Source organism: Schistocerca serialis, chromosome 9 (genome assembly GCF_023864345.2).
Source record: "Schistocerca serialis cubense isolate TAMUIC-IGC-003099 chromosome 9, iqSchSeri2.2, whole genome shotgun sequence".
In the NCBI taxonomy this organism is placed as follows: domain Eukaryota; kingdom Metazoa; phylum Arthropoda; class Insecta; order Orthoptera; family Acrididae; genus Schistocerca; species Schistocerca serialis.
This window is the reverse complement of record NC_064646.1, coordinates 388,783,493-388,927,671: the sequence shown is the minus strand read 5'-3', so window position 1 is coordinate 388,927,671 and position 144,179 is coordinate 388,783,493. Positions and strand designations below refer to the sequence as shown.

Below are 144,179 nucleotides of genomic sequence, written 5' to 3'. Positions count from 1 at the left end.
TTTCCCGTACGACCATTTCACGAGTGTACCGTGAATATCAGAAATCCGGTAAAACATCAAATCTCCAACATCGCTGCGAATGGAAAAAGATACTGCAAGAAAGGAAACAACGACGACTGAAGAGAATCGTTCAACGAGACAGAAGTGCAAACCTTTCTCAAATTGCTGCAGATTTCAGTGCTGGGCCATCAACCAGTGTCAGCGTGCGAACCATTCAGTGAAACATCATCGATATGGGCTTTCGGAGCCGAAGGTCCACTCGTGTACCCTTAAGATTGCACGACACAAAGCTTTACGCCTCGCCTGGGCCCGTCAATACCGACATAGGATGATGACTGGAAACATGTTGCCTTGTCGGACGAGTCTCGTTTCAAATTGCACCGAACGGATGGGCATGTACGGGTATGGAGACAACCTCATGAATCTATGGACATTACGTGTCAGCAGGAGAATGTTCAATCTGGGGGAGGCTCTGTAATGGAGTGGAGCGTGTGCAGTTGGAGTGATATGGGACTCCTGATACATATAGGTACGACTCTGACGGCTGACACATACGTAAGCATCCATTCATGTCCATCGTGCATTCAGACGGACTTTGGCAAATTCAGCAGGACAATGTGACACTCCACACGTCCAGAATTGCTACAGAGTGGCTACAGGAACACTCTTCTGAGTTTAAACACTTCCGATGGCCACCAGACTCCCCGGACATGAACATTATTGAACATATCTGGGATGCCTTGCAACGTGCCGTTCAGAAATGGTATTCACCCCTCTTATTCTTACGGATTTATGGACAGTCCTGCAGGATTGATGGTGCCAGTCCCCTCTGGCACTACTTCAGACATTAGTCGAGTCCATGCCACATCATGTTGCGTCACTTCTATGTCTCGCGGTGGCCCTACCCGATATCAGGCAAGTGTACCAGTTTCTGTGTAGTTTCAGGCAGATAACTTTTGGAGAAATTATTGCGGAATGAGTAAGGAGAAACGCTTGGTTTAAATAAAGATGTATGATGTTCAGCAAGGTCTCTAAATAGCCGAGGAACTCCTCTACGTCTGTATTTGTGCTTGCCTCTCATACTCTTGGAAATCCGTTGTTTGAGATCAGATGCTGTTGGACAGTACATAGTCGACATCGAGAGATTGCGAGAAAAGTCATGAATTCCTCTCTACAACAAGCTAACTCTGTTGTAGTAACATCATCAGTCACTCGGACCAAATAATAAAAAGAAATGTTGCGTCTAAAGGGGAATTAGGCAGCCTACCGGTGCCATAGTCATTACTTGCTCCCACTTGCGACTTTCTTTGTTTTACATCATCAACAGTGATAATACCGGCCAAAAAGGACTCTTGTGCGTTTTTGACTCCATTCTACAGAACTTTGTGGAAAGCTGTTGTCTTTGTTCAGCTGTTGTTTGGAAACATCGCAGTCTTTTGCATCTGCAACCAAACGGAGCGGAGGTTAGGTTACCTACATACCCGCTCATCAAGAAAGGCAGATGGAGAAATTTACTGGTGGAAATAAAGAATGTAAACAGTGATTTCCTGCAGTGCACTCAAATAAGTTTGGCGGGAACACTTTTGCCGGTGTTATTCATGTGCTGCTCCCCCATCAGCTTCTCCTTCTTTATTACATTTTCCTTTCTTTCTTCACATTTCTGTTTTTTAGGCCACTGAACACTTCCTTCGAAATTCATTAAAGAATCACAGATACTGAACCATTGCTGGACAGGGAGTAGACTGAAATAATCCAACAAGTACTACGAAGGCGGCAATAAATATTGATGTTACATTGTCGCCTGCTTTCACACAAAAATGGCCCTTGTCAAAACAAATGCTGTTTTTGTCGGAAATTATTTCGACAAACGCTGTTTTGTAGAACGACTACATTTTTGAGCTGCAATAACTTGGAACAAGGAACGTTTCTGCAGATCTGACTAGAACAAATGGTGAGTCTTGGGAATGGATTCAAGACTGCGATGAAATAGCGAAAACGAAAAAGTAGTGTGTGTGTGTGAGTTCCCAAAGGACAAAACTGCTAAGGTCATCGATCCCTAGACCTACACACTACTGAAACTAACTTATTCTAAGAACAACACACACACCCATGCCCGAGGGAGGACTCGAACCTCCGGCAGAAGGGGCCGCGCAATCCGTGACATGGCACCTCAAACCTCACGGCCACCCCGAGCGGCTGAAAAAAGTTGACAAGGGTTGTTTTTGTAATGAAGTTTTCCATGCATCTCCTGGCCTATATTAGGTAGGTTAAAGTCGCCTCCAACTAGTAGTGCATGCTCCGGGGGTTTGCGTGCTGCAGATCATAGACTTTCTTTGATTGACTGTAAAAGTTCCACAGCGCAATCGGGTGGCCGGTAAAAACATCCAACAGTTAACTTGGTTCCATCTACACCTGTTATACGCGACCAGATAACTTCATTGTCACGCTCAGTTTCAATGTAAATGGACACAATATTTTTGTCAGTTGCAATGAACCCTGCCACTCTTATGGTGTCTATAATCTGTTTTTCCGATATACGTTCCATAAATCGTTACCGTATTTCCGGACTATAAGACGCTATGGATTATAAGCCACACTTTCATTTTTAAGCAGTTTAAAAAAATAATGTTTTTATTATTATATTGCAAAGCCAGACTAAAAAAAAATTCTTTGTTTAACTGAGTTTTCCCTGAAAATCGTCGTCTGAACTTTCTTCTTCTTCTTCTCCTCGTCGTCATCGTTGTCCTCTTCATGTACAAGATGGTCTTCACTGCCATGGAGAACGTTACTTACGCCTCACTTCTTGAAAGATGTAACAATAACGTCTTATCTCACTCTAGACCTTGACTGCTTTATCCACTGACATGCTTGTTTGATTGTAGATCGCTTTCAAGCTCCCTTCAGCGTGAATTCACGTTGAGTTTCATCCATCATACATTCGTTCCATTGCTCCCTCATACATACATTAAATGGTTTATTTATCGAGACCTTTCCTTCTCTGTCACACTCTGTTAATCCTTAATTTCATACCAGCCTCATCCATACAACCCTTGACACGTACGTGAAAAACTACACCTGGCGGAATTTCAGAAGGTTCTGGCCTTGTTTAGCGCTTGAAAATGATCATTGGATTGAGTTTAGTACCGTCAGCACAACATGAATCGATAACAGTGCAGAGCATTTTGTCATGTTCACTTGTTTTTATAGTTCCAGTTTTAGCACCGTTCATGGCAACAGTTCTGTTAATCGGCACATCGTATGTCACAGGACCTTAGTCCATTTTCGCTTTTTGGCTTAATTCTACTCTGGTTTTGTTTTGATGTTGAATATTAGAGCGATGGAAAGACAATACTTTCTCTCCATACTGTTGCGGCTATTTCTGAGATATTTTGGTTTTCGTTCACATGCTAAGTCCATGACGCTTCGTAAACCTGTAGCACCAACCAAAACCACCCTTAAAGTCTGTAAAAGTTCCACTGTGACGATAGCTTATGAGCGTGTATTTGAATCATTTTTGTATTAACTCCAATGTCATTTTTAAGGTGTCCTTGAATCCATTTCAGTACGTCATCTTCTAGTTTTGACCATTTTGCATTCGGTCCTCTATTTGCACATTTAGTCTTCCTTATTGTTTTCAGTGCTTCTTTACTAGCTCGCCAACTGCAAATAGTTTTTTTCTGTTGGTGGAGGACCGAAATTCCGCTCAGCTGCTCCGTTTCCATGTTCCTCTGTATATGCTGCTACTTTAAATTTATAGCCTGCACCATACGAATACCTTTCATTTCTTTCCATTACGAATTGTGGAGGCAACTTCCGAAGAAACAAGTGCATCTTATAGTCCGTAAAATACGGTAAATATTTCAGAGCTTTCTAATTCTGGTTTCGGCCAGTTCTCGATCCCAAAAATAATATTATCACGAGAACTTACCTAGAGGGCAGTAAATTCGGGAAAAATGTTACGAACACTTCGACAATTTACTGATAAAATTTTGACAGTCTACTCTGAACGCAGTCTGATTTCGCTGTTTCCGTATCGACTTCACGGGTGTTCATCACAGTGCCTTAAACTATTGCCTAGCCTAAAAAAACACCCATGTGCACCTCACAAGTATTCTGCTACCCGAGTGGCTGCTTCCTTTATCTACAATCCTACAGTTCCCCAGCCGATAACACACCTCCAGAGACCTACAGCCAGAGTCGACGAAGCTTTCACTCCACTCGGCTTCAAAGCGAAGGACCCCTATCGGCTCCGGGAACAATGCTGAAAATGGCGAGCTCTGCTTGCTCCCTCCGCACGAGGCCACTAGCTTTCACCAGCTCCGCCTCGGAACCCATGCGAAAGGCGTCATTGATGTCGATGTGAGCCACAACTTGCAGACGACTGCAAGTCTACATGGCTACACTCCAGACAAATAACTTCAGAAAGGACTTTCTAACACTTAAATCTACCGGGTGGTCAAAAAGTCAGTATAAATTTGCAAACTTAATAAACCACGGAATAATGTAGATAGAGTGGTAAAAATTGACACACATGCTTGGAATGACATGGGGTTTTATTAGAACCAAAAGAAAAAACAAAGTTCACAAAATGTCCGACAGATGGCGCTGGACAGCAAAACGTCAGTGACTGCTACCGTGACGGGTGAGAGGTACGCCGATATGTTACAGAATCGCATCATCCCCAGTCTGGATGATAAACACCTGCTGGAACGTACGATGTTTACGCAGGATGGCGCTCCACCCCATACTGCTAGACGGGCGAAAGATCTCTTGCGCGCTTCGTTTGGTGATGATCGTGTGCTCAGCCGCCACTTTCGTCATGCTTGGCCTCCCAGGTCCCCAGACCCCAGTCCGTGCGATTATTGGCTTTGGGATTACCTGAAGTCACAAGTGTATCGTGATCGACCGACATGTCTAGGGATGCTGAAAGACAACATCCGACGCCAATGCCTCACCATAACTCCGGACATGCTTTACAGTGCTGTTCACAACATTATTCCTCAACTACAGCCATTGTTGAGGAATGATGGTGGACATATTCGACATTTCCTGTAATGAACATCATCTTTGCTTTGTATTACTTTGTTATGCTAATTATTGCTATTCTGATCAGATGAAGCGCCATCTTTCGAAAATTTTTTGAACTTTTGTATTTTTTTGGTTCTAATAAAATCCCATATCATTCCAAGCATGTATGTCAATTTGTATCTCTCTATCTACATTATTCCGAGATTTATTCAGTTTTCAAATTTATACTGACTTTTTGATCACCCAGTATATTCGATGTTAAGAACATTTTATTTTCTTCAGAAACGCTTTTATTGCCATCACCAGTTTACATTTTATATCCCCTCTGTTTTGCCATTATGAGTTACTTTTCTGCCGAAATAGCAAAACTTTCCTACTACTTGTAGTCTCTCGTTTCCTGATCTAACTCCCTCAACATCGCCTGATTTAATTCGACTATATTTCATTACTCTTGTTTTGCTTTTAATGATGTTCATCTTATAACCTGCTTTAAAGACATTTTCCATTCCGTTCATTTGCTTTTTCAGGTTCTTTGCTGTATCTGTTGGAATTAGAAGCTCATCGACAAACCTCAAAGTTTTTATTTCACCTCACTGAAGTTTAATTCCTTCTCCACATTTTTCTTTGGTTTCTTTTAGTGACGGCTCACTGCACAGGTTGAATATTATCGGAGAAAGACTACAACCCTATTTCACTTCTCAATCACTGGATCCCTTTCATGCCTCTCGACTCTTATAACTGTCGTCTGGTTTCTGTACAAGTTGTAAATAACCTCACACTCCCTGTATTTTACCCCTGCCACTGTGTGGTGTCAGGCAAATCCAACACCTTCCATGAAAACCCTGACATGATAAGCAAATCCAGTAGTATGTCACATAGCTCCGAATAAATCGTGACATTAAAGTAACCAAAGTAATACGAGTAACGAGTGAGCAAATGGAATACCACAGACTAACACGAGAATGCCTAAATGCATGTCATACGCCGGCCGAAGTGGCCGTGCGGTTAAAGGCGCTGCAGTCTGGAACCGCAAGACCGCTACGGTCGCAGGTTCGAATCCTGCCTCGGGCATGGATGTTTGTGATGTCCTTAGGTTAGTTAGGTTTAACTAGTTCTAAGTTCTAGGGGACTAATGACCTCAGAAGTTGAGTCCCATAGTGCTCAGAGCCATTTGAACCATTTGAACCATGTCATTCCTTCCCACCGTGAGACAGACGCAGTTCCGAGGGGAGAAACGAGAACAGTAGCTGAAAGCAGAACCGTGTTAAGCTGGAAGGCCCTAAGATAAGGGACGGACACCCACGTCACCAGCTAACCGCTAGGACCACCCCAGCCGCAAGTTTTAGCGTGAGACTTTTTCGCGTCTCTGTTCCGTTGCAAACTTTAAAAACATTGCTCCACCACGAAAAGTATAACGTTTCTCGTTGGATAGACAGAATTTTTGCAGGCGGAGCTTAAGGTTAACATTGTGACCCTGATTGGTCAGATGAAAACACAGCCTGACAGTTTTTTTAGACCAACTTCGGTAAATTGTAGTAAGGAGAAGTTAGGGGAGAGTTGCTTCCGAGACGGCGAGGTGAGCGGAGCTGTGCTGCCCGCCGCCCCCTGACGAACACCGACAAGGTAATGAGGTAATGAACGCACGCGATGCCGCATAACAGCGCATAAAGCTTCACTCAGAAGTGCAGAAGTCTCATCTGTTATACCCTCTTTTTGCGTAATACTAGTGTCGATCGTCAATTAAAGCTCATGGTGTTCACATTTGCCACTTGAAGTAAAAACATGAAACGCGATGATTTTTCTGTTATATAGTTATTGAGAAGCCACATCAGCCACTGTAATTTACAAGTTAGATAAGTAATTAAAGATAATTGAGGGTCACTGTAGACCATTCTGATAGTTTTCTCTTTTGTGAAACTTAATTTAAACCTAGATTATAGATGTGATATGGCATAGGTCATCCTTCGATCCATTGTAGAACTTGGAAACCCATTCAGGGAATACTCGTTCACATTTTTGTTGAACGCAGTTGGTTTTTACCGTCCTGTATTAAAACATTTCCTTTTATCAATAGTGCAATTTATAAACAATGTTTTGTGAGTAGAATAAAATTTCCAATGGTAAACTTAACTGATTTTTCGACGATATTTTACCAGCTAACTAAAAATATGAAAGCCTTGAACCCCTTCCACTAAATTTAGTTAGGATTAAGATTCTTTTACAGGGAGTGCAGTGGAGCTGACGCTGAAATCATTAAGTATTTGGTTATATCATCGCTAGTCTCACTGAAATCTTCTGAACTCTACATGTCATGTGTGGTCTGACGTCTCCTTACCAGCAACAGGTCCCAGGTTCAAACTAATCAATTCCCTAAAAAACACGTTCAGAGCGTCGTTGCGCGAAAGTGGTAGGGAGACACGATATAGAACAAACAGACACCACGCAGAATGTTAGAAAATGGCGACCCTGCCAGAATGGTAAAATACCATGATTGAAGGTCGACCACATGCCTAACTAGGTCAGAAAAATATCCTGTTAAAAAATTTTCGTAATAAATTTTTTTTTTGAAAAGCATAAATACACACCTGGAAATTGAAATAAGAACACCGTGAATTCATTGTCCCAGGAAGGGGAAACTTTATTGACACATTCCTGGGGTCAGATACATCACATGATCACACTGACACAACCACAGGCACATAGACACAGGCAACAGAGCATGCACAATGTCGGCACTAGTACAGTGTATATCCACCTTTCGCAGCAATGCAGGCTGCTATTCTCCCATGGAAACGATCGTAGAGATGCTGGATGTAGTCCTGTGGAACGGCTTGCCATGCCATTTCCACCTGGCGCCTCAGTTGGACCAGCGTTTGTGCTGGACGTGCAGACCGCGTGAGACGACGCTTCATCCAGTCCCAAACATGCTCAATGGGGGACAGATCTGGAGATCTTGCTGGCCAGGGTAGTTGACTTACACCTTCTAGAGCACGTTGGGTGGCACGGGATACATGCGGACGTGCATTGTCCTGTTGGAACAGCAAGTTCCCTTGCCGGTCTAGGAATGGTAGAACGATGGGTTCGATGACGGTTTGGATGTACCGTGCACTATTCAGTGTCCCCTCGACGATCACCAGTGGTGTACGGCCAGTGTAGGAGATCGCTCCCCACACCATGATGCCGGGTGTTGGCCCTGTGTGCCTCGGTCGTATGCAGTCCTGATTGTGGCGCTCACCTGCACGGCGCCAAACACGCATACGACCATCATTGGCACCAAGGCAGAAGCGACTCTCATCGCTGAAGACGACACGTCTCCATTCGTCCTTCCATTCACGCCTGTCGCGACACTACTGGAGGCGGGCTGCACGATGTTGGGGCGTGAGCGGAAGACGGCCTAACGGTGTGCGGGACCGTAGCCCAGCATCATGGAGACGGTTGCGAATGGTCCTCGCCGATACCCCAGGAGCAACAGTGTCCCTAATTTGCTGGGAGGTGGCGGTGCGGTCCCCTACGGCACTGCGTAGGATCCTACGGTCTTGGCGTGCATCCGTGCGTCGCTGCGGTCCGGTCCCAGGTCGACGGGCACGTGCACCTTCCGCCGACCACTGGCGACAACATCGATGTACTGTGGAGACCTCACGCCCCACGTATTGAGCAATTCGGCGGTACGTCCACCCGGCCTCCCGCATGCCCACTATACGCCCTCGCTCAAAGTCCGTCAACTGCACATACGGTTCACGTCCACGCTGTCGCGGCATGCTACCAGTGTTAAAGACTGCGATGGAGCTCCGTATGCCACGGCAAACTGGCTGACACTGACGGCGGCGGTGCACAAATGCTGCGCAGCTAGCGCCATTCGACGGCCAACACCGCGGTTCCTGGTGTGTCCGCTGTGCCGTGCGTGTGATCATTGGTTGTACAGCCCTCTCGCAGTGTCCGGAGCAAGTATGGTGGGTCTGACACACCGGTGTCAATGTGTTCTTTTTTCCATTTCCAGGAGTGTAGTTGAAAACAGTAGCTGCAGCGATAGATAGTGAGACATTCTAGCAGAGACAATAGCATAATTAAGTTATGAATTTTAAAAATTGTTAGAATTAAGTTTTCTCCTCAATGCAAGCGCACAGGTGGCGGATACATCGTTGACAAGTTGGTTCTGACCCAACAAGTAAGTGAATGGATTGTCAAGTCGTGTGTGCAAAAAGTTTATGAAACGCGTGAGATCGTATGAGCGCATGTTGACTCGAAGTAGGGCGCGTGAATTGCTTTTAAAACAGAAAATAAGGGATTCGGAAAGGTTAGCAATGGCAAATCGAGACCTTGACCGAATTGAGTTAGAGACCCAGCATGTAAATGGACAGAGAATAGAGGACAGTACAACAGACGATGCAGTATCGCGAGAAATAGGACATATAACGCCCCATAACGAGGATAATGTACGTCAAGGCATAGAAAACGTAAGTCAGCATACGACAGAGGAGCAGGAAAGTAGTGAGACAGTCGATGAGGATTCTGACTTGCGTCTTGGATACGTAGAACCCGTAGTACAAGTAATCAGAGCTCCCTCACCACAGAGTACAAGGAATTCGAGCAGAAACGTGTCACCGCACAGTTCAATGCAATAGGTTGCAAACCAACACTTGGGCGAAAACATAGAGCGTAGGACGTCGGAAGAAAACGCAATAGGACCCACCAATCTGGCAGAATTATTACAATTAATGACGGAAACCATGACAAGACAAAATAAAGAAATTGCGAACCTAATTAAAATTCAGAATGCAGAAACGACGAACCAAATTGCAGAAATCACGAGACAGATGCGTGAGATTAAAGAACAAAACAAAGAAAAATTCAGTTACACCTAAGTCATACTGAAGACGAGGCAAAAGAATCTCGAGAAGTGATAGGAAACTTAATAACAGGTCACAATAAATGGAGAACAGACACAATCCGCGAGAAATTTCATTGTCTCATACATCTTGCACACCCAGTGGGTTTTTTCATGACTGGCTCCCTTACGGCTATCAGTAGTTCGGACCGAATATCATATACTCCAGAGTCCTTGTTCTGACTTAGGCCTTCCAGTTCTCTGTCAAATTCTTCTCCCGGTATCATATCTCTACCCCATCTTCATTTACATCCTATTCTCTTTCTATAATATTGCATTCAAATAAATTTCTCTTGTACAGACCCTTAACATATCTTTTCATCTTCCAGCTTTCCCTTCTTTGCTCGGTAGTGGTTTTCTGTCTGGGCTCTTGATATTCATACAGCTGCGTCTTTTCTCAAAATTGCTCTTTAATTTTCCCATTGGTGGTATCTATCTTTCCAATAGTTATATATGCTACTAAATCCTTACACTCTCCCTTAGCCATTTTGCACTTCCTGCCATCTCATTTTTTAGGCGTTTGTATTCCCTTTCACCTGCTTCGTTTGCTACACTTTTATAGTTTCTCCGTTCATTAGTTAAATTCAATATCTCCTGTGATATCGAAGAATTTCTACTAGGCCTATTCTTGATACCTTTTTGACCTTCTGCGGCCTTCACTGTTTCATCTCTCAAAGCTACACATTCGCCTTCTAGTGTATTCCTTACCCCTGTTCCTCTCAATCGTTGCCTAATGCTCCCTCCGAACCTTTCAACAGTGTCTGATTCTTTCGACTTTTCCAGGATCCATTTCATTAATTTCCTACATAAATGATGACTAACTGAAACCCTCAGTTGCTGATAGGTGTTGTTGATATACCTCTATGTGGACGGCTGAAAATGTGTGCCCCGACCGGGACTCGAACCCGGGATCTCCTGCTTACATGGCAGACGCTCTATCCATCTGAGCCACCGAGGACACAGATGAATAGCGCGACTGCAGGGACTTATCCCTTGCACGCTTCCCGTGAGACTCACATTCCCAACTGTTCACAATTCTACATATGTAAGGTACCTTATAGACATTTGCCCATTCACTCAATACTCGCGCACGCTTTGGCGATTTCCGTAATAGTTTGGGCAACCTGTGCGCATTCGCACAGACGAAGGTCGATGGCTGGGTAGCCTTTAACTATATACACTCCTGGAAATTGAAATAAGAACACCGTGAATTCATTGTCCCAGGAAGGGGAAACTTTATTGACACATTCCTGGGGTCAGATACATCACATGATCACACTGACACAACCACAGGCACATAGACACAGGCAACAGAGCATGCACAATGTCGGCACTAGTACAGTGTATATCCACCTTTCGCAGCAATGCAGGCTGCTATTCTCCCATGGAAACGATCGTAGAGATGCTGGATGTAGTCCTGTGGAACGGCTTGCCATGCCATTTCCACCTGGCGCCTCAGTTGGACCAGCGTTTGTGCTGGACGTGCAGACCGCGTGAGACGACGCTTCATCCAGTCCCAAACATGCTCAATGGGGGACAGATCTGGAGATCTTGCTGGCCAGGGTAGTTGACTTACACCTTCTAGAGCACGTTGGGTGGCACGGGATACATGCGGACGTTCATTGTCCTGTTGGAACAGCACGTTCCCTTGCCGGTCTAGGAATGGTAGAACGATGGGTTCGATGACGGTTTGGATGTACCGTGCACTATTCAGTGTCCCCTCGACGATCACCAGTGGTGTACGGCCAGTGTAGGAGATCGCTCCCCACACCATGATGCCGGGTGTTGGCCCTGTGTGCCTCGGTCGTATGCAGTCCTGATTGTGGCGCTCACCTGCACGGCGCCAAACACGCATACGACCATCATTGGCACCAAGGCAGAAGCGACTCTCATCGCTGAAGACGACACGTCTCCATTCGTCCCTCCATTCACGCCTGTCGCGACACCACTGGAGGCGGGCTGCACGATGTTGGGGCGTGAGCGGAAGACAGCCTAACGGTGTGCGGGACCGTAGCCCAGCATCATGGAGACGGTTGCGAATGGTCCTCGCCGATACCCCAGGAGCAACAGTGTCCCTAATTTGCTGGGAAGTGGCGGTGCGGTCTCCTACGGCACTGCGTAGGATCCTACGGTCTTGGCGTTCATCCGTGCGTCGCTGCGGTCCGGTCCCAGGTCGACGGGCACGTGCACCTTCCGCCGACCACTGGCGACAACATCGATGTACTGTGGAGACCTCACGCCCCACGTGTTGAGCAATTCGGCGGTACGTCCACCCGGCCTCCCGCATGCCCACTATACGCCCTCGCTCAAAGTCCGTCAACTGCACATACGGTTCACGTCCACGCTGTCGCGGCATGCTACCAGTGTTAAAGACTGCGATGGAGCTCCGTATGCCACGGCAAACTGGCTGACACTGACGGCGGCGGTGCACAAATGCTGCGCAGCTAGCGCCATTCGACGGCCAACACCGCGGTTCCTGGTGTGTCCGCTGTGCCGTGCGTGTGATCATTGCTTGTACAGCCCTCTCGCAGTGTCCGGAGCAAGTATGGTGGGTCTGACACACCGGTGTCAATGTGTTCTTTTTTCCATTTCCAGGAGTGTATATATATAATGATTTTTGAACATTATTAAGGTAAATACATTGTTTGTTCCCTATCAAAATCTTTCATTTGCTAACTATGCCTATCAGTAATTAGTGCCTTAAGTAGTTAGAATCTTTTATTTAGCTGGCAGTATTGGCGCTCGTTGTATTGCAGTATTTCGAGTAACGAAGATTTTTGTGAGGTAAGTGATTCATGAAAGGTATAGGTTGTTAGTCAGGGCCATTCTCTTGTAGGGATTATTGAAAATCTGACTGCGTTGCGCTAAAATATTGTGTGTCAGTTTAGTGATGATGAGAATAAGTAAAGAGAAAACTGTCAGAGTACGTTGAGTTTTGCTCAGTTGTTTGAAAATCAAATAATGTAAGAGTGTTTCCAACATTGTCATTCATAATTTTTCTAAGGGGACGTTTCAACCATAAGAGTTACAGTTAATTTTTAAACTTGTGTGTGATAGGCAGAGCAATTTTAGTGCTATTGAATCTCTTGAATACTGTGCGTTGCTGTGTGAGGCACGTAAGGACCTGTCTTATTGACTGTTTTCTTGCGAGGTCACACTAGAGGGTGATTCCTACCTTGGGATCTAAAATTTAAAGACTGGTTACTGCCAGAAAAAGTGGTACTCGTTCAATTGTATATATGCTTTAATTTATTTATACACAGGGTGAATCATCTAAAACTTGCACCGTAAACACTACAAAAATGGAAAGTGCTATTGATGTGCGGCTTTCACGGAATGAATTGGTATTCAGGGCCTCCTATTACTAACCAGTAAACAGACTGTAATAATACTTAGAAGGCGTATTTTTTTTGCAAACATACAGTTTTTAAATGGAACATACCTGTCAACATTAACAGACGAAAGGTAGAGTAAATTAGACTGTCAGTGGTGTTTGTTGCAAGATTCTAGTGCGAATTGTTTACGAGATATCGTGTTTTGAAAAGTTTCTACCCTGACACTCGTTCGTGCCATTCAACCTGCGTAGTTGCTAAATTCGATGTTGTTGTGTTTGCTTACAGTGTGATTGTACATTCCTTGAGTGCTCTAATCAGTTAGTCTGTGACAGTCCAGGCAGTAGGTCCTCAGTGGACGATGGGATTTACCAACTCAGAGAAAGCCGATATGCTCATGGTGTGTGGAAATAGTAGCAAGAATGCGGTTCGTTCTTGTACGGTGTATGCGTCAACTATCTCGGCAATTACTTATCAGCCTCTTCAACCAGTTACGTGGAAGTGGTAGCGTGACACCTAGACAACGTAAGAGAAGCAAATAAATGACTACAGCAGAGGGGGAAATTAATGTTCTTGTTGCTGCTGGAGATGATCCGCACGTTAGCTCCTGCGCAATAGCTCGAGGAAGTGGTATGAGTCAGGCAAGTGTCATACACATTCTCCATCGGTGTAGGTTCCATCCCTATCACATCTCTCTCCATCAGGGGCTGCGTGGAAACGATTGTGAGAATCGTGTTAATATGAGAACTGTGTTAATTTCTGTACATGGGAATTAAGACAGGATACTGTGGATGTATCACGTATCTTGTTTAGTGATGAGGCCACATTTACCAATCATGGCCACGTAAACTGCCGAAAAACGCACCCGTTGGCTTCGTTAGGTGGAACATCAAAGTCCATGGAATGTAAATGTGTGGTATGGGATAGAGAACCGTCAGCTCATAAGCCCGTTTTTCATAGACGGAACACTGAACGAGTACAAGCACTTCTCCCTCCTAACAGACCATCTTCCACGGTGTGGTATTGCTTAAAGAATACTGTCAGTAACGGACTGCCCGAAGTTTAATGAAAATTTCTGTGCACATCGGTAGCAGTACCCAAAAAAATTAGACTCACTTTGTGCTGTATGTTAGTGGTACCACCTTTTCCAAGTTCTGTATAACATTTCTGGTACTTTGGCATAACTGAACAGTATTTGCGCTTTTAGTTTTATGTCTTGTTAGTTTTTTAATGGTTCTGAAACTGTTTGTGAACTAAGAGAAATCATCCCACTTTGCTGTGGCCACTAAGGGCCGCAAAGTTGTTTACTCAGCAATCCTATGTGAGTTTGTTATTGTTTGTTGTTTTTAAAGGAGAGTAAACTTTGGATTAGTGTCTCTATATTAGTAATTGTATTATTGTAAACTTCAGTAAAGAAATTATTTGGCCCCATTACTACAGTGTGCCTTTTACAGACCTCTGGAAAAGATTGTTGTCTTTTTTTCAATTGTATAAATAAACTGATTATTAATTGTGGCCTTTGTATATTTGGGAATCAGTACCTTATTGCTCGAAACTTAGCTTTCTACCGTGTCAGAATTATTAGTCTGCTAATAGACTTTCAAACCGTTCAAAATGGTTCAAATGTCTCAAAGCGCTATGGGACTTAACATCTGAGGTCATCAGTCCCCTAGACTTAGAACTACTTAAACCTAACTAACCTAAGGACATCACACACATCCATGCCCGAGGCAGGATTCGGACCTGCGACCATAGCAGCAGCGCGGTTCCGGACTGAAGCGCGTAGAACCGCTCCGCCACAGAGGCCGGCTCATACCGTCTGGGTTTGATAAAATAAGATCTATCGTCTTACGATAGTATATCAAAAGTAGAATAAACAGATCATTTTTATCAAATTAAACAAACTCTTGTCTCATACCTACGCTGTTTTAAATTTATATGCGCTGCATGAGATAAAAATGAAGTACACCGGAAGGGATGAGGAAACGAAATGAAAAGTCACGGGTGAGGGTATTTAATGGTATTTCAGTGATCACGAAATTGAATCAAGTTTACTTTGTGGCATGAACCCATTTTTCAGTACGACATTGAGCCCCGTCCGACCTTGGTGTCTGCACTGACTCGGTTAGGAAGGGTGTCATAAAGCAATTGTATCTTCCCCTTTGGCAAGCTGACCCACAACTGTTGTAACTGATTCTTGACGTCTTGGATACTGGTCCCACACATCATCTGCCGAGGACAGATCTGGGTGTATTGCTGACTACGAGAGTACCTCAACACCAAGCAGACATTTCATACAGACACGTGCCCTGTGTGCAAGAGCATTGTCCTGTTGGAAAATGGCACAACGAAGATACTTTCGCTCGTGTGGTAGCACACGACGATGCAGAATGGCCGTGACATACCGTTGTACCGTCAGAGTTCCCTCAGTCACTGCAAGTCATGACCTGCAGTCATACCAGGTGGCTTCCCACACCACAATGTCAAGAGTAGCCCTGTTATGCCTCTCCAAAACACTGGAAGGATGGAACCTCTCTCCACATCGCCGCCATATTCGCTGACTATGGTTATCGAGGGTGGTACCGAATTGCCATTCATCGCTGAACGCAGCGCGACGCCATTCATCAGCAATCGATTTTTCCCGGCTGCGGCACAACTCCAAACACAGCTGTTTGTGTTGTGGTGTTAGCGGCAGCTTACGCATGGAGCGACAATTCCCTAGTCCGACTGTTACTTGTCTTTGGCCAATGATCTGCATTACAGCCACATCCATACTCAGAAAAACACTGTGAAGTGCCTGACAGAGACTACACCCCTTTGTATCAGTCGCTAGGGATTTTTTTCCCGTTCCATTAACATATGGAAAGAATATTTCTGTACGCGCTGTAACTGCTGTCATTCTTTCCTCGCGATCCCTACGAGAACGATACATAGTGGATTGTAGAATATTTATATAACCTCATTTAAAATCGGTTCCTGAAACTTTGTAAGTAGGCTTTGGTTCAAACGGCTCTGAGCACTATGGGACGTAACTTCTGAGGTCATTAGTCCCCTAGAACTAACTAACCAAAGGACATCACACACATCCATGCCCGAGGCAGGATTCGAACCTGCGACCTTAGCGGTCGCGCGGTTCCAGACGGGGGCGCCTAGAACCGCTCGACCACCCCGGCCGGCGTGAGTAGGCTTTCTCGGAATAGTTTATGTCTATCTTCAAGAGTTCGTCCGTTCAGCTTCTTCGCATTCTCTTTGGCTCTTCCCAACAGATCAGTCAAACCTGTGACCATTCGTGCTACCCTTTATACATTCAGTATCCTGTGTTAGTTCTTTTTGGTGCGGGTTCCACACACTTGAGCAATATCTGTGATAAGTCGCACAAGTGATTTGTAATCAATCTCTTTTGTAGACAGATGGCATTTCTCCAGTATTCTACCAATAAATAGAACTGTACCACTTGATTTTCCTACGACTGAGCATTTGGTATGGTTGCATTCCATGTCGCTACGAAATGTTGCTGCCAGATATTCGTATGAGTTGACTAACTCCGTCTGTGACTCACTAATAATATAGTGATAGCATACTACATTTTTTCGTTTTGTGAAGTGCACAATTTTACATTTCTGAACGTTTAAAGCAAGTCACCAGACTCTTCAACACTTTTGAAAGTACTTCAGTGTAGGTAACTGCATCATCTGCAAAAAGTATGAGTTTATTATGTACGTAGTCCACAAGGTCATTAATACACAACATGAGCAGAAAGGCACTCCCGAAGTTACTTCTACATCTCTTGATGACTCTCCATACAAGATAACTTGATGCACGCTCCCCACCAAAAGATGCTCAATCCAGTTAAGAATTTCGCTTCGTATCCCATTTGAGCGTACTTTTGATAATAAGCGTAGATATGGTGCTGAGTCAAATGCTTTTTGAAAATCGAGAAATACTGCACCTACCTGACTTCATTGATCTAGGGCTTCCAGTACGTCAAGTGAGAAAAATACAGGTTGAGTTTCGCATGATCGATATTTTCGGAATCCATGCTAGTTCACCTGGACACAGTCATCCGGTCCGAGATACCTGATTTCGTTTGCGCTCAGAGTATGTTCTAACATTCTACAACAAAGGGATTTCATGGACACTGGACATTAGTTTTGTGGATCAGTTGTGCTACCTACCTCGTGTGACCTGTGCTTTCTTTCAAGTTCTGGATTCGGTTTATTGTTAGAGGCATCTACGATAGATTATAGTTAAAAGTTCCGCAGATTCAGTATATACTCTAAATCTAGATTCCATCATGCCCTGGAGCTTCGTTCAACTTTAACCCTCCTTGTGACAAAAGAAAACACCTACAGTCGTCCTTATGATTTTATTTTATTTTGTTGCGACCAGTTTCAACGCTTCAATCCGTCATCTTCAGGCTGTTGTTGATGCGGTACGGGTTGATATGATCCATATATATATCACACCAGTTGCCAGTATTACTGGATACGCAGATAATGTGTCAGCACTCCAGCGTTGAAACTGGTCGCAACAAAATAAAATAAAATCATAAGGACGGCTGTAGTTGTTTTATTTTGTCACAATAGTAAAGGTCCGTGGTCCCAGAGATCTCCTGCCAAAAGGATTGACATACAAAAAATTTAACCGATCTGGCTGTTTCTCAACGCTTCTGACGCTAGTACTTATACCACTCATCTTTTCAGTGGTACGAGGATTAAAGTAGAGAAATTCTCCTGAATTTCATTTTAAAGGAACATTTGAGAACGGAGTTAAGCATTTCCGGTTTTGCTTTTCTGCCCTCAATTTCAGCTCCTACCTCATTCGTGAGCGACTGTACACGAACTTTGGTGCCACTAGACAGACGTTACGTACGAACAGAATTTCTTTGGGTTATGTGGATGGAATACCATTCAATAATATTACGCTACGGTAGTTATTGAAAGCGTCGCGCAGTTCGCTCTCTTTACAGCCAAACACGTTTCAGTCAGAATCTATAGCTTTATGCATTATTGAACAGCTATTACACAGTAGTCTCTGTTTCCTTAGAAATTTCTTTACAGTGACTTGTGACTCTCCCAGGTGTGGGATGACACAGGATATTGCAGAGTGTCCATCATTTGTCCTCGGATGGCGAAGGCTATGGTTGTGTATGTTGTGTGTGAAGTACCACTCGGCTGTGCCCGTCAGACTTCAGAATGGCTATGGGATTTCGTGAAGATGAGGGATTGGAGTTGTGTATGTGTTTCCAGTGTGTAAGCTTGTGTTTGATGTTTTGTGTGTGTGTCATTTCCCCCTGAAGTGGCGCGTAAGAGTAAATTTTGGGTGTTTTTGAGAAGCTTCTGGTGGTTTTGTGTCCTAAATTTTGAATGAGATTTGGGAGGCGAAGTTTGTATTGTTTCGTAAAATTTTGTGTATTTGCCCTGCATAAGTGTATAAATGGCGGGTTGGCCTAAAGGGTTTTCTGTGCTGGCCGAGCGGTTCTAGGCGCTTCAATCCGGAACCGCGCTGCTGCTACGGTCGCAGGTTCGAATCCTGCCTCGGGCATGTATGTATGTGATGTTCTTAGGTTAGTTAGGTTTAAATAGTTCTCAGTCTAGGGGACTGATGACCTCAGACGTTAAGTCCCATAGTGCTCAGAACCATTTTTTTGGTTTTCTGTGTGTGTTGGGGTCATATCTACCGGCGCCTGAGATCAAACTGATTTGGAGACGCTGCAGTCGTGTTAGTACCGTGCCTGACGTCACAGACTACGCTTCCGAGCCATACAAGATGATCGGATGTATGAGCTGGCTCCAGAGGAGGATTTGGCACTGAACGGTTATTCAGTCGCCTTTCAGGAGGGGATACAACGTACAGAAAAGTGCGCAGCCTTAGTTTGCGGCAGCGGTGAGACGCTTGTTGCACGTTAGGAGTCGATCTATTTCAAGACCCAGGTAAATTACTGAGTTTCTCCATGTCAGTTCTCTACCATCTCTGTGGGACTGATCTTCATATTCGATCGATTACACCACTGCGTAATCTTGTCCAAGTGGTAGTGTATGTGGAATGTCATTCGTGTGTATGGTATAAGGGCCGGGACGACAATCGAGCCTTGCGTGATTGTTGCCGCAATCATCCGAGTCTGGCTGGACTTGTCTCAGTTCATTACGAAGAACTGTAGTAGTGTAAGAAAGGAGACAATGATACAGATTATGTGTACTGGGTACCCTATCTGATCTAGCTTATAAATTAAGCCATCGTGCCAGACGCAGTCAAATGCTTTCTCTTTGTCTAGGAACAGTGCTCATGTAGCTGCTCTCCTTGTGCTGGCCAGAAAATGTGTTCTACCAAGCTGAGTGGAATGCTTAGTTCGGAATCCAAACTGTTCAGGCATAAGGATATTGTTTTCAGTCAAGAATTGACGGAGGGGTGAAGGATCATTAATTCTAGGATTTTAGTGAGGTCAGTCAGGAGACAAATAGGCCTGTAGCTTTCGGGAAGGAGCACGTTTTTGTTAGGTTTGGGTAGGGTGATGACCGTGACAGTTTTTGACGCTGACGGGAAGTATGTTCCCCTCAGTCGTTTAATGAACGAAGTAAGAGCATATGGACTATCAGACCAATTGTGTGATTGGACTGAAGAGTTCCTAGATAACAGAAACCAGTATGTCATTCTCAACGGAGAGAAGTCTTCCGAAGTGAGAGTGATTACAGGTGTGCCGCAGGGGAGTGTCGTAGGACCGTTACTATTCACAATAGACGTAAATGACCTTGTGGATAACATCGGAAGTTCACTGAGGCTTTATGCGGATGATGCTGTGATATATCGAGAGGTTGTAACAATGGAAAATTGTACGGAAATGCAGGAGGATCTGCAACGAATTGACGCATGGTGCAGGGAATGGCAATTGAATCTCAATGTAGACAAGTGTAATGTACTGCGAATACATAGAAAGAAAGATCCTTTATCATTTTGCCACAATATAGCAGGTCAGCAACTGGAAGCAGTTAATTCCGTGAATTATGTGGGAGTAGGTATTAGGAGTGATTTAAAATGGAATGATAGTATAAAGTTGATCGTCGGTAAAGCGGATGCCAGACTGAGATTCGTTGGAAGAATCCTAAGGAAATGCAATCCGAAAACAAAGGAAGTAGGTTACAGTTCACTTGTTCGCCCACTGCTTGAATATTGCTCACCAGTGTGGGATCCTTACGAGATAGGATTGATAGAAGAGATAGAGAAGGTCCAACGGAGAGCAGCGCGCTTCGTTATAGGATCATTTAGTAATCGCTAAAGCATTAGGGAGGTGATAGATAAACTCCAGTGGAAGACTCTGCAGGAGAGACGCTCAGTTGCTCGGTACGGGCTTTTGTTGAAGTTTTGAGAACATACCTTCACCGAGGCCTCAAGCAGTATATTGCTCCCTCCTTCGTATATCTCGCGAACAATACGAGACTGGAATAGGAGAACCGATAGAGGTACTCAAAGTACCCTCCGCCACGCACCGTCAGGTGGCTTGCGGAGTATGGATGTAGATGTAGATGTAGATGAAGCAGGCGTTATAGACCCTTGCTAGGTAGGATAGGGCTGGATGGGGAAGGTGTTTTAGGAGTGGAGTACGAATTTGGTCGGAACCAGGAGCCATGTGGTTGCCCTGACGCTTGAGTGCACGAATTGTCGGCTCGTTAACGCAAGAGCCAAACTGAAAGGGATTACGCCTTGTTTAGTGCACAGTACTGCGTTCATTCCTTTTGGTGGTCAGATGTGGTCGACCGGAACCTTTACGATGATAATGCCTGCCCTCACGTTACCATGCAGCCCAAAATTGGACGCTGTCACATCTGGATGCCCCACAAACCTGGATATTGCACGACACGACCAGTCAGCCAAATGGAGACTCACAATGAGGCCCTTTCAAACCCTATCAGATGCTGATAATACTGTCTCACTTGAGTATGCGGCATCTGTGCATCCCACATAGTGATCACTCGACATACGACGCTGTTCGCGCCCCTTACATACAACACCAGGCCTGATAGGAACACTGAATTCTAACAGCTCTAAGCACTCTGATGGCTGTTCTATCTGTCATGGAGAATTGCAACTCTACTTATTTACACGCTCGCTGCTGGTGTGTTCGTCTATGAAGTTACATTGACATACGACCATGACTTCTGAGTCTTAACTTTTTTTTTCAGGCATTAGTGTATATTTTTCTGTATCAATTGTGATGTTCGTCAGGTATAAATTACGTGAATAGTTGAAAGTGTTATTACAGTGCTCAACACAGCATCCAGACATGCCTTTTGCTGGTGTATTACCCATTAAGGATACATGGTATTTATAAATGCTGGAAAAATCGAATTATTTTATGACATTATTATATTCTGTAGTCTTTCCTCATTACAATGATGTACACATTTATAGGTCTGAAATGTAAAATGACCTATATATACCACATTTTAAAGTTACAGTAATGTATGTCGCCACGCCTCCTTTATTTCTGCTACAGAAACCAGTATTATTTCGAAAAGAACTGTGAAAGTTCTGCTCCCAGCGATTATACGTATGATACATTGTATATGTTGGTAACAGTGCAGGTTTCTAGTGTCCGTAAATGATTATCTTTGCTAGTATTTACTTTTGTTTCGCTGAAGCAGTTTTTTCACGTGTTACTGAATGTTTTTTGTCCAAGTGCTACGTATGTTTGTGGAAGTACATATCCTTTAGCTTACAATAAATACGAACTATGCCACGCATCAAGAAATTCAATTCTGTGGTAACCAGTTGACAAACAAAGCAAGCCACACTGTTCGCAGTAACCTATGTATCAGTTCTTCAGGGAAAAAACTCCGACATGGCGCGCCTCCTGTAGATTCAAATTTTTGTGTTAACAATTGCGCAGTCTGGATTTGTTGTTGTCGATGTGGGCATCTTATCTCCTTTGATAAAGGAGGAATGTAAACAATTTGATGGTGTAGGCTGACTGGAAATAACTGAAAAATGAAGTAGCAGGAAGGGTTTAGCGTCAAAATTAGTTGTTCTGTGTAGATCCTGCAATAAATCTACCTCGAAAATGACTTCCAACATTGTGTATAATTCATATGATGTGAATTTGAAGTAACTGTATGCAATGCGTGCAACAGGAAAAGAAAAAAAGGTTTATCAAACGTTTTGTGGTTTGATGGACCTTCCTCCTCCTCACAGTAGGTTCAGCAAGTACATAAAAATACTTTCAGGTGCCTTGACGGTTGTGTCTAAAGCATCTATGAAACGTGCAGTAGGAGAAACTGTAAATATTAGTGGAGCCAGAGACATTACTGTTGCACTTGATGGGACATGGCAACGTCGAGGACAGCGTTCCTTGAATGATGTTGTAAGTGCTACTTCTCTGGAGAATGGAAAAGTTGTTGATATTGAGTGCTTATCTAAGTGCTGCCACACCTGCCATGGTAACACTGAAGGACATATTGAACATCAGTGTTTCAAGAATTATGATGGTTACAGTGGAGGTATGGAGTGTGATGGAGCTCTACAAATATTTCAGAAGTCGGTACCCGTTTATAACGTTAGATATACGAAGTCCATAGGCGATGGGGACTCTAAAATTTTCAATAATGAGCTCAATGTCTATCGTGATACCTTGGTCACAAAACTGGAGTGTTGTGGATATGTGCAAAAGAGGATGGGTGCTAGACTGAGGAAGCTACAAAGAGAAATGAAAGGAAAGTAGTTATCTGATGGAAAATAGACCTTCTTCAGAGTTATTATGGACTGTCTATTAGACGCACTGCACCTCTGAATGATGTTACAGCAATGAGCAAAACTGTATGGGCCACCTACTTTCATAAGTTGTCCACAGATTACCACCCTGCTCACGGACTTTGCCCTAAAGAAGCAGATTCTTGGTGTGGTTACCAAAAATCAAAAGAAAGTGGTCAAATATACCATCATAAGCATTCCCTTCCTGAACCTGTTATGAATGAAGTGAAACCAGTTTTTAGAGAGCTGAATTACACTGTTTTGCTTCGTAAATGTCTTCATGGGGGCACTCAGAATACAAATGAAAGTTTCATCCATTGCATATGGGAAAGATTACCCAAGGATGTTTTTGTAGGACTAAATACATTATAAGTTGATTTACTAGATGCAGTGATATGTTTCAATGATGGAGTGATAGGGAGGTTGGAAGTCCTGAGAAATTTAGGCATAAAATGTAGCTCTAACATGAAAGATCAATTGCTAGCGTGTGACAGACAATGGGTGCATGAAGCTGAAAGATTCACTCTTCACGTTACCAAAGAAGCAGAAAGTGCTAAGAGGAATGCCAGGAGGAAGTTTGAAGATGAAGAAGTGCTGCAGGATGAAGACTATGCTTCAGGAATGTCCTGAGGCACAGTTTAATTGGACTTATATCTTCATTCACAATTTCCCACAAGTTGTATTTTTCAAATTTCAGGTATAAATGTATTCTAAAGTTTATAAAGCATTGCCCTAATTTTTTCTGTAACTTGCAATAATCCATGCTTATGTAGTAGACCTAATCTTTATTGCACAATCAACTAAATTATAGAAAAAATAAGTTTTATTAGGAAAAAAATTATAAAAATTAAAATGTAAGATGTGATATTTTTTTCCTTGTAATATATATAACAGGTGGAATTAAATAGGTCTAGTACCTCAGCCATCATGTCATGCATATCTGGTACAAATTTGATCTACCTCAAATGTGTAACATTGGATTAAACGGTAACTCAATTTGAGGAAGCATTTTGGAAAAAATTGCATCAATTTCTTTGTAATTTTTTCAATAACCCTAAGGAGGTTCAAAAATATTCAAAATACTTCTAATTTGTTTGGAAAGTGTGCTGCATTACCTGATATCAACATAAAATCTGTAAAACACATACAATGCAAACAGTGCTTGAAAGGAATAGGTGTTGATTTTTACATAATATTGAGCCAGAAAAGTACCCTGTATCCTTAATGGAATTACCTTAGGGCTAATCTTGTACCACCTGGTAATCTACCCACTAAATTTCTTTTATTCCTTTGTGGTTATGAACATAAATGCTTTTGGATTATCAGTACTGTTTTAATGTATCTCTGGCATTCTTCTCTGATGTCGTTTCCTTTTATTCCAGTGGAATGTTCTGTTACCTATTTAGTCACTGACAAGTAGGTGAAATAAGGGTTTACTGATCTGCTAATAGATGTTCAAACCATTTCAGTTTGATAAAATAAGATCGATCGTTTAACGACGCTATAGCGACCGTAGAATAGACAGAACATTTTCATCAAGTTAGACTCTTGTCTCATAGCTACACTGTCTTGCATTCATATGTCTCCAGCACAAAAGGTTTGAATGAAGCCATGCTATGCACGTGACTGGATGTTTCATTTGACACTTTTACATTTCTGCTCTGACAACAGGTAGGCTGAGAACTTTCACATGAGCAATCACAGGAATGTCCGATCAGCATCCTCTAATAGCGCTGTAACTTACCTTAATAGTATCAGAACAACCTTCATCCTGAAGATAAGAACAATAATAAGCTCATGCTGTTGGATAAACTCTTAGATACACTGAAAATTAAGAAAGGAAACAAATTTGTTGTAGAATTGCTTTCTTTCATAGCATTTTTTTTAAATTTTAGTTTCATGACCAACGGTCACGGAGAAAAGGGAACTGACAAAAATGATTTTATGTATTTTATTGCATTGATAAATAATATACAAACAACCTTTTATATATAACAAACAACACTCTTACAAAAAGTATCACAGCTTCTGAATACCTCAACAGTTCGTCTTAATTGTTTATATCACAAATAATATGACATGCACAATGAGATTATTCGATACGAATATTACTAGTTAAATAATTATTCACAGTATACAGTCACATTTTCAGAACTTTGAGGTTTTCCTTAAGGGATAACTGCCATCGCTCGAAAAAGTTTGATTGAATTTTAACGTCACTAAGTCCTAGACATTGATTTAGCTTACGTTTATTTAGTATCTGATGTTCTATCATGATGTCTTATAAACAGAGACAGTAATTATCATATACTAAATTTTCACCATTTGGTAAATACGTGATCAAATTGTACACCAAATTATTGCCTGTGGCAGCAGAAGAACCTGTTACTTCCGTAGGTTTAATTTCATTACAAAATGAAGCGATTTTATCCAAGTAAAAACAGTTACAACGAATTAAAGAAATAGAATTTTTTGGTACGATCCAGAAAAGATAAACAACGTTCTTTGTTATTTTAAATTAACGTTTCTATAATAAATAACTTTTTTCCTTCGTTATTTTTTACGAATATTTATTTGCCATTAACAAGAAAGCAATAAAGAGTTTACCTTTAGTGTTTGCATTATGGCCTGCTTACCACATGTGGATCATAACACAGGGAAAAATACCCACTGGTTCACATGGTATACTTTGTTGGTAAATAATTTCTACCAATATATGAGTGACCACTTTGTAAGAAGACATGCACCTAACCAAAAAGACACAATTTCCTATCAGCAGGTTGTAAATAGAAAGTAATATTCTGCAACAAAGTACTTCATTTTCGTGTATCTTCTGCATGCATCCAGATGAATACTGGATTGTTCTGCATACATCCAAATGAATGAAACACATAACTAGTCGAAAGTTAAAGATAACATTTACATGAAGCGACGACAAAAACTTCCTGCTTGCTTGTAACAAAGTATTTGATAAGTTCTTAACGGTGTTTTTTTAATTGTCAATCGATAACGTTGGTTCATCGAGAGTGAAGAATGTTCTCTTTGCAACATACGGCACAAAAGATCCGCTTAAATACTCACTTCTCTAATATTTCTACAAAAGAAATTCTTGTTTTTCCTCTTACTCTCAAACATGCAGTTGTTAATACAGAAGAAATATTCTTATAGACTGCGTTTGATAGAATTAAAAGTTTATATATAGTCCTAAAATAGTATTGTAAAATAGTTCCTTACACTACGTGAACTGCTAATCAGTCTTACAGTTCGTTCTGTAACAAAATACTACAGTAGTATAATAGCATCAGCGTAGGAACTTTAGGATCTCTCTTTAATTTAATTATATTGTTCATATCATTATAGACAACAAATCTCACGTACAATAAAATATTCAAGAACAGCATTACTAATATTGCCTCCGTTTCTGTAGAGAAGATCTATATGGGTTGGAATTTCCATTGTAATGTCCATGGGCTGAGGGATTTTGATAACTTATTAGGGGAATGAAATGAGTCTTGAAACACACCAGGTGTGCTGGGTGTGAACAGCATCTACGTAGGAAAAAAAACACATAAAACACATGTTTCCAAGACTATGTTCCAGCCGGCGGTGAACAAGAGCTGTGTACCAGCGAACGATGTTTTAAATAAACTTTGAGTTCCTCATACTAGTGGTTTGTGTACTTGGTTTTATCTGTAATCACTGTGGTACAATGCTGTATCATGGAATCGTACCATTATTCGCGTAATAGGGGTGTTAAGTGTGACTCGTTCACAAACTTTGTATCGTAAAATGGTGCAGGCGCTGACTGAACCCATTTCTTTAGCGCTAAGAAATATTTTATTTACGAAATGTATTTCAGGACTCTACCTTGAAAACTATTTATTCTTGTTTAATATTTCCCAGAAATGTTTCGGTACTTTTACGTCGCCCAGTGTTCTCTTTCGTTGCTGGTGTCGCTGTCTACCTTCTGCATTACTGGTGACAAATTTTTTTCAATTTTTTCATCTATAGTTTCGTTCCTTTTTAAACAACATAGGAATGCGTAGTTTTGTTTTTAAGTGACAGGACTGTTAAGTTTTGAAAACCAGTACAAACATCAACTAAATTGCAGATGACAGAATCGTATGGAAATATCTCGTGTAATATAGGAAGCAAAGCATAACACGACCAATCAAATGTACCGCTAAATACAATAAAGACATAATGTCTAGGGATGGAGTGAGAGCATCGAAACATGTATGGGAAATAGTAAACCATAAGAAGTAGTGGTTTTGCTCTTGGCGGAACCCTCAAATATGTTTCACTGTTTAAGTAATTCAGCTTCTTGAGAAATAAACTCAAAAAGAGTATGAAATCTGTGCTCTATGTAGCAAATGACATGAATAATGTGAAATAATTCGTACAAGGAAATTTGTCACTCAGACAACTGAAATATATTTTAATTTTAGCTCGCCAGTAAGGAAAAATTTTGGCCATTATTGAGTCCGACTATGACGGACACATACGAATGGATCATCTGCATCCATCAATTTCCTCTTGAATATTAAATCAAGATGTGGAAATTATAATAATATGTTATCGGGTAGATCGTAGTTCTAAAAGAAAATGTAATGGCTTTTTAAAGAAACAGGAATTGCAGATCGAATCCTTGATTTGAAAGTATTTTAGTTATTGCTGAGTAACACAACATTCTTGGTGATCAATTCTTATTTAAATTTTAGGCTCTATCAACTAATGCATTCCTATCAACTAATGCATATAAGGTGTTGTGATGTTGCTGTTACCAAATGCTGATGGGTGACTGACGCCGAAGTAAAAAGAATTACGATAAGCTCTCAGAAATAGTAATGAGTTGCAGAAATTCTCTCTTGAAAACTCCAATAAGAGACTATAGATTATTTATGGATAATTCTGTCACGGTGGGCAGTGAATACGTGGCATCGAACTGTACACTGTAAGTCTGAAAAAAAAGCATTAGAAGTACTGTTCCATTTACTAGTTCAGGAGTAGTTACGTTCATCTTGTTGTCGATTGCCAGTTACTGATGAAGTCAGTGAATTAACAATTAGTTGACAGGTGACTGTTAAGTGCTGAAAACAGGCGTAGCACTATAGTAACTGTTGCCCTTCACGAGGAGGTGTTCTTCTTCTTCTGACGACACATCACTAGTTCTCAGAAATGGAGAGCGCATAACCAGTTGTCAAGTGCTGAACTGTCAAAGTTGAACCGCTGGCAGATATAGAACGGTCAGAGCCTCCAGGTAGCATTTCCTCTCGTCCAAGCATAGTATCACTCGCCTTGGCCTTAACAGTCAGTACATAGTAAGGAATAATGGGTAACTGGTAGCAAATGAAGAACTGGACAGCGAGAGTTGAGACGACTGTGGAAACAGGCGTAACAGCTCCTGGCTACCTAGCAGAGTAGAAGTCACATTAATGTTGCGTCACCAATTGCTGACAACGTTCTTTTGGACCTGTTGTAGCTGTACATTGCCAGTTTCCGGTTAGTGGACGAATGCTCAAACGGACGGGCTAGGTAGAGATGCTCCTTGAGATAGGCTTAGCAGCTCTTGGTTCTGTTGCACAGTAGGTTTCGTCTTGACCTCACGTCACCAGTTGTGTGTACTGGACAACAGCTGTGGCTTACGAAATGGAGACTGATTTCGAGAGCTGTTGGAGACGGTCTTTGCAGCGCCAGGAAATGTAGCACCACTGTTGTCTCAAGCACTGTAGTAAATGTCTTGCAAATTCTCTCTAAGAGAAAGTAGTTAACTGGTAGTGAATGAAGAATTGGACGGACTGGGTTGAGATGTTTGCGTAGAGAACCCTTACACCTCTTCATCCTCTAGCACATATTTTGTCTCCATGCCATATCACCAGTTGTCGTTACTCGGCAATGCGTAAATGATAGCGATATTTGTAAAAGAACTTTAGTTTTGAATGCCAGCGGAGGTAGGACAGACAGAGTCAGCCGACGGAGGGTACGTTTTATGACTTGAGTACTGTGATACCCATGCTGGTACATCGCCAGTTCCTGATATGCGGACGAAAACAGACGTGGACAGTCAAGTTTGAGAAAGTAGTGGAGACAGGCCGATCATCTCTTCGTCCTCTTGTACAGCAGCAGTTGTCTGGATGTTGCGTCACCAGTTAAACAGTGAGTATCTGATACTGGATTATAAAATGGACGACCGATTTTGAGAGATGGTGGATGCGTGCTTCGCAGCCCACTAACACTCTTCTCGATGTTGCACAGTTGGTTTCTGGTAAGTGGATGTCGAGATGGATGAAGAAACTGGCATGTTAAGACGGTGTTGGAGAAAAGCTTAGAATACGAGACTGGAATAGAAGGGAGAACCGATACAGGTACTCAAAGTACCCTCCGCCATACACCTCAGGTGGCTTGCGGAGTATGGACGTAGATGTAGATCTCTTCATCCTCTAGGACAGTAGAACTCGCCGGGATGTCACTTGCTGATGGACTTGTTTCGAAAGCCAGCAGATGCAATATTGGCAGTCCTAGCCGATGTAGGGCACCTCTTATGTCTCCAGCGCACTGGTGCCCCATATTAATGCCATACCACCAGTTCCCAGAAAGTAGACGGCTGCATGCAGAAACAGGAAGGTGGTGTTGCGAGGCTGTTGGAGACGGGCCTAGCACATCTTCGTTCTCTAGTGCAGTACCATTTGTCCCGAAGTTGCGTCACAGACAGTGAGAAACTGTGACTGACGAGCCATTTAGGGAGTCGTTGGAGGCAGGCTTCAGAGAACCAGGAGATGTAGTACCTCTTCTGCCTCGGTGTTGGATCGTCAGTTCCTGGTAAATGGATAACTAGAGATGAATGAAGATGTGGACACGTAGGACTGAAATGCTGCTGTAGCACCTCCTCGGTCTGTAGCACAGTAGCGTTAGTCTTGATGTGGTATCGCCAGTTCGTAATTGGCAGCATCTATAGATGAAGTGGTAGGACTCCTCGCGGTGTTGCATCGACAGCGGATAACCGACTGAGAATGGGGAATTGGACCGGTAGCGTTGCTGCGCTGGAACTGGGCTCGGAAGCTAGCGGCGGCAACAGCACAACAGCCCCGAGGGCTTCTTCCGGCGAGGGGGCGGCGGGCGCAGCAGCCCGCGGCGGCGCAGCGCGCAGACGATGGCCTGGTCGAAGGCCTCCTTGAGGTCCCTCTGGGTGAGCGCCGAGGTCTCGACGTAGACGGCGGCGCCCACGGCGCGCACGGCCTCGGCCGCCCTGGCGCTCGACACGGGCGCCTGGCCGCGCGCAGACAGCTCTGCCAGCAGGCGGGCGTCGCGGCGCCGGTCGGCCTGCGTGCCCACCAGCACGAGCGGCGCGTCGGGGCAGCAGCGGCGCACCTCGGGCGCCCAGCGCCGCTCCACGGAGCGCAGCGTCGCCGGCGCCACCACGCTGAACACCACCAGGAAGACGTCCGCGTCCGGGTAGCACAGCGCGCGCACCGGGTCCAACGCGTCCTGCACACACAGCGCGAGGCAAACACCTCGTGATCACGTGTTCTAGGTGTATTACACGCTATGACGTACAGTAAATAAATAAACACTTCTGCAGTTACAGTATTTACTGGTCAACAAATATCGGGTTATCAGAAAGTACCTCCGTGGTTGATGACTGTGAAAAATGTACAAGACATACAAAAACATACACATATCAATGGAAATAACATCTCCCCAAGTTTTAACTCACATTATAGGTGCACAATATGAGCACCATTTGTGATGTGACAACTTCAATACTGGTACAAGAGCATGTGTGTGCTGTTCCAAACGACAGCTGGTTAATCTGCTCACTGCGTTGCCTACCGACTAGTGCGAACTAATTTGAGGCAAGGACAGAGAGCAGATGATTTGTCTACATGTTCTGTCACACCTGCCCCTATGTGGCGTGATTGAAATGGTTCAAATGGCTCTGAGCACTATGGGACTTAACTTCTGAGGTCATCAGTCCTCTAGAACTTAGAACCACTTAAACCTAACTAACCTAAGGACATCACACACATCCATGCCCGAGGCAGCATTCGAACCTGCGACCGTAGCGGTCGCGCGGTTCCAGACTGTAGCTCCTAGAACCGCTTGGCCACTCCGGCCGGCTATGTGGTGTGCTCTGTAGCTATGAATATAACGGATCGAAACTTGGGAGTTCCTCTATCCACCGCTTTATGTAATTTTTCCTTATATCCTTTAGTTGTCGTGCAGTCGTCTTCTGAAACCCCGGAGGTAGTGATGAATTGTCCTAAATTAATATATCTTAGGTTCGTGTCATGGACACATAAATAGCCAAATGACATTAGAAAGAAATCCAAGGGGTCAAAGAGGACGGGGTCGACTGAGAACCAGATGGACTGACGGGGTCGTGGAGGACTGGCAAAAAACGAGCTGAAGCAGATGCCAACCTCGAACGTTGGTTTGCGATGACTGGCGGGTCAATTGTTAAAGAGGTCAAGGTTCATAATGAACTGCAGAGCCATAGAAGAGGTAGAAGAATAAGGAGAAAAGAAATTGGCAGATCCTTGTATCCGGGAAAATTTATGTTCGCAAGAACATAAGTCGACGGAACTGGCACCTGAGTTTCGAAAAGTTCAGTGTCCAGCACAGGAAATAACCTGCACACTTTATAAATAAAGTAACAAAGCTCTTTTTTTTCACATTACATGGACAACGTAGCACTGATATCCAGAAGAGATATATCCGAGTCTATCACCTGCAGTCGAACACTACCGACAAAGTCCTGTAACATTATAGTGGAGTAGAATGATAACGTGATCAGAGTGCAGTGGAAGTGAGAAGACGGTGCCTTGAAATAGCTGGCGATGATCTGCTTGAGCTGGCTGGCCAAAGAGTACTGACTTCCGCCTTCCCTGCGGCCAGTTATATCGCCATCTTATTAACTCCCCAGGCAGCCAAACTGCATGACCGGCGGTTACGTGGAGTAGCGGTGGACCAGCTAAACCTCTGTCATCGATACGTCTTCATCCACCGATGCCTAATTGGTATGGAGGGTCTATGGACAGGTGTGCAGTCTGACTTGCATTGTGATAAGCCGGCCAGTATGGCCGAGCGGTTCTCGGCGCTTCAGTCTGGAACCGCGCAACCGCTACGGTCGCAGGTTCGAATCCTATGTCGGGCACGGATGTGTGTGATGCCCTTAGGTTAGTTAGGTTTAAGTAGTTCTATGTTCTAGAGGACTGATGACCTCATATGTTAACTCCCACAGTGCTCAGAGCCATTTGAGCTATTGTGATAAAAGCTACCTTCCTAACATCCCACTTTTATTTTTTATGTTTTGTAAGGCCCCTTTCAGCGATTTTTCAACGTCTAAACAAGAATGTATAAAGCCTGTGTGATGTTTTTGGTGAGCTTTCTGATGTACATTGAGTAGTTCTTTCCTTTTTTATGCAGAAGATTTTGACGATAAAAAACTATTCGTCTTTTTCTGGTGCTGCGAGCTGTACAACTATCTATACTCGCTGCTTGGACTCCAACCAGACTGTGAACCGCTGCGTATAGCAGACTCCGACTCCCGGTACCCGCTGTGCCCTTTGACACTCAACTGGTTTTTCAGAGCACGCACTGTTATTCATTCTTTCGGCGTTTTTCATCTCTGACGGGTGAAATGGCGGGCGTTAATTAGAATGAAACCTGTGTCCTTGACTTTTTTTCGACACATTTCTTAAATACGCTGTCCCAGGAACCTTGCCTCTGCACCATGATACTGATCCCTTCGTATTTCATTCCATGATTATATTCGAAGCAGTGATCGACGACAGCTGACATGCGTGGTTATTTTAGTCGGGCATGTCGCTGGTGTCCTTTCACTTCTCCTCGAGTGTTCTGATAGTCTGCCTCACGTAAGACATGCCATATTGGCATGGAACGCGGTACACGCCCGGCTTTCGGAGATCTAGATCGTATATAAAATTACAAAGAAGACTTTTTATCTTTATTGACAAGAGCCAAATACCCAGTATTCTGTAAGAGTCTGCCGATGTTTCCGGATATCGTGCGGGTGTAAGGTAGATAAGGGATTCTTGACTTCAGTTCCTCTGTCTCATTCTCAATCTCTTTCTCACGCGTTGTTGATTTTAACTGCAACACCCATTATATTTGACGCTCTGAGTACCCATTCTTTCAGAACACAATTCATAGGCGTGGGAATTGTTCGACGAGGCTGTCCTTGTCTGACCGCATTTGAACTCTGTGGACACAGAGTCTTTAGCAGGGAATTTCTTTGTGACAGATGTTGGTGGCTGGAGACGTCGAGACAGAGTTCAGTGTGCGTGGGTTTTCTAAATGCGCTGCGACCCACGGATTCTTCCGTACTTAACTAAAATATCGAGGATAGGAATTTGGCCCTCTTTTTGATGTTCTGACATTAATTTTACATCAGAATGGACAGGGTAATGTTTACTCTTCAAGTTGTTGTCAACAGCTGGTGGCCTTGTGGCTAGCGGTGCTGACTTTCGATCAGGGTACCGAGGTTCGATTCCCTGCCGTATCGGGGATGTTCTCCTCTCGGTTCAGGGTGTGTGTTTTGTCATCATTATTTCATCGTCATAGTTGAGCAAGTCGACGAAATGGCGTCATATAAAAAGACTTGCAACATGCTGCCAAATATGCCATACACACAGTAAATACATCTTTTTGTTATGGTTTTCAGTCCGAGAACTGGTTTGATGCAGCTCTTCGCGCTAATGTATCATGTGCAGACCTCTTCATCTGCGAATAACTACTACAACCGACATCCATCTGAACCTGCTTACCGATCTCCTTCTGTCTCCCCCCCCCCCCTCCCCCAACCCACTTCCCTCCTCATATGAATATCAAGGAAAAATTCCTGGCGGTACCGGGAATCGAGCCCGGACTCTCCGCGAAACTGGGGCACTCGTTGGCTGTAGAACTTGTGCGTCTTTTCTTTTCTGCTCTTCAAGAGCTCATCTATTGTTGTGAAAACTTGACCGAAGTTATCGGTTCTTGTCGTCGGGTAGGTACCTCTATTGCTATTTTAATGGGATCCCAAATGTTTTAAATCTGGTCTTGCTCGAGGGCATGGTCTCTGAGCACTATTTTGGAACGCAGTATCTGAAAGGCATCTTAAGGCCTGAGTGCGTCGTAAGGTTGCAGGCGACTGTTGTACCACGTGATGAAACACCTGCGGGATGGTAGGACGACGCCTAGGCCGTTAGCGCTGTCAGTGTAATTAAGGTCGTATTCGCGACGCCATTATCTGTCGTTACGCAGGTGTTGGCGATAAACGTGCACGTTGCCCACTTTATTCTTGCCGACTCCGCAGATAGCGTTTCCTAGCGGCGGTTCTGGCTCTTACGAAGGCGTCTAATGGGAGACAGCAACACCCGTCAAAGCACTAATCGAGATGGAACAACGGGATTCGTATCCCGTCACATCACTGCGATTTAGATTTGTCGTGTTACCTCTAAGGTCCACTACCCCCCCTCCCCCCCCCCCAACCATCCTCTCCCACAAAACTGACTGTATGCCGATTTAATGACATTTACGTAAATTTACTGATAAAAGCCAGCAGCCTTTTCTTTGATGGTCGTGCGGTAGCGTTCTCGCTTCCCGCGCCCGGGTTGCCGGGTTCGATTCCCGGCGGGGTCAGGGATTTTCTCTACCTCGTGATGACTGGGTGTTGTGTGATGTCCTTAGGTTAGTTAGGTTTAGGTAGTTCTAAGTTCTAGGGGACTGATGACCATAGTCCCATAGTGCTCAGAGCCATTTGAGCCTTTCCTTTGATCGTTTCAAATTTGAAGCCTATTTTGTCAAAAGGGACACTCGCCCTATGTCTGAACTGTAGCTCTAATAAATGTTCCGCTGATGTGATTGCGTCATGGTGTAAAATACGAGATCCGAAAAAAATGCTTTCATTACCAAGAACATGTTTGTGTTGGTGTGGTAGTATGCGACTGTTTGGGACCTTGGGCTGTGTCCTTGCGCCACGACAGATTAAATCTACATCTAAGCAATAAAGTTCCTGGAAAAGGATTCATGAACCACCTTCAAGCTGTCTCTCTGCCGTTCCAAACTCGAACGGCGCGCGGGAAAAACGAGCACAAAATATTCTGTGCGAGCCCTGATTTCTCCTATTTTATCGTGATGATCTTTTCTCCCCACGTAGGTGGGTGCCAACAGAATGTTTTCGCAATCGGAGCAGAAAACTGGTGATTAAAATTTCATGAGAAGATGCCGTAGCAACGAAAAACGCCTTTGTTTTAATGATTGCCACTCCAATTCACGTATCATGTCTGTGACACTATCTCCCCTATTTCGCGATAATACAAAACGAGCGCCCTTCTTTGTACTTTTTCGATGTCATCTGTCAGTCCTACCTGATGCGGATCCCACACCGCACAGCAATATTCCAGAATAGGGCGGAAAAGTGTGGTGCAAGCGGTCTCCTTAGTAGACCTGTTGCACCTTCTAAGTATTCTGACAATGAATCGCAGTCTTTAGTTTGCTCAACCCACAACCTCATCTATATGATCGTTCCAATTTAGGTTATTTGTAACTGAAATCCCTAAGCATTTAGCTGAATGTACAGCCTTCAGATTGGTGTGATTTATCGCCTAATCGAAATTTAGTGAATTTCTTGTAGTATTCATGTGAATAACTTCACACTTTTCTTTATTCAGGGTCAAATGCCACTTTTCGCACCATACAGATATCTTACCTAAATCATTTTGCAATTCGTTTTGGTCACCTGAAGACTACAAGACGGTAAATGACTGCATCATCTGCAAACAAACTAGTAGGGCTGCTCAGATTGTCTCCTATGTCGTTAATATAGATCAGGAATAATAGAGGGCCTATAACACTTCCTTGAGGAATGCCGGATATTACTTCTGTTTTACTCGATGACTTTCCGTCCATTACTACGAACTGTGACCTTTCTGACAGGATAGAACGAATTCAGTCGCACAACTGATCCGATATTCCATAGACACGCAGTTTAGTTAGAAGACGCTTGTGGGGAACGTTACCGAAAGCCTTCTGGAAATCTAAAAATATGGAATCAATCTGACGTCCCCTGTGGATAGCACTCATTACTTCATGAGTATAAAGAGCTAGTTGTGTTTCACAAGAACGGTGTTTTCTGAATCTGTGCTGATTATGTGTCAATAAATCGTTTTCTTCGAGATAATTGATAATGTTCAATACAGTATATGTTCCAAAACCCTATTTAAAATCGACATTAGTAATATGGGCCTGCAATTTAGCGGATTAATCCTATTTCCCTTTTTGGGTTTGGTGTGACTTGAGAAATTTTCCACTCTTTTGGTGGCTCTGAGCACTATGCGACTTAACTTCTGAGGTCATCAGTCGCCTAGAACTTAGAACTAATTAAACCTAACTAACCTAAGGACATCACACACATCCATGCCCGAGGCAGGATTCGAACCTGCGACCGTAGCGGTCGCTCGGTTCCAGACTGTAGCGCCTAGAACCGCACGGCCTCTCTTTAGGTACGGAACTTTCTGTGAGCGAGCCGTTGTATATAATTGGTAAATATAGAGCTATTGCATCAGCGTACCCTGAAAGGAACCTGATTGGTATACAATCTGGACCGTAGGCCTTGCCTCTATTAAGCTGCTTTGTTACACCGAGGATATCTACTATGTTTCTCATCTTGGCAGTTGTTCTTGATTGAAATTCAGGAATATTTACTTGGTCTTCTTTGGTGAAGGAGTTTCGGAAAACCGTGTTTAATAACTCTGCTTTAGTGGCACTGTCATCAGTGACTTCACCGTTGTTATCGCGCAGTGAAGGTATTGATTGCGTCTTGCCACTGATGTGCCTTATGTGTGACCAGCATCTCTTTGGGCTTTGTGCCAGATTCCGAAACATAGTTTTGTTGTGGAAATTATTAAAACCATCTCACACTGAAGTACGCGCTACATTTGGAACTTTTGTAAAACTTTGCCAATCTTAGGGATTTTGCCTTCTTTTACATTTGGCATGCTTTTTTCGCTGCTTCTGCAACAGCAATCTGACCCGTTTTGTGTACCATAGGGGATCAGTACCATCACTTATTAATTTATACGGTTTATGTCTCTCAGTTGCCGTCGATACTATCTCTTCGAACCCATTCCACATCTTTTCTACCCTTACGTGATAAGATCGGAAGGAGTGGAGACTGTCTCTTAAAAAGGCTTTACGAGCGTTTTTATCAGCTTTTTTTTTAAATAGATGTATTTCGCTTTTCCTTTTGATGTTTGTGGGTGTTACGGTAATCAGCCTCGCAGCAACTGCCTTGTGGTCGCTCATCTCTGTATTCGGCATGATACTCCCTATTAGTCCAGGATTATATGTTGCTAAGAGCTGAAGTATGCTTTCATAATCATTTACACTTCGAGTGGGCTCGTGAACTAATTGTTCAAAATAATTTTCTGATAAAGCACTCAGTGCGATTTCGGATGACGTTTTATGCCTGCCGCTGGGTTTAAACGTATAATTTTTCCAGCATATCGAGTGCAGATTGAAGTCATCACCGACTATAATTGTATGAGCGGGGTACCTATTTGAAATGAGACTCGACGTGGCGTCAACTCGAAAGACCTGCACCAGGCGAACGGTCTACCCGACGGGAGGCCCTAGCCACACGACATTTCATTTTTGAACTGTTCAGCAACCGTATCTTCTGAGTCGCGGGCTCAGAAAACGGTCCAATAAATAGTTTAGTCCGATTGCCAAGTATAACCTCTACCCAAATAGTTTAGTCCGATTGCCAAGTATAACCACTCCCCATGCTATTTCGCAGGAACTATCTACTTCAATTTCACCTACAAGGTAAACTACTTCTGACAGCAATAAATACTCCACCACCAACTGTATTTAATCTATCCTTTCTGAACACTGTTATGTCCAGAATGAGATTTTCACTCTGCAGCGGAGTGTGCGCTGATATGAAACTTCCTGGCAGATTAAAACTGTGTGCCCGACCGAGACTCGAACTCGGGACCATTGCCTTTCGCGGGCAAGTGCTCTACCATCTGAGCTACCGAAGCACGACTCACGGCCGGTACTCACAGCTTTACTTCTGCCAGTACCTCGTCTCCTACCTTCCAAACTTCACAGAAGCTCTCCTGCGAACCTTGCAGAACTAGCACTCCTGAAAGAAAGGATATTGCGGAGACATGGCTTAGCCACAGCCTGGGGGATGTTTCCAGAATGAGATTTTCACTCTGCAGCGGAGTGTGCGCTGATATGAAACTTCCTTGCAGATTCTTTCAGGAGTTCTAGTTCTGCAAGGTTCGCAGGAGAGCTTCTGTAAAGTTTAGAAGGTAGGAGACGAGGTACTGGCAGAAGTAAAGCTGTGAGTACCGGGCGTGAGTCGTGCTTCGGTAGCTCAGATGGTAGAGCACTTGCCCGCGAAAGGCAAAGGTCCCGAGTTCGAGTCTCGGTCGGGCACACAGTTTTAATCTGCCAGGAAGTTTCACTGTTATGTCGTTTGAAAAAAAAAATCTGGTGTACTTATTTAGGGATTTAGCCAGCTTTCCGCACCTATAACTATCTGAGCTTCAGTGCTTTCTATTAGTGCTTGGAGTTCTGGCTTTTTCCCAACACTGCTACGATAATTTACAACTACAATACCGATCGTTTCTACAACTACCTTACTGTGTTTTACCTGCCCCCTTTTAGAGGGACGCCCTTTCTGTGGTTTCCTGAGACCTTCCGACCTAAAAAACCACCCAGTCCCTTCCACACAGCTCCCGCTACCCGTGTAGCCTCTTCCTGTGTGTAGTGGACGCCTGACGTATTAAGTGAAACCCGGAAACCCACCACCCGATGGTGCAAGTCAAGGAATCTGCAGCCTACAATTCAAGTAGATGAGCACAGTGGCAGTGGACCATCAGTTAGCTACGTACAATACAAGCCTTATACTTAAAAAAAAACACTGAAAGAAAAACAGTTTCAGAATACACATCTATCTAACCGAAAGTATACGGACTCCCCTGTGTAATGCGGAGTTGACGGCTAGATGGTACGGCGCACCCACCAGTGTAAAAGGAGGCGGTTGTATTGTCCATACACAATCAAATTATATTAATGCGTGGCGTCCGTTCTTTCGGGCATGTCCGTAAGAACAGGCACGACGCATTCACATAATTTAATTGGCCTAGCTGGCAAAGGATCCACCGTCTTCAGTGCGGATGCACAAATACGTCCGACCTGCTCTGGGAATCTCAGAGGGCAAACGTGGAGGAAATGGGCTGCGGATAGGTGGCGCTCGATGGGAATGCGGGTCGGCGTGACGCGGGCCGAAATAGTCGGCTTAGTTGCGATAACGCTGTGTCCCGGATGGCGCAATGGTTAACGCGTCTGCCTAGTAAGAGCCGGCACTTTAGCTCAGCGTGTTGGGTCAGGGTGCTAGTTGCCCTCTCTAATAAAATAAAAAAAAAACTGAGTAAAGGAATGACCGATCAACTTGAACGGAAGTCTTGCGGCGTCAGGCCAGTCCAAATGCAACGACCAATACTGAAAAAAAAAAAAGTAAGCAGGAGATCCCGGGTTCGAATCCCGGTCCGATATACGTTTTCACTCCTCGCCTCAATGCAGCTGACGGCCGCGAGCCCCTCTCTTTACTTTCCTTTCTTCCCCTCTCCACGTAAAATACAGAAACAGTAACAGCAGAATCGAGCTCAGCCAATTCGAACTTGGAATATCCATCGGACGTCACGTGAGTAACAAATCCGTTTGACACAAAATGGTTCAAATGGCTCTGAGCACTATGGGACTTAACTTCTGAGGTCATCAGTCCCCTAGAACTTAGAACGACTTAAACCTAACTGACCTAAGGACATCACACACATCCCTGCCCGAGGCAGGATTCGAACCTGCGACCGTAGCGGTCGCGCGGTTCCAGACTGCAGCGCCTAGAACCGCTCGGCCGAAAATTTATATCCTACGGACAAGTCATTGTGTATTTTTTTGATGTCAATTTCGGACACAAGAGTGGCTTGTTTATCTAATTAGACGGTAATATATACTTTGTCGGTTAATTTTTTATGAACTTAATTATTTAACGTCAGTTTCACCAATGGCCGCGGCCAAAGGTACGTATTGACTGTGTTCGACTGAACCGTATGCAACAGTATGCAACACATTTTATCCTCGACAAGGGAAGTATGACTCTTGTGTTTAATGTCGTAACGATGCTATGGTGTTTGGAGAGGAACATGGAAAGAGCCACAAGCAGGCAGCAGCCATGTTTTAAGGCACCAGCCACGCATTTGCCTGAACTGATTATGGGATACAGGGAGATGGATGGCCACAACCTTAAGCACTCTTTGTTTTCCAAAAATGTGTGTGAATTCCTAAGGGACCCAACTGCTGAGGTCATCGGTTCCTAGACTTATACACTACTTAAAGTAAATTATGCCAACTTATGCTAAGACCAACACACACACCCATTCCCGAGGGAGGACTCGAACCTCCGGCGGGAGGGGCCGCTTCTTTTCCGAGATTACTTGTAATATAGTAAAGTACAATATCAGTCGTGGTACATCTGTAAAGGGATCCAAGTCATAACTTAGACAGAAGGCAGGAAGAACGGTTAGATTTTAAAGTGCCGTCGAAGACGAGATCGTTAGAGACAGAGCTCTAGCTCAACTACGACGCTATTCGGAAAGCATATCTGCCGTCTTCTTTTCTAGGGGACCATCCCAGAATTCGCTTTAACTGATTTAAGTAAACCACAGAGAACCTAAGTCCTTAAGATAAGACGAAGATCTGAACCAGCGTTCTCCCGAATGCTGGACCAATGTCTTTATCACTGGTGGTACTGTAGCAGAGACTATATTTCAAGTTGGCACATCTCTGACTAGCTTCTCATGAACACGGCTGGCATAGTTTAAAGTATACCCTGCTGTACCATCGCAGGTATTATCGAGATCTCGAAACTTACGCTACGCTTGCTACAATTCGACTGTGGCGGCCACGGTCACCCGTTGACTGTGTCGGCTCTGCGCCGGCAGCAGGATAACTGTCCTATTGGAGTAACAGGCAGTGAATGCAGCGTCAATGCGCTGCTGACGGCTAGGAAGCGGTCGCTGATAGGTCAAAACAGCTGTGACTGGCTGCGTCGAAAAAGTCAAGTCTGTGCCTGTATGGACGACGGTTCACGCTCCAACTACTTGATGTGCAGTGTATCCACGGTGCCTCTGTTGTGTGTTTCACATTCCTTTTCCGCAGAGGAATAAAGAAGTTCTGGTTTGTATTACGTTTTTGTTTTCCCTAAGTGCGCCTTCAGCTCCTCCTGTTTTCCTCTGAAACACTTCACGATAGAGTGGTAACCTTATACCCAATTGCACCGTTCGTGGATTGACATTTCTAGGGTTATCCGGAAAGAAAGTTGCAAAATATTTCCAGTCATCAGTCTTCCGACTTGTTTGCTACTGTCTTCAACCGTCTCCTTTCTTATGCGGATCTAGCGATCACTACGTAACTACCGCACCCAACGTCATCCATAATTTGCTACGCATGTTAAAGGGAAGCAGTAGTTGTGAAGGGAGAGGGGGGGGGGGGGGAGGCAGATAAAACCATCCCCGATGTTATTCAACCTCTAAACTGACTTCTGACGTCGTAAGTCCTCTAGAACTTAGAACTACTTAAACCTAACTAACCTAAGGACATCACACACACACACATGCCCGAGGCAGGATTCGAACCTGAGACCGTTGCGGTCGCGCGTTTCCAGACTGGAGCGCCTAGAACCGCTCGGCCACTCTGGCCGGCTAAACTGAGCAGTCTGTGCAAGAATGCATCGAGAATGTCCCGAGAAATTTAGAAGCGAATTGCAGTTCAGGGAGAAGAAAGCAAAACTTTGTGGCCTACCGATGGCATTGTAATTGTGTAGGGACAGCAAAGGAGTTGAAAGACAGCTTGAGTGGAGTGGATAGTGTCTTGAGAGGTGGTTCTAAGAAGAATATTACAAAATGAGAAACACTAAAATCCCTAGAGTTTTGTTGTCCGGGCAGCAAATTAACTGGTGGTGGTCAAAGTAGAGAGGATATTAAACGTAGACTGGCTTCAGAGGGGAAAGCATTTCTGAAGAAAAGGACTTTTTTTCCTTCATTGTTATGTTAGGAAGTCGCTGTCAGTGGTACAGATGAGATGAAATGAGATGAAAAATACTAAACAGAAAGGTGAGATATCTACAATGAATGATATGAAAATGAGAGGAAAAATACTATACAGGAAGATGAGATATTTATAATGAATTAAAAAAATAGGTGAAAATAAAATGGGAGTTTTCATATTAAGAAACACGACTTTTACTTAAAAACAGTTGTAATAAAAGGTAAAAACAGAAACACAATAAGAGTACATTTCTAAACGTTTTTAAAAAAACGAGATTAGAACACTGATGTTAAAAACAAGCATTTCACTGGCACCAAAACTGGAAGGACCTATCCTGGGATAGGTAGTCTGTTGTTGAAGGAGAAAAAGGAAGATAATGAGGGGAAAAAATTCGTTAACCTCTACACATAAAGTCCCACGCCGCGATTTTTTGTTGGCCAATGTCAGAAAGTAGCGTAATGATTTTTATACGCTTTTCACTAATAGACAGACTGACTCGCAAGGGATGCTTGTGCACATAATTTATAATTATTGTAATGATGACTGTCTAATAATACACTCGTATGTGTTGTCGGTTGCACATTTAATTGGCGACTGGAGAGAGAAATTGTATCAGTGATGGGAGCTATGAGCTTGTTAGCTGCAGAAGAGGTGGCATCAGCTGGGAAAAGCAGTAAAGGAAACAGCCGCCGGAAGTCCAGAGAACAGCGAAGCTCGACCGGAATTGATACATATCTACATATGCATCAGAGTATAAAGAAAAGTCTTCCACCGTGTTCTGCCGTCTGTACATGGAGGATACTATCAGGAGCTACTGTAGGGATTTTGATGCGGTTTTCACTAATAGACAGACTGATTCACTAGGAAGATTTTGTGTATATAATTTATTAGCACTACATCAAATAAGTCCGGCCGTGGATGCGAGGGGCTTTCAATAATTAATGCAACACATTTATTTTCTCGGTCATTTTCGGTTGGACAAATGCGGAAATTTTTCTGTGACTTTATGAAATATTCTCGCTTTAGCCCCTATAGTTTATAACGTTCCGATAGTTGATGGAGCTATACGTAGCCTCCAAAATGGCGTCTGTAACGCAGGTGCGTTCCAAGCAGAGAACTGTCACTGGTATCTTATGGCGGAAAACCACAGCAGCGTAGATAGTCATAGGCACTTGAAGATTATCTACAGAGACGTGGCAGTGAAGAAAATCATGGTGAGTCCTTGCGGAGGGCGGCTGTCATTATCACAATAAGGTCGCGCAAACCTGTCCGATCTGCACTGCGCCAGCCGCCCTCACACAGCTCTGACTCTTGCAATATTTGAACGTGCGGACACTCTCATTCAAGGTGATGGACGTAGCACAATCAAACAGCTCCCTGCTCAATCGAATGTTTCTGTTGGCAGTAATGACACACTCGTCCATCCATCAGCTGGAATACTCAAAGCTGTGTGGCGGCTGGGTTCCTCGACGCCAAACAGACGACCACAAAGAGCAACGAAGGACCAACTTTGCGAAATTGCTCGTGCGCTACGAGGCTGCTCGTAGCAAGTTTTTGTCGAAAATCGTCACTGACGATGAAACATGTGTCCATAACTTCGAACCGGAAACAAAACTGCAATCCATAGAGTGGCACGACGCCGCCTCTCGCCGGCCGTTGTGGCCGAGCGGTTCTAGGCGCTTCAGTCCGGAACCGCGCTGCTGCTACTGTCGCAGGTTCGAATTCTGCCTCGGCCATGGATGTGTGTGATGTCTTTAGGTTAGTTGGGTTTAAGTAGTTTTAAGTCTAGGGGACTGATGACCTCAGATGTTAAGTCCCATAGTGCTCAGAGCCATTTGAGCGCTGCCTCTCCTTCGAAGAAAAAATTAAAAGCCGCACCCCTGTCCGGTAAAGTTTTGGCGACGGTATTCTGGGTCTCTGGAGGGGTTATTCTGATTGATGTCCTCCCTCACAGTGCAACGATCAACTCTGACGTGTATTGTGCTACCCTCGGGAAAATTGAAGAAATGACTTCATCGTATTCGTTACAACGAAAATGCAAACAAAGTTGTCCTTCTCCAGGACAACGCAGGGCCTCATACAAGCCAGCGAACTCGAGAGCAGCTCAGAAAACTTGGTTGGACTGTTCTTCCTCATCCATCCTACAGCCTGGATCTCGCACCTTCCGACTTCCATCTGTTTGGTCCATTGAAGGATGCAATCCGCGGGAAGTAGTATTTGGATGATGGGAAGGTTATTGATGCAGCAAGGCGTTCGCTCCGACGTCGATCAGTAGAGTGGCACCACGCGGGTATACAGAACGTCCCAGTAAGGCGGCGCTAGGTAGTCGCACTGAAAGGAGATTATGTTGGAAAATACGGTTTTCTAGCCAAAAGAATGGGGAGTAATAAGATCTATTGGAATGCTGTATACAACTAACCTGCTTTCAGAAAAAAAATGTGTTGCATTGCTTACGGAACGTCTCCGGTAGAGTTCAGTGTGAGGAAGTCTGAAGATTCTCGTCTGAAGTGTAGACTTGAACGTTATGAAACGTGGTCAGTGATCAACTGAGATAAGAAGGTAATAGTAGCTTTCGAAATGTGCTGCTACAGAAGAATGTTGAAGGTTAGACGTGTAGAAAGAGTAACTGAGGAGAAGGTACTGAATCAAATTGGGGGGAAAAAAAACTTTACTGCAAAACCTGGATAAAAGAAGGTTCAAATGGTTCAAATGGCTCTGTGCACTATGGGACTTAACTTCTGAGGTCATCGGTTCCCTAGAACATACTACTTAAAACTAACCTAATGGCATCACGCACATCCATGCCCAAGGCAGGATTCGAACCTGCGACCGTAACGGTCGCGCGGTTCCAGACTGTACCGCCTAGAACCGCTCGGCCACCCCGGCCGGCTTAAAAGAAGGGGCCGGTTGACAGGACACATATTTAGTCACCAAGGAATCGTCAATTTGTTGATGGCGGGACGCGTGAGGTGGGGGGAGGGGGTGGGGTGGTAACAAACTCAGAGGAAGACCAAGGTTATTTGCCCCTACGAATTTCCTCTCTACTGCTCTTTTCAGCGCCAAGGTAACACATATTCTTGCACATGATTAAGTAGGATAGTGGTACTGCTTTGGTTTTGACCTCGAAAAAAGTTAAGTAATTAATTTTTTTCTTTGCTTGCAGCAGCATGTCAGCAGTCGAGGCAAACGTCAAAATCTCCGCCTCACAGTACCGTAGCACGACGCTACAGCAACCAAAACAAAAAGCCGCAGACAAGTGATAAAGTGAAGTATCTTGCAGTAATTTGTTTTCTGCATTTGGAGGGGAACAACGGTGCAACAGTCCGTGCTGAGTTGGTGAAGGTGTACGGCACCAGCGATGCACTACGACTGGACACAATGATACGGCGGAGCAGACACTTTGTAAATAGCTTGTTTGTATGTTGGCAGCTTTACATAGGTTGTGATACTATCGCTGACAGTGCTCTGCGCCCTCGGCAAGAGATTCTGTGCTTGGACGGACTAGCCGTTAGCGAGTGAATAGGGAAGTGTATGGACATGATTTTCTTAGTGGAGACTCTGAGCTGGTAGGGCATGCATTGCAAAGTGAGATGAAATGATGTGTTTATAAGAAAATATGTAAGGAAATATATGAGAACGGATGTTGTTGATAATGTTTAGTTAGTGGAATTATTGACAACAATATAATTTTTGGAACTGGATGTCACACGAATTTTTTTAACCATATGCCTCCTAGTGGTTAGAGTATATAGCAGTTAGAATCTTTTTATTTACCTGACCGTTGTTGTTACTTATTGTAATTGCTGTAGTTCGTGTTATGAAGATTTTCTGTGAGGTAAGTGATTTATGAAAAGGAATTGGGTTTGTACTGTCGGGATTCGTGTTTGAAATGAGTTTAGGGAATTAACAGAGTTAGTGGTAGTTTCATATATCTTTAATTTAATATTACTTTTGATTTGTATTATTGTTAGAATTTCTTGTAATTCAAGGCCATTCATTTGTGTTAATTATTGGAGCTCATGTTGCCAATGTATAGCAGTCCGATTTGCGTTTTATTCTGTATTGTGTGTACTAAATGAATAGGTTAAGTTTGAGTTGTCTTTGTCAGAACAAATTCTGTAGTTCAGTGTTTAATAAACAAAAATAATTAAACAGATAGTTTCAACTTAGGCCGTTCTCACAAGGGACGAAATAACTAATGTTGATGTGGAGTTATACGAGTTTTGTGACGTCACTTCTCGCTATTTCAACCTGATGAGGCATTTCGTCACCTGAAACATAAAATAAGTTCTGCGATATTTCGGCAAAGTTCCACGTAAAGGAGAATCAATGGGAAACAAGCACGCTCGCTACGTCACGAGCACAAATACGAGGCGCGATATTTTATTTGTCGTTTTCAGCTGAAGCTCGTATTTGTGGATTTTACATTATACACACATCAAAAGAAGTTTTGCATTGCCTCGGTTCCGAGAGTTTCGGAACCTGTACAGAAAATTGGAACAGAGATCAATACAACCATCATTTCCGCCCTTTTTATTGCACATGAAAACCACACGTTGCATGTTGTACCACCATACACCGAGATCTTCAGAGGTGGTGGTCCAGATCGGTGTATACACTGGTACCTCTTGCATACTATCTACAAGTTCATCAAGGCACTGTTGGTCCAGATTGTCACACCCCTCAACGGCGATTCGGCGTAGATCCCTCAGAGTGGTTGTAGGGGCACGTCGTCCATTAACAGCCCTTTTCGATCTATCCCAGGCATGTTCGATAGGTTTCGTGTCTGGAGAACATGCTAGCCACTCTAGTCAAGCGATGTAGTTATCCTGAAGGAAGTCATTCACAAGCTGTTGTCCATGAACAAGAATGCCTGGCCAATATGCTGCCAATATGGTTGCACTGTCGGTTGGAGGATGGCATTCACTTATCGTACAGTGCTTACGGCACCTTCCATGACCACAAGCGGCGTACGTCGCCACCTCAAAACATCAGGGAACCTCCACCTTGCTGCACTCGTTGGACAGTGTGTCTAAGGCGTTCAGCCAGATCGGGTTACCTCCATATACGTCTCCGACGATTGTCTGGTTGAAGGCATATGCAATACTCGTCGGTTAAAAGACCGTGATGCCAGTCCTGAGCGGTCCATTCGGCATGTTGTTGGGCCCATCTGTACCGCACTGCATGGTGTAGTCGTTGCAAAGATGGAATTCGCCGTGGACGTCGGGAGTGAAAGTGCGCTTCATACAGCCTACTGCGCACAGTTTGAGCCGTAACACGACGTCCTGTGGCTGCACGAAAAGCATTATTCAACATGGTGGCGTTGCTGTTAGGGTTCCTCCGAGTCATAATCCGTAGAAAGCGGTCATCCATCGCAGTAGTAGCCCTTGGGCGGCCTGAGCGAGGCACGTCATCGACAGTTCATGTCTCTCTGTATCTCCTCCAAGTCCGAACAACATCGCTTTGGTTTACTCCTAGACGCCTGGACACTTCCCTTGTTGAGAGCCCTTACTGGAGTAAAATAACAATGCGGATGCGATCTAACCGCGGTATTGACCGTCTAGGCTTGGTTGAACTACAAATAACACGAGCTGTGTACCTCCTTCTTGGTGGAATGATGGGCTGTCGGACCCCCTCCGTCTAATAGGCGCTGCTCATGCATGGTTGTTCACATCTTTGCGCGGGTTTAGTGACACCTCTCAACAGTCAAATGGATTGTGCCTGTGATACAACATCCACAGTCAACGTCTATGTTCAGGAGTTCTGGGAATTGGGGTGATGCAAAACTTTTTTTTATGTGTGTAAATTACACTCTATGAGTATGCAGCGGCGTGCTGAAAAGTAACGTCTACGAATTTTTTAAGTGAAAACTTTTATAGATTTTTCAGTAAAACAAACATTATTAACAATCTGCATCTTTATTCTTCGTGTCTACTTACAGTGGAGGAAAAAAATCGCACCAAGGGGTTGTGCAATGTAAACGAAAAAGTTGTTCGGCCTGTTTCAACATGTAAAAGATGTTTGTTCAAATTTCGCACAGTTAACAAAGCTGCAAGATGTTTTCAAAGGCTGGTGATTATAACTGATTCTCCCGCGGGATGCATGTTAACCATATTTAGACACAAACGCGTAATTTATCAAGGCCGTTTTTGTTTCGTCGTGTATGTGCTTCGGTGCCTTCATGCTTTCCCGCCATGCTAAAGTTATTATCAAAGCCTTGGTCACGAAAATTGTGGATGTTCAAGCCCTCATTACTCAGCTTCTACAGTACATCTTTCTAGAAGCTGCGTCCGGTGTTCTGATTGCTTATGGTGTCTTACGAGACCAGATACTTAGAAGGGAAACTCCCCATCGCATCCCCCTCAGATTTAGTGACAAGATGGCCCGGCAGACAGCCCATCAAAAACGAAACACAGATCAAGCATGAAAACCGGTAGAAGCTGTACTGAACTGAAAGAAAAATTGAAGTAGAAACAGTGAGCTGTCCAAGAACAAGATGTGCAATATCGAACTAACAGCAGAGCCATTGTGTCGTGGCTGTGTGGTCACGGTGTTCTACTACAAAGCCGGAGATCCGTATTCAAATCTCCCTCGTACCAAATTTTTTTTTTCACAGAATTACGAATTGCCCGTCCGGTCATTGACGTTTCTATTCGCTGTATTCAAATTTACCTCAGTGTCGTGGTGTAACGTCCGTCTGCAACAGCAGGAAAGGGCCTCCAACCGTACGTACCTCCAATTTATTCTACATAAGAACTACAAGTTCCGACTTTTTCGTTCCTTTTTGGATATTTTGGCTCTTGAATTTCCTTGTTGTAACCAGATAACCACTTCTAACTCGCTCTATGTTGCATATTTTCAGCTTAGTCCTTCACTGTTCCTATTTAGCTTCCTTTTTCACAGTTCAGTATACCTTCTTCCTGCCGTCATGCTTGATCTGTTTCGGTTCTTGACGGTCTGTCTACCGAACCACCTCACCACTAAATCTGAAGGTGGTGCGATGGGAACTTTCCTTTGTTAGGAACGCAGACGGAAGACAGAGGCTGAGCATACGTTTGCTCACACGATGATTCAACTTAGATGAACAGACCTCGGCTGCCTGTAGGTACTCCCGTAATATTGTTAAACAGCTGCACAAGACTTGATTTTTTTTATTTACGCAATAGATCGTACTAACAGAAACCTAGGAGAAGCAAATGGACTGTTTGGTGCGACAAGTAAATTACTTATCCTCTCCATCTTTTCTGTGGCATGTGTTACATGAAATTTTATAAACGCCGGGGTTGTTATGTTCGTCAATTTTTGAGCTGCCTTTGTGGATTTTGTGTGTGTGTGTTTTGATGTGTAAAGGCGATGTCGGCTTTGTCAAGGAACAAGAGTGGCAGGATGTTTATAGTGCCGATAACATAGATGTCAAATATAATGCTTTCCTTAACACATTTCTCATGCTCTTTGAGAGTTGCTTTCCATTAGAATGTTCTAAACGAGGTACTAGCAGTAAAAGGCAGCCTGGGTGGCTGACTATTGAAATAAGGATATCATGTACAACAAAGTGGGAATTATATCATAATGTTGTAGTCACAGTCAAGCTACAGTAGCCCATTACAAACAGTACTGTAAGGTGCTTAAAATGTTATTAGGAAGGCAAAGAAGATGCGGTACGCAAATAGAATAGCTAATTCACGGGATAAAATTAAAGCCATATGGTCAGTTGTGAAGAAAGTGTCTGGTCAGCAGCACATGGTACACGGTATAAAGTCAGTTCGCAATAAAAATATTTCGGCTGCTGATAAATCAAATATATGTACAATATTTTAACAATCATTTTCCGATCATTGCTTGTGAATTACATAAAATTTTACTTTCTACAGGGAATCATATAACTCTCTCGGCAAATGGCTTTCCGAGATTGATGTCTTAAATACTCCTCTGTGATACAGACAAGGGGGAGATTGAGTCAACGATTAAATCACTGAAGACTAAGGACTCTCATGGATATGATGGAGTGCCTAACAGAATATTAAAGTACTGTGCTGCACACGGTAGTCCTGTATTTAACCACATCTGTAATTTTTCCTTTAGGAAGCGTTAGTTTGCTGAACGATTAAAGTGCTCAGTAGTAAAGCCGCTTTATAAAAAGGGGGAAAGGGACAATGTAGATAATTTAGACCTATTTCTATGCGATCAATGTTTCCTAAAGTTACTGAAAAGGCTGTGTATGTAAGGATAATTGATCATTTAATATCACACGATTTGCTACCAAATGTACAGTTAGGCTTTAGATGTCGTTTAACAACTGAAAATGCTTTTTTATCTGTGAGGGTTAAACAAAAGGTATCGAACGCTAGGCATATTTTTTGATTTAACTAAGTCGTTTGATTGTGTTGATCATATAATATTGCTCCAGAAGTTGGACCATTACGGAATACGGGGAGTAGCTCACAATTGGTTCACCTCCTACTGTAGCAATAGACAGCAAAAAGTCATTATTCACAATGTTGAAGATGACTGTGATGTGGGGTATGAGTGGGTTACAGTCAAGTACCCCAGGGATCAGTGTTGTGGATACACTTTTTCTTAATTATATAAATGATATGCCCTCTAGTATCACAGGCAACTCTAAAATATTTCTGTTTGATTAATAGTAAAGGATGTTATGTGCATCACTGGCTCGGTTTCAAACAGTGCAGTTCATTGGCTTGTAGAAAATAAACTAACGCTAAACCACAGTAAGACTCAGTTTTCACAGTTTCTAACACACAAGTCAACAAAACCTGAAGTTTTAATTTCATAGAATGGGGATATGATTAGTGAAATTGAACAGTTCAAATTTCTAGGTGTTCAGATAGATAGTAAACTGTCGTAGAAAGCCCACTTCAGGATCTTGTTCAAAGACTTAATGCTTCCATTTTTACTGTTCGAACGGTGAGTGATCGTTCGACACGAAAATTAGTCTACTTCCCTTATTTCCATTCGCTTATGTTGTATGATATTATATTTTGGGGTAACTCTTCCCATGCTAAAAGGATATTTTTGACTCAGAAACTGGCGGTTCGGGCAATAAGTGGTGTAAGTTCACGAACCTCTTGTCGACCCCTGTTCACGAGTGTGGGTATTTTGACATTGGCCTCTCAATATATATATTCCTTACTGTCATTTCTTGTTAACAGTATTACCTTATCCACAAGAATAAGCAGCTTTCATTCAGTTAATACTCGGCAGAAATCAAATCTGCATTTGGATCGGCTTCCTTAACTCTTGTGTGGGAAGGTGTGCAGTATACTGCTGCATCCATTTTCAATAAGCTACGACGAGAATTCAAAATTCTGAGCAATAATCCATGCGCTTTCAAATCGAAACTGAAGAGTTTCCTCATGGGTCACTCCTTCTATTCTGTCGAGAGTTCCTTGACAAATTAAACTGATTATTGATGTATTGTTGACTGCGCGTGCTTAAAAGTATGGCTTGAGCCCTTCGGGTTCATAAACATTTTATTTTTATCTGTTATTACTTTTATGTAGAAATTTCATGTACTTACACGTTCCATGATCTTGGAGATTTGCTCCTCAACTAGGTCCTGTGGAACTTGACATGTGAATAAAGTATAAAACAAATATACAACACCAAGAAAACCTCGTAAATCGTTGACAGAAACAAAATTATTGTAAAAAATAAAAGTGGATCATAAAAATCTGAAATAAAACTAAAACAAATTGTAGACAAAAACATAATTAGAACCAAAACAATAAAAATGTTAAACAGAACCGAATTTCCACACAACACGTATTTACAATGGTAACTATCTAAACATGTAAAATAGTTGATCCACTGTCATCCATGCAGTCAAGAGAAAAATAGCATGCATAAAAACCAACTAAAATCAGATATACGTCTCCAGAGAAGGAGAAATCAAATTATAACTTTTCTAATCATTGTTACAGACCATAGACCATCGATTTTTTACGTATTTACAGAGCACCTGATGATGGAAATGTGCCGAAATTGACACATCGTGAATGATTAATAAAATAAAACCATTTAAAGAGCAGTGTATCTGGCTGATATTCATAATAATCATGTCATTAGAATACATAGTTTGCACTGCGGACCCCAAAGAACAAATGCTGCTTCTAACAATCTACAATGTACTGTCACTAAATGACGATACCTCCCCATACACCACAGCATCTTCAGCAAATTAGCCGCGTTTTGCTTCTCCCCCTCTCCGTCAGATCATGTATGAATATAGAGAATAAGGGTGGTACCATCACACATCCCTGGGGCACCCCTGACGGTACTCTTGTTTCTGATGAACACTCGCCGTCGAGGACATCGTACTGGGATCCATTGTGTAGGAAGTCTTCGAGCCATATCTGGGAACCTATTCCGTATGCTCGAACCTTCGTTAACAGTCTGCAGGGGGCACCGTGTCAAATGCTTTCCAGAAATCTACGAATACTGAATCTGTCTGTTGCCCTTCATCCATAGTTCGCAGGGTATCATGTAACAAAAGTGGAAGCTGAGTTTCGCACAAGCGATGCATTCTAAAACCGTGCTGATTCGTGGACGGATGCTTTTCGGTCTCAAGGAAATTTGTTATATTCAGACTGAGAATGTGTTCAAGGATTCTGCAGCGAACCAGTGTTACGGATATTGATATGTAATTTCCGGGGTTAGTTCTTTTATCCTTCTTATATACTGCAGCGACGTGCGCTCTTTTCCAGTCGTTTGGGCTATGCGCTGAGCGAGAGATTCGCTGTAAGTGCAAGCAATCAAAGGGCCAATGCCTTAGAGTACGTCACGTAAAACCGATGTGGGATTCCATCCGTAAATGGCGACTCATTTGTTTTCAACTCTTTAACTGCTTCTCTAGTGCCACACGACGAAGTTACTTGAAGATGTCAAGACGAAGCGTAGCAAGAAGCTGTCCAAGACGCTGTTACCACTCCACAACAACGCGCCAAGTTAATTCTGCATACGTCAATCACACGTGCAGCTACTTTGGGCTATCAAATTTTGCGTACTCTTCCATACTCTCTTGACATGGGCCGGCTAGTGTGGCCGAGCGGTTCTAGGCGCTTCAGTCTGGAACCGCGCTGCTGCTCGGTCGCAGGTTCGAATCCTACCTCGGGCATGGATGTGTGTGATGTCCTTGGGTTAGTTAGGTTTAAGTAGTTCTAAGTCTAGGGGACTGATGACCTCCGATGTTAAGTTGGTTCAAATGGCTCTGAGCACTATGGGACTCAACTGCTGTGGTTATCAGTCCCCTAGAACTTAGAACTACTTAAACCTAACTAACCTAAGGACATCACACACATCCATGCCCGAGGCAGGATTCGAACCTGCGACCGTAGCAGTCCCACGGTTCCGGACTGCGCGCCTAGAACCGCGAGACCACCGCGGCCGGCAGATGTTAAGTCCGATAGTGCTTAGAGCCATGTTCTCTTGACATGCCATCAGATGATTTCTTCCTCTTACCACGGATGAAGAATCCATGATCCTGTAGGCATATCCAAAACGATGACGAGACGATTATCGAGATGGACCGTTCGCTGAACAGCTAACTCGTGGATGTCACCAACCATAAGCTCCATCATTTCATTCATAGTTCGGAAAACGTGTCGCATGGTAATGTGTATATGTAGAGAACTATAGCAAAATTACAAAATTTTTAATTTTTTTCACGGTATGATTACCCTCGTATAAGTAGCATGACTGACGCCTTTAGAACGAAAATCAGTGGTAGTTCCAAATCCTTTGGGCAGTTACATTACTGGCTATTAAAATTGCTACACCAAGAACAAATGCAGATGATAAACGGGTATTTATTGGACAAATATATTATACTAGAACTGACATGTGATTACATTTTCACACAATTTTGGTGCATAGATCCTGAGAAATCAGTATCCAGAACAACCACCTCTGGCCATAATAACGGCCTCGATACGCATGGGCATTGAGTCAAACAGAGCTTGGATGGCGTGTACAGGTACAGCTGCCCATGCAGCTTCAACACGATACCACTGTTCATCAGGAGTAGGAACTGGTGTATCGTGACGAGCCAGTTGCTCGGCCACCATTGACCAGACGTTTTCAATTGGTGAAAGATCTGGAGAATGTGTTGCCCAGGGCAGCAGTCGAACATTTTCCGTATCCAGAAAGGCCCGTTCAGAACCTGCAACATGCGGTCGTGCTGAAATGTAGGGTTTCGCAGGGATCGAATGAAGGTTAGAGCCACGGGTCGTAACACATCGGAAATGTAACGTCCACTGTTCAAAGTGCCGTCAATGCGAACAAGAGGTGACCGAGACGTGTAATGAGTAGCACCCCATACCATCAAGCCGGGTGATACGCCAGTATGGCGATGACGAATACACGCTTCCAATGTGCGTTCACCTCGATGTCGCCAAACACGCATGCGACCATCATGATGCTGTAAACAGAATCTCGATTCATCCGAAAAAATGACGGTTTGACATTCGCGCACTCAGGTTCGTCGCTGAGTACACCATCGGAGGCGCTCCTCTCTGTAATACAGCGTCAAGGGTAACCGCAATGATGGTCTCCGAGCTGATAGTACATGCTGCTGCAAACGTCGCGAACTGTTCGTGCAGATGGTTGTTGTCTTGCAAACGTCCCCATCTGTTGACTCAGGGATCGAGACGTGGTGCATGATCCTTTACAGCCATGCAAAAAAAAAAAAAAGAAAATGTGTGTGAAATCTTATGGGGCTTAACTGCTAAGGTCATCAGTCCCTAAGCTTACACACTCGCCTTAGACCGCGCGGCTACAGCCATGCAGATAAGATGCCTGCATCTCGACAGCTAGTGATACTAGGCCGTCGGGATCCAGCACGGCGTTCCGTATTACCCTCCTGAACCCACCGAGTCCATATTCTGCTATCAGTCATAGGATCTCGACCAACGCGAGCAGCAACGTCGCGACACGATAAACCGCAATCGCGGTAGGCTACAATCCGACCTTTATCAGAGTCGGAAACGTGATGGTACGCATTTCTCCTCCTTCCACGAGGCATCACAACAACGTTTCACCAGGCAACGCCGGTCAACTGCTGTGTGTGTATGAGAAATCGGTTGGAAACTTTCGCCGGCCGAAGTGGCCGTGCGGTTAAAGGCGCTGCAGTCTGGAACCGCAAGACCGCTACGGTCGCAGGTTCGAATCCTGCCTCGGGCATGGATGTTTGTGATGTCCTTAGGTTAGTTAGGTTTAACTAGTTCTAAGTTCTAGGGGACTAATGACCTCAGCAGTTGAGTCCCATTGTGCTCAGAGCCATTTTTGGAAACTTTCCTCATGTCAGCACGTTGTAGATGTCGCCACCGGCGCCAACCTTGTGTGAATGCTCTGAATAGCTCATCATTTGCGTATCACAGCATCTTCTTCCTGTCGGTTAACTTTCGCGTCTGTAACACATCATCTTCGTGGTGTAGCAATTTTAATGGCCAGTAGTGTAGTAAGTAGTTTTCCGTCTACACTGGCTCAAGTAGCGAAAGTTTAGTTATAACTACCTTGTACATAGTTTAGTTATATTCTAAAGAAAAATTCAATACAGACCTTGCCTTAATGTCCTTATGTTGCTGTGTCAATATGGAGTTGTGATAGATTTCTGTTGGCAACCACGGGGCACACGTAATGTAAAAAAGATAAAGTACGTATTTAATCTTAGTAAGAAAAGTCTGACGTCATCATAATCCTAATTTACATAAAATTTGTATGTGTATTTTTCAGAAATAATAAAAGATAAAAAACCAATGAAGATGCTACAACCGTGGTGAAACATGTTTGAGGAGTAAACAAAACAAAAAAGTGTGCTTGCAAAAAGGCGGACCCTCTGTACTGCATTATTAATGAGACTCATGTTTATACTTCCAGCCAGGCGCAGAACGAGGCATTTCATCGTGAAGTTTGTTTACGACGGTGGTTGAATGACCGGCAGAGGGTTCCAGGAAGACACGCTCCATCGGCCACATCTCAGGTTTCTCCGCTTCTCCGTACCTCTGCCCTCTGCCGATCACATGATTAATCACCGTTTACCGGGAGGCCGAGTATTGTCCTGATGCAGCGATAGCTAACCGTCTTCTCGATTCGGAAAAAAAATCGCCCTGTGTTGCGTGTTTAACTATTATTTGAGCTTATGTTGTCGAGTACCTGATGTTTGTGATGTACACGAGTATTTACGACAGACACATTTCGTTTTTTGTTTCCTATAAAATAATGAGCGGCGATTTGTCGTGTGTCTTTAGTCCCACCAAATATATACTTCTGTGATGTACACTGATGCATGTTATTCATAAGTACCTCCGTAAGACCACTACGCAAAAACTAAAAGACGAACAGAAAACTGACACATATGAGTGGATAGAGCAACCATCCAAATGTCAATTCGCGAACTCCGCATTGCCGCACAGAATTAGGTCGCTCCAACAGACTGGCAACCCATGCAACAGATTTCCGAAGCAGGCTGCTGGTACGCCTTCCAGGACAATTCATCTTATCGACTTCAATGAACTTATTGACACTTGTACATCATCTATGTTGCCCATGTTGAACAAACATGATGAATTATGAACTTGGAGAGATTCTCCGTCCACTGGTGTGTGTCAATTTTCTGTAAGACTTTCACTTTTCGCGCAGTGGCCTTCTGAAATCCTGGAGGTACTTATGAATAATTCTCTATGTAATGGCTGTGGCTGCTTCCAAATGGAAATCGTACTTTACTTTAACCTCGTACATTTTTGCAATGGCTTCATATTAGCGAAGTTGCTAAATTTCAGGCAAAATCTTTTATTAGCCGTAACTCCGTAACTAAACATTTGCGGACCTATGTTTATATGAATCTTTTCTTTAGTTCTACTTGTAGAATAACATATTAAAATATTTGCGTATCTCCGTGAATAACCCTGTATACGATCTTATTATTTAATATTGTATAGACATTTCACTTCTCGCCGTCGATAACTGATGTCGGCTCTCAACAATTTTCGGCAGCAAATAAAGTATTGATATAACTGATATGCCTTTATAGTCGCCGCTATGTAAATTCCGTTACATTTGAGAACACTGCCGAAGCATGTCAAGCAGTTTACTAATTCACTATCGAGTTTGACGTTGAGTTTTTGTCTTTTTAATTTTTTGCAGGGAAACTGCAGTTTCTCAAAGAAATCCTTTCAGCAACCATTCTCGTAAATCAATTTCATCTTGGATATTTCTTTTGTAGGATCAAAACAATACTTTGCCGAAGCTCCATACAAATGTCTCTCAGTAATCACCATTTTCTGTCTACCTCAAACAATTTAATAAACGCGGGGACATATGGCAGCGGCAGTGCAGAGAAAAACAGAGACGGCTGTTCTCTCGTGTGAGACTGCAGACTCGCTTACAAGCCCGCAAACCAGAACGAGCGGTTCTTTCGGTTCTGCACTAACGAGTTGACAGGAAGCGCGCATCGCTGAGTCTACCAGTGTTCCCGGAACGAACGTCTCCAGCGCCAGAACTCCGGCCCATTCACCGTTTGGTCAGCTGAGCGGCGAGCGGGAAAATTTTCCCAGCAGCTCTCAAAAGCACAGACTATAGCTGCCAATAAACTCTAAGTGTAAAATAGAGTAGACATAAATGCGCAAAAGAAAAGTAAAACTGTTCGCAACGCGAAGTTTGGTATGATCATCAAACTGCAGCCGTTCTAGACATTGTCCTTTTGGATGTGTATGACACTGCCTTCATCCGACTTATGAAATGACTTGGTAGCTGAAATGATGAGACAAAATATCGTGACCACGTCCTTAATAGATGCTGGTCTACTATTAGAGCGCAATACGGTAGAGATTTTGTGCAGCGTGGATACGACAAGCTTTCCGGAGGTAAGTGGCACTTTGTATCTACACGTAGGTCACGCAGTTCCCGTAAATTAGGAATTACTGGCTTGTGGGCGAGGAGCTAACACCCAGTAGCGTCGAAAACATGTTACATCGGGTTCAGGTCTTGTAAATGGTGTGGCCTAGACATCATCGTGGCTTCAGTATCATAGTCCTTAAATCACTGTTGCACGATTTTAGCATTTGGACATGGATGGTTACCATACTAGATGCAGCCATTGTCGTCAGGGAAGACACGCATGGAGGGATGCAAGTGGTCCGCAACTGACATGGTGCCTTTGATTACTACCACACGTCCCACGGATGCCCAGATGAATGTCCGAAGTACTATAATTAATACTGCCCCCAACGGCCTGCGTCCTTCACTCGACGCACGTTTCGAACAGCAATTCGACAGGACGACGGCGTATCCCGACCTGGTGTGGGAAGAAACTCGATCCATCCTACCAGGCGAATCCACCGATCCACGCTCCAATCTAAATGACCACGTCCCAACTGCAAACGTGATTGACTATGTACAATTTTCGAACACGTATTATGTTCGAGTATAATGACTTTTCTGAAGACTAGAAATCTACTCTGTAGGAATCAGCATAGGTTTCGAAAAAGACGATCGTGTGAAACCCAGCTCGCCCTATTCGTCCACGAGACTCAGAGGGCCAAAGGTTCCCAGGTGGATGCCGTGTTTCTTGACTTCCGCAAGGCGTTCGATACAGTTCCCAACAGTCGTTTAATGAACAAAGTTAGAGAATATGGACTATCAGACCAATTGTGTGATTGGATTGAAGAGTTCCTGGATAACAGAATGCAGCATGTTATTCTCAATAGAGAGAAGTCTTCCGAAGTAAGACTGATTTCAGGTGGGCCGCTGGGGAGTGTCATAGGACCGTTGCTACGCACAATATACATAAATGACCTTGTGGATGACACCGGAAGTTCACTGAGGCTTTTTGCAGATGATGCTGTGGTGTATCGAGAGGTTGTAACAATGGAAAATTGTACTGAAATGCAGGAGGATCTGCAGCGAATTGACGCATGGTGCAGGGAATGGCAATTGAATCTCAATGTAGACAAGTGTAATGTGCTGCGATTACATAGAAAGAAAGATACTTTATCATTTAGCTAAAATTTAGCAGGTTCCATAAATTATCTGGGAGTAGGCATTAGGAATGATTTAAAATGGAATGACCATATAAAATTAATCGTCGGCAAAGCAGATGCCAGACTGAGATTCATTGGAAGAATCCTAAGGAAATGCAGTCCGAAAACAAAGGAAGTAGGTTACAGTACACTTGTTCGCCCACTGCTTGAATACTGCTCATCGGTGTGGGATCTGTACCTGAAAGGGCTAATGGAAGAGATAGAGAAAATCCAACTGAGAACAGCGCGCTTCGTTACAGAATCATTAGTAATCGCGAAAGCGTTACGGAGATGATAGATAAACTCCAGTGGAAGACTCTGCAAGAGAGACGCTCATTAGCTCGGTACGGGCTTTTGTTGAAGCTCCGAGAACATACCTTCACCGTGGAGGCAAGCAGTATATTGCTCCCCCTTACGTATATCTCGCGAAGAGACCATGAGGATAAAATCAGAGAGATTAGAGCCCACACAGAAGTATACCGACAATCTTTCTTTCCATGAACAATACGAGACTGGAATAGAAGGGAGAACCGATACAGGTGCCGGCCGCTGGTGGCTGAGCGGTTCTAGGCGCTACAGCCTGGAACCGCGCGACCGCTATGGTCGCAGGTTCGAATTCTGCCTCCGGCATGGATGTGTGTGATGTCCTTAGGTCAGTTAGGTTGAAGTAGTTCTAAGTTCTAGGGGACTGATGACCTCAGCAGTTAAGTCCCATAGTGCTCAGAGTCATTTGAACCATTTTTGAACCGATACAGGTACTCAAGGTACCCTCCGCCACACGTCAGGTGGCTAGCGGAGTATGGATATAGATGTACATGTAACGTCGTTGTATCAACTGGGAACACGGAGGGGCCGTTCAAAATCATTCGACGAAATATGAAGGTGATCGAAAGCACCTTTTTAAGTGCTCCTATTCTGTGGCGGGATCATGGGGAGAAAGAGGAGGGGGGGAAGGTCTACATTGACACACGTGTGAAGAAAACTGTAAAACGTCACTCTACAGTGTGGTGACAAAAGTGATGCGGCAGCGATATGCACATGGAAGCAGGACTGTAGTATCGCGTACACAAGGTATGAAGGGGCAGTGCATTAGCTGAGCTGTCATTTGTAATTAGGTGATTCATGCGAATTGGTTTCAGACGAGATTATGGCCACACGAAGGGAATTAACAGACTTTGGACGAGGGATGGTAGTTTGAGCTAGACGCATGGCACATACCATTTAGAAAATCGTTAGAGTATTCACTATTCTGAGATCCACAGTGTCGAGAATACCAAATTTAAGGCATCATCTCTCATTACGAACAACGCAGTGACCGACAACCTTCACTTATAGACCGGTAGCAGCTGGCATTGCGTAGATTTGTCAGTGCTTACAGACAAGCAACACTGCAAGGAATAACCCCAGAAATCAATGTGGGACGTATGACTAACGTATGCGTTAGGACAGTGCGGCGTTAATGGTGTACGGCAGCAGACGACTGACGCGAGTGCCTTTGCTAACAGCTCGACATCGTCTGTAGTGTCTTTCCCGGTCTCGTGACCATATCGGTTGGACCCTAGACGGGTGGAAAACCACAGCCTGATCATATGAGTCTCGATTTCAATTGGTAAGAGCTGACGTGAGGGTTCGAGAGTGGTACAGACGCCACGAAGCCATGGACCCAACTTGTCAGCAAGGCACTGTGCGAGCTGGTGGTGGCTCCATAATGGTGTGGGCTGTGTTTATATGGAATGGACTGGGTCCTCTGGTCCAACTGAACCGATCATTGACGAAATGATTGTTTGTTTTATAAATTACAGACTGCAGCAATCAGTCATCCTTTTTTTTAGATTTTATTACGCAAATCCAAATTTCAGCTAGTGGCTAGCCATTCTCAATGCACTATTTTCTATTCTCGATGCATGTAAGTCCCTTTTATTCGGGCGTCAGTCACATTTCTTGAGTATTCACAGAAATGTGACTGACGCCTGAACAACAGGGACTTACGTGCATCGAGATTAGAAAATAGTGCATTGAGAATGGCTAGCCACTAGCCGAAATCTGGATTTGCGTAATAAAATCTCAAAAAAGGACGAGTCATTGGTGCACTCTATAATTTATAAGCCATAAAACAGTCGCTGAGTGCACCCACTTTCCAAATGGAAGGTAACCTGATGATTATGTTTGGCTTCTTGGACACAATTTGCAGCCATTCATAGAATTCATGTTGCAAAACAACGGTGGAATTTTTATGGATGACAATGCGTAGTGTCACCGGACCACAATTGTTCGTGATTGGTTTGAAGAACATTCTGGACAATTCGGAGCAAAGGATTTCGCCACCCAGATCGCCCGACTTGAATCCAAACACTTATGGGACATAATCGAGAGGTCAGTTCGTGCACAGAATCCTGTACCGGCAGCACTTCCGCAGTTATGGTCGGCCGTAGAGGCAACATGGCTCAATATTTCTGCAGGGACTTCATTAACTTGTTGAGTGCACAACACTTCGAGTCGCATCACTACGCTGGGCAAAAGGAGGTCCGACACGATATTAGGAGGTATCTCATGACTTCTCTTACCTCAGAGTAACAGGGGTTTTGACGGCCTTCCGATCGTGTTGGCGTAGGGCAGAATTATGGTGAAATTTGGTTCTACTGTAAACTCATTAACCAACCTTACACGTCACATGGTCTTCTTTTTCGCAAGTGTCAACAAGTAGCTGTTAGAAGCGTTGTCGCGCCCGGGGGTGATGCCGCTGGGTGCCACGATTTTCACCTTTACAGAGAAAGGTTACACCCACTTTGAAGCCAAATTTCAAACTTAAACTTTGCAATGGGTGGGAATTACGGCGTTTCGAAAATGTGGTCCTTTAATGTTGATGCGCAGTGTATATTTGATGAAATCGCTTCAATAATAGTTTTTTTAATTTTGTTTCACTGAACGACAATCACATGGTTTACTCGTCCGATTTCCAGTTTCAGCTGTAACCTACATTCAGTCTGAGACCCAACGTTGCAGCATAGAAAGCACCATGACACAAGCTCTCCGCCTCACTGGCTTAAAAATATTATATCACGCACTAATTGTGTGTCTGTTGAAGATATTTTCTTGTCTATACTGTATCACACGCCTCCATATTCGAAGTCGTTAACGCGGTTCCAATCGACAGGGAAGAAATCGTTCAGAATCCTGGTGGTGTAAAATTTGACCCATAAGGGGAGCAGAGTTGGTGACATAAACCTTCTGATAGCCAAAATTTGAACAACTATCGTGGTTTAAATGGTATATCTCACAACAGCTTCTCATGGAACATGTGACACTGTTGATGGATATCCGTCCATGGTGTTGGGCTTGGCGGTCCCCTCGGTGCAATTCAAGATGAGTAGGCTATGGAATGGCACCTTCCCCTGCTCTCACCTTATTTGCCGGCCGGTGTGGCGGAGCGGTTCTAGGCGCTTCAGTCTGGAACCTCGCGACCGCTACGGTCGCAGGTTCGAATCCTGCCTCGGGCATGGATGTGTGTGATGTCCTTAGGTTAGTTAGGTTTAAGTAGTTCCGAGTTCTAGGGGACTGACGACCTCAGATGTTAAGTCCCATAGTGCTCAGAGCCATTTGAACCATTCACCTTATTTCGAAAACATGACACCACACTATATACACGCAGCCATTATAATCACTTACACTCTACAGGGCGATTGTGTGCGGGAATAGAAAACAATTTCCGATTCGGTGGCTGATTATATTCTTCGGGATTTTCCAGCCAACAACTCCATACGATTCTTTCCCTGGTGTATCATCTTACAGGATTGTCTCTCTGTATCTGAATCTGTCTGTCTATCACTCTTTCTCTCTCTCTCTCTCTCTCTCTCTCTCTCTCTCTCTCTCTCTCTCTCTGTGTGTGTGTGTGTGTGTGTGTGTGTGTGTTCTGCCAGATATTAATTATATGTGGTAAACAGTGTTCCACTGGATAGGGCGGTATGTCCATTTAAAACAATTCTTGGCCTCTATGCAGGGTGAAACCGAATGATGTTTTCAGAATTTGGGAGATTGTAGAGGGGGAGATTTTGAACGTTTCGGTGTAACATATAGCCGGAAATATGAAATTGAGTTTTTACAGAATTTTGCTCTTTCTATGCATTATGGAAACTAGATGAGATATCGGAATACAGTAGTTTGGAAAAAGTTTATTTACAGTAGAGTACAATCAAATACCTTAAACTGAATCTGTGGCTTCACTACTGCAGATTACATGTTCAACGTGGCGATCATCAACGTTGTTACATAATGGGCACATACGATCCATTTTTTGTCTGAGTATCTGTAAGATCACGCTCTCCCCTCCGATGGTATCAAACGTCGTGAAGATGTCAATAAGCTCAGATACTGCTCTTACTGGCGTGGAGTACACAAACAACTTTACATAAAGCCAGAAGAAATAGTCGAGAGAGGTGAGATCAGACGCCAAGGGACCGGGCATTCCTTTCCAATTACTCTTTACCTGGAGTTGTCTGTGGCATTTACCTTGGTCCGAAGAACAAAGTGCATTAGAGCACAATCATTCTGAAACCACACAAACTAGTTTGCAGTCGCAGAGGGACTTAATACGGACATTCAGGCAAGGCATTGTCCACCAAGTTGAAACATCGTGCACCATTCAAACGATCCGGCAATATGTGTGATGCAGTAAAGCGACCCCCAAGAATTCCAGCCCAGATATTCACTGAGAATCTCATTTGGTAACTTTTCATACAGGTAGTACGTGGATTGTCAAAAGCCCATTGATGGCCGCACAAACTTTTATATTTTCGGCTATAGTTTCCTGACATCAAAATGTTCACATTTTCATCCTCTACAAATTCCCAAATTTTTAACACTTCATTCTCTTACAGCCTGTGTACGTAATTACACTCAGTAGCCACTTCCAGCCGGCCGCGGTGGCCGAGCGGTTCTAGGCACTTCAGTCCGGAACCACGTGGCTACTACGGTCGCTGGTTCGAATCCTGCCTCGGGCATGGATTTGAGTGGTGTCCTTAGGATAGTTAGGTTTAAGTAGCTCTAAGTCTAGGGGACTGATGACCTCAGATGTGAAGTCCAATAGTGCTTAGAGCCATTTAGTAGCCACTTCCGTCATATAGGCTGCGGATGGATATAAAATTTGGAAATGAGTCTATTTTCGTCAGGCAGTTGCAGAAGGTCCATAACATACATTAAAACGCCTCACATAATTAATGGACCTATATACGAGCAGTTACTCTGTAAAGAGACCGTAACAATCTGAGTATCGGGTTAGAGGAGAAAACTGCGCGAAAAATTCTTTACTAGCTGATTCTGTCTCAATTTCGTTTTGAGGTGAGGCGAGATCTATTCTTGCGTAACAGTACTTAAAACTGAATCGAAGTAGTAGGAATAGAATAAGAAATGTTTTGTGAAATCAAAACAACTGTGTGGAGATAAAAGTACGTTTGTCAGGATGAGGTCGTTTCAAGGTAATCACTTAAAAGATAACATCGTACGGTGAGATTATTTGGTAGCTCTTGATGTCAAAAATCACTTGCCTGCATACCGTATCACACGCAACAGGTGGAAAGCTCTTGACCGATCGAATTACTACCATCTGACCCAAAAATAACGAAATATAATGTAACACAGGGGAAAATCGGCAAAAAGAATTAATATTGTTTGACTGTTCCACTTCCGAGTTGAAGCAGTCACGATTATAAATAACCAGCAGAATAGGATGAGATGATCACGTAAATATAGTTGGGGGGAAACCAAATGTGAATTTACGAGTCACGAAGGAGATTTCTTAGAAATTTTTGACGACGTATTGTTGAAAATTATTGTCGCCATCTTGAACACTTACCAAGTGTGATTAACGGAAGAGTTAAAGAAGACACATAATAAGTTCTGAACAATCTCCTACGGAACGCGCTACAGAAACACATTCCGTGTCACTTAAGCCTACGCTTCACGTTCTGAGAGAATATGCTGCAAAAGACTCAAAGAACATATTGCAAGTGATCCCGCTTACACATTCCTCGTAATGGACATCACAGTCAAACAGAAAAATATTTTACCAACGATCGTTCTGCATGCGCGGCATCCACAAATGGCATAGTATGGGGAGACAGGATATTGGTACGCTAACGTGTGCCGGCCGGAGTGGCCAAGCGGTTCTAGGCGCTATAGTCTGGAGCCACGCGGCCGCTACGGTCGCAGGTTCGAATCCTACCTCGGGCATGGATGTGTATGATGTCCTTAGGTTAGTTAGGTTTAAGTAGTTCTAAGTTCTAGTGACTCAAAAGTTAAGTCCTATAGTGCTCAGAGCCATTTGAAGCCATACGCTAACGTGATGATGTGTTCTGCCCATTAGGCAGGTTCATCATTGCAAGTCCATCATTCTCCACGCCTGTCACTTTTCCACCATCCTTTCCATAGCTGCATATGATGCATTTATCGTCATGTCGTCCCTTATCCGATATTTTCATCTTGTTAATCTATTTCTGTCTCCTGTCACCAGCCCTTGTAATGCACAGTATTAATAAATAATAGTATCATCTTATCCAGTTATGTAGTCAATTTCTTTTCCTTCTCTTATCTAATTTCCAGGATTTAATTTTTCTCATTCACCTCGCGTAACACAACCTAATTCCTGATTTTACCCGTTCGTTTCGCACTTTCCATTCTTCTCCAGATGCACACCGCAAATGCCGCCAAGCGTTTTTCGTCTCTCTAGTGCATTATCCATTTTTCTCACTTTACAAGGCAATACTGCTTATAGAACACTTAACTAATCTTTTCCTTAATTGTTTATTTAATGGACCACACAAAACATTCCTGCTTCCATACTCCTCGCAAATAATATTTAATTCCTCTAACATTATGTTAAGTACCTTTTTATTTGTAGCTTACTTAGTATTACCACGCCATCAGCAAATCTTAGTCATTTGATTACCTTTCCTCCCACTGTCGGGTCACTTTTTTGTTGGAAGCAGTTCTTAAATAAATCATCTAAATCGACACGAAACAGAATTAGTGAAAGACAACAGGCTAGTCTAACCCCTCTTTGAATGGAGAACTCACAATTAGTGGCGCAATTACGGCCATGCAGAAAACATCAGGTTGTAAAGATTGTGACGTTTTTGTGGGAAGACTGTTCGTCACAGAGAAAAACCAATCAGTACATTGACGTTTGTGCATATTATGGTGTCACATACAAAATATCTGCACTTATATCCGTTTCATCCTCTATACGGGGTAATCGTTAACATTCTGAAAATCTTGTACGGTTGTTACAGGGTAGGTGTGCTGTGAAATAACTGTCTAGGAAAAATTCTATACGTTGCGTCGTTCCCGAATGAAATTGTTCACTGATGATGCAGATGTCTGCATGAAAATGGCGTCGTTGGACGTTCGTAAGGAACTGTAGAAAGACTTGGACAGCATTTTCACATGGTCTGATGAATGACAACTCACATTTAATGCGGACAAGAGTGCGTAACAACGGTATAGTAACTAATTACAAGATTAGAGGCGGTCGTCTTCTGCATATTACATCGTATCAAAATTTAGGGGTAATCCCAAGATTCGATATGAAACGTAAAGTTAGTATTAAGAAAGGCGAATCGAAGGCTTAGATTTGTTGCAAATGCGGAGTATCTGTTGAGAGAATTGGATGCTCTACGGTAGTACTACAAGTTCCAGAGCATTGTTCCATTGTCTGATGTGCTTATCAAATGGATATGGCGACAGACATCGAGCCGGCAGCTGTGGCCGGGCGGTTCTAGGCGCTTCAGTGTGGAAAAGCGCGACTTCTACGGTCGCAGGTTCGAATCCCGCCTCAGGCATTGACGTGTGTGATGCCCTTAGGTTATTTAGGTTTAAGTAGCTCTAAGTCTAAGGGACTGATGACCTCAGATGTTAAGTCCCATAATGCTCAGAGCCATTTGGACCATTTGATTTGACAGACATCGGTCAAATTTAGAGACGCGGTCCTAGGATCGTAACAGGTCGGCATAGATCATACGAAAGGATAACAGAAATGTTCTGTGAACTTAAATAGGAATCCTTGGAAGACAGGCCATGTAATTTTCGTGAAACCCTATTGAGAGAATTCAGGAGAACCTATATCCGAACACGGCTTGCGACCATTATGTTTCCACTAGCGAATGTCTGGAACAGGGTTACTGAGAAGAAGGTAAAACAGATCTGAACACCTACAGAGGCAATTAAGTCATTTTCTCTCACTGAGAGCGATAATGGAACAGGAAAGAAAATAGGTAATACTGGTACGACATAACCACCAACATACACTGTACACTGGCTTCCGCAGTATTTATGCAGATTCAGATGTACAGAGGCTGGATAAAAACGTGGACACACCGAAAACGTACCCTCCTCTCTAAAGCAGACCACAAAGGCTCAATAATATTGTGGTGGTCAGGGGAGATGTGACAGTTCATCTTCGTCCTCAGAAAACCAGCTCCAGATGACGTGCGCCGTGTGAACAAAGGCTCTATCGTCTTGGAACGCAGCGTCATCATTGGGTAGCAAACATTGTGTCATAGGATGGATTTGATCAGCCAAAATCGCCACATAATCCTTGTCAGTAATGGGAACTTGCAGAGTAACAATAGTGTCCATGAAATACCGCTATATGCCTCCACAAACCATCACCGATACCCAAGACGTCGGACGCCAGACACCAACTTGGCCAGAAACAGTGACAAATAAGACTCATCCGATCAGATGACATTCTTCCATTGCTCCACAGTCCAGATCTTCTGGCTTCGGCGCCTGGAACGGGCATTTTCATCTCCGATGGAGCTTCCTCCGTTTTATTTTGGCACTAACAGGGTTCGCGAGTGCGCGCCGTTTAGTTTGTAAGTGGGCTGCTACTGTGTTGGCAGCGCTGTGTAGCGCTTAGCATTGGAGTTCTGACTGCGCTTTCTTTGTAAGAGGTTCTGTGGCTGGTTGGACTCGTTGTTGGAAGTTAATCGCCAGTAGTGTTGGGCAGTTCGAAGTCAGTCGCCAGCAGTGATGGAAGTACTGTTGGGCGGTTGGAGGCGAACGGCCAGCAGTGTTGGATGTTAAATGTGAGGAGTTAGCATTGATGGAGGGTAGAGATCTGAAGTGTTAGGGTAGGCTAACGATCTGGAAGTATCCGACTTGGAGATTGAAAGTTGTTCATGATTATATATCTTTTGTACTGGATGTCAATGACGATTTATATTCGTGTTTGATCTGGATGTCACAGTATTATGGTACACTACTGGCCATTAAAATTGCTACACCACGAAATGACGTGCTACAGACGCGTAATTTAACCGACAGGAAGAAGATGCTGTGATATGCAAATGATTAGCTTTTCAGGGCATTCACACAAGGTTGGCGCCAGTGGCGACACCTACAACGTGCTGACATGAGGAAAGTTTCCAACCGATTTCTCATACACAAGCACCAGTTGACCGGCGTTGCCTGGTGAAACGTTGTTGCGATGCCTCATGGAAGGAGGAGAAATGCGTACCATCACATTTCCGACTTTGATAAAGGTCGGATTGTAGCCTATCGCGATTGCGGTTTATCGTATCGCGACAACGCTGCTCGCGTTGGTCGAGATCCAATGATTGTTAGCAGAATATGGAATCGGTGCGTTCAGGAGGGTAATACGGAACTCCGTGCTGGATCCCAACGGCCTCGTATCACTAGCAGTCGAGATGACATGCCTCTTATCGGCATGGCTGTAACGGATCGTGTAGCCACTTCTCGATCCCTGAGTCCACAGATGGGGATGTTTGCAAGATGACAACTATCTGTACGAACTGTTCGACGACGTTTGCAGCAGCATGGACTATCAGCTCGGAGACCATGGCTGCGGTTACCCTTGACGCTGCAGCACAGACTGGAGCGCCTGCGATGGTGTACTCAACGACGAACGTGGGTGCACGAATGGCAAAACGTCATTTTTTCGGATGAATCCAGGTTCTGTTTACAGCATTATGATGGTCGCATCCGTGTTTGGCGATATCGCGGTGAACGCGCATTGGAAGCGTGTATTGGTCATCGCCATACTGGCGTATCACCCGGCGTGATGGTATGGGATGCCATTGGTTACACGTCTCGGTCACCTCTTGTTCGCATTGACGGCACTTTGAACAGTGGACGTTACATTTCAGATGTGTTACGACCCGTGGCTCTAGCCTTCATTCTATCCCTGCGAAACCCTACATTTCAGCAGGATAATGCACGACCGCATGTTGCAGTTCCTGTACGGGCCTTTCTGGATACAGAAAATGTTCGACTGCTGCCCTGGGCAGCACATTCTCCAGATCTCTCACCAATTGAAAACGTTTGGTCAATGGTGGCCGAGCAACTGGCTCGTCACAATACGCCAGTCACTACTTTTGATAAACTGTGGTATCGTGTTGAAGCTGCATGGGTAGCTGTTCCTGTACACGCCGTTCAAGCTCTGTTTGACTTAATGCCCAGACGTATCAAGGGCGTTATTACGGCCAGAGGTGGTTGTTCTGGGTACTGATTTCTCAGGATCTATACACCCTAATTGCGTTAAAATGTAATCAAATGTCAGTACTAGTATAATATATTTGTCCAATGAATACCCATTTATCATGTGCATTTCTTCTTGGTGTAGCAATTTTAATGGCCAGTAGAGTAAAAAATATATTATCTGGTTTGCAACAAAATCTTTCCTTTGCTAACCACATGCCTATTAGTAGTTAGCGACTTTAGTAGTTAGAATCTGTTATTTAGCTGGCAGTATTGACGCTCGCTGTATTGCAGTACTTCGCGTAATGAAGATTTTTGTGAGGTAAGTGCTTAATCCCTATAGGTTATTGTCATGATTGCTTCTTATTCAGGGCCATTCTTTTGTATTAATTATTTGAAACCAAGTTGTGATTTTTTTTTCTTGGAGCAGTGAGATATCGTTGCGCTAGAGTATTGTGGGTCAGTGTTGATATGATAAGAAAAAGTAAAGAGAAAGTAGGTTCAGTACGTTCAGTTTTGCTCAGCTGTTTCAGAATCAAACAACGTAGAAGTTTCATGTTCTCAGCCTTTCAGCAAATTAAGTACAGATTCACACACTTAAATAAAGAAGTTTGAAGTTCTGCAGTGGTTTTTACAGCTGTCGTCTTCTAACACTTCGTCACAAACCTCCTCAATGACCGTCGGTCCCGATCACTCAGGACACACTTTCGTCCGCGTTGTGCCTTTGTGGATGATGTTTCCTGCTTTCCCAGTATGTGGTATAAATCTTCGATTCGGTGCCTCTTGAAGCACCGAACACTTCGGCTCTGTTGGTCCACATACGAGCACAAACCTTTCATCCACGTTCGAATTCACTTAGCTCTGACATAATGCACTCACAACTACACAGAATACTGCTCTGACCGCGACCGACGTTTGCAGTGCACTCGTGGCATTTCACGGCTAGCGTTCTTGGTGCAGTACAACAGCGCAACCTGCAAGCTATGCTAGTATCTGCATTTGTGTTCAAGCGTGCATTTCTCGCGGGGTTTCCATATTTTTGACCAACCCCTGTAACTCCGCCACACTGGCGCAACGAGATGACAACAATGACTTGTTTTGGTGTCGTAACCGTACTAAAAGGAATGCTCTCGAGTGCAGGTTGGTCCCGTTATCTGTGGAGCGACCTGCCTTTGTCCATAATGCGGTTAATCTGCAGTTGACACGACTGTCCTTATCTCTGACGCAGCGCCCGTCACTTTGGCTCCACTGCAATGAATCACAAACGAAAGCTCTTGTTCCTGTACTCGGGATCGTAACCCAAACATCACTGTTCACGATTATGAATAAACAGGCACAATAAGCGAGTTACAATCTACATAGTGTCTTGCACGTTAATGTACAACGTAAACCAGAACATTGTCACAGCTTGCTTAATGGCGCGACAGCCTATGTTTGGAACCCAATACATGAGTGATACTGGTGGCATGGGTACGACAAATCCTTGATATGTTGCCGGAGGTATGTGGCACTAGAAGCCTATGCACAGATTACACAATTCCTGTAAGTTACAGGCGGTTGTTTGTGGACGTTGAGCTGGTGCCCGATAGTGTTCCATCGGGTTCAGATCACGTGGGGTCAGTATGTTGCTCCTCAAACCACTGTACCAAGATTCTGGCCTTGGACAGTGATGCGCACTGTTGCACTGCAGAATGATCATCTACATCTGCATATACAGGGTGTTTCAAAAATGACCGGTATATTTGAAACGGCAATAAAAACTAAACGAGCAGCGATAGAAATACACCGTTTGTTGCAATATGCTTGGGACAACAGTACATTTTCAGGCGGACAAACTCAGATGGCGCTGCAAGTGATGTGAAAGATATAGAAGACAACCCAGTCTGTGGGTGCGCCATTCTGTACGTCGTCTTTCTGCTGTAAGCGTGTGCTGTTCACAACGTGCAACTGTGCTGTAGACAACATGGTTTATTCCTTAGAACAGAGGATTTTTCTGGTGTTGGAATTCCACCGCCTAGAACACAGTGTTGTTGCAACAAGACGACGTTTTCAACGGAGGTTTAATGTAGCCAAAGGACCGAAAAGCGATACAATAAAGGATCTGTTTGAAAAATTTCGACGGACTGGGAACGTGACGGATGAACGTGCTGGAAAGGTAGGGTGACCACGTACGGCAACCACAGAGGGCAACGCGCAGCTAGTGCAGCAGGTGATCCGACAGTGGCCTCAGGTTTCCGTTCGCCGTGTTGCAGCTGCGGTCCAAATGACGCCAACATCCACGTATCGTCTCATGCGCCAGAGTTTACACCTCTATACATACAAAATTCAAATGCGGCAACCCCTCAGCGCCGCTACCATTGCTGCACGAGAGACATTCGTTAACGATATAGTGCGCAGGATTGATGACGGCGATATGCACGTGGGCAGCATTTGGTTTACTGACGAAGCTTATTTTTACCTGGACGGCTTCGTCAATAAACAGAACTGGCGCATATGGGGAACCGAAAAGCCCCATGTTGCCGTCCCATCGTCCCTGCATCCTCAAAAAGTACTGGTCTGGGCCGCAATTTCTTCCGAAGGAATCATTGGCCCATTTTTCAGCTCCGAAACGATTACTGCATCACGCTATCTGGACATTCTTCGTGAATTTGTGGCGGTACAAACTGCCTTAGACGACACTGCGAACACCTCGTGGTTTATGCAAGATGGTGCCCAGCCACATCGCACGGCCGACGTCTTTAATTTCCTGAATGAATATTTCGATGATCGTGTGATTCCTTTGGGCTATCCGAAACATACAGGAGGCGGCGTGGATTGGCCTCCCTGTTCGCCATACATGAACCCCTGTTACTTCTTTCTGTGGGGACACTTGAAAGACCAGGTGTACCGCCAGAATGCAGAAACAATTGAACAGCTGAAGCAGTACATCTCATCTGCATGTGAAGCCATTCCGCCAGACACGTTGTCAAAGGTTTCGGGTAATTTCATTCAGAGACTACGCCATATTATTGCTACGCATGGTGGATATGTGGAAAATATCGTACTATAGAGTTTCCCAGACCGCAGCGCCATCTATTGTTGAAAATTGTAACTACTGTAATTTCGAAAGTTTGTCTGCCTGAAAATGTACTGTTGTCCCAAGCATATTGCAACAAACGGTGTATTTCTATCGCTGCTCGTTTAGTTTTTATTGCCGTTTCAAATTTACCGGTCATTTTTGAAACACCCTGTATATGCTCTACGTCCTCGTTGAAGATCGGATTTAGGAATTTAGTGAACAGCCCCTTCCGTTTAGCGCGGCGTCTATCTGCAAGTGTGGCCACTTCAAACTTTCTAAGAGATTTGTAACGTCTCGCGATGGCTAAATGTACCAGTCACGAATCTAGCCGCTCGTCTTTGGACCTTCTCAATCTCTTGAATCAGACCCAACTGGTAAGTGTCCCATACAGACGATCAGTACTCTAAAACTGGACAAACTAACGTATTGTAAGCTATTTCCTTTGTTGAAGGACTGCATCGCTTCAGGATTCTACCAATAAACCGCAATCTAGAGTTCGCCTTACCCATTACTTGTGTGATCTGATCGTTCCATTTGAGATCATTTCGAATAGTCACACCCAGATACTTGACGGATGTTGTTACCGCTTCCAAAGACTGGGCATTTATTTTGTACTCGTACATTGATGGGGATTTTCGCCTTGTTATACGCCGTAGGTTACACTTACTAACATTGAGAGATAACTGCCAGTCATTACACCACGCATTAATTTTCTGCAAATCGTCATTGATTTGTTCACAACTTTCGTGTGATACTACTTTCCTGTAGACTACAGCATCATCGGCAAACAGTCTAATGCCTCTGTCAATACCAACAACCAGGTCGTTTATGTAAATTGTAAAAAGCAGCGGACCTATAACGCTGCCCTGGGGCACACATGAAGTTACACTTGTTTCTGTTGAAGCCACCCCGTTCAGGACGACATACTGCTCCCTGTCTGTTAGAAAACTTCTATCCAACCGCATATGGCATTGGATAGACCGTAAGGGCGCACTATTTGGAGCAAGCGACAGTGCGGAACTGAGTCGAGCGACTGTAGAAAGTCGAGAAATATGGCATCAACCTGGGAGCCGGTATCTAGAGTCTGTTGTATATCATGCACAAAGAGGGACAGCTGTGTCTCGCATGACCGCTGTTACATAAAACCGTGCTGGTTTCTGCAGATGAGCTTCTCAGAGTCTAGAAAGGTCATTATGTCTGAACACAAAAATGTTCCATGATTCTACAACAAATCGATGTCAGTGAAAATGGCCAGTAATTATGCGCATCCGATTTTCTACCCTTTTTATAGATTGCTATGACCTGGGCCTTCTTCCAGTCCCGTGGAACTTTCCGCTGTTCCAATGATCTCTGATATATAATGCATAAAAATAGTGCTATATTTGAAGAATAGTCAACATATAATCTGACGTGGATACCGTCTGGGCCAGATGCCTTCCTGGTGTCTAAGGATCTTAACTGTTTTACAATCCCAGGTACACTAAACACTATGTCAGCCATCCTTGCGTTTGTTCGATAGTTTAAAGGGGGAATGGTGCTGCAGTCCTCTACCGTAAACGAGTTTTTGAAAGCTAGGTTTAGAATTTCGGCCTTCTGTTTATCATCATCAGTTACATTACCCATACTGTCAGCAAGAGAAGGTACTGAATTATTAGTAGCGTTCATGATTTCGCGGTCGGTGAAGATATGAAGCATGATGCAGGTGCTCTGCAATAAGGTTCACGTATTCCACACCTATCATGATGCCTTCGATTTCTACCGCAGGCCTCATGGAAGTCTAGATGAACGTCCCCTGTAGCATAACACTTCCGATACCTTCCTCCGTCCTTGGCACGGTGCATTCTATGAGCAGCTGTTTGCCTGGGTGACGACGTATCAGGACACGATCATCGAGCTGGTGTAACAACAAACGTAGTTCATCCGACCAGACAACACGTTTCCGTCGATCCACGGCCCAATCTTGGTGATCCCGTGCCAGACACAATTGTAATTGGCGGGTCCGTTAGGAACGCGTAGGTTCGTCTGTCATACAGTCCCATTTCAGCCATTTGCGCTGAACGGTACGCACCGAAACATCTGCACCAGCATTGTACTCCTTCTTGAGATCTTCTCTTAGATAGGTCTTTATAGTGCTTTACTTCCATCTCCTTGTCGCCTACCTGTAATTTCTCCGTCCTTGAGCCACTTTCCACAGATGATACATTGACTGATCATATAAGATAGCGGAAACCAGTGGCAGAACTGCGTTCTGTAAACTTCGTTACGTTGCTAGTAAGTAGATAAGCGATGAAATAATTAATTATAAATATATCAGAACTGATATAGAGCGGAATGTACAAGTGAATTTAAGCCCTGCCCTTAGGCTTCAACCTAAACCCCACCTCGGAAATAGCTACATATTCCGAAACAAGCGCCTAACGTAGCCAGCAAGTCTGGAGTAGCTACACATTCCGGAAAAACGGCACGCCATGCACCACGTAACATCATCTCACTGCAAATTCAAGTTATTGTGCTTTTCTAAAATAAAATCTCAATGGCTTTAATTCAATTCATATATTTTCAGCAAGAGGCGTTGCATCTGCGACGATTTGCAATGTTTCATACATTATCCGGAACAAGCCCTACCACAGCATTGTTTATCGTTGCCAACTTTCGCTCCGTGCAAACTGATGATGAAGGTTCGACGAAAAGATGACATCCGCGTTTTTGACGCCTTGGAATGGTGATAAAATCTGAGATAATTAATAGCAGCGGAACGCGTATTCACATGAATCGATACTGTTAATTGGACAGGGTAAAATATTACATAAGCGGACAAACTCCAGGGGGTAATTCGTAAGTGGGGAAAAGAACGAATAAGTTTGTATCAACATACGTCCGAAAATCGACAGTCAGTCTGCAATAAAGCAGTTGGTATTACTACTAAGTTTTTGTCTACGGTCAAACGTATGGGGAACGTTCGAAAGCCCGCACGGATTTACCGAACCACTTACCAGGTCAGACAACACCACTAAACTAACAAAAGCTTTGCATCTATTTTTCGGTGTTGGCGTTAGCATGTATTCTTTCAGAGAGATGAACAACCTGGCCGGCCGCGTGATACTCGTACACTAGTTCTGAAAAATCACACTCTACACGTCCAAGAGACCAATCCCCGTAGAAGCTATAGGCACTTCCCCCCCCCCCCCCCCCCCCCCCACTATGGAGTAAACCGAAAGTTGATGTTTTGTAGTCTGCATGAAAACCGATATTTCCCTCTATCACCTGATCACCTGCAGCAAGTGATTCGACAGCAGCCTACAAAGCTCGAAAGAGTGAGATAGTCCATGAAGCTACTTGTGTACACTTGCATCGCATACAATGCTGGTCACTTTGAACATTTTTTTAATCTGCAAGAAATTAATTCCATGTAATGTAATGTGTAATATATCAATAATAATTGCTTTACTGCAGAATCACCGTCCATTTCCATAACTTGGTTGTTCCATTTCGTATTAGCAATCATTCCATGAAGTTTGCCCCCCTTAATTATCATTTAACCTGTGAACATCACCGAAGAAAACTGTAACCAGCCGAAGTTTTTGAAAGAATGATTTATTTCATCGTAACTAGCTTCAGGCCTATGTTGGTCTCCAGATGGCAACGAGGATTTCTCGTACTATTTTCCCATATTTGTCCTATACTAAGAATAATCGTGATTTTCTTGTTCAGAAAAGGTTTCACGTTATATAAATGGTCTTTATGTTTTACTTACATGAGCAAATATTGTGGTTTGTACGTTACAGCATAAAGGTCTGCATAATTGATATGTGGCATGCTGAGGAATTACCGAGGCTAAAGACAAGATGGTGGATACTTGCGTTTCGTCTGACATTGGGTCAGGTACAGGGTGAATAGCTGCAGACGTATAACAAAGCGGACAAACAGGTTCAAAAAGGAGAACAAGATTAGAAAAAAAGAGGACTCACGGAAACATACGTCCAAATTTAATAAATGATTTAATTAATAGACATAACATACATTCATTACTTATTATTGATACTTTTCTGGAGATCGAATCTTCTGTAGAAGTGTGGTCTTCCTTAGCAGATAGTTGTAAAAAGATACACAGGAAATTTCTTTTAAATTATACTAGACCATGAACGTGCCCTTAACAGATTCAGTGCTCAACCTGTTCCTGTCATCAGTCCACACTCTTTCTGCATTTGCACTGTGTTCTGATATGTTGTTGTTGTTATGGTCTTCAGTTCAGAGACTGGTTTGATGCAGCTCTCCATGCTACTCTATCTGGTGCAAGCTTCTTCATCTCCCAGTACCAACAGCAACCTTCATCCCTCTGAATCTGTTAGGTGTTTTCATCTCTTGGTCTCCCTCGACGATTTTTACCCTCCGTGCTGCCCTCCAATACTAAATTGGTGATCCCTTTATGCCTTAGAATATGTCCTACCAACCGATCCCTTTTTCTAATCAAGTTGTGCCACAAATTTCTCTTCTCCCCAATTCTATTCAATACCTCCTCGTTAGTTATGTGATCTACCCATCTAATCTTCAGCATTCTTCTGTAGCACCACATTTCGAAAGCTTCTATTCTCTTTTTGTCTAAACTATTTATCGTCCACGTTTCACTTCCATACATGGCTACACTCCATACAAATACTTTCAGAAAAGACTTCTGACACTTAAATCTATACTCGTTGTTAACAAATTTCTCTTCATCAGAAATGCTTTCCTTGCCATCGCCAGTCTACATTTTGTTTCGTCTCTACTTCGACCATCATCAGTTATTTTGCTCCCCAAACAGCAAAACTCATTTACTACTTTAAGCGTCTCATTTCCTAATCTAATTCCCGCAGCATCACTCGATTTAATTCGACTACATTCCATTATCCTCGTTTTGCTTTTGTTGATGTTCATCTTATATCCTTCTTTCAAGACACTGTTTATTGCCTTCAGCTGCTCTTCCAGATCCTTTGCTGTGTCTGACAGAATTACAAGGTCATCTGATATAACGAGAAAGTATTCGGCAAGTTTTAACAATTCTGAATGTAAATCCACAGACTTACTTTAAAAAATACTTGGCCTGTTTTTATTACAAGATAATCCACTAAATTCAGGATCATTGCTATTCTGTTTCAGAAACTACCTAAAATTATGGAATTGGTCAAAACACTTTAGATCTTCAATTTCAAAAGCTTTACATTTGTCCTGCAAGTAGAAAAGGCTTTTTTCAACATCACTATAGTTAACATCTTTTTCAAGACGCATCCATTTGAAGCAAGAAAAGTAGACAGACATACAGAGCCATCGTTTTCAATATTCATGACAGTTGTAATATAGAAACGAACTTTAACTTCTTTATCAAAGCCGCACTCCAGATCAACAGAACGACTATCGGTAAACAGCAAATCACACTCATACATGAATAATGAGTACATAACGTGAAACCTACAATGCGAAACCAAGAGAATCCGGAACTGAAAATACGAAACGGAAATTTTAAATAATCGGTATTTTCAGTCGCTTATGGATCGACCTATGATCAGCAGTGAAAAACCGATAAAATCGACGATCTTACTGCCATCAGTAGATAATGTATTTAAGAAGAGATCAATAGAATTGGAATAATTGCAGATATAATTTTATTACCCTCAACTTTGTGAAAATAGAGGACAATGTAACAAACCGCTCTGACGCCGGACAAATAGATGAAAAGGAGGAAATGTCCAGATTTATCCGAACGTCTGTTCACCCTAGTCAGGTAATAGGCTGATTGGCTTTGCCAGGCAACAAGATAGTACAGTACTGGAACACTTCTACAGCTTCTCACTATCTACTCAGCATGCAGCGGTGAAAGGGAGAAGCGTGTAAATGTGGAATGGCCAGTTCCGCAGATGACATCATATGTCATTGGCGATTATTGGAACTATGCAATCCAGTAACGGTACAAGAATGACGGTTGTACGTACTAGCTGAAAAGCCAGAGTTGTGGAAAACTGTAAACAACACGGCAAACGCCATTTAGTTTCCTACCAAGTTTACAGTTAATACTTCTGCAGACGTAATGGCGATGTAAAAAATAGACTCCGGGCGTGCAAGAGAAACATTATAAGTCAGGTTACCTTCCATTCAGAAGGCTGTTGCTCTCAGCGACTGTTATATTGACTTGTAAATAATAGCTGAAATCTATCAGTCGTCATTTTTAAATTTTATTGGCAGATCCAGATTTCAGCTAGAAACTAGCCATTCTCAATGAACTATCATTTTTGATCAATGCATGTAATGCCTGTTGGTCGGGCTTCAATGTATTCAGTGAACTGTGGATGAAGCCCGACCAACAGGCATTACATGCATTCCAGAATTACATGCATTACATGCAATGATAGAAAATGATAGTGCATTGAGAATGGCTAGTTTCTAGCTGCAATCTGGATCTGCCAATAAAATTTAAAAGGGACGACTGATAGCTGAAATCTATTATTTACAAAACATTATAAGTGTTGGCGTAAGTGAATGTGTGATATGTTGCGCACGACGGTGTAATTAGAGAAGTTGTACTTGCAACAATGCCGGAATACACGACGTATAGCTGTAGTGTGTTTCCTTTCAGGGGCGATTCTAGAAGTCGGCGAAGTGGGGGGGGGGGGGGGGGGGGGGCGGGGGAATGGAATACAGCTCAACAAAAGGAAAGTTGGGGTCCTCCACCGACAAACTTGTAAAATTTGGTGTTGCTTGAGTAGTTTTTGGTAACTGTTTTGGAGTTCAGGGTAAAAACGTATCTACAGAATATGTCTGCCCGTGAAAATTATACGATTTGACCCAGATGTCCGGCGATTTCTAAGTTTTTGTCTGAGGTTAGCAAATTAAGTGTTGGTAGATATATCCGGCATATTTAGCTTTCTTGATTATTGTAAGCGGTACTCGTACATAATATACAACCAATGTATATTAACAAATAATAAGACGCCCATTTTACGTTAAATGATATTTATTGGTTTAGATAGCAAGCTATTTGGCGCTCTTATTCTTTTTTTAAAATGTGTTTGAAATACATCGCAACCTATATTGGTACATAACTATAAAAAAAAGATTGAATCTGTTGAAATGATATAGGCGATTTCTGAAGCCATTTTATCCAGTGTAATATGACACTACAGCTACCCCCCCCCCCCCTCTTGCCACCACCCCTGTTACCTTTGCCTGTGCCACCAACAACCCCGTGTCCATCTTGTTGCAACAACTGCTGTAGAGCGCCAACGTGTGAACACTCACTCGCAGCATTGCACTGGGCCCCCAACTTCATTTTTATGGGTGACAGTGCGCGACCGAATCCAGCTGAGCAGGTGGGGGAGCTCCTGAAACGAGAGGATATTCGGCGAACGGACTTGCCTGCCTGTTCCTCCGAGTTAAGTTTCATCCAACTAATATGGTCCTTGTAGGACGTACTTCACGACGTCGACATGCACCAACGACCACCCAACAGTTGTCCAACACGCTGGTGGACGAATGTAACGCCCTACCATAAGAACCTCTTACCAAACTTTGTGAGTAGGTTTTTATGTTGGTACCGCCACGTAGCGCTCTCTATTAAAATCCCTGACTGCGCTGTGTGGGTGTAAACTGCCGATAGCGTTGGGTAGTTGGAGGTGAGCCGCCAGCAGTGGTGGATGTGGGGAGAGAGATGCCAGAGTTCTGAGATGTTAATATGAGTGGACGATCTGGACGTGTGTCCGGCAGAAAAAGGAAATTTATTAAATTTGATATATATATATATATATATATATATATATATATATATATATATATATAATGACTTTTGAACACTATTAAGGTAAATACATTTTTTGTTCTCTATCAGAATCTTTCATTTGCTAACCATATGCCTATCAGTAGTTAGTGCCTTCAGTAGTTAGAATCTTTTATTTAGCTGGCAGTATTGGCGCTCGCTGTATTGCAGTAGTTCGAGTAACGAAGATTTTTGTGAGGTAAGTAATTCATGAAGGGTATATGTTATTGTTGGTCAGGACTCTTCTTTTGTAAGGATTATTAAAAGTCAGATTGCATTGCGCTAAAACGTTGAGTCTCAGTTTAGAAATGATCAGAATAAGTAAAGAGAAAACTGTCTCAGTATGTTCAGTTTCACTCTGGAGTTTGAAAAATCAAGTAATGTAAGATTTTTTCCAGCACTGTCATTCTTTACATTCAAAGGAGAAGTTTCATATGGCGACCCTGCCAGGATACAAACCTGGAATCTGGCTATATGAGTAGGCTGTTTAGGTTTTTATGTTGGTAACGACATGTAGCACTCTCTACTAAAATCGTTGGCTGCACTGCGTGCAGTCTGTGGCTGGTTGGACTCGTTGTTAGAATTTATTCGCCAGTGTAATGTTGGGCAGTTGGATGTGAACAGCCTGTAGCGTTGGGCAGTTGGAGGTGAGCTGCCAGCAGTGGTGGATGTGGGGAGAGAGATGCCAGAGTTCTGATATGTTCATATGAGCAGACGGTCTGGAAATGTGTCTGTCGGAAAAAGGAAATTTGCTAAACTGGATGTCACGAATTTGTATATATGTCTTTTGACACTATTAAGGTAAATACATTGTTTGTTCTCTATTAAAATCTTTCATTTGCTAACCATATGCCTATCAGTAGTTAGTGCCTTCAGTAGTTAGAATCTTTTATTCAGCTGACAGTATCGGCGCTTACTGTATTTCAGTAGATCGAGTAACGAAGATTTTTGTGAGGTTAAGTCAATCATGAAGGGTATAGGTTATTGTTAGTCAGGGCTCTTCTTTTGTAGGGATTATTAAAAGTCAGATTGCGTTGAGCTAAAATTTTGTGTCTCAGTTTAGAAATGATCAGAATAAGTAAAGAGAGATCTGTCTCAGCATGTTCAGTTTCAGTCTGGAGATTGAAAATCAAGTAACATAAGAGTTTTTCCAGCACTGTCATTCTTACATTCAAAGGAGAAGTTTCACCTTCTGGCCAGAGGGGAGTACATTACAGAGCAAGCATCGGCGTCCGTGGTGTTCACACATCCGTTAAGAACCATGTCCCGCCTTTTGTAATGCCCAGGGACTATCATGAACCTTGGTGACTTCAGTGTAATATTATTGCCTTTGAATAAAAACATCATTTCGATTCCTCTCATTGCGTATTTTTTTGCAGTTACCTTCTATACTTTTGTGTAGCAGTTTTTTCTGTGTATGGTTCGTTTCATCGAGCTGTACTACTTAGCAGTGAGATATTGTACGACAGTTACTTTCATATCAGTGCAGTTAAGGTAAGCTATGGTCAAACTGAACCACAGTTCCTTTATAGAGATTCAGATACCCGTTCCCTTAATATCTATTCGGATAGTTTTCAACATTGCGAGTGACTTCTCACTTATCGAAAGAGATCCCAACTTGTTTGAAACATTTACTTCCGACTAATACAAAATTCGAGTTTTCCTGTTAGGAGAGACGCCGGCTTTCGCAGGGAGCCGGGGGAACAGGCCGTCCTCCAGGCCGTACCGTAGCGTACCGTAGCGTATCTGATCGTGATAACGGTGTGAATCACCGGCAGGTGACGCGGTGACAGCTACCAGCAGAGTGCGCAGTTATCGTAGCGTGTGATGGCGAGGGGGGAGGGGGGGCTTGCCTGCCGCACTCCCAGGTCGGCCTCGTGCAGCAGTCACCCAGCAGCCTATGGGATGTTACTCGCTAGAAAGGTAAATGAAGCTCTGTGAAGGATTACAACAATAAGAGTTCCATTATGTAGATTTACCCACTTTGTAATGGCCGTTCAGCTCCGTGCTGCGTATTGGTTGAATAAATACACAGCCAGCCACTTTTTATGATTTCATTTATCCCAAAAAACGGTTCGGTGGTTCACCCAGCTAATTGGTGTAATACATTTAAATTTTCGTCAATGAAACGTTTTTAACGATCACAGTTTCAGCGCTGGAGCTACCATGTTCTTCATTACGAGATGGGCATTCTATTAGTAAAACCGTGAATGGCCTTTCAGACCATGATGAACAAATTTTAACACTAAAAGGATTTTGTACTCAAACCAGTGTCATAAATAATTACAAAGTATGTAGGAAAGTTAATCCAAGGTTTTTTGAACCTTGTCAAGGAACAAGAGTGGCAGGACGTTTATAGTGCCGATAACACAGATGATAACTACAACGCTTTCCTTAACACATTTCTCATGCTCTTTGAGAGTTGCTTTCCATTAGAACGTTCTAAACGGGGTACTAGCAGTAATAGGCAGCCCAGATGGCTGACTAGTGAGATAATGATATCTTGTAGAACAAAGCAGGAGTTATATCAAAATGTTAGAAGTAGTCACAATCAAGTTACAGTAGCCCATTACACACAGTGTTGTAAGGTGCTTAAAAATGTTATTAGGAAGGCAAAGAGTATGTGGTATACAAATAGAATAGCTAATTCACAGGATAAAATTAAAACCACATGGTCAGTTGAAAAGGAAGTGTCTGGTCAGTAGCACAAGGTCGACGATAAAAAATCAGTTTGCAGTAAAAATATTTCTGTTACTGATAAATCAGATATATGTACAGTATTTAACAATCAGTTCTGAGCATTGCTGGTGAATTAAATAATAATTTAGTTTCTACAGGGAATCATATTACTCTTTCGGCAAATGTCTTTCCGAGAATGATGTCTGAAAGGACTCTCATGGATATGATGGAGTGTCTAGCAGAATACTGAAGTACTGTGCTGCACTCATTAGCCCTGTATTTAGCGATATTTGTAATTTTTCCTTTAGGATGGGACCGTTTCCTGAGCGATTTAAGTACTGAGTAGTAAAGCCGCTTTATAAAAAGGGAGAAAGGGATAATGTAGATAATTTTAGACCTATTTCTATGCCATCAGTGTTTGCAAAAGTTATTGCAAAGGCTGTGTATGTAAGGATAATTGATCATTTTAGATCACACGATTTGCTATCAAATGTACAATTCGGCTTTAGAAGGCGTTTGACAACTGAAAATGCTATATTCTCTTTTCTCTGTGAGGTACTGGATGGGTTAAACAAAAGGTTTCGAACCCTTGGCATACTTTTTGATTTAACTAAGGCATTTGATTGTGTTGATCACAAAATATTGCTCCAGTAGTTGGACCATTACGGAATACGGGGAGTCGCTCACAATTGGTTAACCTCTTACTTCAGCAACAGGCAGCAAAAGGTCGTTATTCACAAAGTTGGTAACGGCTGTGATGTGGGGTTTGAGTGGGGGGTACTCCAGGGATCAGTGTTGGGGCCACTCCTGTTCCTCATTTATATAAATGATATGCCGTCTAGTATTACGGGTAACCCTAAAATATTTCTGTTTGCTGATAACATCAGCTTGGTAGTAAAGGATGTTGTCTGCAACATTGGCTCGGTTTCATATAGTGCAGTACATGACCTAAGTTCGTGGCTTGTAGAAAATAAACTAACGCTAAACACAGTAAGACTCAGTTTTTACAGTTTATAACACACAATTCAACAACACCTGAAGTTTTAATTTCACAGAACGGGCGTATGATTAGTGAAACTGAACAGTTCAAATTTCTAGGTGTTCAGGTAGATAGTAAGCTGTCGCGGAAAGCCCACGTTCAGGATCTTGTTCGAAGACTTAATACAGCCATTTTTACTATTCGAACTGTATCAGAAGTGAGTGATAGTTTGACACGAAAATTAGTCTACTTTGCTTATTTTCATTCGCTTATGTCATATGGTATTATATGTTGAAGTAACTCTTCCCATTCTAAAAGGATATTTTTGGCCCAGAAACGGGCGGTTCGGGCAATAAGTGGTGTAAGTTCACGAACCTCACGTCGACCCCGAGTCGTTCACGAGTCTTGAGTATTTTGACATTGGCGTCTCCATGTACCTATATTCCTTACTGTTATTTCTTGTTACCAATATTGCCTTATTCTCAAGAATAAGTAGCTTTCACTCGGTTAATACTCAGCAGAAATCAAATCTGCATTTGGATCGGACTTCCTTAACTCTTGTGCAAAAAGGTGTGCAGTATACTGCTGCATCCATTTTCAATAAGCTACCACTCGAATTCAAAAATCTTAGCAGTAATCCACGCGCTTTCAAATCGAAACTGAAGAGTTTCCTGATGGGTCACTCCTTCTATTCTGTCGAGGAGTTACTTGAAAACTTAAGTTGATCCTTATTTTATTGTTGATTGCGTTTACTTGAACTTATAGATTGACTTTTTTCGGGTTCATGAACATTTATTTTTATCCGTTATTACTTTTATGTTGTAATTTCATGTACTTGCACGTTCCATGACATTGGAGATTTGCTCCTCAATTTGGTCCTACGGAACTTGACGTGTAAAAAAAAAAATTAAATAAAAAATAATTCGTTTAGCAACCACGCCTCTTGTGTTGCTGTGTTATTATTATCATTATCTTTCTTCTTATTATTGTTTATGCGTGGACCCTGATGGATCACGCAGTGCTTACCACACGATATTTTAACCTCTGTGAATGGTTGGTGTGGTATTAGATGGATATGTGTGCAGTAGTATGTGCGACAGTCCGGCTATCTCGCTTTATGCGGAAACATGTTAGTGACATCGTTAAGCGAAACCATTGCTCTGCTCTTCTTGGTTTTCCATCCGGTCTAGGAATATATGAGACGGATTTTCCGATTACGTGCCATGTACCAGGAAATCAACATATTAACACCATGTAGTTGACCATATTGACATTCTATGTACCCGGAGAGAGGACTGTTGTCCTAGAACCTGCCTGTGCTTCCCTTTTTTTGGAAAATAAAAATTTATTGCACCTGGACCGCATGTTAGGAGTCGTGAAAAATATACACTACTGGCCACTAAAATTGCTACACCAAGAAGAAATGCAGATGATAAACGGGTATTCCTTGGACAAATATATTATACTAGAACTGACATGTGATTACATTTTCAGGCAATGTGGGTGGATAGAGCCTGAGAAATCAGTACCCAGAACCACCTCTGGCAGTAATCATGGTCTTGATACGCCTGGGCATTAAGTCAAGCAGAGCTTGGATGGTGTGTACAGGTACAGCTGCCCATGCAGCTTCAACACCATTGCACAGTTCATCAAGAGTAGTGACTGGCGTATTGTGACGAGCCAGTTGCTTGGCCACCATTGACCAGACGTTTTCAGTAGGTGAGAGATTTTGGCAGCAGTCGAACATTTTCTGTATCCAGAAAGGCCCGTACAGGACCTGCAACATGCGGTCGTGCATTATCCTGCTGAAATGTAGAGTTTCGCACGGATCGAATGACGGATAGAGCCACGGGTCGTAACACATCTGAAATGTAACGTCCACTGTTCAAAGTGCCGTCAGTGCGAACAAGAGGTCACCGAGACGTGTAACTAATGGCACCTCATACCATCACGCCGGGTGATACGCCAGTATGGCGATGACGAATACACGCTTCCAATGTGCGTTCACCGCGCACCCACGCTCGTCGTTGAGTACACCATCGCAGGCGCTCCTGTCTGTGATGTAGCGTCAAGGGTAACCGCAGCCATGGTCTCCGAGCTGATAGTCCATACTGCTGCAAACTTCGTCGAACTGTTCGTGCTGATCGTGGTTGTCTTGCAAACGTCCGCATCTCTTGACTCAAGGATAGAGACGTGGCTGCCCGATCCGTTACAGCCATGAGGATAAGATGCCTGTCATCTCGACTGCTAGTGATACGAGGCCGTTGGGATCCAGCATGGCGTTCCGTATTACCCTCCTGAACCCACTGATTCCATATTCTGCTAACAGTCATTGGATCTCGACCAACGCGAGCAGCAGTGTCGCGATACGATAAACCGCAATCGCGATAGGCTACAATCCGACCTTTATCAAAGTCGGGAATGTGATGGTACGCATTTCTCCTCCTTACACAAGGCACCATAACAACGTTTCACCAGGCAACGCCGGTCAACTGCTGTTTGTGTATGAGAAATCGGTTGGAAGCCTTCCTCACGTCAGCACGTTGTAGGCGTCGCCACCGGCGCCAATCTTGTGTGAATGCTCTGAAAAGCTAATCATTTGCATATCACAGCGTCTTCTTCCTGTCGGTTAAATTTCGCGTCTGTAGCACGTCATCTTCGTTTTGTAGCAATTTTATTGGCCAGTAGTGTATGAGACGGATTTTTGTTTAAGTGCCATGTACAAATTAACACCTTGTTGTTGACTCATATTGACATTCTATGTACCTGAAGAGAGGACTGTAGTCCTGAAACCTGCGTGTGCTTTTATTTCCTTGGAAAATAAAAATTTATTGCACCTGCACCGCACGTTACCAGGCACGAAAAATATAAACAACGGTGAATGTTCTATCAAGAGAAACATATGCTTTTGGATTAGTTTGCTGATTTTCGATATGGGTCTCATGCCCTTTATTTCTTTAGTCCACTTCGTATCTGATTTCTTTGGAACAGAAGGAATGAGGGAATAATAGAAGCTCAAAATGATATCTGCATTCTTTATTACCGGACATATATAATAAAAAGATAATATTTACAAACCTAAAGAGCACACACTACCAGGAAACCATACGATATCTCAGTGGCTGTGTTATTCACAACTACGATGCAATGTTCCTTCGGACATCCTTGAGTATCTGAAGGATCAGGCACTGCGACGACTACAGCCGTTATGAAATACATGAAATATATTAGCAATTGCGAAGACGGACAACCATCATCTGTATAATGGAATGACAGCCAATGAAAACCTGTGACAGATCGGAACTCGAACCCGTATTTCACGCTTATCGTAGGAGGTCGCCTTACCATTAGGCTATTCCAGCACGACTCACTGCCAGAGCCTAGCTTTCGGACAACAGCTTATGTCTACAACCTGCTCTAGTACATCAATTCTGTACATTCCCGTACAAGGGAAACATTTTAATTGAAAATCAATTGCCCGGAGCCGGCGGGTAAATACGATGTTGTAGTGCCTGTGTTATTCAGAAGTACGACGCAATGTTGTTTCGGAGATATTGGAAACCCGGATTCGAGCCCGGGTCCGTCACAGGGAAGTGAGAGAAATACCAAAGAAAATACTGAGTCCTAAAAGAGATGGTGAAAGACAGATGCGAAGACCTAGGGAAGACGTTTATCAGAGAATGAGGGGAATAACCGGAAAAATGGAACTATAAAGGCAAGATTTGTAGGACATTTGATCAGGATAAATACAAATAGAATGACAAAAAGAGTATAGGAAACAACGAGGAGGGTAAGTGGGAAGACTGGAACCAAATGGATTGATGAATTGAGAAAAGACTCGTCCGAATTGGGGATCAAGGTTGAAGGGGAGGCGAAAGTGAAGAAGCAAGTACACACCAACCAGTATGTCGGAGGCCAAAGACAGACGATACTGAAAAAACTCTTACTTCCAGTATAACATCTGTATTGCATAATTTTCTTATTTAACGTTTCAATATGTCTTACAAACATTACAATTAGTCAAGTATTATTATGAAGACAGTGTAGTGAGTACCGACGCTGGAATAACCTCTCACATTATATTGGAGAACGGAATGACGTTTCCAGCTTCATAAGACAGTTAATGACGTATCTAGCAATGAAATAACACTTACCACTGTCTCTGTACGCTCACGCAACCCTCGTAGATCCTTCTTTCCCACCAGATCTTCCTTTTTTTCCCATTACTCTTAGTTTGCGAGTCTCCTTAAATTTCCTTTACCTAGAACTCGCTATATCAGAAAACATCTACGGGGATAGGAAAAATAATGTGAACACCTGTACTTAATTGGAAATGGTTTATTAATATGGGTTGGACCCCCATTTGCCCGTAATACAGCTGCGATTCATCTTGGAATACTGCCAAATATAATGATTGTGTAGTATCCAGTGGAATGTTACGCCACTCGTCGATCAAAACCTCTCCTAACTCATGTAGTAACGAGGGAGGTGGAAATCTGCTCCGGAGTCCGCGCTCCAATACTGCCCACAAGGGTCCGATAATGTTCAAGTCCGGGTACTGTGCTGGCCAGGGAAGACGCTCCAGTTCAGTTGCATGCTTCTCATACCACGATTGTACTGTCCCGGCTGTGTGAAATAGTGCATTGTAGTCCTGAAATATGGCATCATTGTTGGGGAACAATATTTGAATCAAGGAATGCATCTGATCACCTAAAATGTTCACATAATCGTTGGCTGTAACACGGCCTTTGAGAGTAACGATGGGACCAGCAGAATGCCATGATATGGCTGCCCACACCATCACACTTCCACCTCCATGCTTAATCGTTAAAATCAAGCAATCAGGACTGTAGGCTACTTTTGGCGTTCTCCAGACGTAAACCCGGCCCAATGTTGGAACTAATGAAAACGTTGACTCATCCGACCGATCAGACGTCCAGGATTCATGCACCTGAAGCCCATGTTTTACACTTCTTTGCGTTGGTTGTCGTCACTAATGGTTTCCGTATAGCAACTCGTCCATGAATATTCTCTTTATGGAGTTCTCGACATACAGTGTTGATAGGTACGGGGTCTCGAAGATGGCTATTGAGCTCTGCAGTCACTTTAGCCGCCATAGTTGTGTGTTGTTTTGAGACAATTCGTGTTAGCGTAAGACAATTTCTCTCATTTAGTTTTGATTTGCGCCCACTATTACGTTTACACGATGATGTCTTTCTATGTTTTGTGTAGGTGTCATGATTGTTGAAACAGTTAACTCTTGAAACATTCAATGAGTTGGCTATCTTGATTACTGATGCTCCGCCGGCCGTAGTGGCCGTGCGGTTCTAGGCGATGCAGTCTGGAACCGCGAGACCGCTACGGTCGCAGGTTCGAATCCTGCCTCGGGCATGGATGTGTGTGATGTCCTTAGGTTAGTTAGGTTTAACTAGTTCTAAGTTCTAGGGGACTAATGACCTCAGAAGTTGAGTCCCATAGTGCTCAGAGCCATTTTTTACTGATGCTCCAGCTAATCGGGTCCCCACAATCTGCTCTCTTTGGAACTCTGTTAGGTCTGTCGTTGTATGTCGACCTCGACCGACCTCTGAATGCAAATACGATGTGCGCACTACTCGTAAACAACCTGCACTGATGCCTAGTCCGTACTGAGCACGCATAGTCCAGCGCGACACGTGTCAGCCGTTGTTGACTATCAAACACAACCACCCAATTACTATCACTGTTCACATCATTTTCCCTATCCCCTGTATGTTGTGCTCCTATAAATTCTTTTCATTTCTGCCACTATCATTATTGTTGTTATTATGATTATTCAAATGTTCAAATGTGTGTGAATTCCTAAGGGACCAAACTTCTGGGATCATCGGTTCCTAGATTTACACACTACTTAAACTAACTGAAACTTACGCTACGAATAAAACACACAGCCATGCCCGAATTATGATTATTATTTTAATTGTTGTTGTTATTATTATTTTTGTTATCAACATTAGTGGTAGTAGCTGCAATAGCACAAGTACTGCCAGTATTAACTTTATTAATTCATAGTCAGTATTATTTACTCCCATTGCCACTTCAGACACTCAAATCATTTTAATACTATTTGTCATATTAAAATTGTTATTTCTTAGGAAACTATGATATAAAAATAAGTACTGTATGTGAGAAACCCTGGTTCGATTTAAGAGAGTTTCTGATGGCTCTAATCAGATCAGGTTAAATAAATAAATAAATAAATTTTGTCAGTAACGTCTATAAGTACCGTCAAAGCGATATAGCGAGGTCATGAAGAGATTGCAGCAATAGAGAACCCGCCGTTCTGTGACGTTTTACTGCTAACCGCCCAGTCTGTGGAACTGGGGCGAAGGAAAGTTCCTGTCACTATCTGGGATCGAACACGGGAACGTCACGCCGTGACTCAGGCGCTCTACTGACCCACATCACGCCCCATTCAGCCGCTCTAAATTCGTCGTTCGATCCAACAGCTTGCTATGGGAGCACAGAAGTTATGCAGTTCCCTTTTTGCTTTTAGAGAAGTTCTTGGTGACATTAGTTGTGTGTGGTCATGTGTGCTTAGTCTGTGAGAGAGAAGCCCAAAGTATCGGCTGAAGAAAGGGAGACAAACTTATTATTTGGATGACTAACATAAGAAGAGCCAACAATTGAGCAACCAACACAACTCCGAGATAAAAAGAAAGAGAAGTAAACAACAGAGTCAGCATGGTCACCATACGCTAATCATACTCACTCCATTACACTGATCTGACTGGAGCAAAAATAAACCAGAAACATCAATGACTGCTATTTGCTCTCCTCGTAACGAATTGTTTATTTCCAAAAACATAGGAGAATGTTTATTTCGTATTTACATACACTGTTTGATTATAAATATAAGCTTTAAACTGTAACAGTGCAGGAGTTGGACAAAATATGGAAACACCGAAAACACAACGCATTACCACGCGTTTCACGGTCTAGGAAAACTATTGCCGTTCAAAATAGCTTCCAGTCGTCTAGGATTTGATAAATACAGGTCCTGTATGGTTTTCAAGGAAACCTTATACCATTCTTCCTTGCACATACTGGCGTTTTCAGGTAACGATGCTAAAGGTGGATACCGATTACGTACCCCTCTTTCCAAAGTAGGCAACAAAGACTCAATAATATTGAGACCTGGCGAGTGTTGTGACCAGGGGAAATGAGGCAATTCATCCTGGTGCTCAGAAAACCAGTCACGTTCAACGCGAGTTCTATGAATAATGGCTGCCTCGTCTTGGAACACAGCACCACCGTTGAGGAACAGACATTGTTACCATTGGATGAGCTTGATCAGCAAAAATGATCTCATAATCATAGGCAGGAATGCGAGCTCGCAGAGTAACCATGGCGCCCATGGAGTACCACTACATCTCTACTCAAATCGTCACCGAACCACCTCCATGTTTCACTCTTGGGACGTAAACTCGGCCAGAAGTTGGAAACAGCATGAAACAAGACTCGTCCGATGAAACGACATCGTTTCGTTGTTCGGTAGTCCAGTTTTTAAGCCTTCGGCAGCACGTTTTCCTTTTACAGGCATTTCCATCATTGATGAGTGGTTTTGGAATTTCAGCTTGCCCTGCAATTCTCTGCTTATAGAGCTCCCTTCGTGTTGTTTTGGTGCTGGTATGGTCGGCGACTGCGACATTTAGTTCTGTAGTGACTTTTCCAGTTGTCGTCCTCTTACTTTTCGTCACAGTCCTCTACACTGACCGTCTGTCACGCTCACTCAGCGCCACTTGACTTGGCGGGTGTTGTTTTTCCGTTTTTCCTGTATGCGATATAAATCTTTGATACGGCATCTCCTGGAACACTAAACACTTCGGCCCCCTTGGTTACGGGAGCGCGCACGACCCACAAGCAATTTTCCCAAGCTCGAACTCACTTAGCTCGCACACAATGCACTCACAACAACAAAATAAGATTGTGGCCACGACTAACACTTCCAACGTATTGAGGACACTGTATATGTGCCGTTTGTTGTCAAATACAACATCGCAACCTTCAGGCTTGTACAGCATCTGCATTTCTCGCTGTGTTTTCATATTTTTGCCCAATCTCTGTATCTAAACGCTGTTCGTTTGTCTTGCAATCGATACTAGAGCACACACAGAATTTAGTTCTGTATCTGGAGCATAGGTAGTGTGGCCGTTACATGAATGGGGAGGAATTGTGATCATCAGTCATGTAACATTGTCGGTTCGATAATAACCTCCTCAATACTTTTTCATAACGTTACGATCTTCGACAATGTGCAGCCACAATTTTCTACATATCTTCTAATTCCATCCACTCACATTTCATTACACCGCGGATACTGTCTTCTGGTCCTTTGAAAACCAATAAGGACCCATCTCCAATTAAATTTAAATAAAGCCATAAATATGTCATTCACTCCTATATGTTCACTGATCTTTTTTTTTCGTTTTATGTTTATCCTAGTGCTACCCTACATACATCTCTCACCCGAGCAACTCTCGGTTTTTGGATGTTTCTGACAGCAGCCACTTTAAGCTCAGATTTGAAAATTATTTCATTTAGCAAAACCACTATATGCCATTTTTATTTATCTGCTTATTTCCATCCTGCCGTCTTCAGTTCCCCCAAATACATAGATTCTTGAAGTGGTTTTACTGCTATTTCTGCGCCCCTGATAGCTGACAGGTCAGCGGGACATAATGTCAATTCTAAGTGCCTGGGATCGATTCCCGGCTGGGTCGGAGATTTTCTCCGCTCAGGGACTGGGTGTTGTGTTGTCCTAATCATCATCATTTCATCCCCATCGACGCGCAAGTCGCCGAAGTGGCGTCAAATCGAAATACTTGCACCCGGCGAACGGTCTACCCGACGGAAGGTCCTAGTCACACGACACTTACATTTTACTGCTATTTTGTATTATTTTACTTTCAGTGTGTTATTCATGTCTGATAGTTGTCATATTCTTGATGGTTTTCGTGCGTCGATTTTGATATCTGTTCACAGAGTGCGTTTCAAGTCTTCAGTTTAAGTACGTACATGCGCAGCTTTTTCTAGATACATCCCTCATTTCCTTGTTTCACAGGCTAAGGAAGATTTCTGACCCTGGACTCGTCAATATTTTGTTTCCGTAGCAGAGTGCCATTCCCGTACTCACGTCGTCAATTGCTCCAAAATGGAACAGAACTTCCTGTACACTGGTTACGAAATCTGACTCTGGAAAATGTGATGCGTGTTTCCGCGTGTTGACGATTTAAACCATTTAGTATTCTGAAAAACACTTCAGCCGGTCCCTGTGGACGAGCGGTGCTAGGCGCTTCAGTCCGGAACCGTGCTGCTACTACGGTCGCAGGTTCGAATCCTGACTTGGGCATGGATGTGTGTGATGTCCTTAGGTTAATTAGGTATAAGTAGTTCTAAGTCTAGGGGACTGGTGACCTCAGATGTTAAGTCCCATAGTGCTTAGAGCCATTTGAACCATTTGCAAAACACTTTTTTATATTAACTGAATATTTTGAGTGAATAGATCACGACAGGTTTAGATTTTTGTTAGAATTGTCCCCTATTTGCTACTTAGTCACTGTATTCAACAACATTCATAATCGACAAAACAAAACAAAACTACTTCGACAGACCTGAATGAGTGTGGTCAAATGTGACTCCGTGATCACCATTCCTTTTGAACACTATACCGGTAGTATTTCAAAAACTGTGCAGGGATATTTCCTGAGTATTTTGAACTAGCGATCAGCGATCTCAATTGCCTCGTTACTGAATAATAATGTAATTTTTCGGTTTGTTGCCGGGCAAGGTGGCCGTGCGGTTCTAGGCGCTTCAGTCTGGAACCGCGTGACCGCTACGGTCGCAGGTTCGAATTCTGCCTCGGGCATGGATGTGTATGATGTCATTAGGTTAGTTAGGTTTAAGTAGTTCTAAGTTCTAGGGGACTGATGACCACAGATGTTAAGTTCCATAGTGCTCAGAGCCATTTTTTTCGGTTTGTTACCCACTTACCTTTGTTTCTGTGAAAATACCTTCACAAGTGACAACTCTACGTAATACCCACTGAGCAAAACGTTCAACACAAAACACAGAGAAATCAACAACGCTTAGTTGCAAAAATACTGTGACGTGGTTACCCTTGCTGGGAGGACAATTTAGTATAGTGTCATTTTGCTCGTTTTCAGTTGCATTCATTGAATCCATTCGTGGCAAACTCTTCACCAATAAACCTATGTACACTGTTGTGTGCCACTGTTAACGTAAAATTAACACTGGCGTAAAAACAAACCTCGGACAGAATGGAGCAGCAATGGGGCGCAAGCTTGAGGAGAAAGAATAAAATCAGCGAGTACCGTTACTGTATGGAACAAGTTTGTTTTCAAACAAGAAACTCAAGACGTTTGCACTGTTGTAAGATATTTTCAGCACAGCGCAGATACAGAGATAAATGGGAGGGAGGTGGAGGGGGTGGGGTGGGGAAGGAGGGACAGCGAATGTCGAGAATAACATACAGATAAAAGAGCCACAAGCACTTGCATATAAGGAAAGAGCCAAATAACTACGTATTATTAAAGAGATTACCTCAAGAAACGGTTATCAAAAACTTGATATAACCAAATTACACAGCACTGTAATGGAAAACATTAAATGGGCAAAAAATGGTCGTACACAGGGTCGATCTGTGCCGGAAGTGTCCGGTGGCTCCCCACAAGCCTGGGATAATGGTAAATCGGATACAATTGGATAATAATAAAAATACAAAAATTATTAATTTTCAAAGATATATATTATTAGGTAAAAAATGGTTCAAATGGCTCTGAGCACTATGGGACTTAACATCTGAGGTCATTAGTCCCCTAGAACTTAGAACTACTTAAACCTAACTAACCAATTACTTATAGCATACCGAGCGAGGTGGCGCAGTGGTTTGCACACTGGACTCGCATTCGGGAGGACGACGGTTCAATCCCGCGTCCAGCTATCCTGATTTAGGTTTTCCTTGATTTCCCTAAATCGCTCCAGGCAAATGCCGGGGTGGTTCCTTTGAAAGGGCACGGCCGACTTCCTTCCCCGTCCTTCCCTAATCCGATGAGACCGATGACCTCGCTGTCTAGTCTCCTTCCCCACAACAACCCAACCCAACCCACTTATAATATAACAAATCTGAAGCTAGGCAATCAAATTGTTTTTTAAAGTTTCAGTTAAGGTGTCAACAACTCGATAGAAAAGCTGCTATTCTCGTCATCCCTGATTAGAGCAGATTCTGTGTTTAAGATAATCAACGAATCTAACAGTTCTTGCCACAGTAAAGACCGAAGTCCCGGCTTAATGCGCTTCAACGCAGAAAATCGTCTCTCACAAGTCGCTTAAGGGAACGAAATTGTGAGGATTACACAACAAGCAACGTATAAGTTGAAGACGTACTGATGTGCATGTTACACCGTGGCAAGAGTTCGCATGCACGTGGTATGCAACGTTGGCAAGCCGCTGAACGCCTTCGGGAAAAACAAATGGCGTTGTTTGCAGTTTTGTCTAAGACATCTTCGTTATGGTCGTCGTCTTTTTCCTCACTCTGAGAATCTGTGCCATACACGTCTTGTTGCCTAGATGGAGCGTGTTCATTCTTAAAGTTTTAGACAGTTCATTAAAAGCTTTTGCAAGAGGCTCTGATTCTCTTGACAACAATTCTTGGCCAAAATTTGCAGTTGGTGCGAGAGTTCAGTGTGTCATCAGGGATCTCATTTTTATTAATGTCATTGAAGTGTTTCGGGCCCCGACGGAGTAGCATCATCACTAAATGGACTTCTCCCTCATTCTTCTTTCTTCATATTGTCAGACGCAAAACACGTGCAGGTAGTGCAGAATATCTTATTTAATTCTACAGAATAAGAGACAGATACTCGTCGAATTAAAGCTCCGGTTGGTAACTTTCGATAATGAGCTCAATTTCCATCAAAAGGCAAGCTGTTTTTATCAGCCGAGGGCTGAAAAGGGTGGACAGACAAGATACTCCATGTTTCTGCAGCGGTGGCGTTTCTCTTGTTGGAGCAAAATCAGAAAGTTTTTCAATTTCATTGTATCCGTCGTCTGTCAGTGTGCGTGGCGCTGGTGCGACGCTGTCGATATTTGCCCCAGCTGCGCTAGTGCTAGAATCTGAGAGAATTATTTGTCTAGGAATAGAAATGCTCGTATTTCTTTCTTGTGCTGTGTCATGATTGATTTGTACAACAGCCGCCGCTCTGTTCTGAACTATTTCCATGCGAAGTAGTGTCCAGTTTTTCTGTTTTACTGCGATATTGATGATGACGGTCCTATGAAAATAAAATACATATATACATATAATCTTAGTTATATCGCACAATATTTTTCAATACGATAACGAGCACCAAGGTAGGGTGCGCTAAAGAGCTGGTAGAGTTAATATGAAACAAATTGATTCTACCAACTTACAAGAAAGAATATAAATCGGCATTTTCAGCATTTGTTATTTATATACTGATTGTGGCACATAATATAACATAAATTCCATTCCCTGAATGCTTTACGTCTAGACAGACGTAATTTTGGTCTAAATCGGATAATTTTAATAGATTCCAATCGCTTTAATTTGAAAGATAAAAAGCAATGAAAAAGTGAAACCGTGAGTAAATCATCATAATAGCAAACTATTAACTGCAATTTTTATATTAGAAAAAAGCAACTAGATTAAAAATCAGTTTATTAACCTGGTAGCGTTTCGGTCCTATTTTGAGAATCTCCATGCTCTTGAGATGCAGACGCGCAGGAAAGCCGGGATTGGTTTGGATTCGAAGCCGCTGCTTGTAATTCGATCTTTCTTCCATTTTTCCGCTTTTAGGAACCAGACGTGGCTAAAAATATGTTAAGTAATTATTTCATATAGAGGATTAGACCACTTGCCTGCGAAAGGCAAAGGTCCCGAGTTCGAGTCTCGGTCCGGCACACAGTTTTAATCTGCCAGGAAGTTTCATATCAGCGCACATTCCGCTGCGGAGTGAACATCTCATTCTGGAGATAGCTGGTTGTTGAATGTGCTAGCACTGTCGGAGATATTTGCGAAAAAGAAAAGAGAGCCACAAAATTTATGAAACGAAGAGAAAGAATTCATTCAGCTAATGATACGCTGCAGAAGATTATGCTAGTACGCGGTTTGTACAAATCGATATTACTCTTACGTTCCCTATCAAATGGGGTACCATCCACAGTTTTCCTTTGTTCATACGTCCTATCAATGAACCTAGAGCTGATATTAGTACCACTGCGTGCCACTTTGTGCTTCATTGTAGTACTGAACGGTTCTTTAGTGCACTAACATGATGTCACCACAGTAGTAATTGTAAGATACTATGTTCTATATTGACTTATTGAGATTAACTTTGTTGTTGTTGCTACGTTAATACACTAATTAGTACAATTTCGAAGCTGTCCAGGTATGACGGGCGAAACCCAAAATAAAATTAAATTGTGTTCGAGTTTTGGCCATGTCATTTGTATACACAGTCTGACACAGTTGAATGTGAATGTAACTTCGTACCTGTACGCATCGTCGGCGGGTATATAAATGATTAGAGTTGCTGTTCTCTGTGATAAATAGAACGGCCATCATAGACCATTAGCGCTGTTAGTGTTTAGAGTTGCGACTAGGCCTGGTAGGGTATACAAGGGGCGTGGAGAGCGTCAGCTGCTGAATGATGACTGTGAAGGTCATGGAGATGCGCTTACTCACTGTGAGTCTCCATTTGGATGGTTGGTCATTTCGAGCAATGCTCAGTGTTGTGGGTCATCCGGATATGACAGTGGCCTGATGTTGGACTGCGTGGCAACCTGGGGATACCCACAGACGTCACCGAGATTCCGCTCTAACGCCTCTTACCACAATCAGGAAGGATCGCCGTGTCGTCTACCAAGTGCATCCTAACCCCTTTACGGATGTGCGTGGCACCCGAGACCACGTAACTGACTTTCTACAAAATTCTACGTGGCCTCGCACCATCAGCAGCGGAGAGACTAGAGACTTTAAGTCCCATGAATCATCTGCCCGTAACACGACAAAACAAAAGACTGCGTTTGGAGTGCTGTCACTACCGGGGAGAACGGGCTGTTGATAAATACACTGAAGCGCCAAAGAAACTGGTATAGGTAAGCGTATTCAAATACAGAGATATGTAAACAGGAAGAATACGGCGCTGCAGTCGTCAGCGCCTATATAAGACAAAAAGAGCCTGGCGCAGTTGTCATGCTGCTAGAATGGCAGGTTATCAAGATTTAAGTGAGTTTGAATGTGGTGTCACAGCCGGCGCACGAGTGATGGGATACAGCATCTCCGCGTAGCGACGAAGTGGGAACTTTCCCGTACGACAATTTCACGAGTGTACCGTGAATATCAGAAATCCGGTAAAACAACAAATCCGACATCATTGCGGTCCGAGAAAGATCCTGCAAGAATGAGAACAACGACGACTGAAGGGAATCGTTCATCATGACAAGTGCAACCCCTCCGCAAATTGCTGCAGGTTTCAATCAATGCTGGGTCATGAACAAGGGCCACTGTGTGTGTGTGTGTGTGTGTGTGTGTGTGTGTGTGTGTTCGTGTGTGTGAATTCCTAAGGGACCAAACTGCTGACGCCATCAGTCCCTAGCCTTACACACTACTTAAACTAACCTATGCTAAGAACAACACATACAACCATGCCCGAGGGAGGATTCGAACCTCCGACGGAAGGGGCCGCGCAATCCGTGACGTGGCGCCCGAGACCGCGCGACCAATCCGTGCGGCGGTGTCAGCGAACCGTTCAACGAAACATCATCCATATGGACTTTCGGAGCGCTCCAGCCACATACATGCTCTACCTACAGTAAAACATGGGGGAGAAACCATAATGGTTTGGGAATGTAGGGAAGCTTGTGGTGTTAGCGACTTGACCGTCATTGAAGGCGTCACGGGTCATCGCAAATATATTGATGTGTTGCGAGGCTATTTACGTAGCAGTGCATAGAAACTGTGTCCTCATGGCGTCTTCTACTTTCAACAAGAGAACGATACTAAACATACGGCTCTGAGATCTCGGGTGTGGTTATTATACAATGCTCCAAGAAAGGTTCTCTCTCTACCACAGAGCCTTGATCTTAACCCGATAAAGCGCCTTTCTGCACATTCGGATACAAAAGCTCTAAAACGTCGTTATACAGGGAAGCGGAAGTTTTAGACGGTGTTGTTAGAGGAAAGGTCGAAGATCTCACCAGATATTGCTTGCAACTTGGTTCACTCCGTACCAAGAGATCTACAACTAATCATGAGTGGCAACAGTACACATACATGTTACTAGAATTGAACTGAGTGAATTGGAGAAACTTTAACGTCGCTTTTGTGTAGGTGCGCCGATACTTTTTTGATGTGTAGAGCAAGTGATTTCGTAAACTAATATTTTTGCTGTGAGAAACCAGTTATACTGGAAGAACCTTATGTTTACTACTATACATTTAAATACACTGACGAGTCAAAACGTTATGACCACCTGCTTAATTGCTTGTTTGTACGTCTTTGGAATGAAATACGTCACTGATTCTGCGTATCAGGGATCCGACAAAAAAAATGGTTCAAATGGCTCTGAGCACTATGGGACTCAACTGCTGAGGTCATTAGTCCCCTAGAACTTAGAACTAGTTAAACCTAACTAACCTAAGGACATCACAAACATCCATGCCCGAGGCAGGATTCGAACCTGCGACCGTAGCGGTCTTGCGGTTCCAGACTGCAGCGCCTTTAACCGCACGGCCACTTCGGCCGGCCAGGGATCCGACAGTTTGTCGGTAGGTTTATGGAGGTATGAGCATTAGATGTCTACGCACATGTCGCGTAAATAACGGGCCGCTGATACGTTGCGCGGTGATGGTGCCCGATAGTGATCCAGATGAGTTCCATAAGATTTTCATCAGGCGAAATTGGTCGCCGAGATATCAACGTGAGTTCTCTATAATGCTCCTGAAACCAATGTAGCACGGATCTGGCTCGGAAACAAAGACAATTATACTGCTGAAAGATAACATCGCCGCCGGCGCAGACATTAAGCATGAAGGGAGAGTAAATTTGTGTACATTTAAATAAATATAGCGGTGTTTTGGCATCACATTCACTTGTTGCAGCGCATATACGAGGTACGTTTGAAAAGTCCGTACACAAAAAAAAAACTACTTACGTGTTTGGGGTAAACCTTTTTTATTTTTCGACACAGTCAAAAAATGGTTCAAATGCTTCTGAGCACTACGGAACTTAACAGCTGAGGTCATCAGTCCCCTAGAACATAGAACTACTTAAACCTAACTATCCTAAGGACACCACACACTTCCATGCCCGAGGCAGGATTCGAACCTGCGACCGTAGCGGTCGCGCGGTTCCAGACTGAAGCGCCTAGAACCGCTCGGCCACTCTGGCCGGCTCGACACAGTCTCCTTTTAGACTTATACACTTCGTCCAACGCTTTTCTAATTTGTTGATCCCTTCCGAATTATAGGAATTGCCCAAGTCTGGAAAATACCTATTAGTTGCTGCAATCACCTCCTCGTTTGAATAAAATCTTTGTTCCACCAGCCATTTCTTCAAATTGGGGAACAAATAGTAGTCCAAGGGGGCCAAGTCTGGAGTTCTATTTCCATTAATTTTGCGACCACAACTGCTGAGGTGTGTGCTGGTGCATTGTCGTGATGGAAAAGGACTTATCTGCGGTCCAATCGCCGGCGTTTTTCTTGCAGCTCGGTTTTCAAACGGTCCAATAACGATGAATAATATTCACCTGTAATAGTTTTACCCTTTTCCAGGTAGTCGATGAGGATTATCCCTTGCGAATCCCAAAAGACAGTCGCCATAACCTTTACATCCGTAGGAACGGTCTTCGCCTTTTTTGGTGCAGATTCTCCCTTGGTAACCCATTGTTTGGATTTTTGTTTGGTCTCAGGGGTATAGTAATGTATTAATGTTTCATCCACAGCGACGAAACGATGCTTAAAGTGTTGCGTATTCTTCCTAAACAGCTGCGAACCATCCTTGCAACACTTCACACGATTCCGTTTTTGGTCAAGCGTGAGCAATCGCGGAACCCATCTTCCGGATATCTTTCTCATGTCCAAATGTTTATCCAAAATATTATTTACCTGTTCATGCGAGATGCCCGCAGCACTAGCAATCTCACGCACCCTAACTCTTCTGTCATCCATCACCATATCATGGATTTTATCAATGATTTCTGGAGTCGAAACCTCCACACGGCGTCCAGAACGTTCAACATCACTTGTGCCCAAATGGCCACTCCGAAAATTTTGACACCACTCATTAACTGTTCTAATCGAAGATGCAGACTCACCGTAATTTTTATCAAGTTTCTCTTTAGTTTCCTGAGGTCCTTTACCTTTCATAACGAAATGTTTAATCACCACCCGAAATTCTTTTTCGTCCATTTTTTGACAATCATTCGACTTCCCTGTTTCACACGAATGCCAAACACAAAGAAATAGACCAATATGGCTGAAACTTGGTGTGCGTTCTTTCCAAAGATGCTACTAACTAAACATGACCTCGATAAGCGCCGGTGGTGCCATGTCTCGGACTTCGCACGGACTTTTCAAACGCCCCTCGTATAACGCTATGTGTGCCAATAATTGGTGGTGTCACTGCAACGGTACACCACGGATATCCTACGTTGTCATGTTTTAGCTCTCGTGCGGCAGTAACGCAGCGCCATTTTTCAACTGAACAGTACTCGTACACACATATGGCTCTGTGAACTGTTTGCTTGATGTTGAGGTACCCTCGGAGCGAGCAATATCTCCAGATCCGGCCCCGATAGAACATGTGGGGGACCAACTAAGACATCAATTGCATCACAGCAGCAACATCCTGGACCCTAATAACCAGTTATAACAGTTGTGGGCCAGATTGCCTCAGGAGAGGATATACTGACTTTATAACACCCTTCCCAACAGTATCAGTGCATATGCCCAGGCTGGAGGGAGTGCAACGCCATACTGATTAGTAGGCCAAGTTCTTTGTAAATTTCACTCGATATTGTAATCACTGAAATATCAAAAAAGGTTCAAATGGCTCTAAGCACCATGGGACTTAACTTCTGAGGTCATCAGTCCCCTAGAACTTGTAACTACTTAAACCTAACTAACCTAAGGACATCACACACACATCCATGCCCGAGGCAGAATTCGAACATGCGAACGTAGCGGTCGCGCGGTTCCAGAATGTAGCGCCTAGAACCGCTCGGCCACATCGGCCGGCCTGAAATATCATCTCACAGCATTCCAGTGTGTGCAGCTTCATTCCGTTTCCTCCTTCCCTTCTGGGTGGGTGCTTGATATTTTTTTTGCGAGGCACTGTAATTTTGACGGTGGCTTTTGGGCTCGTCCTGTCTAGTCGAGGGCGAAAGCTCCGTGGGTCACGCAGCGGCACGCAGGGCTGATGAACCGCGCGTCCACGTCACGCAGATAGCGGGCGCCGTGTCCGCAGTATTTGCACGGCCGGCGCCTTATCGTGTTTTGTCTGTGAATCACGGCCAGCTGGGCCGTGGGAGCGGCGGTCGAGGGCTCGTGTTTGGCTGGTGTTTGTCCACCAGCCTCACTCTACAGCACCATGCAGTCCCCAGTCCCCGGTCCCCGTCAACCCAGCTCTCCCTCTCCTCCCCCCCCCCCCTCCATTTCCCAGAAACTGGAAAATAAATAAATTCCAAAATCAAACAATGGAAAATGGAGGAAGGAAGCAAGAATACTAAGAAAAGGACAGTTGCTGCTAACCATATAGAGGAGATGATGACGCACAACAAAAAGGCTGTCACAATATAAGCTTTCGACTAAAAAGGCCTTTGTCAAAAACAGACCACACACACACACACACACACACATATATATATATATATATATATATATATATATATATATATATATATATATATATATTGAAACTTGAATGTAAAGGGAGTCTGCTGGTAAATCTCTTACGTTATTTGATTTTCAAACAGCTGAGCAAAACTCAACGTATTTAAACAGTTTTCTCTTTATTTATTCTGATCATCACTAAACTGACACACAATATTTTAGCGGAACGCATATGACTTTCAATAATCCCTGCAAAGGAATGGCCCTGACTAACAATAACTTATATCTGTCATTAATCTAACTACTGAAGGCACTAACTACTGATAGGCATATGGTTAGCAAATGAAAGATTCTGATAGAAAACAAACAATGTGTTTACCTTAATAACGTTAAAAAGTCATAATATATATATATATATAAATTCATGACATCCAGTTTAGCAAATTTCCTTTTTCTGCCGGAAACACGTCCAGATCGTCCGCTCATATTAACATATCAGATCTCTGACATCTCCCCACATCCACCACTGCTGGCGGCTCACCTCCAATTGCCCAACGCTACGCGCTGTTCACATCCAACTGCCCAAAGCTACACTAGCGAATATTCCAACAATGAGTCCAACCAACCATAGACTGCACACAGTGCAGTCAGCGATTTTCATACAGAGCACTACATGGCTTCAGCAACATAAAAACCTAAACAGCCTACTTACAATATATATACAGGTGTGTGTGTGTGTGTGTGTGTTCTTCACAAAGGCCTTTTTCGCCGGAGGCTTATATTGTGACAGTGTTTTTGTTGTGCCTATCTGAGACTCGGCATCTTCGCTATATGCTGAGTGGCAACTATCCTTTTCATAATATTAATAAATTCCAAAAGATGTACATTAAAGGAAGGATGGGTAACGGTGTGCTGTTGGTAATCGAACGTATTCGATTTTGAAGCTTGCGATAACCTTTTCACTCCTGAGTTTAGAAAAAGTCACGGGAAATATTTCTTTTTATATTTTCCTACAAACTATTACCAAAGCACGACACAAATGTAGAATCATTATTTTTTATGATTCACTAAGGTGTAAGTGGAAGTTCAAAATATTCAAATGTGTTTGAAATCTTATGGGACTTAACTGCTAAGGTCATCAGTCCCTAACCTTACACACTACTTAACCTAATTTATCCTAAGGACAAACACACACATTCATGACCGAGGGAGGATTCGAACCTCCGCCGGGACCAGCCGCACAGTCCATGACTGCAGCGCCCCAGACCGCTCGGCTAATCCCGCGCGGCGTAAATGAAAGTCCACTTGCGTGGACTCCCTGTCTCACTTATCGTGAAGACGTACTAGCTTTTTCTTTGTATTTTCTCTTCCCGTTGCTGTTACAATAAAATATTTATTTCGTTTTAAACGGTCAAATGCATATGCTAATGTACTCAGAAAATAGATTTCTTAATGTTACAATTTTCGAAATAGGCTGACGGAAAAAGAGCGCAGCGCCTAGAAGTAATTGTGCGAAATAAACGTGTTTCTACGCCTGAAATATGACGTCTATTCAGATTTCGCACCAGTCGCGTAAGAATGGCGCTAGGGGCGCCACTATGAGAATCCAAATCAGGTTTGCTTTAAATACACGCTGTCACGGTGGTGATCCTTTTTTACCTTTGATACTGGATGTATTTGGGAGGACGACGGTTCAATCCCTCGTCCGGCCATCCTGATTTAGGTTTTTCGTGATTTCCCTAAATCGCTCCAGGCAAATGCCGGGATGGTTCCTTTGAAAGGGAATGGCCGACTTCCTTCCTCTTCCTTCCCTAATCCTATGAGACCGATGACCTCGCTGTCTGGTCTCCTTCCCCAAAAACAACAACAACAACGATACTGGACGTTGAGAGTTGATGTCACGAGGTCGTGTAACAGGGCTACGAGAAGCTGGATGTTCCTTCTGCGATACTGAGGAAAGACTTGGTAAGAACGTAACCCTGTATACGTTTGCTGGCAGCAGTGGTCACGAGAATGAAAGGTCAGGAAGACCGGGCTGCGGACGGTCACGTGGTACTACCGCGAGGCAAGAGTGTCGTTTTGGCGTATGACTGGCGCATTGTACTGCATCTGCAGCAGCAATTCGAGCAGCTGTTGGCACCACCCTAACACAAAGAACTGTTACAAACTGGTTACTTCGATGACAGCTCCGAGCCGGGCGCCCTGCGGCGCGCATCTCACTGACCCCAAACCATCGTCTTTTACGACTTCAGTGTCATTTTTTGTTTTTTTTATTTTACACGTTAGTTCCGTAGGACGAAATTGAGGAGTAAATCTCCAAGGTAATAGAACGTGCCAGTACATTAAATCAGAACATAAAAGTAATAACAGATAAAATAAAATATTTATGAACCCAAAAAAAGACAAGTAATAAATTTATGTAAACACAATCAACAATATAGCAAAGGAATTAGTTAAATCCTTCAAGGAACACTCGGACAGAACAAAAGGAGTGGCCCATGAGGAACCCTTCAGTTTCGATTTGAAAGCGCGTGGATTACTGTTAAGATTTTTTAATTCTTGTGGTAGCTGCGCCGGCCGCGGTGGCCGTGCGTTTCTAGGCGCTGCAGTCCGGAACCGCGGGACTGCTATGGTCGCAGGTTCGAATCCTGCCTCGGGCATGGATGTGTGTGATGTCCTTAGTTTAGTTAGGTTTAAGTAGTTCTAAGTTCTAGGGGACTGATGACCTTAGATGTTAAGTCCCATAGTGCTCAGAGCCATTTGAACCATTTTGTGGTAGCTTATTGGATGCAGCAGCATAATGCACACGTTTCTGTACAAGAGTCAAGGAAGTACGATCCTAATGCAGATGGGATTTCTGCCTAGGCCGGCCGGAGTGGCCGAGCGGTTCTAGGCGCTACAGTCTGGAACCGCGCGACCGCTACGGTCGCAGGTTCGAATCCTGCCTCGGGCATGGATGTGTGTGATGTCCTTAGGTTAGTTAGTTTTAAGTAGTTCTAAGTTCTAGGGGACTGATGACCTCAGCAATTAAGTCCCATAGTGCTCAGAGCCATTTGAACCATTTCTGCCTAGTAAGTCATTAACTGAGTGAAAGCTCCTCATTCTTGAAAATAAGCTGATATTGTTAACAAGAAACGACAGTAAAGAATATATATGTACATATATAGATGCCAATCTCAGAATATCCAGACTAGTGAACAGGGGTCGACAAGAGATTCGCGAAATTACACCACTTATTGCCCGAAGATAAGCTTTGAGAATAGGAAGAGTTACCCCAAAACACAATACCATACGTCATTAGTGGATGAAAATAAGCAAAGTAGACTACTTTTCGTGTCGAACTATCATTTACATCAGATACCGTTCTAATAATAAAAATGGTAGCGTTAAGTCTTAGAACAAGATCCTGAACCGGGGGTTTCCAAGTCAGTTAACTATCTTGAACATCTAGAAATTTGAATTGTTGAGTTTTACTAATCATATGGCCATTCTGTGTAATTAAAACGTCGGGTTTTGTTGTGCTGCCATTCATGAACTACATTCCAGGGGGTGCTTTCCAACTGGATTAAGCTCGCCCACGTACCGCTATTGTAACCCACGAACGCGCTCTACAATGTGTCGACATGTTGCCTTGGCCTGCCCGATCACCAAATCTGTCTCCAATCGAACACACATGGCTCATCATCGGACGTCAACTTCAGCGCCATCCACAAAGAGCGTTAAGAGTTCTGCACTGACCGACCAAGTGCGACAGGCACGGAACTCCGTCCCACAAACTGGTATCCGCACCTGTACAACACAATGCATGCACGTTTGCGCCCTTGCATTCAACATTCTGGCGGTAACACCGGTTTTTAATGTAGCAGCATTTCTTATTTGCAACGGCTTATCTCGCGTTTACATTAACCTGTTATCTTGCAACGTTTATCACTTAGATATGTTACCTAGTCAAATGTATTTCCGAAATGTATTTCATCAGTGTATATGATTCCTAATACAGACTTCTTTTGATGCTCTGAAATGGCTTTGTAAATGCAAGGAGACAAGAATCATACAATAAGTTCTGGCAAGTCAAAACTTGCTATTGCCAGTAAAAAAAAAAAAAAAAAAAAAAAAAAAAAAAAAAAAAAAAAAAAAAATCTTTACCTTTTAGTATAAGCCTCAAAACAATTATTTCCCGCAATACATAAACAAATTCACAATAAAATGTCGCGTAATGCTTTGTGTCGTTCAGTCATCAAGGGTACACGAGTGGGCCTTCGAAAGCCCATATCGATGATGTTTCGTTGAATGGTTCGCACGCCGACACTTGTTGACGGCCCAGCACTTAAATCTGCAGCAATTTGCGGAAGGGTTGCACTTCTGACGCGTTGAACGATTCTCTTCAGTCGTCGTTCGTCCCGTTCTTGCAGGATCTTTTCCGGTTGCAGCGACGTTGGAGATTTCATGTTTTAACGGATTCCTGATATTCACGGGACATTCGTGAAATGGTCGTACAGGAAAATTCCCACTTCATCGCTACCTCGAAGATGCTGTGTCCTATCGGCTGACTATAACACCACAGTCAAGCTCACTTAAATCTTGGTAACCTGGCATTGTAGCAGCAGGAAGTGACCTAAAATTGCATCAGACACTTGTTGCCGAAAGCAGCGCCGTATTCTGCCTGTTTATATATCTCTGTGAATATGCATGCCTACACCCGTTCCTTTGACTCCTCATTATATAAAATAGGTACCATATCAAGGAAGTGCCTGGTTCCGATTGCCAAAAAAGAAGGTCTTGTTTGAAGAAGAATTAATCCTGAGGCACTACTTTTTATTTCTGATAATGCAATTACAGAAATACAGTAGTAATATTTTAACTAACAGAACTGCAGTCAACAAAAATCATTTCATATATTCTTTAAATTTTTATTAGAGAATGACAAAATTAAATTCAAGAAAAAGTTTTTCAGTACTTATATCTGTCTCTTACACAACTCAATTCGTGGTATCAGATGTTGCAAAGTTTCCTATGATGTTGACGGAGAAATGGCATCGTTATTAAGAGGCTTTCCTGTTTTTCTACCGATAACTATGAATGGTCTTGCAGTGAAGTACGTTGTGCCATATATCAGCTACGGTCTTCCCTCCTTCGATAGAAATTGCATTTTGTCCGCCCCCGGTAGCTGAGTGGTCAGCGCGACAAAATGTCAATCCAAAGGGCGCGGGTTCGATTCCCGGCTGGGTAGGAGATTTTCTCCGCTCAGGAACTGGGTGTTGTGTTGTCCTAATCATCATCATTTCTTCCCCATCGACGCGCAAGTCGCCGACGTGGCGTCATATCGAAAGACTTGCACCAGGCGACTGATCTACCCGACGGGAGGCCGTAGTCACACGACATTTACTTATATTCTTCCGTTTCAGTGGAAGAATTTTTGTTGCTATTTGTGATTGATGCGAATGAAACGCTTTGATCATACTACGTTTTTACTTCTTTTAATTTTTGAAACTCGAATTACCTTCTTCTATTACAGAGATGCCTATTTGTTTCAAATAAAGGATTACATGCAATCCGCCCCACGCCCGGGTTCCCGGGTTCGATTCCCGGCGGGGTCAGGGATTTTCTCTGCCTCATGATGGCTGGGTGTTGTGTGCTGTCCTTAGGTTAGTTAGGTTTACGTAGTTCTAAGTTCTAGGGAACTGATGACCATAGATGTTAAGTCCCATAGTGCTCAGAGCCATTTTTTTTTGCAATCCGCTTACCACACAAACGATGCACCAGCTAAATGGAGGAAACTTGACGCATGGCACTTGCAACGCTATAGGAAAGAATTGGTCGGCAATTTGAATGCTAGACGAAAGCGCAGCCTGGCACGAAGATCATGCGCTCTCTAGTAATGAATGTCTGAAACATTTTCTCCGCGATTTGACAATCGGAACAAGTCTAGGGACATGCAACAAGTACCAACAAAACAGCAGCAGTGAAAACGCGTTTGGTGAAAGGACGGCTCTCAGAACGTTTGAATTTTCATTTTTCGTTTTTACTACCTGTTGCGTTGCAACGAACACGACAAATATCCCGCGTTAATCCTCCCAAGAAATTCTGATCCAGTGAAATGTTCCTTACAGACGAATTAACATAGTAGGTACTGGGTGCTCAAGAAGTCAGTATAAATTTGAAAACTTAATAAACCACGGAATAATATAGATAGAGAGGTCAAAATTGACACACATGCTTGGAATGACATGGGGTTTTATTAGAAAAAAAAACAAAGTTCACATAATGTCCGACAGATGGCGCTGAACAGCAAAACGTCAGTGACTGCGCATGACAATCGTGTATAAAAGGAGCTGTAATGAGAGAGAGAATCAGATGCGCCAGCAGTCGCAGCATGTTGACGTTACCTGAAAAGGCGCTTTTAGTGAAGCCGTATTATCAGAATGGGGAATGTGCTAGTTCAGCGTTACGATCCTATCGCCATAGGAAGGGGATTCGAACGGGTAAAAGTCCGTTCACAAATGCGGCTGTGGCGAGAATGATTTCGAAGTTCGAAGCCGCGGGTTGTTTAGACGATAGACCCCGTAGTGGCCGAGTGAGCACAAAGCGTAATGCTGCCGAGACAGTTCAGGAAGAAATGGAGACAGTAGCGGGTTCGTCTATGTACGGGGAAGTCAGCGCTCGTGCAGTCGCACGTCGCACCGGCATTCCATACACTACTGTTTGGTTGGCACTGAGGCGTACCCTCCGATGCTATCCGAACAAAATCCATCGGCATCACGAACTGTTACCTGGCGATTTAGAGAAGCGGAGGGCATTTGCGGTGTGGGCGTTTCAAAAGATGGCGGAAGATGACGATTGGTTGAGTAACGTGTTGTGGACCGACGAAGCTCATTTCACGCTCCGACTGTCAACGCCCACAACTGCAGAATTTGGGGTACCGAAAATCCTAGAACTTTCGTGGAAACTCCATTGCACAACGAGAAAGTCACAGTATGGGTTGGATTTACCACATGTACCGTTATCGGGCCTTTTTTCTTCGAGGAAATGCGTGATTCTGGTTTTGTAATTGCTACCGTGACGGGTGAGAGGTACGCCGATATGTTACAGAATAGCATCATCCCCAGCCTGGCTGATAAACAGCTGCTGGAACGTACGATGTTTATGCAGGATGGCGCTCCACACCATATTGCTAGACGCGTGAAAGATCTCTTGCGCGCGTCGTTTGGCGATGACCGTGTGCTCAGCCGCCACTTTCGTCATGCTTGGCCTCCCAGGTCCCCAGACCTCAGTCTGTGCGAATATTGGCTTTGGGGTTACCTGAAGTCGCAAGTGTATCGTGATCGACCGTCATCTCTAGGGATGCTGAAAGACAACATCAGACGCCAATGCCCCACCATCACTCCGGACATGCTTTACAGTGCTGTTCACAACATTATTCCTCGACTACAGCTATTGTTGAGGAATGATGGTGGACATCTTGAGCATTTCCTGTAAAGAACATCATCATTGCTTTGTCTTACTTTGTTATGCTAATTATTGCTATTCTGATCAGATGAAGCGCCATCTGTCGGACATTTTTTGAACTTTTGTATTTTTTTGGTTCTAATAAAACCCCATGTCATTCCAAGCATGTGTGTCAATTTGTACCTCTCTATCTACATTATTCCGTGATATATTCAGTTTTCAAATTTATACTGACTTTTTAATCACCCGGTATATGCTTGAGAAGTACTTTTATGAGTCCATGAGGAATCTTAATCTATGAAAGTCCTCAACAGTCATCTCATTTGCCAGCGGTCATTCAGTTTTTTGCCTGAGCGCCATGCACACGATTAGTACCAAGTTAGCTTACCGTACTCTAAGAATTATTTACCCGTTACATAAGAAAGTTATTTATTTTTGTGCATCGCAGACATAAAGCAATATCGCAGTATAATTACGTGATTGTTATCTTTAGTGCACATATCACCAAGGCGCACATAAGACACTGGCGGACGTTTTGATTTTTAAATTCACTGAGATCGTTAAGATAACTACTGGAGGGCTCAGTTTTTCCGCGAACAGTAACCCTGATAGTAGATTTGACGTCAACCAACAGGAGTGATAGGCGGAAACTGAATCACAGAGATAAACTGAATCACAGGCATCCATCTTTCTTGCACGGCAGTTACATGAGACCCACGTCGGAAATAAGATGCTTCCCTCAGCAGCTTCCAGTTCGTGGAGCTGTTCACACATTCTAGTCAAGGACGATGCCGTTGCACGATAGTCCAAGCTACGTTACATTAATCAAATTTAAAGATGCTAATTCCTGTTAGTACCAAAAACCAAGGTCTATAACATTTCTCGAAAATACAATCACAGCAGGATGGGTTCTACGCTTCCTTGGAAGGAAGAATTGAAAATTACATTCCTTGTCGTGTTCTCTATAGATTCATTTTTCTTCTCTTCTAACATTTTGAAGAAGTTGTAGCTATGTAACGGAACTATTCCTACACTTTTACCCACACCTCAACGTGGTGTCGTCACTCTTGCCATTCTTGCAGCGATATCGAGCGAATATGGAAATGCAAAAGTAAAAATACTGTAAGCATCGCAATGAAAAAATGAAAAGGGACTGACGGAGGGGGGGGGGGGGGGGGAGGGGGTAGGAGATGAGGCAGGTGGTAAAATACCTGTCAGGAGACAATACTCAACTTGTCACGTGCAGTAACCAGTTTTAACCATATTCTTTCAGGATAAAAAACAAATCCTAGTCTCATACTATTGAAAATTGTCGTGTTTAACTTTGAAGCAACGTAAGTATCTCAATTACGAAAGAACTAAATCTCCGTTCCTTGTGCGATGAATGACAGTGCAGCTTCAAAGCGTTACTAAAACTTTACCTGCATTTTAAGCACAATGAACTTTTTGTGATTTTCTTTAAGAGGAGGGAGTGTTTTGCGAAAGAGAGGGGCTTGTTCCGATTGTGACATAGCTGCCGTCATCTCTTCAGTGTTGAAACACGGGATATTCAGTGTCCTATGACGGGGGAAGCCACGCGAACCATGACGAGGAGCCTCAAACCGCGCGGCTACCTAGCGCAGCTTAAGAGGTATTCCATGACTTTTATCACCTGAATTTATACCGCACTCAGTGCTTTTTCAAACATTCCTGTAAGTTATTTACCCATTTGACTATTAGAGATTGCTTTTGGGTAACTATAAACTCCCTGTATTTTTGGTACATCATTTACTTCATATAAATGATAGGGTAAGTCCAAAAAGCATATGATAGTGTGAACAGCCAAGCAAAATGACAAGAACCAGAAAGCGTGCAAGTTCCCAAAAAACTAATAAAACTACTAGGAACACAATCATGTGTTCAAAAGAAGAAATGCGCGGCGAAACTGAATGGAAAAATGTCCGAGAACTTCGAGGTGCGGACGGGATGGAGTACGGCAGGGAAACTGTCTCTGTCCCCTTCTGTTTAATGTGGTACTAGAAAAAGCACTGAGAAAAGCTACAAGCCTAGAGGCAGGCATTCACCTAGTTGGGTCAACACGCATTATGTATTTCTAATAGCACAAAATGAGAAAGATCTGATTCAGAGAGCAAGAGTGACAATGGAAGAGTCAGTAGAGTAGGCTTGAAGATGAATGTGGATACGACAAAATACCACGCAAGGCGCAGAGAGATGTGAATGGGAAATAATGTGAAGAATATAACAAGGAAACAGGTCAAGGTTTGTACTCGAAAAACTGCTCACGTCCCGGTTTCTATCGAAATCACTTTGACCCAAAACATAGAAAGAAAGCTTCTGATATTTGAGAATGCTGCTCTGAGACAGATTTGTTGACCATTGAAGGACAGAGAAGGCCAATGGCCTTGCCACTGTGATAACACCGGATCCCATCAGACCACCAAAGTTAAGCGCTCTGGGGCTTGGCTAGTATTGGGATGGGTGACCGTCCGAGCTGCCAAGCGCTGTTGGCAAGCGGAGTGCGCTCAGCCCTCGTGAGGCAAACTGACATACGGCCGGGAGAGCGGTGTGCTGACCACATGCTCTCCATATCCGCATCCAGTGACGCCTGTCGGTTGAGGATGACACGGTGGTCGGTCGGTGACGTTGGACCTTCCGAGGCTTGTTCGGATGAAGGGTGAGAGAAAAAGATAAAGACTATTGGAGAAGGCCAGATCACCAGACAGATGGTGGAAGAAAACATCAAAGTTAACAAATGGCTCTGAGCACTATGGGACTCAACAGCTGTGGTCATTAGTCCCCTAGAACTTAGAACTACTTAAACCTAACTAACCTAAGGACATCACACACATCCATGCCCGAGGCAGGACTCGAACCTGCGACCGTAGCAGTCGCACGGATCAAAGTTAACAGATCGAGGGGAAGACCATGGCAGAGGTGGATCCGTGAGATCAGAGAGGACATGTGTACGATGAAATTAGCTGGGGAAGAATATTCGGACTAAAGAATACAGAGAAGGCTGATCGACGAACCCACAGACTGAGTGTGGTTTGCGTAATCCACCGAGTAAGTAAATAAGAAAGTAATGAAATCTTTTGCAAAGCGAGGCAACCAATAAGAAGTGCGGCAGAAAAGTATGATGATGACGGTGATGATGTTTGGTTTGTGGGGCGCTCAACTGCGCGGTTATCAGCGCCCGTACAAATTCCCAACCTTTGCTCAGTCCAAACTCGCCACTTTCATGAATGATGATGAAATCATGAGGGCAACAAACGCCCAGTCATCTGGAGGCAGGTGAAAATCCCTGACCCCGCCTGGAATCGAAACCTGCTCGGGAAGCGAGAACGCGACCGCGAGACCACGAGCTGCGGACAGGGCAGAAAAGTAATGACGCAGATTTTTGCAACGAATTCCTTTCATATTTCAACATAGCAGTTATTCCCTTTAGAGAGCTTCCCGTGGCAGGTATACTGCAGAGACTGTTGCCGGTGCCTGTTGTTAAGGCTCCAAGGCCAGAGAGCTGTGTGGTCAGCGAGTACATCTGACCCTCAAACACTGGCCGCAGTGAGGTGTCCGCCTCAATAGCATTACGCAACTCGCGATCTTTTCCTCCCGTATCTGGGACGCAAACATACCGGCTGCTATCAGACGTACCGGCATTGCGGCATATTACCAGCGTTATCTGTCTCTCTCCGATACATTATCATCGGTTTTTTTTAATGTTCCATTTCCTGACATACCGAGTTAACTATCTCATTGCGTGAATGAACGTCCAGTTGATGGAGAGTTCAGTAGAGGCGAATCTGTCTAATATCTCATTTGGGCACGGAGTCTTTCACAGCGGCGTCCAGGCTCTGAGCACTATGGGACTAAACTTCTGAGGTCACCAGTCCCCTAGAACGTAGAACTACTTAAACCTAACTAACCTAAGGACATCACACACACCCATGCCCGAGGCAGGATTCGGACCTGTGACCGTAGCGGTCGCGCGGTTCCAAACTGTAGCGCCTAGAACCGCTCGGTCACCCCGGCCGGCAGTGGCGTCCAGGCATAAAATTTCCTATACATCTGCATATCTACATCTACATGAAAGCCGCACAAGCCACTGCACACTGTATGTTGGAGGTTATATGGTAGCAATATTACCGATTTTGTTTCCTTATCTCCTATCTTTCTTACATTCTACATAAGATTGGTGGCAGCATAATGGTCGCACAGACTTCTTTGAATGCAGGTTCTCCAAATGGACCCAATAGGGTTTCGCGAGAACTACAACACCTTTCCTCCAAGGATTCCCATCTAAGTTCTCCAAGCATTCCTGTTACACTTTTCTACGACCCCTACCAATCCTCTGCCATCTCTGAATTTCTTCGGTGCATGTTACCTTGCTTACTCGGTAACGTCCCAAACAATATTCTGCAACTGGACGCACTAACGTCTTATACAGAATTTACATTACAGATGAACCAGACTTTCTCAGAACCTTTCCGACAAATGTAGTTTTTCCATTCGCTTTCCCCAATATTGATTTTACGCCATAGTCCTACTCCATATCGCTTGTTAATGCACTGGTGTGCAAAACTTAAGAACGAAAGACACCTACGCACGATGTGTCACTACCGACAGATACAGCTCGATGGAACTTTGACCATACATGGAAAGAACTGCTAAAGAATAGCACAGAATGTAATGAAGAAAATACGCAATGAGATGAACAGAAATGACATGTCACTGCGATTCGTGATGGTCCCCTGGGCATTAAAAAAAGTTGGACATGGTTCTGAACAGGGTGTGTTATCAGCAGGGACGTTAGTGCATGCTCTGCAACGTGTTCGCTTGCCACAAATTTGGTAAGGAGATCCTTTGGTAGGGCGTTCCATTCCTTGACCAGCGCGGTCAACAATTGCTGCAAGCTCGTTGGTACATATGGACGTTCTGTCATACGTCCCCCCAACCCACCTGACACGTGCTGATGGTATTTAAAACGGGAGAGCCGACAGGCCCGTACACTCGCCGAACACCCCCTTGTTCCAAGAGCTCATCCACGAGCGCTGTTTGATACGGTCGCGCATTGTCTTCCATAAAAAATGAAGTCAGTATCGAATCATATTCGACAGTATTCGCCGGCCCATTACGTCTTCGCGGCTTTTGCCTTACAAGGGTAACTCCAGCGTTGTCGCACACGATCGTTGTGGTGAACCAGGCGGGGAAGAATAATGCTGCGTCACCGGTTATGCTTCTTTTCTTGGATACATTCGGCCCAGTCTTCACTCATACAGGATGAGTCAGGAAGACAAGCTTTGAGGGACGATAGTATAAGTGACTCTGAACAAAAAAATCCATATGGACATATGACCTGTTGCGAATGGTTTCCGAGACAGAACAAAGTCATAGTACTTTCTTACTTATATTCTGTGTTATTCAAACATTGTTATTGTCCACAACGTACGACGGTAGTGTCGAGGAAGCTGAGACAAACTGTTTGATACAGGACACTTGCGTTGCATCTGGTCGGGAAACTACTTAAAATTGGACTACAAAGAGTACCCAAGTTACAGCGCATACGCGTCGCGCCTATTATCAGTTTCCTCGCGCTGTCTGTGTGCAAACTATAAGTCCTGAAGAAACATGAATAGGTCCCCTTTTTGTAGGGAACTGTATATAGTTTAATTTAGTACTGCGACACATTTTCGCTTGAGGGTGCAGGTTTCGAGTTATTCAATAAATCGTACAAATGTGATATTACATGTGTTCTATCTCGGAAACGAGTCGGAACATTGCATTTGCTTATACAAAGTTTTTTTTATTCAGAATCACTAATGCTATCACCCCTCAATACATGTACCTTTCCTCCTGACTCACCCAGTGTCCATTGATCGTGACCGGGCCAAATATCTCACGAAATAAGCGTCAAACGAAAAAACTACAAAGAACGAAACTCGTCTAGCTTGAAGGGGGAAACCAGATGGCGCTATGGTTGGCCCGCTAGATGGCGCTGCCATAGGTCTAACGGATATCAACAGCGTTTTTTTTTTTAAATAGGAACCCCCATTTTTATTACATATTCTTGTAGTACGTAAGGAAATATGAATGTTTTAGATGGACCACTTTTTTTGCTTTGTGATAGATGGCGCTGTAATAGTCACAAACATATGGCTCACAATTTTAGTCGAACAGTTGGTAACAGGTAGGTTTTTTAAATTAAAATACAGAACGTAGGTACGTTAGAACATTTTATTTCGGTTGTTCCAATGTGATACATGTACCTTTGTGAACTTATCATTTCCGAGAACGCATGCTCTTACAGCGTGATTACCTGTAAATATCACATTAATGCTCAAAATGATGTCCATCAGCCTCAATGCATTTGGCAATACGTGTAACGACATTCCTCTCAACAGTAAGTAGTTCGCCTTCCGTAATGTTCGCACATGTGTTGACAATGCGCTGACTCATGTTGTCAGGCGTTGTCGGTGGATCACGATGGCAAATATCCTTCAACTTTCCCCACAGAAAGAAATCCGGGGACGTCAGATCTGCCGGCCGGGGTGGCCGAGCGGTTCTAGGCGCTTAAGTCTGGAATCGCGCGACCGCTACGGTCGCAAGTTCAAATCATGCCTCGGCCATGGATGTGTGTGATGCCCTTAGGTTAAAGAAGTTTAAGTAGTTCTAAGTTCTAGGGGACTAACGACCTCAGGTGTTAAGTCCCATAGTGCTCAGAGCCATTTTGAGCGTCAGATCCGGTGAACGTGCGGGCCATGGTATGGTGCTTCGACAACCAATCCACCTGTCATGAAATATGCTATTCAATACCGCTTCAACCGCACGCGAGCTATGTGCCGGACATCCATCATGTTGGAAGTACATCGCCATTCTGTCATGCAATGAAACATCTTGTAGTAACATCGGTAGAACGTTACGTAGGAAATCAGCATACTTTGCACCATTTAGACTGTCATCGATAAAATGGGGGCCAATTATCCTACCTCCCATAATACCGCAGCACACATTAACCAGCCAAGGCCGCTGATGTTCCACTTGTCGCAGCCTTCGTGGATTTTCCGTTGCCCAATAGTGCATATTATGCCGGTTTACATTACCGCTGTTGGTGAATGACACTTCGTCGCTAAATAGAACGCGTGCAAAAAATCTGTCATAGTCCCGTAATTTCTCTTTATGCCCAGTGGCAGAACCTTTCACGACGTTCAAAGTCGTCGCCATGCAATTCCTGGTGCATAGAAATATGATACGGGTGCAATAGATGTTGATGTAGCATTCTCAACACCGACGTTTTTGAGATTCCCGATTCTCGCGTAATTTGTCTGTTACTGATGTGCGGATTAGCCGGATAGCAGCTAAATCACCTACTTGGGCATCATCATTTGTTGCAGCTCGTGGTTGACGTTTCACATGTGGCTGAACACTTCCTGTTTCCTTAAATAACGTAACTATCCGGCGAACGGTCCGGACACTTGGATGATGTCTTCCAGGATACCGAGCAGCATACATAGCACACGCCCGTTTGGCATTTTGATCACAATAGCCATACATCAACACGATATCGACCTTTTCCCCAATTGGTAAACGGTCCATTTTAACACGGGTAATGTATCACGAAGCAAATACCGTCCGCACTGGCGGAATGTTACATGATAGCCCGTACTTACGCGTTTGTGACTATTACAGCGCCATCTATCACAAAGCGAAAAAAGTGGTCCAACTAAAACATTCATATTTCTTTACGTACTACACGAATAGGTAATAAAAATGGGGGTTCCTATTTTGGAAAAACGCAGTTGATAACCGTTTGACCTATGGCAGCGCCATCTAGCGGGCCAACCGTAGCGCTATCTGGTTTCCCCCTTCAAGCTAGACGAGTTTCATTCTTCATAGTTTTTTCGTTTGATGCTTATTTCGTGAGATATTTGGCCCGATCACTATCAATTGACCATCCTGTATACGACAATGCGCGACCGCATCGAACTGCGCCGGTGGAAGGGCTCCTCCAACGAGATGATATTCGGCGAATAGACTGCCCCCTCCCCTCCCCCCCCCCCCCCCCCGCCGCCCCCCCCCCCCTTACACACACTTAAATTCCATCGAGCACATGTGGGATGTGTTTCAGCACGTCCATATGGTACTAAAAGCCATCCAGCAGTTGTCAATCTCGCTGGTGGAGCAATGGAACGCCCTACCTCAAGAACTCATTACGAACCTTGTGGTCATCATAGAAGCACGCTGCAGAGCCCGCACTGCCGGCCGTGGTGATAACACACGCTATTAAGAGCCCTGTGCCGCCTTTTTTACTGCGCAGGGGAACATAATGAATGGCGGTGACTTCAGTCTGATTATTATCTTCGAATAAAACTGTCATTTCTATTCGTCTGACTGCGTATTTGTTTCGTTTACTTTCTGCACTATACTGTAGCAGTCGTGTCTATGTTTGGTCCAAATTTCATCGAGCTATGTTGCTTGGCTGTGACACATAATATGAAAGTTACTTCCGTTCCTAAGCTTTGCACACCAGTGTAGGAATGCAGGCTCTCTCGGTGAAAATTGTTGATGGAATCCTCTCGGGTTATAAGCAAAGTCGTAGTGCAACGTTTCGACGAATTCCCTACTCTTTATCTTCAGCTGATAGGACAGCAACTTCGATAATCAATCATTCTTGGAAATTACCGAACATTTCATCAGCTGTAGATGGTTATGTGAAAGAATAAATTGGGGCTATGAACCCATGTCCGGAAACCTCATCCAACGACGCTGTTGAGCGTTCAAGTTGTAGAGGCCAATGCTTGCAGTTAGACCAGTCTTCAGGCCACAAACGTACATTTGTACGAATACACAATGTTATCTGTCTCCTCTGTGTTGTTGTGGAAGTCATGAACACGTTCAACGCGATTTGGCTCAAATGGTTCAAATGGCTGTGAGCATATGGGAGCTAACATCTGAGGGCATAAGTCCCCTAGACTTAGAGCTGCTTAAACCTAACTAACCTAAGGACATCACACACATCCATGCCCCAGGAAGAATTCGAACCTGCGACCGTAGCGGTCGCACGGTTCCAGACTGTAGCGTCTAGAACCTCTCGGCCACCACGGCCGGCCTCAGCGCGATTTAACGCAATAAACAGTGTCAGGACCATCGTGAGAAATTCCGCTTGAGATCGCCCAGCGTAGAAACTCAACTCCGCTGGCCTAGCGGTAGTCGAAGGCCCCCTATAACCTAGACCATGGGTCGTCAAACTACGGCCAGCGCTCCGGATACGGCCCACTGCGTCTCTTCATCCGGCTCGTCGACGGTACTTCAGTCTGCTTGCTACAACGTATGGAACACGGGACGTTGTGGTACAATTTAAATGTTAATATTACGTCAAGAATATTACGAGGTCTTAAGACGTGAGGAGACCTGCTGGCTACTACATTCCTTAAATTTACTATGTTCAATGTACAGTACTCAGTTGGAAGATTTGTAAATTCCGGTGTGTCTGTTCATACATCGCATCATATATCAGCAAACGCTCTGTGGAAAAGAATTAGTTATTTCTTGTACACTGAGACCAACGTTTTCTGTAGTGACGGTTGGGGAGATGCACTCAAACACGGTCAGTGGCACGCTTTTCTTGAAGAAATTTATTCTGAATGCTGTGACTTGCCTTATCAAACAGCACTGAGGTGGCACAGCTGCGGGAGCGTCCTGTTTCGTCTTCACAACTTCCGAAATGAAACGATGTTTTCCTCACTGAAAAAAAGGTAGAGCTGATCAACAGGTGTCACATCCCACCTGGCTGTCGCAGTTAGCGGTTTTGGTCGACATCACATCCCACACGAATAAACAGAACTTAATGCTTCAGGGAAAGGATAATCTCATCTGTGATCTCTACAGAATCATCAAAAATTGTCACTGTCTGTAGCGAAAATGAAGGGAGAGAACTTTTCTCGTTCTCACCATTCCAAATTGTTTTTTGCTACAGTCCCCGAATGTGTCAAAATTGATTTTGCGAAAAAATCATTCGTGACTTGAAGAAGCACTTTTCGAAGAGATTTTCAGATCTTCACAGAAATGAGAGTGATATTCTTCTGTTCCAGAATCCGTTTGATTGTAACCTTGATATGTGCTAGTTGAACTATACTTGGAATTAACTTATTTGGAACCGAATGAGTGGTTGAAAGAGAAGCATAGAGAAGGAAAGCTTGTTGAATTTTACCGCTGCTTAGCTATTTATCTGATGTCGAGTTTCCGAAACTGAAGAAATTTGTCGCTAGTATGGCATCAGTGTTTGGAACTAACGTTTTAAAAAATGCAGTATGTTAAGTCAGCACATCGAACGAGATTGCCTGATGAACAATTCAAAGCAATTTTATTTATTGGCTGCAGAACCATCAAACCAAAAACTGATGATATCTTGAAAACTGTAGTTTCACAAATCTCACTAATGTTTTTTTGCCGCTTAGTTTGTGAGATTCGGATGTATGCTCACTACGTCTTCTGTGATAATTTTTTATAGTAAATAAATGTGTTGGTTGCTTTTGGTATTTGTGCACTGTACGTCCCTTACCCATGGTTAAAACGGACTTCTGTTGTTACTTTTTCGTCTTTTTTTCCAAAGCTTTGTTCTGGCCTTCAAGTATTGTGCAGAGTGATGATGCGGCCCGCACTCGTAATCTTATCAGCTATTTGGTCCGCTGTAAAAAAAGTTTGATGACCTCTGACATAAATAGTCGGTAGCATCGTTGGATGACGTTTTTGGTCATGGGTCCGCAGTTCAATTTGATCCTCAAACCGCCCTCTACATCCCCTTGAAGTTTGCCGGTATCGTTTTGTTCCACCCTTAACGTTTTTCAGACTCGATGGGGCCTTTAAATTCTGGTTGTATTTGGCAACTATACACAACTAAAACACCGTCATACTGACAAAGCAAGTTAAGTATACAACACATTGTATCAGTGATTATTGGGTCACCTAACCATGGAACGGTTGTAAATCAGTTAAGCGATCTTGAAATTTAAGTTAAATCTGAGTAAATCAGATTTTTATTTGCTCTTTATGACGCACACATTTCACATAAAATTGACAAAGACCAAACTGTGGGGAGTACCAAATTATACGAAAGATAGTACGGACAAAACGCAGCAAGATTTTGTCTGGACAGCTCGCGAATTTAAAATAAGGAGACAAAAGAGACAAAAAAGTTTAATCAAACGGGCAACATAAGTTGCGTGATAGAAGAAGTAAGCTGCGACCTGCTCAGAGTACGCATTGCGCTGCCATAATTTGTAACACTTACATTTCCCCAAAAATCATCTATGGCGCACTGGTCAGCACCTGACGGCGGCTGGGACATGAATAGCCCTCATCTGCCAACTTTGAAAAATCACTCCACATAGAGGGAATGACTCAAATGCAGTTCCAATATGACGAACTAGAAAATCGCTTATTTTCTGAAAAAACAGAGAACTCAGCACAGTCTTGCCGCTCTTTACTTACAAAACGCTCATTAACAAACAAGAGGTAGGTACTGGTCTAGAACAGTGTCCCACCGCTTGGTAAACCTCTTCACGACAAGTGTGGTGGCAGGACTGACTCATTCGAGTGGATAAACCAAACATTGGGAGCGAAAGCGAGCGACTTTGTCACACTGCACGGGGGACGCCACAGTGTCCCATCCTTTTGAACTCCGTAGAGAGAGCGCAGGAATGTCACACTCTCAATTATTCCTGGAGACGTCAGTGGTTCTGCCATCAGCCAGGACAGGCGTCGGCTCTAGCCAACAAAAGCATGACGCGAGGCACGGCCCCACTTCCGCGAAACTGCTCTATTCCCCGTGGACGCTCTCGCCTCCGAATGAGACTCACTGACCGCCTTCTATCGACGAACAGAAACTAGAGGCCATGTTGGGAGCGCACCTTCCCAATGAGAAAAATGCAAATCTTTCCTCCCAAGCAAATATGCCCAGTACTCTCAATAAAATAACCACGAAGTAGAAGCAGAAAAAGGGAACAACATAAATATTTAAGGTTAAAATAATTTCTCAGGAAGGTATTTTCCTTATGTATCTATGTAAAGCATAAGAAGTATAGGACATAATGAACAAAGCTGAACAGTCAGTGAGGTAGTTGTTTCTGGGAGGAGCGGATTTAAAATCTCTGTCCTGTCATCTGATTAGGTTTTTGACAATTTCATTATAGGCTAAGGCGAATGCAGAGAGATTTCTTTTCAAATAGGCAGCTTCCCATTAGTTCACCACCTAAATCAAACCTGATTTACATTTGTAAGTAGGCTGTTAAGATTTTTATGTTGGTAACGTCACGTAGCGCTCTGTATGAAAATCACTGACTGTGCTGCGTGCAGTCTGTGGCTGGTTTGCGTTGTTGGAATTTGCTATTGTAGTGTTGGGCAGCTGGCTGTTAACAACGCGTAACGTTGCGCAGTTGGAGGTGAGCCGCCAGCAGTGGTGGATGTGGGGAGAGAGATGGCAGAATTTTGAGAGCGGATGATCTGGACGTGTGTCCATCAGAAAGAGTAAATCTGTAATATCGGATATCATGAACTGAGATATATATATATATATATATATATATATATATATATATATATATATATATATATATATATGATGACTTTTGAACACTATTAAGGTAAATACATTGTTTGTTCTTTATCAAAATCTTTCATTTGCCAACTATGCCTATAAGTAGTTAGTGCCTTCAGTAGTTAGAATCTTTTATTTAGCTGGCAGTAGTGGCGCTCGCTGTATTGCGGTAGTTCGAGTAACGAACATTTTTGTGAGGTAAGTGATTCATGAAAGGTATAGGTTATTGTTAGTCAGGGCCATTCTTTTGTAGGATTTTTGAAAGTCAGATTGCGTTCCAGTAAAATATATTGTGTGTCAGTTTAGCGTTGATCAGAATAGGTAAAGAGCGAAATGTCTGAGTACGTTCAGTTCTGCTCAGCTGTTTGAAAATCAAATAATGTAAGAGGTTTATCAGCACAGTAGTTCATAAATTTTTCTCAGGGGACGTTTCACATTTACGCCTCTAACGTCTGACTTCGAAGGGAATTTATATAATTTTTCTAATGCTGTATTTGTATAAAGAAGTTTTTATATTTACACTAAGTTCTTAGCGATAAGGTTCGACAACCCAATGTAAAAAAAAAGTCATACTAAACGATTTAATGTAAATGATTGAATGCAAGTTTAATACTAGATGCTGTTTCTTTTTCAGTTAACGCAATGTTACATTGGTTTATAGTCACATTCCTCAAATACTGTGTTCACAGAAAAATAATGTTATCACATTCTTACTTCCATTTCTCCTTAACTTAATGAGTGACATTCTTTGTAATTCAGACTGCTGCACATCATGTTAGATGAATGTACAAGCCGGGAGACGATTTTCTGCATGAGTCTGGTGACCAAACAGTAACAACAGTAAAAGGTGACGTTTACAGTGTGCACCTATTTCTGGAAACAATGCCTCGTCTGTGTCAGCCAGTCTACATCGAAATCGAATTCTGAATTTCCACGAACAGTCTAATCCTGCTGATAACAGCACTGTTCATTGGCTGTGTGGCAAGCAAACACTGATAATCCTCGACTACATCGGTGTGCACCAAGAACAAAGGAGAACCCGGATGACGGGAACGCCTTCATATATGTCATTGAAAAAGACTGGGCTTACAAGCAAGACACCAATATCGATATTTCTTTCCTCATGATTTTACCAGTGGATTCAATGGATACAAAAGGTGCGGTCAACACGAAACTTCGTTTCTTTTCTTTGTTTTGGAAGATTATATTTTTCTTACATTTACTTTTATGTTCTTCTTAATTTATCTTTTTTTTTATTGCAAGATTAACTTTACTGACAGCTTACAAGCCAGGGCACCACAACATATGGAGAATGATGTTTGTTTGTTAGTGAGTTACGTGTTCCACTGAACAATCTCACGGTAATCGTTATGATGGGGAACATGTCAAGTGCGTAAGAAATGTACACATGAATCAAGGTTCTTTCTCCTTTTTAAAATTTTTATTACGTACCCCATTCCCTTAAATGGCACAGACTGGCTATATTATACCTATAGCTTTATTTATTCCTGTTCAAGAATTCGTCTATGGTATAGAAGGAGTTGTCAAGGAGATATGATTTCAATTTATTTTTGAAACTATTATTGCTGTCTGTCAGATATTTTATTTCATCTGGTAATTTATTGAAAAGTTTTACAGCAGCATATTTTACCCATTTTTGTGCCAAATGTAGGTTAAGTAGAGGATAGTGTAAGTCTTTCTATTTTCTGGTATTATAATCATGAATGTCACAGTTATTTTTAAACTGGTCGATGCTGTAGAGAACAAATTTCATTACTGAGTGAATGTACTGTGAGGCTGTTGTAAGAATTCCTAACGTTTTAAACAGATGCCTATAAGCTGTGCGACTGTGAGCCCCACACATCATTGTAACAACTTTCTTTTGAACAGTGAATACTTTTTGCCTGAGTGTTAAGTTACCCCAAAATATTATTCTGTGCGACATCAGAGAATGAAAGTATGCAAGGTACGTTAGTTCACTAATTTCTATATCCTCAAAATTGGCAATTATCATGACTGCAAAAGTTGCTGGACCTAATCGCATTAGAAGATCTAAAATATGAATTTTTCAATTAAGATTCTCATCTGTATGTACACCCAAAAACGTAGTGTGCTCTGCCATGGCTACTGACTTCTGTTGATGTGTTATTACTTACTGAAGGATCTGTACTCCTTGCAGCAGAAAATTGGATGTACTGTGTTTTTTAAAAGTTCAGAGCAAGTCCATTCGCAGAAGAACCAATTAATAAGTTTCCTAAAGACATTATTTGTATCATTTTCTATTGGAGTTTCTTTCACTGGATCAATAATGATGCTTGTATCTTCAGCAAACAGTGGCAGTTTAGTTTATTATTTCAGATAAGAAGGGAGGTCATTCACATATATCAAGAACAGAAGGGGACCTATGATCGAACCCTGTGAAACACCTAATGTAATTTCACTCCAGTTAGATGAAGTGGCAAAGTCCCTTAAATCACTTCAACCATATAAAGAAACTTCTGTTTCCTATTCTGTAGATATGACCTAAATCACTCATATTATATCCCATTTATTGCATAGAATTGTGGTTTCTGTAACATAATGTCATGCTCATGGTTCACACAATCAAATACTTTGGATAAGTCACAGAAAATTCCTATTGGTGACATCTCACTATTTAAGGACTCTATTATGTGGACAGCGAAACTGTATATTGCTGTCTCAGTGGAACACAATTTTTGAAATCCGAACTGTTATTTAGTAAGATAATTGATATTAATGGAAATTTTCTCAAGACAGAGGTTTCCTTCTGCCTGATAAAAAAAAGGTGAATCACCCAGAACATACGGTCAGATATACAAGTACACAACATTGGGGGAGGGGGGGCGGCGTATGTAAATGGTGCAATTCTCTGTGACAGGTAGAACGACTGCCAGAATGCATTAGTACTGTACGTGTTTAGTGTCGTCACTAGGGCTGGTAGCGCTCGTAAGGGACGTTAACAGTGTCATGTGTTGAGTCACCACGCTGAAGGGCAAGGATATGCCATGTACTCGTGTGAGAAAGCGCCATAAGAAGCTAACACAGTCTGAAAACGGCCTCATTGTGGGTCTCTATTTGGCAGTCTGATCAAACTCAACAATATCTACGTTTGTAGGGTTTCCGGAAGTAACAGTGGCCCGATGTTGGACTGCATGGGAACGCGAGGACATGCTTACTCGTCGCCAAGGTTCTGGTCTACCATGTCTAACCACCACAAGAGACGATCTCCGTGTGGACACCAATGAAACCATAAACCCCTTATTTCTGCACCAGCAGAACAAGTAATCGACTGCTAGCAACATTCTCTGTCATCTCGCATCATTGGACTGAGACTAGTAGTAGTCAGAGTTGGGAATTACCGTCCCAAGTGTAGGTGCCGTTAACACTGCAACACAAACGGTTGCATCTGTAGTGGTGTCGTGGTTGGGAAGCATTGACTGCTGACGAACGCCGACGCGTTTTGTAAAGCGATAAATCACGGCTCCGCACTACGCTGGATGACCGTCGTCATGTATGGTGGCTACCTAGGGAGACATAACAATGTTGCAGTGTTTTGGGCAGGCACAGTTCGTGGTGCAATGATGTGGTATATGGTACAATTTCAGCTCACGGCTGATAGTGATTGAGGATGGTTCAGATGGCTGCAGGATTTGAACCTGCGACCGTAGCAGCAGCGCGGTTCCGGAATGAAGCGCCTATATCCGCTCGGCCTCAGCGGTTGAGGAATCTCTGAATGGAAAACAGTGCGTCACCGACATCCTGCGTCCTCATGTGATACCTATCACGCTACAGTGTCTTGGGGCCATCTTACAAGAGGACAAAGCTCGTCCACTCATGGCACATGTGTCTGTGAACTGTCTGTGTGATCATGAGGTAATCCTGCGGCCAGTAAATTCCTCAGATCTGTCGCCGACAGAACATGTGTGGACCAGCTCCGACGTCAACTCACTCCCAATACCCGTATCCAAGATATGAAGGACCAGTTACAATAGTTGTGGACCAGCTTGACTCAGAAGAGGCTAAAACGGCCTTATGAAACCCTTCCCAACCGTATGAGTACATACACCCAGACCAGAGGGTGCCCAGCGTCATACTGGTAAGTGGACTCATACCGCCAAGTTATTTGTAAATCTGACTTGATTTTGTAGTCTATGAAGTGACATCACATACCGTCTCAATCAGTGTGGTACCATTTCATTTCCTTCTCTCCTTTCGGGTGTTTCACTTTTCTTTTGTCAGCATTGTAAAAATACACTCCTGGAAATTGAAATAAGAACACCGTGAATTCATTGTCCCAGGAAGGGGAAACATTATTGACACATTCCTGGGGTCAGATACATCACATGATCACTCTGACAGAACCACAGGCACATAGACACAGGCAACAGAGCATGCACAATGTCAGCACTAGTACAGTGTATATCCACCTTTCGCAGCAATGCAGGCTGCTATTCTCCCATGGAGACGATCGTAGAGATGCTGGATGTAGTCCTGTGGAACGGCTTGCCATGCCATTTCCACCTGGCGCCTCAGTTGGACCAGCGTTCGTGCTGGACGTGCAGACCGCGTGAGACGACGCTTCATCCAGTCCCAAACATGCTCAATGGGGGACAGATCCGGAGATCTTGCTGGCCAGGGTAGTTGACTTACACCTTCTAGAGCACGTTGGGTGGCACGGGATACATGCGGACGTTCATTGTCTTGTTGGAACAGCAAGTTCCCTTGCCGGTCTAGTAATGGTAGAACTATGGGTTCGATGACGGTTTGGATGTACCGCGCACTATTCAGTGTCCCCTCGACGATCACCAGTGGTGTACGGCCAGTGTAGGAGATCGCTCCCCACACCATGATGCCGGGTGTTGGCCCTGTGTGCCTCGGTCGTATGCAGTCCTGATTGTGGCGCTCACCTGCACGGCGCCAAACACGCATACGACCATCATTGGCACCAAGGCAGAAGCGACTCTCATCGCTGAAGACGACACGTCTCCATTCGTCCCTCCATTCATGCCTGTCGCGACACCACTGGAGGCGGGCTGCACGATGTTGGGGCGTGAGCGGAAGACGGCCTAACGGTGTGCGGGACCGTAGCCCAGCTTCATGGAGACGGTTGCGAATGGTCCTCGCCGATACCCCAGGAGCAACAGTGTCCCTAATTTGCTGCGAAGTGGCGGTGCGGTCCCCTACGGCACTGCGTAGGATCCTACGGTCTTGGCGTGCATCCGTGCATCGCTGCGGTCCGGTCCCAGGTCGACGGGCACGTGCACCTTCCGCCGACCACTGGCGACAACATCGATGTACTGTGGAGACCTCACGCCCCACGTGTTGAGCAATTCGGCGGTACGTCCACCCGGCCTCCCGCGTGCCCACTATACGCCCTCGCTCAAAGTCCGTCAACTGCACATACAGTTCACGTCCACGCTGTCGCGGCATGCTACCAGTGTTAAAGACTGCGATGGAGCTCCGTATGCCACGGCAAACTGGCTGACACTGACGGCGGCGGTGCACAAATGCTGCGCAGCTAGCGCCATTCGACGGCCAACACCGCGGTTCCTGGTGTGTCCGCTGTGCCGTGCGTGTGATCATTGCTTGTACAGCCCTCTTGCAGTGTCCGGAGCAAGTATGGTGGGTCTGACACACCGGTGTCAATGTGTTCTTTTTTCCATTTCCAGGAGTGTAGTTCAGAAAATTAGATATATTAGGACGCAATTATTCAGACCGCCCGGCTAGCCGCGCGGTCTGACGCGCTGCTTCCCGAACGGGAAGGCGTGCCGTTCGGTCCCCAGCATGAATCCGCCCGGCGGATTAGTGTCGAGGTGTGGCGTGTCGGCCAGCCTGTGGATGGTTTTCAAGGCAGTTTTCCATCTGCTTCGCGCGAATGCGGATTGGTTTCCCTTATTCTACCACAGTTACACTGTGTCGGAGATTGCTATGCAAACACCGTTTCCACATACGTGTACACCGCGATTATTCTACCACGCAGACATTTGTGGTTACACTCGTCTGGTATCAGACGTTCCCGGAGGGGTCCACTGGGGGCCGAACCGCACAATAACCCTGGGTTCGGTGTGGGGCGGGTGTGGGGTCGAAGGACTGCTGTGGCCTGTTGTGGGATTGTGAACCACTGAGGGCTACGGTGAGACGAAGCCTCTCTGTAGTTTCTACGTCTCCAGTTTAACACAATACAAATACGCAATTATTCAACATCCCTCTTTAAGACATTCTTCTGTGTATTTTTATCTCATACATTTCCTCTTTCTGCACCAAGTATTCTCATTATCAGCTGTACATTTTGGAACCAGGTTGTCATGGGCCATCCTCTTCTCCTGCTTCCTTCACTTTGCACCTTAATGTAAGTCTTGATATTCTTGTTTCCTCTATACCAGTGCAATTTCCATCTATCCAACAGATCACATATTATTTTTTTTAGTTCCATTCTGTTTAACACTTCACTGCTTTAACTTTCACTTTACGTAAAAGCCTTGCTGATCTTCTCCACAAATCTGTCTTCAATAGTTTCAGCTTATTAATATGTTTCTCATTAATTGTCCTGTTCTTTGCTGCATACAAGACTACACTCTCTAATATCGACTTGAATCTGTTACTGTTAGTTGCATTCATTACATTCCTGCTCCATAACATTGAGATGAGCGTCCGAATGATCTTGCGGCCGTTATTAATAATCCCATTAACTTCAACATCCGATTTTTCTACCTTTCCTGTAAATTACTGATTTTTTCAAAATTTTCTCCCAATGTACGTGCAGTTCATCTAGATCATTAGTAGGGTACTCCGTTTTTTATATATAATTAATCTTCAGAGCCCAGTTATTGTGTTGTAGTCCTAACTGATTACAAATTTAATTTGCATGCTCTCAGTCTTGTGCTATAACGACTTGGTCGTCAGCAATAATATATGATTTAGCTATGTTTCATCTATGATTTCTAGTCCAGTTCTCCTGCATACATGACACCATGTCCTAAGACTAATATCTAATGGGGCGGTCTTGTACCACGCCCTTTCTTGTTATCAATTAATGCGAAAGTCTTCTATTATTTTTAATGTGGCGCCGGCCGACGTGACCGAACGGTTCTAGGCGGTACAGTCTGGAACCGCGCTACCGCTACGGTTGCAGGTTCGAATCCTGCCTCGGGCATGGATGTGTGTGATGTCCTTAGGTTAGTTAAGTTTAAGTAGTTCTAAGTTCTGGGGGACTGATGACCTCAGTTGTTAAGTCCCATAATGCTCACATCCATTTGAACCATTTTTTTAATGTGGCATTTGTTACCTTTACTTATTTTTTGTATGAAATGCTTACCGACGAGGACTATTCAAATGAGCTAGATGTGTGGCACTCCGCTGCTCTCGAATAATAGTACTTCATAAGTCACATTCAAGCAACCTGTATATTCAAAATGTTCGACAATGTTTCTGGATGTATTACGCGGTACCGCACCTCGCCGTACGACAGTAGGTCCAGCACTGTCGGGCATGATGGTTTTGGTGGTCAATGTATTTTAGTGTGGGAAGGCACAACGCTGCATGGGCGCAGTGACCTCCGAATCTTTTAATAGGGTTCACTCACCGGTGAACGTTATTGTGACATTGTACGCCCCATGTTCGTCTTTTCAGGGCTGCGTCCGGTCCTGACTTAATTTTTATGGATGACAAATCGCGACCGCGTCGAACTACGCAGGTGTAGGAGTTCTTGGATAGACAGGATGTTTTGCGAATGGATTGGCCTGCCCATTCCCCCGACTTAAATACCATGAAGCACGTGTGGGATGCATAGTGGAGACGTACCGCTGCATGTCCGCCTGTACCGACGACCATCTGGCAGTTGTCAACCGAGCTGGTGGATGAATGGAAAGCCCGCCACTGGAACTCCTCATCATCAACCTTGTGTCCAGCATGGGAGTACGTGGCACAGCGTACATTACCGTCCGTAGTGGTCACACACTCTATTAACACCTTTTGTAATGTGCAGGGAACCATCATGAGGTGCGGTGACTTCAGTGTAATTATTGTCTTCGAATAAAAGTGTCGTATCTGTTCATCTCATTGCGTGTTGCTTCGGTACAGTCTACTTGATACCCTAGAGCAATGGCTCTTCCCTCAGTTGGAAGAAGATGAGCCAGAGAACTACATTCTCCAGCAAGAAGGTGCGCCACTTCACTGGCATAGCAAAGTACGCGATTGGTTGAACTTCACTGTACCCAAGCGCTGGATAGGCCGCAAGCGGCCCAATGACAGGGCTTGCTTTGCAAGGGCTTCACGTTCACCCGACCTAACGCGATGCGATGTTTTGCTTTGGGGCTCCATCAAGGATCGTGTGTACGTGCCTCCGCTACCAGCAGACCTCCCTGAGTTAAGAAACCGCATTGAAGTAGAAGTTGCTACAATCACTGAAGACCCACTTATCAACGTTTGGGAAGAACTCGGCTATAGACTTGATGTATACCGTGTGACAAATGGTACTCACATTGAACATTTATAAGGTTCTTGGTAAAACTGTTTGAGTTGCTCTTTCATCTGACATATCATTTATAACTGTAAGTGTAATGTAATAAATATTATAAAGCATTAAAACCGCGATATTCATTTATAAACACCCTGTATTCTAAAACTAAAAAGACGTCGCACGAACAGACCATGAAGGCCCACCGGTACCGACCGGCCGCCGTGTCATCTTCAGCCCACAGGCCTCACTGGATGCGGATACGGAGGGGCATGTTGTCAGCACGCCGCTGTCCCGGCCGTATGTCAGTTTACGAGACCAGAGCCGCTGCTTTTCAATCAAGTAGCTCCTCAGTTTGCCTCACAAGGGCTGAGTGCACCCCGCTTTCCAAGAGCGCTCGGCAGACCGGATGGTCACCCATCCAAGTGCTAGGCCAGCTCGACAGCGCTTCGTTGGTCTGACGGGAACCGGTGTTACCACTGCGGCAAGGCCGTTGGCATTAAATGTATTCGCAACTGCCAATAGGGGCAACCATCAGCTGCAGAAAGAAATGACGACAATGACAATTTGTCACAGACCCGTGCGACTGCTACGGTCGCAGGTTCGAATCCTGCCTCGGGCATGGATGTGTGTGATGTCCTTAGGTTAGTTAGGTTTAAGTAGTTCTGAGTTCTAGGGGACTAATGACCACAGCAGTTGAGTCCCATAGTGCTCAGAGCCATTTTTTTTGTCACAGACCGCGACTCAAATACGGATTTCCCGCTTATAGCGAGGGGTCACCTTACCATTTGACTATCCGAGCACACTCACGACCAGACCCAACCTTCCACATATCGTCAACCATGTGTCTACAACCTGTGCTCGTACATCCATTATGTATATTCCAGTACAGGCGAGACATTTTACTTGGAAGTCGCTTCCCCGTTGTCAGGGGACAAACATATTGCAGTGCCCGTGTTATTCCGATTTACGATGCAAAGTTCCTTCGGACATGCATGCCTGCACTGCAGTATCGTACTTCCCGCCCGTCACCGGGCAAGCGACTTTCATGTGAAATGTGTCCCCTGTGTGGGAATACACGTAATGGATGTACGACTGCAGGTTGTCGACGTGAAAGTTTGGGTCTCGCCATAAGTCGAGCTCGGATAGCCAATAGGTAAGGCGGCAGCACGCAATAAGCGGGAAATCCGTGTTCGAGCCCCGATCCGGCACAAATTTTCATTGTTACCATTCCATTCTTAGGTTGTCCATATTCGCAATTACGAATATGTTTAATTTACACCATGCAAAAGTTACTTTCGTCTTTATGTTTTGGACGCCATTCTAAGATTCCTCAAGATGTACTCGTTTGCTAATACCGTTGAAGAACAGATACGTTAAGCTTGGCTTAAAGTTGTTTGTCAGATAAAATGTTTTATGGAATACGGAAGTGACTCATCCCTGAATTAGCTTCAGATATTTCGAAAAGTAACAAAAAACGTGAATCTGATGTAGATTAGAGCCGTGGTGATTCCAAATACGAGACCAGCTCCTCAGTCACTTCGCCATGTCACCGGGTCAAGATTCCATTCTACGAAGAAAAATATCAAAAGCACTTCATGCATTGTTTGCGTGTAAAAACTGAATAAAGTAATGTGTAATTTTTTTAGTAGAGTCACGATAAGTATCTCGTAAATGAAGTCTTTGTTTACTGTGAAACAAATCACCACCACTACCAGCACCAGAAACACCACCATCACACGTTCTACCGAAGGTACACTCAGTCCTCGCACTATGTCTGGTGTAGTACCTGTATTTCATTAACGGTATTGGTAATCTCACGTTCTTAATAGGTCTCCCATCTTCCAACCACATTTTTCGTCTTGTCATTAACTGCAGTCACCTTACCTGCTCACACAGGTTAGCGTTCAACGCAGTAGACGAAAAGGTCTGGTCCATAGGACAGCCTAACTGTGGTGTCAGACCGTTTCTCACGCTCTTTTTCTGAGCTGGTCCTCAATCTACACCTCAGAATATGATACACAAGCAGCGGGAAGTTTACACGATTCACAGACTTCCCGCACGCAACTTCTCTCCCTTATTACTTGTGGCCATACTGACTGCGTTTGAGAACCGTAATTCTGTGGAATAATTGCTTGTTTGCAGTTTCTGCTACCAGTCACTTTTATTTGTTTTATGTTTAGTTTAAATTATTGCAACGCGTTTCGAGCGTGTTCTGCTCATCTTCAGGCGTTTGTATGTACAGAAACTCGTTATTTAAAAATAAAACATCTTAAGCTGATCCCCTTCCCACCAAATATCCCCTAGCCATGCCAGCAGCGTACAATAAACAAAAAGTCTTATGTTAATTTGTCTTCAGAAATTTTATTCTTAAGCAACGATTTTCTGTATGCATAAACGCCTGAGGATGAGTGCAACACGCTCGAAACGCGTTGCAATGGTTCAAATGGCTCTGAGCACTATGGGACTCAACTGCTGAGGTCATTAGTCCCCTAGAACTTAGAACTAGTTAAACCTAACTAACCTAAGGACATCACAAACATCCATGCCCGAGGCAGGATTCGAACCTGCGACAGTAGCGGTCTTGCGGTTCCAGACTGCAGCGCCTTTAACCGCACGGCCACTTCGGCCGGCCAAACGCGTTGCAATATGTTGAACTAAACTTAAAAACAAATAAAAGTGACTGCTAGCAGAAAATATAAATAAGCAATGCTCTCCCTTGGATTAACTGATGGGTGTAGTGACAAGGAGGGAGTCCAGCCACCCCTACCACTAACAATGAGGAGAAGGAGAAGAAGGAATGAAATCCTTGATCACGTACAGGTCAATGGAAATTTTTTTCCGAATTACAGCATGACGGACGACAGAAATCTGCAAGCGCATATAAAGTTCTAGGCTCGAAGATCAGAATTCTCCACACAGATATCATAAAAATCCCTCCACAAGAAGTGTTATATCAGACCTGACGGTATGTTCAGCCTGATTGTGATGACAATGAAGAAACTATGCAACATTAGCGGAAAACAGTTTGGATCCCAATGATTATCTTATTTAAAATGACCGGTTTCGACCTAGCCTTAGGCCATCTTCAGAATAGTACTATCAGCTGTAGTTGACGATGTCCAGAAGAGTCAGTAGACCTCAGTCGCTGAAACTGCTCACAATGCGAGGAAGCATTTTCAGTCTACTCGCTGTTCTGGACATCGTCAACTACGGATGGGGGTGCTATCCTGAAGATGGCCTAAGACTCGGCCGAAACTGGTCCTTTCAAATAGAATAGCCATTGTGATCGACACTGTTTTACACTAATTTTATATAGCTCACAAGATCGCTGTTCTCCGAAAATATTCCCAATAATTTTGACCGTGAAACTTCCTGGTAGACTACAACTGTTTCGGACCAAGTCTCGAAGAGGTACTGGCGGAGGTGGAGTTGTGATGGCTGGTCTTGAGTCGAGCTTGCATAGTTCAGCCAGTAGAGCACTTGCGTGCAAAAGGAAAAGGTCCCGGGTTCGAGTCCCGTCTCGGCACACTGTTTCAGTTCAGTGCACGCTTTGCTGCAGAGTGAAAATTCATTGTCATAGCCACGGTGCGTTCTCGCTCGTCTAATGCCATTGACATTATACTTCAGTGAAGGTCAGATAAGGTCGAAGCCAGCGATAACAATGGCGTGATTCCGCGTGGGCGCCTGCAGTGGCGCCGCTGCAGGCGTGGGAGAGTTTTGCATCTCGAGCCCAGGTAGTCGCCGTCTGCATTATCGCATGTTCGCCGGAGCTCCGCCTTAATCGTTATATCAGACCCGTGATGGATGAGCTGCACCCGTATTACGTGATTCTTGCTGCTCGTCATTTACAACAGGCTGAGCTGCGGTAATGCCAGTGTAGCGGTATCTTGGCGGGAATTCAGCGATCAAAGTAAGGATCGTCAGCAAAGATACACTACTGGCCATTAAAATTGCTACACCAAGAAGAAATGCAGATGATAAACGGGTATTCATTGGACAAATATATTATACTAGAACTGACATGTGATTACATTTTCACGCAATTTGGGTGCATAGATCCTGAGAAATCAGTACCCACAACAACCACCTCTGACCGTAATAACGGCCTTGATACGCCTGGGCGTTGAGTCAAACAGAGCTTGGATGGCGTGTACAGGTACAGCTGCCCATGCAGCTTCAACACGATACCACAGTTCATCAAGAGTAGTCACTGGCCTATTGTGACGAGCCAGTTGCTCGGCCACCATTGACCAATGCCTGTTGATCGGGCTTCATCCACAGTTTATTGAATACCCAATGAACTGTGGATGGAGCACGACCAACAGGCATTACATGCATTGATCAAAAATGATAGTGCATTTACAATGGCTAGTATTTGGCTGAAACCTAGATCTGCCAATAAAATTTCAAAAGGACGACTGATAACTGAAATCTATTATTTCCAAATAAATGCATTTATCTTTTGACTGCACTGACTTTGAAACTTCGATTTCTTACACCACCAAAGGACCGTAGGCCTTAGTACGTGACATAAATTTTAACTTAATACGTCAACCAGTCCCTGAAATAAATTGTTCCAGCAGTCAGACAGACAGACTGACGGCCGACAAAGTAATCTTTTTAGCGACTGATATGCGGAAAAATGACAGCTATTTCAAGTAATATTTATTTGCTTCAATAATTAACTTCAGAATTAACCAAATAGTGCTTAAATTTAAAATAACATAACCAAACAGTACATTTTATCACGAAATAGGGGAGAGAGTGATAGCAGCGCTAGCTAGGGTAGCAGTTATTAAAAGAAAGTCGTTTTTCATTGCGGAGAGATTTTTTTCACGAAGTTTCAGTCACCAGTTTTCTCCTCCGAATAAGTAAAATTATTTGTTGGTTGCCACCCACGTAGGGAGAAACGAGCATCTTTATAAAATAAGAGACAGCAGAGCTAGCGCGGCAGGATGCAGCAGTTCATTGTCTCCATGTGCTGCTTGGGAGGGTAGATGCAGATTGTCTCAGTCGTACCTCTTTCTCAGCCTCAGTGCTGGGGGCATGGCAGGATGCTGGCTGAGTCAGCGCGTCGCCGTGGCCGTAGCCACAGTCTCGCAGCCCGCGCCACGCCTGCATTTATTTATAACGTCACATTAGCGCTGCGAAACTGGCGGCTGTCCCGCTGGCGTTGGTGGTCTTGCGTCCCGCACCCGTTTAATCACAGGCTGATGCATCGGCCCTGCCTCCCAGCCCAACAAGTGCTGGGCCAAGGTTTCAGGTCAGTTGCCCGTCAGTGCCCGGGCAAGCACACACTCAATTCGTTATATTTCACGCGATTGTAGTATATACCTACACTCCTGGAAATGGAAAAAAGAACACATTGACACCGGTGTGTCAGACCCACCATACTTGCTCCGGACACTGCGAGAGGGCTGTACAAGCAATGATCACACGCACGGCACAGCGGACACACCAGGAACCGCGGTGTTGGCCGTCGAATGGCGCTAGCTGCGCAGCATTTGTGCACCGCCGCCGTCAGTGTCAGCCAGTTTGCCGTGGCATACGGAGCTCCATCGCAGTCTTTAACACTGGTAGCATGCCGCGACAGCGTGGACGTGAACCGTATGTGCAGTTGACGGACTTCGAGCGAGGGCGTATAGTGGGCATGCGGGAGGCCGGGTGGACGTACCGCCGAATTGCTCAACACGTGGGGCGTGAGGTCTCCACAGTACATCGATGTTGTCGCCAGTGGTCCGCGGAAGGTGCACGTGCCCGTCGACCTGGGACCGGACCGCAGCGACGCACGGATGCACGCCAAGACCGTAGGATCCAACGCAGTGCCGTAGGGGACCGCACCGCCACTTCCCAGCAAATTAGGGACACTGTTGCTCCTGGGGTATCGGCGAGGACCATTCGCAACCGTCTCCATGAAGCTGGGCTACGGTCCCGCACACCGTTAGGCCGTCTTCCGCTCACGCCCCAACATCGTGCAGCCCGCCTCCAGTGGTGTCGCGACAGGCGTGAATGGAGGGACGAATGGAGACGTGTCGTCTTCAGCGATGAGAGTCGCTTCTGCCTTGGTGCCAATGATGGTCGTATGCGTGTTTGGCGCCGTGCAGGTGAGCGCCACAATCAGGACTGCATACGACCGAGGCACACAGGGCCAACACCCGGCATCATGGTGTGGGGAGCGATCTCCTACACTGGCCGTACACCACTGGTGATCGTCGAGGGGACACTGAATAGTGCACGGTACATCCAAACCGTCATCGAACCCATCGTTCTACCATTCCTAGACCGGCAAGGGAACTTGCTGTTCCAACAGGACAATGCACGTCCGCATGTATCCCGTGCCACCCAACGTGCTCTAGAAGGTGTAAGTCAACTACCCTGGCCAGCAAGATCTCCGGATCTGTCCCCCATTGAGCATGTTTGGGACTGGATGAAGCGTCGTCTCACGCGGTCTGCACGTCCAGCACGAACGCTGGTCCAACTGAGGCGCCAGGTGGAAATGGCATGGCAAGCCGTTCCACAGGACTACATCCAGCATCTCTACGATCGTCTCCATGGGAGAATAGCAGCCTGCATTGCTGCGAAAGGTGGATATACACTGTGCTAGTGCCGACATTGTGCATGCTCTGTTGCCTGTGTCTATGTGCCTGTGGTTCTGTCAGTGTGATCATGTGATGTATCTGATCCCAGGAATGTGTCAATAAAGTTTCCCCTTCCTGGGGCAATGAATTCACGGTGTTCTTATTTCAATTTCCAGGAGTGTATATCTACCAAATGCTCTATAGTACGACTTGTCTCTCAAGCTTTTCTGAGGTAAACCGGAGTAATTTGGATAATTTCAGACATTTTAACATTTTTCTTGAAATTCACCGCGGTGCTTGCGAGTATTAACATACAGTATTGTACATACACTGATAAGCCAAAACTCTATGACCACTTACGAACGCGACGTTCGGCGCCGCCTGTGGCGTTACGGGCACGTGACTTGGCAAAAAAAGTATGTAAGTGGAGCAGACACGGACAGGGGATCACCCTGGCGAAGATATGGGTTACAAACGGGGAAATGCACTGAGACAAGCGACTTTGACAAAGGGATTATTATTATTACGCAGATCCTGTGAACGAATATCTCGAAAAAGGCGAAGCTGTTCGAATGTTCACGTGCTACTGTCGTGAGCATCTACGGAAATAGGTAGGACAGTGAAACTACCTCTAGGCGCTAAATGGTTCGACGATCATGACTCTCCACAGATAGCGGGGTTCGGAGGCTTGTCCGCCCTGTAAAGTACGATAGATGGTGATCTGCGGCATTTCTACCGAAAGAGCACAATGCTGGTGCACGCATAATTGTTTCGAAGCACACTGTTCAAATGACTCTAAGCACTATGGGACTTAACATCTGAGGTCAACAGCCGCCTAGACTTAGAACTACTTAAACCTAACTAACCTAAGGACATCACACACATCCATGCCCGAGGCAGGATTCGAACCTGCGATCGTAGCAGCAGCACACCGTTCATCGTACATTTTTGAACATGGAGCTCCGCAGCAGACCACCCCTACATGTTCACATGTTGACCCAACGACATCGTCAATTACAATTCTAGTGGGCACGAGACCTTCAGGATTCGACTGTCGATCAATGAAAACCGGTCTGCTCTTCGGGTGAATCACATTTTTTCCTACAGTAGGTCGATGGTTGTCTCCACCAATGTCGTCGTCGAGGTGAGCGGCGGTTTCAAACGAGCACCGCGCCACGGACGCAGTATTACAATATGCTGTGGGAGACATTCTCCTACACTTGCATGGAACCTGTGGTAGCAATCGAAGACACGCTGACAGCTGCGAACCACCTGCATCCCTTCAGGCTTGATGTCTTCCCCGACCACGATGTCATATTTCAGCAATATAATTGTTCGTGTCTCGGAACCAAATCCGTGCTACAGTAATTTGAGCAGCTTTATAGTGGACTCACATTGATGTCTCGGCGACCAGATTCGCCTGATGTAAATCCTATGGAGCCCATATGGGTCGCTATCGGGCGCCATCATTGCGTACGCATATCAGACTCAGTGACCTGTTATTTACGCGAATTACATGACCTGTGCGTATGATCTAATGCCACATACTTTCACGAACCTACCAACAAACTCCCGGATCCGTAATACCGAGAATCAGAGATGTACTTCGTTCCAAGGACGGACAAACAAACTACTAACCAGGTGGTCACAATCTTTTGGTTCATCAGTGTACATGTTTAAGGTAGCTCAAGAATTTTTTTAAATAAAAAAATCTAAAATTTAACTCACAATTTAGCTATCCGATTAACCCGCAAAATTTACGAATTGAAAAAAATGTGTGGCAATTTCGATATATTATGGAGGTAATACGAATAATATTAAATAAACTGAAAATACCACGTAATATGTTAGTTTTAATTCAAATCTACACAATTAGCTTCAAATAACAGTCACACGTAATTATGAGCATGAAACACATAACAAATGTACATTATTTCTATTACTGAAGTGTTTACACACACTGACCGCACTTACATTGCTTTCTTCCTTCCCCCCAAAGACAACTCTCGTGGCACCATGTTTTTCAACTTTGGTACCGAATCCAAACCCCCTCTTTCCAAAAAAGCTCAAAATAGTGCCAGCTAATACTGCAAAATCCATATTTCCAGTCATCTTCACTACATTCAGATCTTAGGTATCCTCCCTCATCGTCATTGAGTTTTTCCATTAGCTTGCTCACTCGCATCTTCTTGCTAATGCTCGGTTCCAGATCATTGGTTTTTTTTGTTGTTTTTTTTTTTTTTTTTTTTTTAGCCAGGTGCGTCTTCTCAGTCTCTTTTGACGGTCTATCAGGTCTCTTCTGATGTTTCTCTTTAACAATTTTAATATTTTCAGGAGATGTGGTTTGCCTTTGCTTTGCAGACACCTTGGAATCGCCACTTTTAGACGTGAAGTGCGTTGTGTGCCGGGAGCTGGAGACGAGTTCGTCTGTTGTAGTTCTGCAGAAAAATGGTTGTTGGTCTCTAATGGGGCGATCGTGAAGTTTTCAATGGCTTCTGGTCTGATCGGATAAATTCTAGTGCATGAAAAACCGTTAACTGCTAGTCCAACTGACGCTGTGTGTTTCCAGGTTTCCGCGAAAAGTAGTGCAAACTGAAATTTATTGATAGAAGACTCAGTGCTCCGATGCATCCACATGGTAGTTTTCTGATAGTAACAACTCTTTGGAGCCTTAAAAATGCGGTAGTCGAGCGGCTGAAGGAATAAATTGGGGAGGTAAGCTGATGATTTCAGGATCATTGTTCAAACAAAATTCAATGGTTGAAATGGACGAATGGGAAGTGTGACCATACACACTCAACAAAACTTTTCCTGGGACACGATGTTTTTCGAAGAGTTTAACAAATTTCATGAAAATCTCTTCACTGATACAGCCGCTCACTCATGCATAGAACTGACCTATTTGGTAGATTATTTTGCAGTTCGGGCTTTTGTCGTACATCTTTGAATATCGCTAGCGGGTGTATTAAGTGTCAATGATGTTACAACATGCAACAATAATAATATTTTAGCAATCTTAACTCTGACGATTCCCTTTTTCCCTTTCTCTGATACTGTTCTAGGTAGTCTTTTATTGAGAGGAAGTCCACTCTCATCCATATTGTAGGTACTGCTTGGACAGTTATGCAAGCCTAATTCGGTCATAACCTTTTTCAAAACGTTGAAATATGAACTGATTGTCTCTTGTCAAATGCTGCTGTTCAAGCTCTAGCTAGCCCTTCCCGTTAAAGACAGGGCGATTCTCTTACAACAACGTAGATACCAGTCTTTGCCTGCTGCTTTCTTTCCGCATTTGCAGTTAAATCATAGAATATGGATTCCATCTTTTTGCAAACACACTGCTTTTTCTTTCACCCAAACATGTTTAAACACCTCTGTGCCATCATCAGTGGTTTTTTTTGTACATTCAAAAACAGTAAAAATTGTAGGTTACAATTGATTTAACGAAGTGAGGCCTTAATAAAGTTTTTGTTCGTTTTTTTCTTACTGTGATTTTACGTTAAGTGATTTTACAGGACCAACTCTTTAGTCTCCTGCACTAATAGTACAACGACACACACACACAAAACAAAATGGCACATACACACCTACATTAACAAAATTGTCCACAGAATAGGCAACATACTGAAATAACAGGGACTTCGAATAGGGTACAGGACAGACAACACAACACAGAAAAAAATCAGAATATAGGAGACACTGAAAGATAAATTTAACAGATCAAGAATATCTGAAACCACATGAAGCACTTGTCAGTCAGTATACATAGGACAAACATGGAGGGACTTTAAAACAACATACTCAGAACACCTCAGGAGCCCCAAAAAGTAACAGCGTCCATACCACATTTACTGACCACCTAATAGCCCATAACCACAACCCAGCTGAAATAGAAACAAATTTAAAAATATTGAAATCCAGCCACAGCGTATACCACAAACTGATAATAGAAGAGAACTTCCACATACAGAAGGCAACAGCAGAAGGCAAACAAGTTTTAAATAAAAACACTACACTCTGTAAAGGCACATTACTTAACATATTAAAGGAACTTTACAGAAGAGGCGACACAAACAGCTAAAGGAAATCACACACACACACACACACACACACACACACACACACACACACACACACTCACACACGCACACACACACACACGCGCGCGCAGACAGGAACAGAGAGAAAAGTAAACAAAATTCAAATTCGACGTAAAACGCTCTCGGGAAGAAATGAACGCCGACGGTGTTAGGAAACACAACTGCGTTTTGCGAAGTAAAAAGAACGAAATTAGCCAAAGTACAGTAATATGTGCGTGCAGTGTCCTCAGAACGCAAAAGAAGAAGGATCAGTCACAACACACCTTGAGTAGTAACAAAAATATACCCAAAACATTTTGACTCGCCAAAAATCACGTTTTTAAAAATCATGGGAAGTGTTAAGTCGTCGCTCAAATTTACATTTACATCGTTCGGTTTGCAGATGACAAGCTATCAGTGCAGGACATTATAGAATTGGTCCTGCAAAATCACATGATGTAAAATCACGGTAAGAAGCAGACTGAGTAAAAACTGTCTTTACGCTCCACCTATTTAAATCAATTACAACCTAAAATATTTTAACTTTTTACAGTTTTTCAATAAACAAGAAAACTTGCTGATGATGGCACAGAGGTGCTGACACATGTTTGGGTGAAAATAAAAAGCAGAGTATTTTCAAAAAAGCAGAATCCATATCCTACAATGTTGCAACGTTTAGCACAGGAATATGCAGCAACACACAGTTCTCTCTGAGTTAATCCGAGACTCCGCGATTCCAAATATTTCAATCCGTCTGCTAAAGTTTTCTCCATGTCTGCTCCAAATAATGATGGACGCCCTAGTCACCAATCGGTTTTGGTGTGTGAGGCACCAAATCATTCCCTCCCAACATTTCCCTTCTTCTTAACTGCACTCTTCTATATAAACTAGTATACAGAACTTCAAACAATTCTATAGCAACCAAGAACTGACATCTCGTTGACTGTATCAGATTTCGTAACCTGTTCCGTGCTCTCTTTTATACATTTGAGCCTACATTCCTTTTTCTTATAATTCCTTACTATATGAAGTTAAAAACAACGACGTAATTGTAAATAATGATTTATAAACTGCATTTACGATTTAAAATTTTGTTGAAAATTTATCGCAGAACACTATCTAGTTTCCCCCCCGAGTCGACAAACTATGATTCGATAATGGTTCCAAGTCAGACACTTGAATGCGCCAGAAGTCGAGCAAGCACCTGGCAAGGCACCCGTGAACCGCTTACAGGCTATAGCCAGTCCCCTACATTGCCTCATGTTCTATAAAAATTTAAGTAAATTAAGTTCAAATGGCCCTAAGTCCCCTAGAACTTAGAACTACTTAAACCTAACTAACCTAAGGACATCACACACATCCATGCCCGAGCCAGGATTCGAAGCTGTGACCGTAGCGGTCGCGCGATTCCAGACTGATACGCCTAGAACCGCTCGGCAACACCGGCCGGCAAATTGAGTGAAATATTATAAGGTGCTTATGAATACCGACATTGCTACATTGCTTCCACCATAAAAGTATTTCCTAAGACGTTCAGTTGAGTTTCAAGGACCTGAATTATCGAAAGAGAGTTCACAAACACCACTTACCTCTCACTATGTATCACCTCTCAATATGTCGTATCGTATTTTGTCTCAATGTTGTCAGCATCGAAGCATTATTCATACTGCCCGCTATCCACATTACCCCTCTTTATTCCATCGAGTTACCGGATTTACTGGTCTGCTTAATACCTACATGAGCACCAGCCGGAAAGGAGCGGCGCTACCGCAGCTGGCTAAGGCGACAGACTAGAAGTCAGCACCTAATGAGTTCGAGTCTCTATATTTTGTTGATGACTTCGCTTCATGATGACGAGTATGAAACTCGTCCAAACTTGGCAACAACACGACGCCACGACTCGGGTGATAAGCCGAGAAGGATTCATCTCTGAAATTCTCCGAGAAAGCCTGTACTTTCAAATCTCCT

At 43.7% G+C, this 144,179-nt stretch overlaps 1 protein-coding gene, 1 non-coding gene and 1 pseudogene across 2 annotated transcripts; 1 reads left to right on the top strand and 2 right to left on the bottom strand.

Annotated features, from left to right (window-relative positions):
• Positions 1-10,797: 10,797 nt before the first annotated feature.
• On the bottom strand, positions 10,798-10,871 carry Trnat-ugu (transfer RNA threonine (anticodon UGU)). The gene has a single exon. It is a non-coding gene; the product is annotated as a tRNA-Thr (tRNA).
• Positions 10,872-30,045: 19,174 nt separating this feature from the next.
• On the bottom strand, positions 30,046-136,675 carry LOC126419635 (rho-related GTP-binding protein RhoU-like). The gene is made up of 2 exons (XM_050086824.1): positions 136,574-136,675; positions 30,046-30,471 (listed from the first exon to the last, which is right to left on the bottom strand). Exons 1-2 carry the CDS (start codon positions 136,673-136,675, stop codon positions 30,046-30,048), a joined length of 528 nt encoding a protein of 175 aa, XP_049942781.1.
• LOC126420268 (5S ribosomal RNA) lies at positions 112,879-112,996 on the top strand (annotated as a pseudogene).
• Positions 136,676-144,179: the final 7,504 nt, after the last annotated feature.

Bases quoted from the DNA above. Each gene is read 5' to 3' on its own strand.
- LOC126419635 (XM_050086824.1), bottom strand. From the start codon at position 136,675: ATGCAGGCGTGGCGCGGGCTGCGAGACTGTGGCTACGGCCACGGCGAC. The intron at 30,472-136,573 runs GTACGACTGAGA...CTGTGTGTGCAG, and splicing joins GCACTGAGGCTGAGAAAGAG to GACGCGTTGGACCCGGTGCG.